General features: G+C 38.0%; 4 protein-coding genes across 12 annotated transcripts; 2 read left to right on the top strand and 2 right to left on the bottom strand.

Moving 5' to 3' along the window:
- The first annotated feature begins 466 nt into the window (after nt 1-466).
- On the top strand, nt 467-17839 carry cabp4 (calcium binding protein 4). Of its 2 annotated transcripts, XM_051652974.1 has the most exons (9): nt 474-593; nt 5982-6076; nt 8431-8466; nt 8581-8779; nt 11162-11192; nt 12633-12776; nt 13277-13386; nt 13560-13707; nt 17270-17839. In XM_051652974.1, exons 3-9 carry the CDS (start codon nt 8432-8434, stop codon nt 17296-17298), a joined length of 696 nt encoding a protein of 231 aa, XP_051508934.1. In that variant the 5' UTR covers nt 474-593; nt 5982-6076; nt 8431; the 3' UTR covers nt 17299-17839. The 2 variants fall into 2 exon arrangements, with proteins under 2 accessions (XP_051508932.1, XP_051508934.1); XM_051652972.1 differs by lacking the exon at nt 5982-6076 and having other exon boundaries at nt 467-593.
- Nucleotides 17840-18613: 774 nt separating this feature from the next.
- LOC127414720 (LON peptidase N-terminal domain and RING finger protein 1-like) lies at nt 18614-39030 on the bottom strand. Of its 3 annotated transcripts, none has more exons than XM_051652938.1 (12): nt 38295-39030; nt 32958-33073; nt 30605-30727; nt 27907-28080; nt 26950-27175; nt 26392-26500; nt 23981-24095; nt 23671-23792; nt 22800-22958; nt 22544-22706; nt 21258-21410; nt 18614-20403 (listed from the first exon to the last, which is right to left on the bottom strand). In XM_051652938.1, exons 1-12 carry the CDS (start codon nt 38905-38907, stop codon nt 20245-20247), a joined length of 2232 nt encoding a protein of 743 aa, XP_051508898.1. In that variant the 5' UTR covers nt 38908-39030; the 3' UTR covers nt 18614-20244. The 3 variants fall into 3 exon arrangements, with proteins under 3 accessions (XP_051508898.1, XP_051508899.1, XP_051508900.1); XM_051652939.1 differs by having other exon boundaries at nt 27940-28080; XM_051652940.1 differs by having other exon boundaries at nt 28039-28080.
- Nucleotides 39031-71003: 31973 nt separating this feature from the next.
- Nucleotides 71004-79713, top strand: LOC127414726 (N-acetyllactosaminide beta-1,3-N-acetylglucosaminyltransferase 3-like). 5 transcript variants are annotated; one of them, XM_051652951.1, is made up of 3 exons: nt 74184-74373; nt 77064-77083; nt 77196-79713. In XM_051652951.1, the coding sequence occupies exons 2-3, from the start codon at nt 77071-77073 to the stop codon at nt 78347-78349; spliced, it is 1167 nt and encodes a 388-aa protein (XP_051508911.1). In that variant the 5' UTR covers nt 74184-74373; nt 77064-77070; the 3' UTR covers nt 78350-79713. The 5 variants fall into 5 exon arrangements, with proteins under 5 accessions (XP_051508909.1, XP_051508913.1, XP_051508911.1 ...); XM_051652952.1 differs by lacking the exon at nt 74184-74373 and adding an exon at nt 74423-76949; XM_051652949.1 differs by lacking the exons at nt 74184-74373; nt 77064-77083 and adding an exon at nt 71004-71166.
- Nucleotides 79714-107862: 28149 nt separating this feature from the next.
- LOC127414718 (tyrosine-protein kinase JAK2-like) lies at nt 107863-134227 on the bottom strand. Of its 2 annotated transcripts, none has more exons than XM_051652934.1 (24): nt 134112-134227; nt 133157-133370; nt 132665-132782; nt 130813-130930; nt 130354-130499; nt 129850-130150; nt 129065-129187; nt 127648-127805; nt 127454-127565; nt 127001-127181; nt 125972-126096; nt 124049-124180; nt 123560-123647; nt 117484-117608; nt 115276-115414; nt 114505-114653; nt 113256-113406; nt 112831-112964; nt 110982-111171; nt 110728-110852; nt 109408-109580; nt 108976-109093; nt 108560-108673; nt 107863-108309 (listed from the first exon to the last, which is right to left on the bottom strand). In XM_051652934.1, exons 2-24 carry the CDS (start codon nt 133347-133349, stop codon nt 108190-108192), a joined length of 3333 nt encoding a protein of 1110 aa, XP_051508894.1. In that variant the 5' UTR covers nt 133350-133370; nt 134112-134227; the 3' UTR covers nt 107863-108189. The 2 variants fall into 2 exon arrangements, with proteins under 2 accessions (XP_051508894.1, XP_051508893.1); XM_051652933.1 differs by having other exon boundaries at nt 133157-133391; nt 134112-134197.
- Between the last annotated feature and the right edge of the window lie 230 nt (nt 134228-134457).

The following is a 134457-nucleotide window of genomic DNA, read 5'->3' as shown; positions in this document are numbered from 1 at the left end:
TTTTACATGAATACATTTTAGATAATGATTTCCAGATAGTGGAGGAAAAGCAGCCAACAAGTGACCAGCATGCATGGAAACTCATTCAATACCGTTTAAAAAGCATACCAAGTTATCCCTCAAGAAGTTGGTTGAGGAGTTTGCTATAATCTCGGCAAATACTAGTTAGTTTGAAGAAAAATTTGTTTAACATTGTTTGGTCACTATATAATTCCCATACGTCCATTTGTGTTATTTTATAGTTTTGGTGACTTAACTATTATTTTAAAATGTGGAAAATAGTGATAATAAATGCACAGCAAAATATACTAAAATGTTTAAAAAAAAAAAACCATAAGCACACACAGTTGCTCCAGACCATCACATTCACAGGAACATTTACATGGCTTAATCCAAAAACATCATCAACATGCACATCTCACATGCTTATCCCAACATATTTAGACAGATTATCACCTGCTTGGATTATCAAAGGAGAGTGAAGGGTCATTCTGTACAGTCAATAGACACATTCTCTCAGAGGAGAAAGAATAGATTTAAAAGGATTGAATAAGGTGGTTCTGGACTCTACTTCTGCTCTCCTCCTTCTAAAGGTAAGCTACAAAAATGATACAGTAAGATTTTAGAGGCATCTTGTGGAAGCTCTTTTAGCACACAGAAAGCAATTTTGTGGTTGCAAAAGGGTCTAACTCACTACAAATGTCAACAACAAATAACAGCAAATATGTTCAACAATAACATACTGTATCAGTCACATAGTGACAGCCACAGTGGCAATCAGCTCTGATCAATTTCAAAAGCTTAGCTGTAGTAGTACAGGAACTGGGAAAAGAAGCTATCGAACTGTAATTACTGAAACAGACGTGGGAAATAATTACAGTGAGGTTTATATGAATGGCAGCCACAGAGAAATGACAACCCTCGGAATGCAGTCGGTTAAATGTAAAGTTTGTGTCGGTTAAATTTAACGTTTGTGTAAATACTGGCAATCCTAAACACAGCAGCCGATAGTGTATTGTCAGGGGCTGCCAGGCGAGCAAGATAAATCCCATTGCTGCGTGTCTGTAATGGCAAAGGAGGGGCCGGCCTCATTACAACACCATGACACAAAATCAGTAATGGGGATCGATTGCGTCAGTCTGAGCGTTCCATGGGTATTGTTCCATGGCTTGTTTTCAAATGTAACCCAGGAAAGTTCTTGCAATCTGTGATTGATCTACTGCCAAAGGCCCAGTGATGGATCTCAAGAGAAGATCACAAGACGAGGCAGATATAGTGAACAAGTGGTTTCAACTAACCGTTTACATCTTTAGTGCACTGGCACACAAAAGCTCTCCTTACATTTTAAATGACGGCCATTTATTTTCCACTCAACTCCTGCATGAACTAGAGGATAACTTGTGTGTTCAAATTTGCTGCAGATCTTGGGCAAGGAAGCTGTAGCACATTGAATTTCTTTGCATTTCTTTACTTTGCTTCTTTAAATTAAATGTATAAAAATAATGTAATATAAATTGTTTATTAATATAATGTAAATATAAAATAAATTATAAATATAACTATTTAATTAATTCTTAATAATTCAAATCAAATATATACTAATATAAAACAGACACATTTTTACAGGTATAAATCTTTTATACAAATATACATGCCATAAAATCAGTTGACAGGCTTCTCTGCCTCTATCATGCACACACTGGGTTTCGCTTTTGACATATGACTTCGAGTGAGTGATGCGAAGAGATGAGCAGTCTTGTTTAGCGTGTACCTCCTGTAAATTTATATATGGCAATTTTAGCCACAGGAAGTGGGGAACAACATTAGTGAATTATTAGGAAGTGAAAAAAAAAAAGGATTCTGAATTAATTGCGGCGTACATATGTATATATATATATATACATATTAGTGCTGTCAGTTGATTTAAAATTTGTATCACAATTAATCGCATCATTTTTTATAGTTAATCGTGATTAATTGCATAATTATGAAAGTGCTGAAATTTGACACTATAGGCCCTATATACTTCTGTTCCTATCAAAATGCATTTATTTCCATCTTAGGAAAGATTTAAAAAAATTATAATAATTTAGAAATATAATGCTTTATTAACATTTTACAAACAAAGCCTTCCACAGCATAAAGAAATGCACTAAAATAGCACCAATTCATTTGGCTTGTTTTGTACATCAAATAGCAGTCTGGTCTCATGAAATTTACTTGAACATGACAACATTTTTGCAGTTCAGAATTTACGTGCTGTATATCATGTTTGGCTGCAGGTTTTCTGTGAAATGTCCAGCTTGGGGCGCCAAAAGCAAGTAAAATAGTGTCGTATTCAGAGGAGGTATTAAGGTGAATTATATATATATATATATATATATATATATATATATATATATATATATATATATATATATATATATATATATATATATTTAAACATACCTCCCTACCCTAACACTTTTGCCTGAACCTAACCAATAGTGTTTTAAAATATAAATGAGACGTTTAAAAAAGACATCCTTATCAAAGCAACGCCTAAACTTAACCATTAAAATACTGTATATATGAGAAGTTAAAAAGACATCCTTACCTTATCAATGCCTAAAGTGTTTTAAATGCAGAAGCGAAATGAAAAAACACATTTTCTGAAGCAAACGCCCCATTTCGTGCTGCTTCTATGACTCTGTAATGTCACGTGTCAGCTTAAATTCATGGCTGGACTTGAACTGCGGTTCTCCGACTCTGTCCAACGCTCTATCAGTAATAAAAGCATTAAAATGTGTTGTTTTTCAAAAGATGTGTTTGAGCAGAAGCGTGTTGATATCATAAAATAACATGGTCTGGGTAATACAGAGAAAAATAAGTGTTTATAAAGTCATAATCAGCCATTTATGTCATGATTTGAGTGAAAGTGAATAAAAGACACAGTTGTTGTAGCGCCTCTAGTGTTCATTTCTCCTGGAAACTGCAGGGTATTGTACCTGGTGACACGTATAACAAGTTTTGCAAAAATGTATATAGAGACATGTTTTCACTATGAGACCAGGTTGTCAAATAGCGTTAAGAGCTCCTTTCTCCATTATTTTACCACTGACATTGAATTGCTGTTATGTTTGTTTGTTTGTTTGTTTATGTGTGTGTGTGTGTGTGTGTGTGTCTGGGTGGTTTATGAGGACATTTGTTTTAAGGTTACAAACTGGTAATTACAAGGTTATTATGCTATAAATGTGGTTTATGAGGACATTTCTAGTGTCCCCATAATTCAAATTGCTTAAAAAACATACTAAACTATGTTTTTTTGAAAATGTAAAAATGCAGGAAGTTTTTTGTGAGGGTTAGGTTTAGGGGTAGGGTTAGGGTTAGGGGATAGAATCTATAGTTCGTACAGTATAAAATCATTATGTCTATGGAGAGTCATCATGTGGATAGCCGCACCATCATGTGTGTGTGTGAATGTGTGTTGTGAAGTGTGCGTCAGTGTATTGAATCCAGGGCTGCATTCCACTTCACTTTTAACATCCACTGGCTAACTCCCCTAAGCATTTCCCCTCGGGGGAATCCCCGCCGCCATTTTGGAGGTCCACTTTGTTAAGTGACCGAAGGAAGTTTCTGTTGAAAGACCCTTAACCCCTCAATTTTGACCGAAGGAGCGAGTCGACTCTGATGTACGCTTCAGACAGCTCCATATCCCACAATGCAACTCGATTGTGACGTGACAGCATATCGCGCTTCATCAACCCCACCCCCACACAACTCTAATGTATAATGAAAGTGAAGTTAGGTTAATTAAGCAGTTTAGAAAAGTTATATTGAGATTTAACAGCATAATACTTGTAGCCACCTTAAACTGTTTATCACACAGTTATAGCCTATGCGTTCATTGTTCTGTTAACATTTTCGTTTGTGTAAATCTTGATTAATCCTTTCTAACAATTCATTCTAATGAAAAAAAAAATAAACATAAAGATTTATACATAAGCCTCTGAAATCAATCTCCGAAAACGTTGTTTTCTCAGGTGCAAAAATCCCTAAATAATTCCACAAATTGACATCAGCCTTCAACGTGCTCCAAGTGATCAAGGGCTTAGGGTGTTCCAGTTAAACCACTGCACTGGTTCCGCCAGTAGTGGACACTCACGCAACGTAAGCAGTGAGGTATATCCGAGTCCATGAGACGGAGGGAAGATGGAGGGAGGGAATTTAAAAGGTTAAAATTGAAGTGGAACGCAGCCCAGGTGGACACATCGCAAAGGGTCCGCCCTTCCAACAAGTGTTTATGCTGGTTTATGCTGTATTAACGGTAAATGCGTTAATTGTGATTAAGAAAAATTAACATAACTTTTTTAATTAATCACATGCATTATCGCGTTAATTCTGACAGCTCTAATATATGTATATATAATTCGAAATGTATTATTTGAAACTACACTTACCGAAGTTATAGGAGTTACTAATTCTACTTTAAATTCAAATTTGAATTACAATTCTGCATCCTGTTTGTTAACTTAATTTAAATATAATTCAATTTTAGGAATTTAAAAGGCATTCTCAATACAATTCTGAATGGTGCACAACCCTGCAATTTACAGTACATCTCAATGTGTCATATATTTAATGACATAAATCATTAATCATATAATATATTAGATATTATTAGACATAAGGAACAGGGCTGTCATCGGATGTTGCACCGGACCCTGAGACAAGAGGGCCCCACTAAGGACGTCTATGGTATAGTCCACTTATTAGGCCTGAGGAACAGGGGGCCCACCCATAAAAATGGTCCAGGGCCACACAAATTTTAGTGATTGCCCTAATTATAAAGGTAACAAAATTTTATCTAAGTTCTCACAGCACCATCACATCAATTAAAAGTCTAAGCTTTGATTATATTTATTTAGCACTCACCCATCAGTAAGACAAAGTCTTTTGAAAGTCTGTCACTGATGCCCTTGGCATGGATGGACTTCTCAATGTGATTCAATCTTTCAGGGTGCAAACCATTTCTATCTCTGAAGGTCCACATTTGATCTAATCTAATCTGATCTAATCTGCATCTCTCAGATGCTGACATTTTTGGAAGGCCAGCTCTGAAAGGTCCCATCACACGGAATTTTACTTATTGATTCTAAAATCAAGGTGCAGGTCGGACTGTTCTAGCTTTGTCAGCTAACCAGTCAAATTCCATCTCTTACATCATTTTAGAAGTACTTACTTTCAGCGTATCAGGACTCAAATAAAAAAATTTTGCTATCTTATCGTAATCAGAAAAAAAAAGGAGCAGCCTAGTCTACTCTTCCCCTGAACGGCATTGCCTCTTTTAGACGATGATATCAGTTTGTTCCATAATTATCCCCACACTGCTCTGTTAAATGATTCCAATTAGAGGAACTAGAAGCCAAAATTGCTTGTGTCAACATGCTGATTGACAGCAACTGGTCACTTAGTTTAATAACTCTCGTAAATTAGCAAAGCAGGTTTCTCCTCTCTGTGAGTGTCACTTGTCCTCTTGAAAATAGATTCAGCAAATTACCCTGAGCAGGTGGAGCACACATACTGCATCTTTTAGCTTATTTCATCCAAAATGAAATATGAATAATCAGTTTGCTATGAATTTGTGCCATGAAGGTTCTAAGTAAAAGGAGTGATTTTTAAAATAAGCTTTTATTTAACTACATTTTCTTGATATTTAATTTCTTGGGCCAACATATTCCAATTTCCAATTAACACCAAATAGGATTAGAATCAGCCCAGAGGAAAATTTTATTGCTCAGAGGTTGCCATTTCAAAGCCTAGGATACTAATGGAGATCACAGTTATGCCTAGTATCAACTTTGTCTCTGATGTTTCTCCTAACATAAAATAAAATGAAAGCTATTATATTTATAAAATGATAGCTATAAAATTAAAGGGATAGTTCATCCAGAAGTGAAAATTTTATTATCATGTACTCACACTCATCTTTTTCCAAACAGACTTTCTTTGCAAAAAAGGAATGAAACTTAATCCTCAGTCTCCTTTTGTGGTCCACGGAAGAAAGTCAGTTAATTGTGTTTGGAACAACATGAGGGTAAGTTATGACACAATTTCATTTCTGGGTGAACTATCCCATTAATCCTTTGGTCTTGGATGAATCTGATGAGAAATGTTTGAGCTCATACTAAAATCTCAACCTTTTGATTGCAGATTTTGGTTTCCTTGCAAATCTGAGTCCAGTTTGTGACAATGTTGAGATTCTGTTGTGAGACTCCAGAAACTCTAGAATTGAAACACGTGGGAATACTAGGAGAGAAGTCTGAGAAGCAGAATACTGAGAGCAAATGTCTCCATTTGCTATCCTTGTAATACCATTGCCGACTAGGAGAAACAACTGAGATATTAAAAAAATCTCATTTGTGATACGTAGGATAGAGGACAACAAATGTATACAGGATACAAATGCTCGGGCACGAAGAAATAGATGTTTTTATTGTAAAAAATTGCCTGATTTTAAATTCATGCTTGTTGCTTGTAAGAAGCCATTGACAATTTCAGTTCTAATGACTTGTTTGATAGGCAGAGGACAGACAGAGGTTTGGTGCCTTGCTTGGGCATATTAAACTGTTGATGGTAATTTATAGGCTGTCTGGTGTGCCTGTCGCCCTCCATTGTAATCAAATTCAGTGCTTGGAGGAATGGTCCAGCCTCTTGGTTCTGGTGCTAGCATATATTTGATTATGGTTTGTCTTCAAACGCACACTTTTCTACAAAGGAAAAACAATAGCATCAAACTGCTGCCATTTCAACAGTCATTGCGATTCTAGCGTATTAACTTTCTGAATATTGCAATGCCAGGAACCAACCCAATGGGCATTCTCTCAACAGGAATCTGGTCTCTGTCCAACCACTGAACTCCTGGACAAGGCAGGTTAACTTGGCAAGAAATGTACTGCTATGTTTTATGCATGCCAGTGTCGATGGTCTGGGCAATGCAGAACGATGCTGCATTAATGACACTGAAACAGTGTCAATGTGGAGGATTGGTGAATGGAAAAATAAGGAAGAACAACAAAAAACACTGTGTGGTTTTACATGCACAATCCAATGTGTGAAGGTCATGTAAAGCAAGCCAATTACACTGATTTCACTCTGCATGTAAACATGTTTACCGGCATTCTTACCAGCTTGTCCAATGTGTGCAAGTGTTGCGCTTGGCTGTTTTTGTTTGCTCCACTTTCCCATCATGCTGTTTGTCTCCATTTTGAAGACTTAAAGGGATAGTTCACCCAAAAATGAAATTTCTCTCATCATATACTCACCCTCATGCCATCCCAGATGTGTATGACTTTCTTTCTTCTGCAGAACACAAAGATTTTTAGAAGAATATTTCAGCTCTGTAGGTCCTCACAATGAAAGTGAATGAATACCAAAATTTGAAGCTCTGAAAAGCACATAATGGCAGTATAAATGTTATCCATAAGACACCAGTGGTTAAATCTATATCTTCAGAAGTGATACGATAGGTGTGGGTGAGAAACAGATCAATATTGAAGTCCTTTTTTACCATAAATTCTCCTTCCTTTTCAGTAAGTGGCGATATGTACAAAGAATGTGACTCGCCAAAAACAAAAGAAGAAGAATGTGAAAGTAAAAGTGGAGATTGATAGTAAAAAAGTACTTAAATATTGGTATGTTTCTCACCCACACCTATCATATCGCTTCTGAAGACATGGATTGAACCACTGGATTCTTATGGATTACTTTTATGCTGCCATTATTTGCTTATCAGAGCATCAAATTTTGGTACCCATTCACTTGCATTGTGAGCACCTACAGAGCTGAAATATACTTCTAAATATGTTTGTGTTCAGCAGAAGAAAGAAAGTCATACACATCTGGGATGGCATGAGGGTGAGTAAATGATGAGAGAATTTTCATTTTTGGGTGAACTATCCCTTAAAACAGGATATATTTGAACATTCTGCTAAATTAAATGTTGTTCCACCATGGTCCATAAAATGAATGTTAATTACATTAACATTAATTTAATATAACAAAATATATCTGAACTAAATAAAATGTTCTACAGGTGGCATTTCAAATATTAATTAATAATATCATTAAAAGTTTTTGGATATACCCCATAGGTTATGTGTTTGATAACATGTTTATAGGTAATTCATACTGAAACAGAAATGTATTATTTAAAAACTACACTAACAGCAGTTTCAGCATGAATTTATTTGAATTGCATTCCATTTCAATTCTACTTCCTTAAATTTACATTACATTTCTTCATCCTAATAGTGACCTCAATTCAAATTCATTCTCAATTAAATTCTTAATACCGCACAACCATGGACGTTACGTGAATAAACTTCTGACTTCTCTGAAAATCTAAAATCTTAATGTACTATCTTTCCACTCTCTTCTTCTCTTTATTAGGATGTCTCAGAGGAGTAAAGCATCCTCAAAAGAAAGGTATGCATTGGGTTTCACAACCACAACAATGACAATAGAAGGGGATGTAATCAATACTTGCATTTGTTGAGTTAATGTGTTGTGTAGTCACTAACAATCTTCTCACCCATGTAGCACCTCTCATGGTCCTTCATCCTCATCAGAAGGCCCTCCTCCACGCTCTGCTCTTCGCAGCTCCTCCAAAGAGTCGAAAAACTCAGCAGGTCACAAGGGCTCTCCAGGTCACCAAGGACGCCGCGGCAGTAGATCTTTCAGCCAGAATTCAGCCATTGCTGCGGCATACACACAGTATCTCAATGCTCTCTTTGGACAAGTAAGTTAAACTAGTAAATCTTTACATATAGGACATCTTGACCAGTTTAGACAGGTAATCTAACTTCAACTCTATTAGGGGCCATTCACACAGGATGCGTTATTGCGTTGAAAAACAGTTGCATTTTTAAAAGTTTAACTTCTTTTTGTTGTGTGTGAACAGCCCCTTTGTCAGGTGAGCACAGTACAATAAAGTGCATAAACATTGCAATCTTTAGTCACCAACAAAAAAGTACCAAATAATACAATGGCAATTCCATGTTTTTTGGACAAGTACCTTGGAGTACCATTTACATATGATTATCATGGTACATAAATATGGTAATAATTCAGTACCATGTGTGCAGAGGTTTCCGTCTGACCAATTCTGTCTGCTATGGATATGTCTTGATTTATTGAATCATAGTTATTTAAAGTCAAAGACCCTGTATTAAATTTTCACGAGACCATCTGGGAGAACAGAGAGAGTCAGCAAGCAAAGAAAAGCCAAAAAAAGAAGATATAGAGATAGAAAGATAGAGAGAGACAGTAAAACTCTCAGAGATGGAGAGAGACAGTAAAACAGAGATTTAATGGAGAGAGTCTGGCAGATAAAAAAGACAAAGATACTTGGGCACAAAATGGAGAATACGCTAATGTATACATAGCTAAAGCTCCATTTAACTGCTTCTGCTTTGCAGGATGGAGGGATAAATGAAAAGAAAGTGATAGACAAGGGACCCTATTTGCACATATCTAAGGGTAAATAGCCTGAAGCAACTCACCCAGTTGCATAACCGCTACCTCTGCCAGAGAGGTCTATGAGTAATACATTAGTTTTAATAATGAATATAGATTTTAAGGGAGTTCAAAAGTCCAAAGAGCGCAAAGAACAAAACATTTTGCCTTAAGAAAATGGCCTTAAGCACCATAACTGCAAGTATTCCTCAGATAGATCAGCCTTACAAATCAGTTATTAAGGGATAGATCACACAAAAATGACCATGCTGTTATTATTAACTCACTCACATATTGTTCAAAACACATATGACCTTTTTTCTTCTGTAGAACACAAAAAGAGATGTTAAGCAGTCACTTTTATTGCATCTTTTTCCATTCAATGAAAGTTTATGGTGACTGAGGCTATCATTCTGCCTAACATCTTCTTTTGTGTTCCACTGAAGAAAGTCATATGAGTTTGAAAAAACATGAGGATAATGATGAAGGAATTTTTTCATTTTTGGGTGAACTACCACTTTAAAGTTTTAATTTAACACATTAGATTTATAGTATTGCAACAGTCCATACATTCTAGTAGAGCATGTCGTTAGAAACAGCAACGTCTTGGGTCCAATTCACGGGGACAGAGTGGAATGATACAGTGTATACCATAAATGCACTATAAGTTGTTTTAAATAAAAGCGTTTACAAAATGCATGAATGTAAATGTAATGTTTCATAAGACAGAGGGGGTTCGATAACACATCCTGAATTCTGTGATTTCAGCCCTGTGGTTTATAAATGGCATTTTCTAGTTAGCTAAGCACAGGAACAGCCCCCTTAGATGATATTAGGTAGATTATTTGCTACTTTAAAGCCTACTTTGCAAAACCTACTTTGTAAGACAAGCCAGGTTTGCTTGTTGTGAGTGGAAAGCCACTAAACATTTATTGTGTTAAAAAAAATCTAATACCACAAAATAAAAATTATATGAAAAAAAAAAAGAATGGTATGTAACTTAATAATAGATCATATGAAAATAGAATGACATTTAACTTAATAATAGGTAATAAACCTGTGCGCATGTTTGTTTGCATGTCCGTGTATGCCAGACTGCATATGCATCCAGCCAGTGATTTTTATTATTTTTTATATTTAATTGTGTTTAAAGTATGCATATATGCATAAATCAGAGTGCATGTGTGGATAAAATACAGCAATAAAATGGATTTTTAAACTGTGTTTCTCATAACCTTTGTAGTCGCTCTCTTTTTCATTTAACACGCATATCCCCCTAACCATGTTCACAGTTTATATTCGCAAAACGATTTAATTTTTCCCCTGCACCTTTCCGCAGCTGTTTGTGTTTGTATGAGCATTGACGTGAAGCATGGTAGGGCATGGTTATGGTATAATCCAATTAGACAATCTCTCTCCCCTCCTCACTCTATGCATCATTGTGCTACTGAGCAGCTTTGATAAGCATGCTACCATAACCCTCGGTTAATAGTGATTAAAAATGGGCGATGTCTCTAAGGACGTTCAGCTCTCTTGCTGTAAAAATTTCCATATTTAGCTGTTTTTTGTGTCACAATTTTTTTTCGCATTGTCATTTTGCTCTCTCTCATCTCCCTGTCCTTTTATCACTCTCTCGCTCTTCCTTTCACACTCTCTCTTTCCCCAGGACAGAGATTTACTGCCAGAGGAACTAGATGGTATGTACTGTCTGTACATATATTCAACAGGGAAAATGCATATTTAATATCTGAGCCAGTGCACCGATAGACACAATACAAACACTATACGTCTTGTTTAGCATAAGATAAATAACAACCCATAACCAGCAACATGGCCCAAATTAATTTGATATCAAGAATTGGTATTTTCATGAATGGGGAAGCGTATAATGGATGAAGCAGAAAGCAGTATGCAAGATACTGCTTACTACAAGATAAGTCAGTAATACCAGAACAGCTGATGATCCTATAAGCTGCACAGTCATATAGATTATATAAATGGCACAATATAAACATATCCTAATGTAACCCTTATACATATTTATTAAACATAATAAATTGATATATGTATATATATACACTACCAGACAAAAGTTGACTGAAATGTTTCTCATGATCTTAAAAATCCTTTGATCTGAAGGCGTATGCTTAAATGTTTGAAATTAGTTTTGTAGACAAAAATATAATTGTGCCACCATATTAATTTATTTCATTATAAAACTAAAATTGAATAAAAAAATTTTTTTTTGAAATTGATGACTTGGACCAAATAATAAAGAAAAGCAGCCAATAAGTGCCCAACATAGATGGGAACTCCTTCAATACTGTTTAAAAAGCATCCCAGGGTGATATAATTTGGTTGAGAAAATGTCAAGAGTACATGTCTGCAAATTCTAGACAAAGGGTGACTACTTTGAAGATGCTAAAATATAACACAGTTTTGATTTATTTTGGATTTTGTTTAGTCACAACATAATTCCCATAGTTCCATTTATGTTATTCCATAGTTTTGATGACTTTACTATTATTCTAAAAAAATGTGTGAAAAAAAAATTATAATAAAGAATGAGTAAGTGTTTCAAAACTTTTGACCGGTGGTGTGTATATATATATATATATATATATATATATATATATATATATATATATATATATATATATATATATATATTATTTAAAGGGATAGTTCACCAAAAATTCGGTCTTCATTTACTCAGCATACATTCCAAATCTGTATAAATGCATTTCTTCCTTGGAAAAGAGATGGAGATGTTAGACAGAATGTCAGGGACTGGCACTTTCACTGTATGGAAAAAAAGATGCAATGATTGAATGTGAATGGTGACTGAAGCTGTCACATCAGCTTTTGTGTTCCACTGTACATGAGTATGAGTAAATGGTGACAGAACTTTCATTTTGAGTGAACTATCCCCACTTCTAGAGGGGAAAAAAACTTTAAGTCTTTCTTTAGAGCTATTTAGAATAATTACAATAGTTATATAAGAAAGCAGTCATGTTTTTTATTTATTTATTTATTTTTTATCTGGTCCATTGCAGATAACAGAATGCTCTATAAATAAAATAAATAAATAAATAAATCATTACATCTTTATTTTTTGACCTTTCTCCTCCCTAAAGAGCTGCTTGTAGCGTTTAAAGAGTTTGACTATGATCAGGATGGGTATTTGCATTATAAAGATGTTGCAGACTGCATGAGAACTATGGGGTACATGCCAACAGAGATGGAACTGATTGAGATCATCCAGCAGATCAAAATGAAATGTGAGTGTGTCTGTTTGTGTGTGTGTGTGTGTGTGTGTGTGTGTGTGAACAGGTTTGGGTGGTTTACGAAGAAATTTTTTTAGGTTACAAACTGGTAATTATAAGGGTAATATGCTATAAATGTGGTTTATGAGGACATTTCTAGCGTCCCCATAATACAAATCGCTTAAAAAACATACTAAACTATGTTTTTTTTTTTTTTTTTTTTTTTTTTAAAGTTTTTTGTGAGGGTTAGGTTTAGGGGTAGGGTTAGGGGATAGAATCTGTAGTTCGTACAGTATAAAAATCATTATGTCTATGGAGAGTCCTCATAAGGATAGCAGATTTCAATTTTCAGATAATGACATGTGTGTGTGTGTGTGTGTGTGTGTGTGTGTGTGTGTGTGTGTGTGTGTGTGTGTGCGTGCTCCTATTTACATCCTAACTTTTTGGCCACTTTCTGTGTTACAAAGATGTCAGTTGAATGTAAAAGGAAATGTGTCCATGTGGTGTGTGTGTAGGGGGAGGTCATGTGGACTTTGATGATTTCTGTGAATTAATGGGGCCCAGGATGCTAGCTGAGACGGCACATATGGTCGGTCTAAGGGAGCTGCACTGCGCTTTCAAACAGGTGATTATGCACTCTCAAGTTCCCTTCAAAGGGAGCCTACTTTAAAGTGTTCATTAAATAGAGAACATAAAAGCCCACACCCATAAAATCTTCCATATATTGCACCTATCCCCATCCCATTACTAATATTTGCTCTTCTTAAAAAGAAACCTCTCCTTACCTCTCTCTCTCAGTTTGATTGTGACGGTGATGGACGGATCACCTTTGAAGAGTTAAAGGAGTCCACAAAGACGCTGCTCGGGGAGAAACTGAAGAAGGGAGAACTGGAAGAGATTCTGATGGACATTGACCTCAACGGAGATGGGAATGTGGACTTTGATGGTAAGGAAGGCAGTACAGCTCCCTGCAGTCAAAAACAGCATAGCTCACCAGGCTTCTTAACAAGCTTAAAGGGATAGTTGACCTAAAAAATGTTTTACTCACCCTCATCTTGTTTCAAACACATAAGACTTTTTTTCTTCTTCTGTGAAACACAAAATGAGATGTTAGGCACAATGTTAGCCTGAGTCACCATTCACTTTCACTTTATCTTATTCCATATAGTGTAACTAGGGTTGACACATGTCCAGGATTTTCAAGGATAGTCCCGGTTTTTGTCCATCCTGGAAAATTTTAATTCCATTCCGGTATGCAAAATGTCTCGGAATATTTTCCCGACGCGTTCACACATATGAACCCTTGTTTATAAGCACACTATGCAAGGAGGATTCTCACATGAATCATAAGAAAGTCTGATTAATTTTAGTGAACTGGTTTGTTCGGATGATTGAGATTGAGTTTTTTCACTTTTAAATTTAGTCTAGTTACTATAATGCTTTAATGTTCTGGAAAACATGTCCAAAAACGGAATGTCCTTCCTTTTACTGTAACACCGTGTCCTAACCAGATGCGACACGACGCCGCGGCTTAAAAAGTCTTGCTCTCTTCAGTTGGCGCTGTCTCACACACACACACACACACCAGTTCAGATTCTGAATGGCAGACCGGTTCATTCCAGCTTTCCGCTTCCCTGTTATGTGGAGATCGTCGAAAATAACAACAGAAGTACAGTGTGAACATAAATAATCATAACAGACTGAATAAGGATGTGATTCATAAAGTAACTTTGCCCTGTGTATGTGTGTGATTGTGTATTTATCCCCTCTGGGTTTGCCGTACAAAGCGAATGCCCATACGGAACTTCAGTGAGAAAATGAGTTGCGTTCAATGAGTTGCATTTTTGGAGTAAATGTTTATGTACATTTATTTGTTTCCTTTGGTTTAAATGTAAGGATGTTTACAGTATATATATATATATATATATATATATATATATATGTTACATAAAATGTTAGTTGAAAACACTGTTAATGTCTTGCAGTATTATATTTTCAGCTCACATTTTCGTAAAGAGTAAGTTTTAATTCAAATAATTTCATTACCAAAATAATCTTCTTTTTCTTGTCGTCCTCGTTATTGTTGATGAAATAAAAATACCCCTTAACATTTTTGTCATTACTTTCATTAACGAGATTAACGGAATAGGACGGTTTTCAAATAGCATTAGTCATTAATTCTTTAATGTATGCAGTATTTTGACCGCACTTAATAGAGTGTGCTGCAGCACCCCCAGCACCCCTACTTCCCGCGGCTATGGTAATTTGTGTAGCCAAATGGTTTCAAAAATAAGATTGGGGTTATATCTGGGGTTTTCCCCCTTTGAACACACTGATACCAATGCTGGATCTTGTTCTGAAAGTGGACTGACTACATTTTAACCATATTCCTGCTTCATATTTACTCACATTTTTTAAAACTAGGTTAACATTACATTTGAACTTTGAGCACCCTCTTATCATCCCAGATGTGTATGACTTTCTTTCTTCTGCAGAACACAACGAAGATTTTAGAAGAATATTTCAGCTCTGTAGGTCCATATAATGCAAGTAAACGGTGACCAAAATTTTTAAGCTCCAAAAAGCACATAAAAGCAGCAGAAAAGTAATCTATAAGACTCAAGGGGTTTAATCCATGTCTTCTGAAGTGATCTTTAAGATTTTGGGTGAGAACAGACCAAAATGTAACTAGGTCATTTCGGCTTTGAAACTTTTGAAAAATAAAACATACTTTTACAAATATCTTTATGTTTCATCATTAAAGGGACATTTTTATTAGTCATACTCAAGGAGCTCTTAAAATACCTAACAAGCTAAATGACTAAAAAAAGCAGATGTCCATCTAGTTAAATGGGCATGGTCATGGTGGAATATAACAGAGTGGGCAATAACGGGGTGGACATTCAGTGAATAATCAGCCACTGCATGGTCTGTGAATGATATCTAGCAAATTTGGAAACTTATATTGATAATTTATTTCTGTTAACAGTAATTTATTGAATTTGTAAAATTACATTAATTTCCCGTATATCTTCCCATAACAGGGTGGACATGTTATGCTTGGCCACATATGAATAACACCAGAAAATAAAGGAAAACATAAATAAAACAAAAGAGTTATAAACTCGAAATAACTAAAAATAATTTTGCTGAGTGGCTGATCTACACCTCCAGTGTGTGTGATTTCATTTCATAGCATATATCTTTAATTAAAGGTCATAGTATCATGACATAAAAGGGTGGACAACAAATCAAGGGACACACAAAAAACCTCCACGATCAGTGTTAAAATTACACATTTACCACAAATGAATACATGTTAGTGTATTGTATGCATACACTTTGTATTTATTGTATGCATGGGGAAAAAAATTGAAATCCAATGATTTAGCACTTATTTTTCTCAAATATCTTTGATGTGCAGCTCTGGGGACATGAGGAAATGACACAGTGAGATAGTTGAAAATTATTTCAGTTAACTTTGGACACACAGCAGTGTGTAACATTATAAATTATCTTAATTCTTTTCACCAAGCCAATTAAAATTGTAATCGGGTGAAATTAAACAATACCGCAACTTGTACTGGGAACTTAAATGTTACCAAATTGTAGGAATGACCCAAATAATTTTTCACTGTGCATCTTGCCATTGCAATCTCTAGGCACGATCATGATTTCTAGCTCGATTACACTTTCTAGTGATTGATGCATGCCCAGAGCACTAGATGGCGCTAGAAAATGTAATCGAGGTTGAAATCATGATAGCCAAGGAGACTGCATATTTCGAGATATATAGTGAAAAAGTTCTATATTTTGGACTATTCTCACCCAAAATTAAACCACTGGAATTTTATGTATTACTATTATGCTGCCTTTGTGTGCTTTTTTGAGCTTCAAAGTTTGGGGCGCCATTCACTTGCATTGTATGGACCTACGGAGCTGATAAATTCTTCCAGAAATCCACTTAACTAGATGATGACAAAGTACTTAGGCTACATAAACAGACAATTATAAAACATTGTTTTTGAACCGCAAGGTGAAAAAAATAAATAAATAAAAAATAACGGTGAAAAAAAAAAAAAAAGTGTCTCATTTCCTTCCTGAGCCTAAGTCTTAATTTTTTTTTAAGAGGAAAAAATATATATATATTTTTTAAGAGAGAAAACATTTTTTCTTTTTTTTTTTTTTTTTTTTGAAGAGAGAAAAAAAATTTGGAAGAGAGAAAAACAATTTATTTTTTTGAGAAAACAAAAATTTAAGAGAAAAAAAATTGGAAGAGAGAATTTTTTTTTTTTTTTTTTTTTTTTTTTTTTTTTTACATAATTTTTTTCCACCTTGCGGATCAGGGCTTCCTTAGAATTCTAATCAGACAACCGGACAATTCATCAAGTTGTTACGTCGCTTGGCCGCAGGCTCATTCATTTGCCAGGTTAAAATCACTGCAACACACAGACTCTCGTGGGTTATTGCTTTATTAATTAAAAGTGTTGTCTCTTTTTTTCTTCCAGAGTTTGTTAGGATGCTGTCTATTCGGTAGCTGAATGGTTTTTCCATACCTGTCAACTCAAGCATGGATCATCAAACCACCTATGCTGTCACTCAAAGTTGTTTAATACTTTGTGTATAAACTGCCATGAGTATATTTATGTGGCAAATGTACAGAGTAGATATTTGTATTAAATAAACTAACATTCGATGTGACTGGAAAAGAATGTTCTGGTGTTTTAGAGCCTGAATGGCAAATTATCTAATCAGAACAGAGAACAAATATGAGTTATAAAGCATCTGCTATTGCACAATCAGTGACACTGTGCTGCCACCTATTGGAGATTTATACGTAGGCTGCTTATACATATTATGTATCAACCCTTTAAGAGTGCATCTCGGCTCTTTAGTGACCCGGGACCTCATTCCACCCCCTGTACCTTATCAATGTTTTGGAGTTATGCCCACACATCTTTAGTATTCCTCAGACTTTCTCTTCTGAATAGTGTAACAACAAGAAAAATAAATTGTTGCAAATTATTTATTTTTTAAATAACTGCTTAATTACCAAAAGTGTATAGGGTCAATAAAGAACCTAGACATTTGTGATAGTGTCAGGTTTTTTTTTTTTTTTTTTTGTACTTTCTTAAATCTAATTATTTTAATGATTATTTCATATCTAGATAAGTTTACTAACAAAGGATATCTATGTTTTATTACAAGAAAAATTAGTATTATATTCATACAAATGACTACTATATCACATTGAATTTCTACGTGACTATGGTGAATTATCAGTATCCCATATGCGTGTACATATACATATTATACATGCTATTTCTTAATCAAGGTGGCACTGATGTGTCAGTGACTGACATTTGACATTGCTATTTGATGAAGAAACAACATTGAAGTAAACTATAGCAAGTACAACACATGAACAGTATGATTTGGCTACTCTATTGAAATGATGCTAGTTGCGCATCTATTTAGACTCAAAAAGTGCCTGAGAAAATACAAATGTGTATCTTATGTGTTATGTGTAGCTCAATATGTTTCACAGCCAGTTGCGTCTCATGAAATTTCAGTGAAATAATGAATCCTGTTCTAGATCTGATGCTTTATTTTTCAGATATTGATGAGATGATGCAACCAAAGTCTATCACAATATATTCTATTCTATTATTTTCTAATTGTCTTCTAAATGTGACACTATCTGGGCACTTTTTAGATCTATTTGTGATAGATAGATATACAGTACGTGCTGGGTCTCTATATACCCCAATATGTAATAATGTTTGGCAAAACACCCATGCATTTAAGGGTTAAATATGTAAGAATGATAATGAATCAAAACAAAGCACAGATACAATGAAAAAATGTGCATTTTATTTGAAAATTGACAACTTAAATATTTGAGCAAAGAAATATATATATATAAAAAAAAATATTTTTCAAAACAAAATGATTTACATAAAACAAAGCTAATATTTGACATATTTTACACACTGAAAAGGATTTTGGCCAAGAGGCGAATGAAGTAAATTAAACCACAGAATTATTTCTCCAGAATGCAAAAACCTAAGCCGATGCATTATACCATGGGAGCCGAATGCAACAAGATATTATAAGGCAAAAGTTTGTCTGCACACAAGCATCACACAGCTATGAGCTAAAGAGTTTGCATTAAACAGTCAGTATTCAGAATGCTTGCTGGATCTCCTTTCAGTATGATGCAAGTAGCAACCATATAGACTGTTCTGATCCATCAGTCCAATTATTGCAAGTTCCCCTTTACAATTTATTTTGTACAAACATAGTTAAAATACACTGATATGACAACTAGGCCTTTAAACTGACAAGTTGTAGTGGATCTGACAAAGAGTGTAGCTTGTACCTAAAAGTGACACTTATTATTTTTATCTTTTTTGCTTTTTTATTTGCAAACCAACAGCAAATCTACAGTAAATTTGAGGCTAAACTACTGAGACCTAGAAGTACATTTGGAAGTCCTAATCATGAGTGCATGTCCTCGGCAGAAATAAATAGATAAGAAAAACAATATTGTCAGCACTTTTAAGCAAAAATTTATAGACAGAATAGGACTGTGCAAGCGTCAATATCGTCCAGTACTGCAAAAGTAATGCAAAATTAATACAAGCGCATCTTTGATCGGGTTCTTTCAGTCTTAGGCAACTCAGCTGCTGTGCAACAACAACCTCTTGTGCATGCTTGACAGTTATGGTGACGGAAAGCTTGGATGAAGGCTCTGAAGTGAGATTTCTAACTTTTGTTTATCCAGGGTTTTAAGTGAAATAAAATGGAAAAGATATATGAAGATGCCAAAAATGTCTTGTAGCATTAAAGATGTTGTCTATTTCAACACACACACAAAAGCATGACATGATCATGTCTTAAATGTTGGAATGCTCTCCAGCAATATTTCTGCACACAAAGCACTGTATGGAGGCTTTGGGCATCAGAAGAATATTTTAAGTTGATTGTTTTGCCAAAAGGAGATCTGACAGATTGTTCGACGGACTTAATAAATTGTACATGAGGGGATTTTGTCTAACACTCATCTTCAACTTAAATCAGTGTTCAAAAAACAGATAAAAACTCTTAAAGGAATATTTCATCATTTACTCACTGTAATGTCATTTCAAACATATATGACTTTTTTCTTCAGCCTAACACAAAAGTAGTGTTGTGCAGGTGTCTTGGTCGCTATTTTCCATATAATGAAAGTGAAGTGAAGAGGATTTGGTGCTAATAAAATCCACATAGACATAACAGAATTCCTTTACAACAATGCTCTCTGAGGTAAGATGGTGATGAACAGATTAGTGTGACACCATGGAAATCACTTCATTCTTAAAACTCTTGGCATGAGTTACATCTGACCCCAGATCAGATGGAAGTCTGTTCAGGGGTTTCAGTCGAGTCTCCTTGGAATCTCATCAGTTCTTCATCAGAATCCAATGTGTGTAAGGAAGCTCTAGCCACTGGGGAGGTTCTGCAGGTAGGTGAGGATGTGTTGGATCTTGACTAGTCGTTCTTTTAGAGTTGTCATGGAAAGGACAGACAGCTGATAACGAGGATCGACAGGAAGAACAGCTAGCAGCCACCAACAGCACGCTGGACCATTTGGTGTGGCCTGCAAAACAGAGCAACAGTGTGTTCAGTCTTAGCGTAGTCTTGAAATGCTTAAATTCATAACAGGCTTGTAATAAAGATACATTAATGTGGTCGTCATATGCATTTTTCTGTTATATAATTTTTTCCCCTTATAAGGTGAGTATAGTCTTTCTTTTTTCTTTTCTTTTTTTGGCACCAAAATTAATAGCTAGTAATTTAGTTTTCCATGACCATTTTCCACCCTCTATACAGCCCTTAGAATTTCAAGTAAATTTTTGCTGCTGTGCCTTTAAAAAACGCTCTTTGCATGTGAAATGAGAAACTGCATTTTGCTCTCCTAAGACACATGCTGTGAGTTTTCCTCTGGGTCCAAGATCAAGGACACTTTTTATTCCTCACGATATGAATCTAACATTTCATGCTTGGTTTCGTAAAAGAGAAACAATCAGCTGAACTTAATTTTGACAAACTAACTTGAGCATGTTCCTAAAATCAACCTATGTTCTTACCAAGAAATCATGGGACGTTTTGGCCAATCAAATCTTAGTCACCAAATAAGGACAGGCTATCCTTCTCTTACACAACCATAACCTCTGTTATCATTCAGAGCAATCCTTTCCTCTTCAGGACAACCCACTAATATGTTTACAAGACTTTGTGTGTACATGTGTGTGTGTGTATTTGTGCCTGTTTGTGAAGGCGGTCAAATTCACTTCCGCTCTTTCTGACACACTTATGATGTAACTGCATTTCTGATCTTATCCAAGCACAACCTTGACTGCACTTTCACCTACTTATTCCCGCCCAATCTGTTATAGAAGAAAAGTGGGTGGGGATTCTCTGTGTAGTGGGGATTAATAGAGCGGGAATTACCTGGATATCAGCCTCTCTCTCAGGCATTGGGCCAAAATGCTGCAGGATCTGGTTCCTGAAACGGTTCTCCAGGTTTTGGAACCATTTGCGGGCCTGGTCGTAAACCTGATCATGCAACACTTGTAGATTCTCTAACTCTTCCTCGTCATTTACCTGTAAAACAAAAAATGACATTACTTTTTTTGACACGGTATCTTTAATACAGATTGACCAATATTGCTTTTTTTGTGAACTATACAATACTGAATATACAGTACTGTGCAAAAGTCTTAGGCACATAAGATGCTTCACAAACACATTTGTCTTAAAATGGTTATTTATATTTTCAGCTTTAGTGTGTCAATAGGAAATATACATTTTAGACTCCCAAACATTTCTTTTGTAAACAGAATAGAAGAACAGGGAGCCCTGCAACAGATGTCATGGTCCCCACCGAGACCCCCACTGAATATTGAGTCAGTCTGGGATTACATGAAGAGACAGAAGCAATTGGAGACAGCCTAAACAGATAGAAGAACTGTGGCGAACTCTCCAAAAAGCTTGGAACATCCTATCTGCCAACAACCAAGAAAAACTGTGTCCAGGTGTACCTAGGAGAATTGGTGCTGTTTTTAAGGCAAAGGGGGCCACACTAAATATTGATTTAGCTTTTTTTTATGTTTACTAGACTTTGTATGACATTAAGTGATACATGAAAACTATTTATGGCATTATTTTTGAAGACATCCTCACTATGCAACATTTTTCACAAGTGCCTAAACCTTTTGCACAGTACTGTATTTCAGTTTAATTGTCGAATAACTGATTTTTATAACAGTTTTTTTAATCAGCGATGACAAAATAATTATTAAACTACAACAATAAAAACATAATATACATTATTAATATTTTAATAATGATGATAACAAAAACAATATTACTGTTGACAAAGTCAATTATATTATTAATATATTATTTCACCTTTTATCGTTAGACCCAATATTAAGGAACCAATTAATGATTAAGTAGAAACGTGTGAGTATCAGTAAAAAAAAAATATTGGTCTCTAATTTTTAATTAGCCTACATTTAGCAGAAGCTTTTATCTAAAGTGACTTGACAAATAAGGAACATAACAAAAAAAACTTAACTTAAAACGCATCTGTTTGTCAAACAAAACTGGTGAAGGACATATGGTTTCTAAGATACTTTTTTCCCTGTGGATCTTTCCGTATTTTATACCTTTTATAAGCAATTCTCTAGATTTCGTTAATTATTGTAATCTAACGTTCCACTAGTTGTGTCTACCTTCATATCCTTCAGATACTCAATGTTGGCGATACAATATCCGTCTCTCATTCCGCGCGAGAGAACGCGAAATCTCTTCCCGCCAATTGTATCCACGACAGAGCGCCCGTCTGGGAGAAAATGTACACTGCGAATCTGGAGCATGCAGCCGTAGTCCACAAACCTTCAAAAGTAATATAGAAAAATATAAATCAACTATGTACACAACCGACAGATATAATCTCACAGTTCCATAAGAACACATAAGCACATTTACCCTTTCTGGGGGTCGTTGATGCACATGCCAAACTGACGTGTGCCCGTTTCCATGCAGCGTCGGATCATGAGACGGTATCGTGGTTCAAACACATGGAGGGGGCAAGGCACAGTGGGGTAGGCCATGGTACAGACGAAGATGGGCACATTCTTTGTTAAACTAGTAAGAGACAAAAAAAAAAAAAAAAAAAAAGCTATTACTTTACCTTTGCTGGCTGTACACACAAAAACAAACATGCAGCTTGACCAATGTAGTTTGATTCATGAAAAAAATTACTCTCATGAGCTGATTCTTTTAATGAATCAGTTAAAAGACACAATTTCTTGAGTTAGCATTTGAATGTTTTGAATCATTTTAACTAATAATTTACTGAATCTGTCAGAGATGTTACTGAATTGACATCAGACTTTCTAACTAGACTGCAATTCATCATAGCTTTCATTCACGTCCGACTCCAAATGAATACCATATGATAATGGTTACTATATGTACTAAACCCTCAAATGGACCACATTATGAAAATGTGGTTTATAAAGCTTAAATCAGTATAATTACTGTCTGCTTGCTCATCTTATTAATAACCAGGGAGGTTGTTCCAGATGTATAATTTCTGTTGGTTTGTTTGTTGTATATAAAGCTTTTTTAAGTGTTTAAGCTTAAAGTAACCCTTTCAAGTGATTTTAATAAGGAAAATGTAGAAAATTTCACTAAATAATTTGGGGAAATTAGCTTAAAAAAGGTGAGTTAAGCCGAAAGGTGGGTAGTCTGCATCCCTGAATAACAGAGTTTTTTTTATTTATTTTTTTATAAATGGCATACAAGTAATAAAAACAAAAAAAAATGGCAAAAACACTGGTGTGTGTATGCTTACTCAGAGAGCTCTTTTGTTTCCTCCATGTGCAGTTTTAATCTCTCTGAATGCTCCTTGGATAGATACTGCATAATGATGTTATCCAGCACTCGTGTGATTGTGTACTTTCTAAAGGCAAGATACTTTACAGAGAACCCAAGAGAACAGCAAGAGACAGAAAAAGAAAAGAGAAATACATAGGAGCGATTACGCATCTTCAAATGGCTTAAAAACAAATTTAAAGTCTGAAAAAGGCATATTCAAGTTACGCAATGAATTTGCTATACGTTTAACTGGAAAAGATTTCACAAAGAGATTTAAGACAAACTACCTCTTTGAGACTTTCTTTGCAGAGAGGGCACTGCGGGTTATGGTCTAGACAACGCTCCAGACAGTTTTTACAGAAGGTGTGACCACAGGGTGTTGTGACAGGCTGATAGAACAATCTAGAAAAGAGAAGGAGATGAAGTTGAGCTACAAAAAAAAAAAAAAAAAAAAAACAAACACCAAGCTGACTGGCACTTTCAATTTTAGTGTGGTGCAAAACCAGATAGCGTGACAGCAAGCACGCTTAGATTGAAACTTAGATAATGAATTTGCTCTCTGACAGCCCAGGTGTTTTTGTTTTCTGAGGGATGCTGTCTAAGGCAACATTAGTTTGTCTTCCTTGAGGCCACATAAACACAGCAGTTAATACAATTGTCACTCCTCTTTTGAGTAAGGGATAGTTCACCCAAAAATGACGATTCTGTCATCATTTACACACCCTTATGTTGTTCCAGACCCAATGTGCCAGGGCTCGACATTAATGCTTGTCTGCTTGTCCGGGACAAGTGGATTTTTAAAGGGGCAAGAGAAAAGAATTTTCCTTGTCCAACCGGACAAGCAGCCTGATTAAATAGGTTTTTTGCTGAACTTCAACCTGTTAATTTGTAATAATGTTGCTACACCTATATAAAAAGAGCAATCTCTGCAAACAAGTGACGAGATTAAGCTTTCCCTCCTGTTTTTGAACAACGAAGCACACTATAGTGCTACGCGTGACATTGGATTGATCTGAATTTGCCTCATCACATCGTGCGGCTCATATTACAGCATCTTTCACTAGAGGCAGAAATAGCAAAAAATGCTTTGTGCACCACTGAACTACTCAGCTTCAGGGTGAAGAGAAATGCATAAAACAGCAACTTCATCCTTAAACACCCGTTACATCTGTTATCTCCATCTCTCTAGAGCTCCATCTGACATATACCGGTATTTTTTCTTCCTTTTGAATAATATAAGTAGGCCTATGTACTGATTTACGTAATATAAATAATATACATACATCTTTAAAACATCATATACATACATACATATATATATATATATATATATATATATATATATATATATATATATATATATATATTATTTTATTTTTTTTTCTCCACCAACAATAACCCTACATTGCACGTTTTTATTTTCAAAGTAAAGTTAATCAAAACCTATTGGTTATTTGAGGGTGTTAGGTCAATTCTGTTCTTTAGCCAGATCTTAAAAAGGAATTTATGTCCAGACCTTAAATAAATATTAAATACCCCTGAATAATTTAATATAAACAAACACACATTATTAACAGTGTTTTCTTTTTCATGTTAACATATTAGTTACAATGAAAGTGTAGGGTAAGAAAAATCTGGAAAAATGTTTGGCCCCCATAGAGTTTTCATCTGGATAATCTGGCCTCTGAAGATAGTAGTAGAAGAGCCCTGCCATATAGTAACCCCCTGTGACGAGGGCGTGGCCGGGCCATGAGTTGCCCCAGTCAGTGCCAGGTGTGCATCCTCACGGCCTGGCCACGCCCTCCTCATCAACACACCTCCAAATTTATTTATTTTTAAATAAACATATGATGCGAACAAAAGCGGTCTCAGAGTATGTATATATGTGTGCATATATATATATAAATAAATGTTCATAAACATAACGGATTTAGCAGCAAGGTTCCATCTTTCAGGATTTCATCTGTCAATTTTCTGTGCATTTTGTCAACTTTAGTCTGGTGAGCATTGACTTGAACTCTTAAAGGGAAAGTTGACCCAAAAAATAAAATACTACTATCATAACTTACTCACCTGATGTATCGCAAACCCATATGACATTCATCCATGGACCACAAAAGATTTTAGGCAGAATGTTAGTCTCAGTCACCATTCACTTTGTATGAAAGTTAAGATGAATGAAAGTGAATGGTGACTGCGAATATCATTCTGCCTTTTATATTTCATTTAAATCTCTCTTTTCTGTTGGATTGGAACAACATAAGGTTGAGTAATCATGACAGAGATTAAATTTCTGGGTGAACTATACTTTTAATGACCTGTTAAGTATTTGATTTGCCAAGAACAACAATGTAAATGTAAGCTGGTACATCATTTTGTCACATCTTGCTGGGAAACAAGTGACTGAATAAGAATATTGATGGGAATATTGTTTCTCAAAAAATTATATTTACACCACAGCTGAAAAAATGATGTTTTTTTCTCTCCGGACAATTAACTTTTTATTCTGACAAGTGGATGACCAATTTACTTGTCCAAAGGACAAGCACATGACAATCTTTAATGTCAAACCGTTTGTGCACTGTTCAAGTGATTTGTAACACAAGCTATTCTAAGATTCTTCTTAAGAATGAACTGGGTTCAGTTCTACATGTTCTCTTTCTAGTGTTTGACTTCTAAAAACACACATGTCTCTCACCTCATGCAGAGGGAGCATTCAAAATCATTTGGGTCCAGCAGGTCTTTTGGCAGGGTTCGATGGGACTTGGTTTCCTCTGTAACCACAGGAGTAGAAGTGCTGCCAGTCACTGAAGAAGAAAGGCCATAGAGAGGACGGAAAGGAGAGATGAGGACACCACTTTATATAGGGCAAAATCTATTGTTTTATCATTAAAAAAACTTCACAAACTTTCTTTTTGTGAAATGTTTAGTTTGAAAAGTGTGCTTGTGCTAAGTTGGTTTGATATGTTATTATTTAATCCAATGACAATCATACATTTAAATGTTGCTTAATTATCAAAATATTTTTTTAGACAATTGTAGACTATGACCAGCACCAACACTGATTGCAAGGTTGAAAAGGGTCATTGAAAAACTACAGACCATTTAGGTTTGATTGTCATACAAATGTTCTATCAATAAATAATTTGCACGGCCTTTTAAATGAACATGAAGTTAAAGGATCACGCTAAACACTGTCATGTGGTATAACTGCGTATTGGCATTACACGCCTATTTGTTAGGCAAGACCACTTACCTACATGCTTTTTATATTTACTGCCATGGCTGTAAGCCACGCCAGGCCCTGCTTCAGACACAGAAAGCTTCCTTTTAAGTAGTGCCCCCTTTTCTGGGTCACCCAACTGAGGGGCGGAGCTAACTCTTTTAAGACCCTCCTCTACAGCCCCGACCATCCCGTGAGCACAAAGGGAGTGAGCTCTACTCAGGCCAGATCGCTCTAAACATTCACTTTGACCTGGTTTCTGCAAACATGGAAAAAAAAATCAGGTGTTAAAGGTATTTTTAACCAAGAGCACTTAATGAATCCTCACTAAATGCACTTACTATTTAACAATAAAAAATAAAAAAATAATAAAAATGTCCGTCTCTTCTTCTACACTAGATTCTATACTACTCTAGCCACTTAAACTTGGCAGTGCGATACTGCAGATTTTGTTGACTTTTGTATGACAAACTGCTTGCTATGTTCCTCATTTGTAAGCTGCTGTGGATAAAAGCATCTGCTAAATGACTAAATGTAAATGTATTTGCAGAACAACTGACTATTAAGTGCTGCTAATGTCACTGACTTGGTATCTAGTTATAGAACAAATACTATTGCTAAAATAAAAATAAATAAAAAAGACAATATTGATACACCGTGTCCTAACCAGATGCAAAGCGATAAGATTCCAGCAACAAGCAATTTGTCTGTCCACCATGAACGTGATAATGCTGTGCGATGTGGCACAATCACAGCCAATCAGAACATATTTTATGTTTAATGTACAGTTATGAGGAGCGAGATTTTGGACCAATGAGATTTCATAGTGGGTGGGGCTATCCCGGATGACACCGCAGATATAGAAACCAAGTGATCTACAGAATGGACAGTCGCTTGTTGCTTGTCATGGTCGCAGCTAGTTAGGACACAGTGTAATAGTTTAGAACAAAACTATTTCCAATTCAAGATGGTGAAGGATGGGCAGCTTACCTCTGAGGTTTTAGGGGGCAGATGGGCGGATACCGCTCGTTGGGTGTGCTGGTTTTGGTCCTGGCCCTCGGTTGCCAGGGTTTTACAGCGCAGGTGAGGGGAGGTGTTCTGGGCTGACTCTTTCAAACCCACCTTCACATTTTCACAGGCTGGAGATAACAGGTCATGCAAAATCTAAGAAATGGAGAACAAAGAACATGGAACAGAACAATTTAGAACACTGGGATATTTTGAGGTTTAGTACACAATGCAGCTAAGAATAAGGTGAGCCGCTTCTTTAATTTAATTAATTCATAAAGATAAAGTATTTTCATAAGGTACACTACTCATAAAATTCAATGAATGCACAAATCTCTAAAGGTAGAGCAAACAATTATTTTGTTTGTGTTTATTCAAATGGATCAAATATATAAAATGATCTATTTTTACCTGATATATGCCCTAATAAATAATAAGTATTTTTAATTTAAATAACACCAGTTCATTTAGATGTTACCACATGAAGTACATTATTAACTTGCAATTTCCTGACAAAGAATTTACAGTGTAGCCTAATCTCCATTACACCACACTATATTTCAAGGTCTTCAGTATGATTGCTACCATGGGCCACTGTGATGTTACTACTGTGATGTTAATTTCACACCTCATAACTCCATCTCTGACTTTCTCATAAAAGTTGACCTTGATGGCAGTAGTCACATTGTTCATGGATGTCTAAATTATTATTGACAGCTCTGTGGTTAGTAGGGTGCAAAACCACAGGAGGTCAGTCAGCCCAGAAGCCAGACTATGCTGTGTATGTTGGCCTATACCGTTCTTGATTTACACACTGGAGTGATGTTCAGAACAAGTTAAACAGCCCTGTCAGTACTGGGAATATCTGACTCTGTCTTTAAAACACAAACCAAATAATTATATTGGACCTCGAGACAATTTAAGACTTAGGAGGAGCTTTGAGGAGCTTCTAAAATATAGAGTTTATAAAGAAGGCCTTAAAAATACATTTGTCAAGGATTATTTAGCCTGTGCCTGTCTGATTATATAAACTAACCAACTAACATGTAAAAGCAGGCCTGTTTTTGTTTGAAAGAATATAGTTTTGTAGATCCATCAACGTACAAAGGGTTTGGCCTGATACATCACCAAATCCAACAAAATATCCATTCAAGTCTCTACATGTAATGTAAGCACAACCTAATCTTGCTTGCATCTTTTTGCTAAGAATTAAATATGAACATGAATACAGAAAATTGTTTTTTTTTTTTTTTTTTTTTTAAGTTGCGGTCACACCAGACTTCGCACTCTATTCACTCCCATTCAAACGCACCTGAACACGGGAGACTGAAAATGCAGGCTCATGCAAAGAAATTTTTTATTACTCTGCATACCAAAGTTAAAGTTTTGTGAACTCTGTCTGACCTGCAACATCGAGTAAAAGTAAACACACCTAATATAACTGCACAAGAGCATATGTGAAATAAGTGCTTTAAACCTTTCTTAAAACACACTCACAAAAATGCAATCTGAATAATACACAGATTATGCAATGCTCACAGTGCCTTTTTGTTTGCTTAGGCAGAAAGTCACAAGGCTTCACTCATCATATTGAATGTATATAATTTAATTATAGACTGTTCTATTGATAATAAACATCAGTTTGGCCACAGCACATTAAAATGTATTATGGCTGAAATGTAACCCTTTCAGGATACAAATAACTATAACATGTACCGTCACACTTGACATGTAAGTGTCATGAAACCTTAAAAAGGTTAACATATATGTACAATTATAGCACTCATTATGTTTACTGTTAAGGGCAAAGTGGATATTTTCTTTTAAAAATTAGCCATTTTGTTCTTCTGGTTTCATGACACTTTAATCAGTCCTGTCTCCAGTGTATTGACCTCTAAAATCTGTAATGCCTTTGTATCAATGCTATCATGAGACTGTACCAACTGTGCCAACAAATGGCTTTATTTAGTGCACAATGCTAAATAAACAGAATGTGAAGCCACCGTTGAGCCCGTACACTTGCATGCTCTCAAGCAGATGACTTTCACCGGAGTGGTGCACTGCCCTACAAAGCTATAAAATAGATAAAAATGATATAAAATATACAGTATTAAATAGTCTCACTCGGTTTTCTCTAAAACTGATCATAGTTAAGTCAAACCCATCTGTCACAGGACAGAGCACAGTCAACGAGAACCGATATTTAGCTCTATTTTGGCTAAGTGTGCAGTTACAGCCTTTTGACTTTGCAGGGCAGTACAGCATGAGCACGTGACAGACAACTTAAATAGCTTCTCCCTTTTGAAAGTTAATAGTATTATTCAGCAACATAGTAATTATAAGTTCTACAAATATAGTCGATAATAAAGCAGTTTTTGTCCAATTATTATCAAAAATGTTATTATTTATTGCAAAGCCTCATCTATGGAGTTGGCTGTGGCAATAAAACACTTTAGTGCTAAAATCCAAGACTACACATCAATGAAATGCAATACCACTAAGCACCCCTTAAAGAGACAGTGTGCAGACTATATCATGATATTACTCAAAATTTCAATCCATATCTAATTATAAATCACAATGCATGGCTTTACTGAATCATCAACCAAAATTTATCTCACCCTACATCAGCCTCTAAAAACTATAGATTATATAACCAAAAGAGAGAAATTCATTTTACCAATTCCACCTCTTGTTTGGCTTGGTGGAAGTTTTCATCCATAGCCAAACATTGAAGGAAGACTTGCAGAGACTCATCTACATGACCCATCTCTTGGAGAATCTTTGCTTTGCAGAAATATCCCTGCAAGAAAGAGAGAGAGAGAAAAAAAAAAAAAAGAGTGAGCCGAGGGTTTTCTGGGTTGATCTGATCAGTATACTTGATAGTCTAGCCCTGTTAACTGGCCTGACTGCTAACAACATATCTAGACACTCTTTCATCCTCTGTAACACACACAGCAAGCATATAAATAGACAAACACACAAGTGACCCACATTTTATCTCCTTATCCCCACCTGGCTCCTTATATCACTTGTCAGCTTGGCAAATATTCTATAATTGCTTAATTATGTGATTAACACAACAGCATCCCTTTACAGGGCTTTGAAATGACAAACATTTTCAGTAGTGTCCTCCACGTGTGGTTAATATAATTAATCTAAGAACTATTTCAAACCCCTTAATTTTTTCACATTTTGTAATGTTGCAGCCTTATGCTAAAATGCTTTAAATTATCATCCTTTTTTTCACATCAATCTACACTCCATACCCCATAATGACAAAGAAAAAACCAGATTTTTGATACCTTCGCAAATTTATTAAAAATAAAAAAACAGAAATATCACATTGACATAAGTATTCAGACCCTTTGCTATAACACATGAAATTTAGCTCAGTTGCATCCCATTTCTCTGGATCATCTTTGAGATGTTTCTACACTTTGACTGGAGTCCACCTGTGGCAAATTCAATTGATTGGACATGATTTGGAAAGGCACACACCTGTCTATATAAGGTCTCACAGGTGAAAATGCATATCAGAGCAAAAACCAAGCCATGAAATTAAAGGAACTGCCTGCAGAGCTCAGAGACAGGATTGTGTCGAGGCACAGCTCGGGCGAAGGCTACAAATAAAATTCGGCTGCACTGAAGGTTCCCAAGAGCACAGTGGCCTCCATAATTTTTTTTTTTTTTAATGGAAGACATTTGGAACAACCAGGACTCTTCCTAGAGCTGGCCGCCCGGCCAAACTGAGCAATCAGGGGAGAAGGGCCTTGGTAAGAGAGGTGACCAAGAACCCAATGGTCACTCTGTTTGAGCTCCAGAGATCATGTGTGGAGATGGGAAAAACTTAAACAGTGTCAGCGTGGCCAGACGGAATCCTCTCCTCAGTGCAAGAATTTGCAAAAAAGCACCTAAAGGGCTCTCAGACAATGAGAAACAAAATTCTCTGGTATGATGAAACTAAGACTGAACTGTTTGGCCTCAATTGCAAGCATCAAGTCTGGAGGAAACCAGGCATCGCTCATCACCTGCACAATACCATCCCAACGGTGAGATATTTTTCAGCGGCAGAGACTGGGGGACTAGTCAGGGTTGAAGGAAAGCTGAACATAGCAAAATACAGATATATCCTTAATGAGAACCTGGTCCACAGTTCTCAGGACCTCAGACTGGGCTGAAGGTTCACCTTCCAACAGGACAATGACCCTAAGCACACAGCCAAGACAACACAAGTGGCTTAGGGACAACTATGTGAATGTCCTTGAGTGGCCCAGCCAGAGCCCAGACTTGAACCCAATCGAACATCTCTGGAGAGACCTGAAAATGACTGTCCACTGATGGTCCCCATCCAACCTGACAGAGCTTGAGAGGATCTGCAGAGAAGAATGGCAGAAAATCCCCAAATCCAGGTGTGCAAAGCTTGTAGCATCATACCCAAAAAGACTTGAAGCTGTAATCTCTGCCAAAGGTGCTTTAACTAAGTACTGAGTTAAGGATCTGAATACTTATGTCAATGTGATATTTAAGTTTTTTCTTTTTAATAAATTTGCAAAGTTATCACCAAGTCGCTTTGAATAAAAGTGTCTGCCAAATGCATAAATGTAAATAACAAAATGTGAAAAAATTAAGGGGTCTGAATACTTCCTGAATGCACTGTATGTGTATTTTATCCTTAAATCCTGATGACATTGACGTGTTATATGTTTACTATCCTGTTGCAAATTTCACAAAACTGAGTTACTTCAGCCAATATTGGTTGGATGCAGTGGTGCTGAAATTCCCATTTCAAATGAATTAATAGCAATAACCAGCATCATATAAGCACAAAAACTTAAATATTCTTTATGGGCAAGAATCTACAAAAAGTCAAGCAGCAACAGAAAGCATTTAACCTCTTGGTTATGGCTGCATAATGAGTTTAAAAAAGTTTTCCAACTGTTTTTTTAAAGCAGCAATCAAACTATTATAACATTTGTACAAGCATGCTGATACACCAAGGATGTCCGTGTTAGGAAGATGCACAGACATACCTCTGGGGATGGAGTAGCACTGAGGCAAGACTCCCAGTCTTTCAAAGCCTGACGGTACTGCTTCAGTCCTCTGTGAGCCTCAGCGTGGCATGCCCGCACCCACACATTACTAATGTCTGAGAAAGAGAAAAAGCAAAAGATCAATGAATAACTGTGATACTGGATTATTCACATTGCTGGTTTGTGCAGACAATGACAAAACTACCAAGCAGTTTCTTAAAGGAGAGGGTAAATGTGCACTGAAATGCTGCATGAATAAATAGAGAAATAGAGTGGAAGTAGATTTGTTTAATAGAATAAAACTGTCTCTCAATAAAATATATACTTATTCACTATGGGGATAAAAGATTATATCTGTGGGGGGCCTGGGTAGCTCAGTGGTAAAAGACGCTGGCTACCACCCCTGGAGTTCGCTAGTTCAAATCCCAGGGCGTGCTGAGTGACTCCAGCCTGGTCTCCTAAGCAATCAAACTGGCCCAGTTGCTAGGGAGGGTAGAGTCACATGGGGTAACCTCCTCGTGGTCGCTATAATGTGGTTCATTCTCGGTGGGGCGTGTGGTGAGTTGGGCGTGGATGCCGCGGTGGATGGTGTGAAGCCTCCACACGTGCTATGTCTCCGTGGCAACGTGCTCAACAAGCCACATGATAAGATGCGCGGGTTGGCGGTTTCAGTCCTCCGCCACCTGGATCGAGGCGAATCACTACGCGACCACGAGGACTTAAAAAAAGCACATAGGGAATTGGGCATTCCAAATTGGGGGAAAAAAGGGGAAAAATCCCAACAAAAAAAAGAGAAAAAGATTATATCCGTTACATCTAGGGTTGTAGCGGTATACCGGTTTCATGGTATACCACGGTATGAAAATTGACAGGTTTCATACCATGTACATTTGCTTATCTACATTATTGAGAAAAAAAATGCAACCGGATGGAGAATCTCACCTGCGCGTGCGCATCTCCTTTCCTCCTCAACTGCCTGTCAGACTTGTCAACTTGCGCCACACACACACACGCAGCAGAGAAAATGTCAGAGAGAAGCGAGGCGGGGGGGTCTGACATAAGTGTGTGTGTGAGCTAAAGCAGTGTTTTCCAAAAGTGCGTCGCAGGTCTATTCGGACTGTGTTGCGGACAACAAGGAAAGAACAATGCCATTGAAGATATTCGGCGGCCGCCCAAGTGATAGCCTATTTAGGACTACAGGAGGCAGATCTCACAATCAGCTAAAGGCTTCTCATCTGCACTTTCACATGAGTGTAACGGAACCAGCTCGCGATCATGATCTGCTCTTCTCTCTGGCACGTGCGTGCAACAACCGGGCTTCCCTAGATATTATGGTGCACAGACCTCAAAACTGATGTGACCAATTTCAATTCTAGTGAGACTTTTCTAATTTAAAGCATTACGGAGGAAATCAAGTCGAACCTATCAAACAGTAGGCAGCCTTGACATGCCAAACAGCACTGAGGAGGAAAAGAGCAACACCGTGCTATGCGCAAATTTTTTTTTTCATTATACATCATCACCTTTACAAAATTGTTTCACGATTTTACATGAGTAAAAGTAACTATAACATTTTGTCAAAATATAACAGTTTCATATGAAATAATCTAAAGGTAGAATCTGTTAGACCTCATTTTATATCAACAGTGGCAGTTGTAGTTAAAGTTTCAAGATGTGTTTCAACTAGTACTTACTTTTTCATAAATACTATAATTTGTTATAATTATTACTATTATTTAAGACTAGCTACACTGACCTAACCATGGTAATGAGGAGCCTTTCCTCCTGTGTAATATGTCTGTTCTGTTTGAATGATGTTTGAAATTAGAAACAAATGGGATAATAATGGTCTCATATAAGTAAATATGCTCTTCAATTTTTAAAAGAGGGGAGAGAAAACTTCCTGTCGCTTTTGTTGTAGACGTCAACAACAAAAATAATGTCACTTGATGCATGTCCTTGTTTGTTTGTTTATTTGTTTGTTTTTAACGCCATGCCAGCTTCTATGGCTATTTCCATGGCAAGAAATGTGTAAGGAATTCTATAAAAGGTTTTTAAAATCTATTTTTCCTAAAAACTCTAAAATTGCATTCGGTTTGACTTTGTTAAAAATGTTGCATGTCCTTGTACTTGAAAACCATGAACAAAACTATGCAACAAAAGGAAATGCGACCCAGAATACATTAAATACGGGATATGTTTCTACTATGGTGGGTCGCCACTTGATTTCCAATGTAAAATCTGGGTCCTGAAGCAAAACCAGTTGAGAACCACGAGTTAAAGGTACAAACAGGAGCGGTCTGGCTGCGCTGTCATGCACCTACTTTATATGTAAATTTGTAATAATCATAGGACATTACTTTAAAAGCTCACACAGCTGATGTTATTTTTCATTTAGTAGTTAATTTAACATGCTATGCTAACATGTAAACTAACATGCTTTAGTATATAACATGTTACAGTTACATGCAATTTTTTTTTATCATGTTTATAATTCGGTTTATTATTATAATGCTGTTAGCTTTTTTATTTATTCTATTTATTTTCAAAAGGGAGACTTTTTTTTTTTTTTTTTTTTTACACATGCTTCCATAAAAAAAATGGTTTCAAGTTTCAATTATAATAAAGTGTTTGCTCAACCAAAAAAAAAAAAAAAAAAAAAAAAAAAACTTCTCCTTTAAGGGTCATTGTAACTGATAATAATAATTGTGTAAAACCGTATACCGTGAAACCGTGATATTTTCTGAGACGGTTATCATACCGTGAAAATCTCATACCATTGCAACCCTAGTTACATCACAGCTTTAGTGGCCCCATGAGTGACACTCAGTTTTACTTCCTTGCCCTAGATTCACCCAGTGTGTGAACACACTATCCTAAGCAAGGGAGCAAGGGAATGTTAATGACCCTATGAAATGGCTTGACAACACTATATTTCCTATTGAAACAGCACAACGGTGTAGAACATATTCAAGTACTAGCTGTGAACCATGATTTGCTACTTGTTATTCCTAATCAGAGGCAGGTGGTTTTTTTATAATTTAGGGAAGGGACATTCTCATTCTAGAGCATGTTTGATTGGACAAAAAAATATGGATACGCCTGTGATTGCAAGATGACTCATCAATATTTTTGGTCTGTTTTCCACAATGAGAAAGACTGTGAATTAAATGCATATATCAAGCAGTGTCAGAAAAGTTAATAAAATGTAATAGTTGACCCCTGGATTATTTTTTTACCTTTATGAGGGCATATGTTTTCCAATCATATAAAAATAATGTCCAATACTTCCATTTAGCCAATTTATTAACATAAATTCTGTATCTGAATAATTATATATTACGTATTAAACAACAATCTGTATACCAAGGCCTAGAATAAAATATGAAGAAATATATCAGATGTTACAAATAAAACACAGAATAACTTAAATATTAAATTTCGGGGGCATTTTTGTAAATTTTGGTGACACTTTTACCCCGAGCCCCCATTAATTTATGGCCCTGATATCAAGTTAGTTTTATTAAAGAAATATTCCGGGTTCAAATCAAGTTAAGCTCAATTGATACCATTTGTGGCATAATGTTGACAACCAAAAAAAAACAAAAACATTTCAACCCGTCCCTACTTTCCTTTTCTTTTTTTAATTTGGAATGCCCAATTCCCAATGCGCTCTAAATCCTGGGGGTGTTGTAGTGACTCGCCTCAATCTGGGTGGTGGAGGACGAATCATAGTTGCCTCCACGTCTGAGACCCTCAATCCGTGCATCTTATCATGTGGCTTGTTGAGCGCTTTTCCGCATGTGGAGGCCCACACTATTCTCCACCGCATCCACGCACAACTCACCATGTGCCTCACCGAGAGCGAGAACCACATTATAGCAACCACAAGGTTACCCCCATGTGACTCTACCCTCCCTAGGAGATCTGGCTGGAGTCACTCAGCATGCCCTGGATTCGAACTCGTTACTCCAGGGGTGGTAGTCAGCGCCAATACTCGCTGAGCTACCCAGGACCTGTCCCTACATTTCTTTAAAAATAACAAAAAACTCCAAACAATATGAGTGTTAACATGATTTTAGTGTGATACAATCGCTTACTAACTTTTTCTGCGCAAAGTTATATCCAATTTTACAACTTTGTATGACGACATAATGCCGTAAACACTAAAAGGACCACAAAAATGATGATTTAAACAACTTTACAACTCAAATAATACATGAGCTTATACAGAACAATTTAAGTAAGTGCTTTTATAAAATTATAAGCTTTACATTTCTGCCTTTTAACCCTACAAACATTGGCCCCATTCACTTCCATTGTGACAGTGCCTCGCTGTAACCCAGATTTTTGCTTCTTTTTTTCTTCTAAATAAAAGGAGGGACGAATCATAATTATTTTTTGTGGTGATTAACATTATGCCACAAAAAATGTCAGATAAGCTCATCTTGTATTGAACCTGGAATATTTTTTAACTTTGAGGAGTAAAAGACTTTAAGCCACACAAATAAATTAAAAAAAAATTGTTCAGTCCCTGTGATGTAAGTGAGATGCAAGTTACTTATTAGTTTCCTGTAGGCCTACATCTTGATTTGTAACTGCTTTTTGAATTTATATTAAGTTCATTCCAATATTGTTCCCATATATCTTAGTTTATATATATATATATATATATATATATATATGATTATTCCAATATGTCTAAGGTCAATATGTCATCGCATGGCCCCCTTGGAAGTTTGCTGAGGCCCTTAGTGGGCCCCAGCCCCATTGGCCGAGAACCACTGCTTATATTTGCTGAAAGGCAAACTGATATATAATTTATAAATATATTCTAAATTAGTTATAATAGTTACTTAAACTATTTATAAATATATCAAAGTGACTAATTATTTGGTCGCAACACAGCATTATTTCCAGCTTATTTCCTAATATCAACTTGACGTTGCAATCTTTTTTATTCCATTAATATTAGTTGATACTGTCTGAACAAATTAATATTGAACATTTATTATTGCGTACTCTTTGTTACTGTAAAACTAACTTCCCCTGAGATTCCAAAATCATTTAAGTGTGTCACGACCTCAACATGTTACGCAACATTAGCTGAGTGCGCATGCGCCCTTCACACGCGTTTTGTAACGTCAGTAATGCGTGAATTGACAAAACAAATGTTGGTCAGTAGAACTCTGTCCACCTGCTAATCTTTTTAATGAATAATAAGACGTGGCGAAGGCGTTGACACCCAGTATCCTTGCGCATGGCAGTATTTTCATGCTAGGGGAAATAAATGACATTTACACAACTGACATTTCTGATTTAGAAATGGGAACTTACCAGATTCTAATAATTTACTCGTTAGTGCAATAGCCTTGTCGTACTGTTTACTCCTCAATAGGCTTTCGGCTTCCCCTACGCATCTCGTTCTTTTAACGTCTTCGGGAAACCACTTCTCTAGAAGTCCACATAAGATCACGTTGACTCGGAGTTCCCCGGGCCTCATCGTGATGTCCTCGCTGCAAAGTTTACATTTGGAGAAATGGTTTTGTTGTAAACATCTTCTACAGTACGAATGTCCACAGGTCACCGTCACAGGCTCGGCTATAAAACTATGACAACCGGGGCAGTCGAATTCCCCCTCTTTTGTCCATTCTGGCTCACTCTTTCTAGGAGACTCTTCCCCAGATTTCGTCTTGAAGTTGCGCAGAACGCATCCCACTAAAGTGCTCAGTTGGTCCGGTCGAACAGGGCCATACCGGAGAGCCATGGCAAACATATCGACAGCCTCTTTGAGACGGTTTTCTGACGCTAAAGCTTGAGCTTTGAATAAAATAAGTTTATGGTGATCCACATGATCCTCCTCGTCCCAGTCGCCTTGCGTTTCAGATGCTATGAAAAACCTTCCTCTTTCATTCAAAGCATATTCTTGTTCTAGGCTTTGCATCGCCATGCTTACGAGTGGCAGATAAGCCACCAATTTGGATATATATATATTTTTTATAAATGTCAAAGCATTTTCAAAATTCACAGTACAACTGGACGTAGTGTTTCGCGCTCCAGCAGATCCGGTCGTTTTGCCCATGTGTTATATAAAAATACCATCACGTGACCATCAGCTAGCGCGTCTATTGGCCGGTGAGACGCATTACAAAACACAAACCCGTCAGTTTTGTAACATGCGTTCGGGACACTGATAAAGGAATGATATAAACGAATGGATGGATTTTTAAACCAAATATGTCCGTGTGTCATCCATCAGATCAAATTGTCATATATTGTGTACTTTTATGGTGCACGTGTAAGTGAAGAATAGCAAACTGGTAGGAATTGAGTGAGATTCCCTTGGCTGAAATGATTCTGCTGTTTAATTGTGTAATTGCTATGAGTTCAATTATTAAACTTTTCGTCAGTCACTCTAACAATACACATCTTTTTGTGTTGATAGGTGTAATTCTACAGTCTCTATGGGCTGAATTCCTTGGTTACATTTACTCGATGGAATGTCTAGTCATGTAACATATAGGTCAACGCACATACGTAATTACATCTTGCACAAGCAATAGGTCTGATAGCATTTTTTAAAAAAATTTATTTGCACAACATTAATAGTCTAGATCCACAACTGGATGATATGAAACCGTGCAATGTGGTTTAACATAATGTGGTGATATTTAATAAACATAAATAAATATAGCCTAAAATATAACTTTTGGTTATCAGACTGTTGACACTGTTGTGATGGATATTCTTATAAAATATATATGTGCAAAAGTAGATTTGAAAGCAGGAATTATTGTAGTACATATAACACCTCAAGCACCAAAGGGTCTTTTTTATTTTGCTGTATTGACAATGCATATATTGTATCACATTATTACACAATGGTGTCACATGATCAGTGACCGAAATGTTCTGTTTTGTAATAGTTACATATCAAAAGATTGCTTAAAAACAATTCAGGCTGACCAAGATGGAAACAAATTGTATATAAGAAGAGGCAGTACTAGCTAAACCAGGGGCCGTTTGCATAAAGCCACTTAGAGTAAAATTTAAGTCTTAAGTGTGTCAAAATTCTAAGAATGACATAATTTTACTCTTATTCCTAGACTTACATTTATGCATTTGGCAGACGCTTTTAGCCAAAGCAACTTACAGTGCACTATTACAGGAACAATTCCCCTGGAGCAACCTGGAGTTAAGTGCCTTAACACAATGGTGGTGGCTGTGGGGATCAAACCAGCAACCTGATTATCAGTTATGTGCTTTAGCCCACTACGCCACCACCACTCCGCTTACAAATAAGTGTGATTAATAAAGGTTAGTTTATTAAGACACTTAATAAAGTGTTAAGTGTCTCAGCTCTTAAATTGTTTAAGAGTGCTGGAGAGGTATCCTCAGGGTTGGGAGTGTTACTTTTGAGATGTATTCCACTACAGATTACAGAATACATACTTTAAAATGTAATTTGTAATGAATTTTGTCAGATTACTCAAGGTCAGTAACGTATTACTTTGGATTACTTCTTCAGCACTGGTAGATTTTTTCACTCGTTTTGACTGTAAAACCTCTGCCAGTACAGTAAGACAAAATACACATGTTAAAAATACATTCTCTGAAAAACCTAAATATCTTATGCAGTGTTGTTTCTAAAACAAGATAAATCGATTGATCTTGTTTTAAGGATTTTTAGATATTTTTACAGGGAAACAATACAAACATTATCATCAAGAATAAAATTTTTGCCCTAATATCAAAGGTCTTACTAGAAAAAAGAAATTATGATCCAACGTGAATTTTCTTGATAAAAAAATATGATCGTGCCTGGTAACCTGTGCATGTAAAATGGCTAGAAATAGCATTTTAGTTTAGCGTAAAGATGACAATTTACACAAGGTTTATTTCTATTTCTTCTGCTCCAAACTTACTTCAAACTTACTTCTCTGTCTGCTCGTATGAATGTAACACATCATAAGAAAGTGTTTCACCGCTGTTCAAATGCACTTTGGATCGCATCATTTATATGTAGAAATGTTTTCCATCTGAAAGGACTAAATATTAAATGAAACAAATGACAATAAAATACAAAGTAATCTCTTCAGTAATCAAAATACTTTTTGAATGTAACTGTATTCTAATTACCAATGATTTAAATTGTAACTGATGTGGAATACAGTTACTTATATTTTGTATTTTAAATACGAAATCCCGTTACATGTATTCCGTTACTCCCCAACTCTGGGTATCCTAACCTAGATAGGAGTTGCACAGTGACTATTTTCCGTGGAGACAACACACTCTACAACAAAGAAACAATGTGTTGGACTTATGATAGTGGAATTTGGGCAAATGTGTTTTTAAGTTGAGCAAAATGAATTCCATCAATATAATTTTTTTAATTGCAGCACATTTTTTCATTTAATTAATACACTGAAACTCGTTGTGAATTTAGCATTTGAAAAATGTCATGGGCCTAAACTTACATTGGGCTGCAACAACTAATTAATAAAAACTAAATTTCACTTAAATCATCAAATTCAGTGATGAAAATAATCAAAAATTAATTCAATTATGATTAGTTGAATATCTTTGCACTGTAACCTCCATCAGTGACACCACTTTACAGTAGTGAAATGTGGGGAAAAAAGATATTTAAAAAATGGTACAGAGCTGCATCTGAAAAAAAGCCCAAACACTATATAAAACGATTAATAAGCTCATAGATTTGTGTGGGGTGTCAGGTGCTTTGACAGATTCCTTCTGCAGTTTAATGTGCTTGAGAGACGCTTAACCCCAGCTCATAACTTACATTTTACTGATGTATTCTTAATTGTAAATAATATAAACATCAAAAGTCATGCAAGTTTCCATATCTATTTTCCAATATATATATATATATGTATGTATGTATGTATATGTGTATGTATGTGTGTGTGTGTGTGTATACATATATATATATATATGTGTGTGTGTGTGTGTGTGTGTATATATATATATATATATATATATATATATATATATATATATATATATATATATATATATATATTGTCTATTGTGTATTCTATATATACTTTTTTCTTTTCAATATTTATCTATTTTTTATTCAATTTAAATTATTTTTTTTGCTGTTGCTTGTTGCTTTTTTGTATTATTACTTGTTGCTGTTTTGTATTGTCATGTACTGGAAGCTTCTGTCACCAAGACAAATTCCTTGTATGTGTAAGCATACTTGGCAATAAAGCTCATTCTGATTCTGATTCTGAAAACAACTTGTCCAAAACAGCAAGTCATTATTACTTAAAATACGCCAAAAAATAAAATACAAAATGAAATTATATTAAAAATAGGCTTACTTCATTGAGTGCGTGCCAATGCCGCTTAACCAAACGGAGTACTATGATAAAATATTGTTGATATGTTAATTTTACATGTAGCTGTAATGGGATTACAACAGTTTGTTTTATTATCATTTCATTTTGTGATGTAAATCGTCCTTCTACATTAAAACTTGGGAGGAATTTTGTTTTGATAACGTGAAAAGCATATGCAATTTATATTGCAAGATTTTGCATTTCGATTTTTTGTAGCCTATAATTTGCATATTGTTCAAGGACAACATTCAGCAAGTTGTGGAATAATTTTTGTATATACAGGAAATTTAATTTGGCTTTCTCATTTGATTAATCAAATAATTAATCAACAGAAAATAACTAATTATCTGTGTTGTAATAAATCATGAATGAACGAATGGTGTCATACCTGCTGGGACATATTACCCTTGCAGGCTCACTATTGCATGATTTAGTGTTTGAGTGTGGCCATTTTGGGTCAACATCATTGTAGTCCTTATTTCACAACACTTAAGTGTCACCTCAGACACTTATGAATCAGTCTTAGACTTTGCTGGAAGTTGCTTTGGTGCCACCAAAGGCATTTTATACATGTTATTTTTTTTTTTTACTGAATGCCACTTTTTTGTTTGGTGTATGTCTGAATGTGTTGCACCTTTATACATAGAAAAAAACACTCATTGCATTTTCTGTCTTCTATGTTTGAGTTTAAAATTGAGATGAGTTTAAAATTTTAGTTTTTAAAACGTAAAAAAAAAAAAAAAAAAACTGTGTAAATCAAGGGGTATTCCATATATCCTACTTATCCTAAATTATAAGGATAATTTACATAATATGTAACATTTAAAAAAAATCTTATTTTAATTTCTATCAAGGATTAATTTCAAACTTCTGAGAATAGTTTGGTTCAGAATATTATGAAGTGTTTTTTAATAGCAGTAAAAAAGGAAATGCATAGTGACTCCAAAGAGTATCTGGGCACTTATGCAATGCTTAAAATGTTTTATGTTATTGTATACAAAACAAAATGTCCAAACAATTGGAATCGGCAAATAAATTATGATTTTCTCATACAAAACTTTTCTTAGCCATTTTATTTGCAATTACTTATAACCAGCTGGTCCCATGATCGTTTTTAGTGGACATATGAAGTCAGTTACCCTCAAGGTTATACAGGTGCCCAAAAATTAAGTACATCACATTAACTATTGACATGCTCGAATAACGTTCGACTATTTTTTGTCTTTATTTTGAACAGTACATCTATTTTTTTATCATTTATAACATGACAAACCTCTTTTTTTCAAACCTAAATGTTTTGTTTGAAAGTGTCTGTGGGATCCCTCACTCTTCAATCTCACGAGTTTCTTATGTGGTGTTAAAGTTGCACAGCAATGAGGAGCAATCGTAAAGGATTATTTTAAATTGTCTATTTTGATGAACAGTCAGATTTGATGATCAATGGACTACTTGCACTGAGCCTCATGACGTACTACCGCTTTGAAATAGTGTGGCCCGCTATTTTCCAGTTAAATGTGTTTACATGCGCCATAGTTGCCTAGTTCCCAAAACGCCACTTAAAATTAGTGTTCGAAAGAGGATTTTAAATTACGGATCTTTTCAGAGATATGAGAAGAAATATTCTGAACATTTTCATGTACAGCTTCTTCAAAATTCAGTGGAAGAACAATTTGAGCTTTAATTCATCCCGAGCTGATCTGAAAAAGCAATGGCTGGTATGTACTCAACTCCAATCAGAATCAGAATGAGCTTTGTTGCCAAGTGTTCACACGTACGCAAGGAATTTTTTGTGGTGATAGGAGAAACAAGTGCAAACAGAACATTACAGTGAGACACAGAACATAAAACAGGGTAAGAGTATAAACAGACATACAAATAATAGGACATATAACAGAATGGAGTATGTACATGTGCAAGTGGTAATGTACAGTACTGTGCAAAGTTTTAGGCACTTAAGATGTTTCACAAAAACATTTGTCTTAAGACTTTCAGCTTAAGTGTGTCAATAGGAAAAATACATTTTAGACTCCCAAACATTATTTTTGCAAATAGAATAGAACAGAAGAACAGGGCACTCTGCAAGAGATGGCATTGCCCCCATAGAGCCCCCCACTGAACATCGAGTCAGTCTAGGATTACATGAAGAGACAGAAGCAATTGAGACAGCTTAAATAGATAGAAGAACTGTTGTGAATTCTCCAAGACGCTTGGTACATCCTATCTGCCAACAACCAAGAAAAACTGTGTCCAGGTGTACCTAGGAGAATTGGGGCTGTTTTAAATGCAAAGGTGGCCACACCAAATATTGATTTAGCTTTTTTTATGTTTACTGGACTTCGTATGACATGAATTGATAAATGAAAACTATTTATGTCATTATTTTTGAAGACATCCTCACTATGCAACATTTTTCACAAGTGCCTAAAACTTGTGCACAGTACTATATGTGCCAGGTAGGGGTATGTACAGTTACTGAATTAAATATGTGAATTTATATATATACATGAGATATGTATTTACACTATTGCACTAGGGGGGAATCCTGAGACAGTTCAATTGTTCGTGTGGAAAATGGCCTGAGGGTAAAAACAGTTCTTGTGCCTGGATGTCCTGGCGCTCAGTGATCTGTTGAGCTGGCTTGAGGGCAACAGTTCAAAGAGGGAGTGGGCAGGGTGTGTGGAGTCCGGAGTGATTCTACCTGCACGTTTCCTGAGACGTAAAGGTCTTAGAGGGTGGGCAAGGTGGCACCAGTAATCCTCTCAGCAGTCCTGACTGTCCGTTGTAGTTTCTTCTGTCTGATTTGGTGGCTGAACCAAACCAGACAGTTATAGATGTACACAGGACAGACTCAATGATGGCCGAGTAGAACTGTGTCAGCAGCTCCTGTGGCAGGTTGAACTTTCTCAGCTGGTGAAGGAAGTACAACCTCTGCTGAGCCTTCTTCACAATGGAGTCTATGTGAGTGTCCCACTTTGGGTCCTGAGAGATGGTAGAGCCCAGGAACCAGAATGACTCCACTGCTGCCACAGTGCTGTTGAGCGTGTTCAGCCAAAGGTTGTTGTGACCGCACCACACAGCCAGCTGTTCAAACTCGTATGCAGACTCGTCACTGTCATGGATGACTTAAGGGAGCTTGACAGTGGGGTCCTTTGCAGTGCAGTCATTTGTGTAAAGGGAGAAGAGCAGTGGAGAGAGAATACATCCCTGAGGAGCACCAGTTCTAACAGTGAGGTTCCCGGATGTGAGTTTACCCGGTCTCACTAGCTGCTGCCTATCTGTCAGAAAGCTTGTGATTCATCGACAGATTGGGGTGGGCATGGAGAGCTGGGTCAGTTTGGTTGAGAGAAGATCAGGCATGATGATATTGAAGGCTGAACTGAAGTCCACAAATAGGATCCTTGCATAAGTCCCAGGTCTGTCGAGGTATTGCAGGATATAATGCAGTCCCATATTGACAGCATCATCCACAGACCTGTTTGCTCGGTAAGCAAACTGAAGGGGGTCCAGCAGGGGTCCAATGATTTCCTTCAGGTAGGCCAAAACCAATCACTCAAATGACTACATGACCACAGACGTGAGAGCGACAGGTCTGTAGTCATTATGTACTGTGATTTTGGGTTTTTGGGGGACCGGAATGATGGTGGAGCGTTTGAAACAGCAGGGAACTTCACACTGCTCCAGTGATCTATTGAAGATCTGTGTGAAGATTGGGGCCAGTTGGTCAGCGCAGCCATTCAGACAGGCAGGTGAAACACCGTCTGGGCCTGAGGCTTTCCTAGACTTTTGTTTCAAAAGACCAGGCACATATCTTCCTCACAGATCATAAGTGCAGATTGAGTAGCAGGAGGGGGGTTCCAGGAGGTATTGGTGAAGATCAGAGTGGGAGGAGGGGTGTGAGACTATGCTTAGGTGTGAGATTAAGCATGCATGAACACTGCATTCACGCATGCTTGTGGCAGGATATAAACACTCATTAGAATGAACAAGGAAAACTCCCGTGGTGAGCAGAAAGGCTTACAGTTGATGAATTAGGACTGCAAATCTTCTTCAACGCTGTTACATCTGTACACCAACTTATGTTGATGTAAAAGCATGTTCCGCCGCCTCTCGTTTTCCCCAATGATTCCGCAACGTGATCTGCTCTGAACAGCTGGAAGCCCGGCAGATGAAACGTGCTGTCTGGGATGGCTTCAGTCAACCAGGTATCCATGAAATACAGAGCAGTGGAGTTAGAAAAGTCCTTATTTGTTTGAGTAAGCAGAAGCAGTGTGTCTTGTTGGCGAGGGATCGGACATTCGCCAGATGAATACTCGGCAATGGAGTCCTAAAGCCGCATTGACAAAGCTTCACAAGCACGTCGGCTCGCTTTACTCATTTGCGTCTTTTGGATCGCTTGTAGAGCACCGCTGTGTCTCCAACTAAGATGTCTAATAAAACGTCTGAATAATCAAACACCGGCAAAAAATTATCAAGTGTGCTCTGCCGAATATTTAGCAGCTCATCGCTGGTGCAACTGATCGGGAAGGAGTGAAAAAAAACATGACAAACAAACAAAAGTAACAAAAAAATTAGAGAGCTCCACAACGAAGCAGCCATCTGTGGTGCCTAACAAACAAACAGTTTTCAGAGCTTTAATTCAGCCCAAGCCGATCTAAGGGCGTTTTCACACCTGGCTCGTTTGGAGCATTTGATTCGGAACCTGGCGCGTTTTCTCCCTTGGTTCGGTTTATTTAGTCATATATGAACACGGCAATTGCACTCAGATCCACACCAAAACAATCGATCCGAGACCTTCTGAACGAGGTGGTCTCGAACCGATTGCAAACAAACTCTGGAATGGTTCACTTGTGGTGAGAATGCAAACTGACCCAACGGACCAATGCACCAAATAATATCCCAATAAAAACCATGAACTTACCTGATGGATCTGTGGAGAACAAATCTGTAGGCCAACACGTCACTGTAATTCATAATCAAAACATGGATAGAGCCTTCTGGCGACTATATTAGACTATATTAGACATTGCACGTTTAAACTAGCAGTTATTTATAATTCCTGAGGTAAATAGTACAATCACTTCTTTCTTTGGGATGGGGGCAAAAACACAGGTAGGACGGCATTAGCAACTTTATGACAGATGTAAAACATCTTTACTGTACGTAGCTTCACTCTTTCTGATGTGTGTTTGTGTGTGCACAGGAGAGAGAGAGCCCCGTGTCTAACAGGCACTTTTCAATACAGAAATAATGCAAAAGCAGCTAATGACAGATGAAAATAACCATGACAAAAATGTTACAACTCATTTTCATCCGAGTAACCGATTTTATTTGCAGTGCAACTTTTTGCATAACCATGACATAAACAGTAGTCGAACATTTGTAACAGTTGACAAATTTATACAGGTATATCTTTTTAACTGGTATTTGGATGTAAGAGCTAAATACCTGAACAGCACACAAACTTTGACCAATTAAAGGACAGTTTGCTCACATGTGACATTTATTAACACAGTTTTGGTCCATTTCGAAATGTTGCCTTGTGAAAGTGAACCGAACCAAGAAGCAAATGCAACATTGTAACAATTTAGCCTCTGTTTTGGAACAATTTGATCGATCTACAGGTCTGAAAATGCCCTGAGAAAGCAATGGCTGGCATACTCCACACCAGTCCAAGCGCATTTCACCGTTTCTTCTCACATGGAGGTCTGTAGCAGACATTTAACCACAGATCAGCTCAAAACGCAAATGACAAAAGATGGAAGGAGACAAAGGGTGTCAGCACCAGCGGCGCTCTTTAAATTAAACAACTATTGGCTTCAGTCACTGCTATGTTCCATGTGTGAGGGAGGAGAAAGATGCGATGAATGCCTGCATCACCCTGTTTTTATTAAATGTATGTTTTTATCTTTATTTTTTGTCACCGTTTCACTGATAAGTACTGTATATTGATAAAAGTTAAAATGTAAATGCATAAGTAAGAGCAGCTAAAGATAATAAGCTGTAACGTTTGAAATAGATTAAATATATGTGGTGTGGTTAAATATATTTTAGTTAAATATATTTATTTAATTTGATAATACAACTGCTTCATTCTGTTTTGGTTGATTTTTAAAGCATGGTCAGAGTAAGATAACAGCTAATGTAGCATTCTGCATACAAAAGGAAGGTTTAACAGCTGGCTCTCTGGTTCAGTCAAAACAACCTGGAGCAGAACACTCTCAAAACAGTGGAGATGAGTGGACTTTAGGAGGAAGTCCCCAGCATTGACCCCACTCACCATTCTGAACAGCACTGTGGCAGCAGTGGAGTCATTCAGGTTCCTGGGCTCTACCATCTCACAGGAGACCCACATTGATTCCATTGTGAAAAAGGCCCACCAGTTGAGGAAATTCAACCTGCCACAGGTGCTGCTGATACAGTTCTACTCAGCAGTCACTGAGTCTGTCCTCTGCACTTCAGTAACTGTCTGGTTTGGTTCAGCTACAAAATCAGACATCAGAAGACTACAAATGACAGTTCGGACTGCTGAGCGGATTATTGGTTGCCCCTTGCCCTCCCCTCAAGAACTGTACACTTCCAGAGTGAGGAAAAGGGCTGGAAAAATCACTCTGGACCCCACTCAGCCAGCCCACTACCTTTTTGAACTATTGCCTTCTAGCCGGTGCTGAGCACTGAGCACTGAGCACCAGAATCGTCAGGCACAAGAACAGTTTTTTCCCTCAGGCTATCCATCTCATGAACAGTTAAAACTGCCCCATTGAACAATAATTATGTACAATACACAGCTTAGTCTATTTATATGTATCCAACATATCCTACCTCTTCTGCCATTACATTTTCTTGCACTTTCTGTATATAACAGATTTGTATTTGTATATACATACATATTATATATATATATATATATATATATATATATATATATATATATATATATATATATATATATATATATACACACACACACACACACACACACACACACACACACACACACACACACACACTGATCAGCCACAATTCTGTGGACAGAAATGCCTTGATGATGAGAGAGGTCAACAGAGAATGGCCAGACTGGTTCAAACTGACAAAGTCTACGGTAACTCAGATAACCACTCTGTACAATTGTGGTGAGAAGAATATAATCTCAGAATGCTATTCTGAGATGCAGATTGGCACTGTTTTGGTGGCACGAGGGGGACCTACACAATATTAGGCAGGTAGTTTTAATGTTGTGGCAGATCAGTGTATATATTTTTTGGTATATTTTTTGTCTTATTGTGTATTTCTATATATACTTATATTTTCGATTCGCTTTTTATTTTTATTAATAAAAAATGTTTTATTATCTCTGTCTTGCTGTATTGTTTGTGCAATGTAAGCTTCTGTCACCAAGACAAATTCCTTGTATGTGTAAGCATACTTGGCAATAAAGCTCATTCTGATTCTGAAGTATTTATAAATAAATACATCTGGGACATGTATCCAAAGAAAAGTCATTTGCAATCGTTGTATGGTGGAATTTATTGTTGAATCACAACTGGTATGAAATATCATCAATGAATGAAACGCATGTTAATGAGATGACCAGACTGCTGAAGGTTATATATGTTTGAGTTATTGTTCAGCAGCTGAATATAGCTATATTTGCAAAGGAAAAAATATATTTACGGCAAATTTCAGCAAATTATAAAACATCACGTTAGCGCCAAAAATATGATTTATTGATTTAATCAACTGACAGCCCTAAAAATAGGAAATAGTCTGCCTTCCCATGAATAAATCTCTGCATGAAGGAGCGCTGAACACTGTAACCAGAAATGCATGAGCTACACTACTTAGAACATGGAAGCAGTTGTGCAAGTAGTCCATTCAAGCTCTAAAATAAATATTTAACAAATTTCAGCTCTACATCTGCTACTGTCGGTCATGAGATATTGTTGGTCAGTGGAGAAGTACATCAATCAGTTCTTTTAATAAGCATCTGACTGGGTGGTCTAGTGGTAACTAATTTACCCCTTGCGCTAGAGGCTGACATTCTAGTCCATCCATATGGATCTTTAAATTTTAGTAAAACAATAGTGTGTGGGTGTGATATGTGTGGGTCAGAAAACAGATCAATATTTAAGCCTTTTTTACTATCAACCTTCACTTTCACATTCATCTTCTTTTGTTTTTGGCGATTCCCATTCTTTGTGCATATCGCCACATACTGGACAGGGAACAGAATTTATAGTGAAAAGGACTTAAATATTGATCTGTTTCTTACCCACACCTATCATATCACTTCTGAAGATATGGAGTGCTTCTGAATCAGAAGGCTGCATCCTCATTTAGGCTGGATATCTCGGCTGCCGCTTCATCAAGCACCATCAAGGCCATCTCAATTGTGAGGACCCTTGGAAGGCGGCGTTGTTTCGCAGCCTCCGTTCGCCATATTTTGGAGGCCATATTTTGGAGAAAGCATCAAGTGCATCCTTTGTGGCCTTGAATCACCCATAATCCCTTGCACATATCCCAAATTAAAAAAATTAAATAAAATTGTGTATGACGCAGCCATGCGCACTTTTTTTCTCTCTTCAATTTTTTGTTTGCATTTGTAGCAATGACAATATGTAGAAAAATAAAAAGGGCAAGTAGTTTAGACAAAACAAATGAAAAGATACAAAGCACAAAAAAAAGAAAAAAAGAAATAAAAGAATAAATACAAGAATTTGAAAAGCTTTAAAAGTTTTATAGTTTTTACAAGTCTAGGGTTTTGTATTTTCATATTTGAAAGGGTTTCAATATAAATTCTAAGATCAGTGTTGCAAAATACAGTATATAAAGGCTTTTTTGAGTGACTAGCATTGTGAATAAAATTTTTTTGCTCATAATTTAGAGATTAAGGGCATCTTTCTAGTTTTCTGAAGTATATGGGTTTTCTAAAAGTAAAATATCACATGGTTCTAAGCATATGGTTTGCAGTGCACGCTTACTAGACCGTCTCATTCTAGTGCTTAATACTGAGGAGGAGCCAAGCCTGCAGCCTCAGAAGGACTGGTCTAGCAAGGACATGGCCTAACTAGGCTGCAGCCTTCCGATTGAGAAGCACCCATAGATTTAACCACTGGAGTTGCATGGATTACTTTATGCTGCCTTTATGTGCTTTTTGGACTTTCAAAATGTACCCATTCACTTGCATTGTGAGAACCTACAGAGCTGAAATATTCTTCTGAAAATCTTTGTGTTCAGAAGAAGACTGAAAGTCATGTACATGTAGAATGGCATGAGGGTGAGTATTTTTGGGTGAACTACCCCTTTTAACAAGAGATTTTATGTAACATTAACAAGACAAAATGTACCTCTAAAAATTTATTATTTCAAATGGTAAGTCTAGCTGTAATGATGTCAGACAAGATCAATGAATCTGCCTACTGATCTTTTGGAGTGCTATTAAGTTTTGGTCAGTTGAAGTCAGCTATGTGTGTCTTTTGCAGAGTCGGGTGTACTGTGACCAATTAACCAACTCTACTTGTAGTGCAGTCAAGCACAATGGCAGCACACGTCATGTGTCTCATACACTTGGTTCTGTTTCACCAGCTGGGCTGGCTTCACCCACTGTTACAGCCTACAGGTAGGGTTAAGACAAGAATATCTAGGGATATCAGAAGTGTCTGTACAGGTGCTGGTCATATAATTAGAATATCATCAAAAAGTTGATTTATTTCACTAATTCCATTCAAAAAGTGAAACTTGTATATTATATTCATTCATTACACACAGACTGATATATTTCAAATGTTTATTTCTTTTAATTTTGATGATTATAACTGACAACTAAGGAAAATCCCAAATTCAGTATCTCAGAAAATTAGAATATTACTTAAGACCAATACAAAGAAAGGATTTTTAGAAATCTTGGCCAACTGAAAAGTATGAACATGAAAAGTATGAGCATGTACAGCACTCAATACTTAGTTGGGGCTCCTTTTGCCTGAATTACTGCAGCAATGCGGCGTGGCATGGAGTCGATCAGTCTGTGGCACTGCTCAGGTGTTATGAGAGCCCAGGTTGCTCTGATAGTGGCCTTCAGCTCTTCTGCATTGTTGGGTCTGGCATATCGCATCTTCCTCTTCACAATACCCCATAGATTTTCTATGGGGTTAAGGTCAGGTGAGTTTGCTGGCCAATTAAGAACAGGGATACCATGGTCCTTAAACCAGATACTGGTTGCTTTGGCACTGTGTGCAGGTGCCAAGTCCTGTTGGAAAATGAAATCTGCATCTCCATAAAGTTGGTCAGCAGCAGGAAGCATGAAGTGCTCCAAAACCTCCTGGTATACGGCTGCGTTGACCTTGGACCTCAGAAAACATAGTGGACCAACACCAGCAGATGACATGGCACCCCAAACCATCACTGACTGTGGAAACTTTACACTGGACCTCAAGCAACGTGGATTGTGTGCCTCTCCTCTCTTCCTCCAGACTCTGGGACCCTGATTTCCAAAGGAAATGCAAAATTTACTTTCATCAGAGAACATAACTTTGGACCACTCAGCAGCAGTCCAGTCCTTTTTGTCTTTAGCCCAGGCGAGACGCTTCAGACGCTGTCTGTTGTTCAAGAGTGGCTTAACACAAGGAATGCGACAGCTGAAACCCATGTCTTGCATACGTCTGTGCGTAGTGGTTCACCCCCACATTTTTGAATAGGTTTTGTTTCACAATCCTCTCCAGGGTGCGGTTATCCCTATTGCTTGTACACTTTTTTTCTACCACATCTTTTCCTTCCCTTCACCTCTCTATTAATGTGCTTGGACACAGAGCTCTGTGAACAGCCAGCCTCTTTTGCAATGACCTTTTGTGTCTTGCCCTCCTTGTGCAACGTGTCAATGGTCGTCTTTTGGACAACTGTCAAGTCAGCAGTCTTCCCCATGATTGTGTAGCGTACAGAACTAGACTGAGAGACCATTTAAAGGCCTTTGCAGGTGTTTTGAGTTAATTAGCTGATTAGAGTGTGGCACCAGGTGTCTTCAATACTGAACCTTTTCACAATATTCTAATTTTCTGAGATACTGAATTTGGGATTTTCCTTAGTTGTCAGTTATAATCATCAAAATTAAAAGAAATAAACATTTGAAATATATCAGTCTGTGTGTAATGAATGAATATAATATACAAGTTTCACTTTTTGAATGGAATTAGTGAAATAAATCAACTTTTTGATGATATTCTAATTATATGACCAGCAACTGTATATTGGTACCAAGTTGATACCTGAAAAAAAAAAAAGCCGATTGCACCACCTTTAGTGAGCCTCTGGCGCCCCCCTTTACATGGCGCCCCTATGCATTGCATAATATGTTTTTTTTTTTGTTTGTTTTTTGTTTTGCGCCTCTGGGGATATCGCATGGTTAATTTAATATTCATGACGCAACATAACGCTTGCCAGCCCCAGTCAGCTGTGCGCATTGTACACTGCGAAAGGGACCCCATCACACACACAAATACGCGCACTTACTCACGGTGACGTCACCGCATAACAACTCGTGGCAAACTCGCTTCATTTCAAGTGGCCCGCGAACTCATTTCTGAAACGTAGGATGGCAGGGGATTGCAACGTTTCACGGAACAATCAGTTAGCGCTTTCATCGTGAATATAAATTAGACTTCCCCTGTCATTTGAATGTTTTGGAGCGCATTTTGCTCGCTTCAAAAGCGGAATGAAACAGCGCTACATGGGTCAATTATCCGCAGGGCTTAATCATAGCAGCCTGTGAACCAGTGAGATTCGCAGCGGGGATTGCAAAACCCTTTTGAATGCGGTACAGATGGTCTGTTGCAAAACTCTTATGTCTCGGTGATAAGACACATGTCTATGTTTAAAACAAACTAACATTCTAAACGGCAATGACAAAGAAAGCAGGAGAAAACATCAATTAGAAGGCTTTTCAATTCTCAGATCACAACACTTACAAAAATGTACCATGGATTTACTGCAGTAAACTAACTGTACTGTATTACCTAAATGTTCTAAATGTATTTAGACTGCGTTTTTCCTTTTCATTACAAAAATGCCACAGTTCTTTATATAGAAACCATAGTTACTAACCATAGTAGTGAGGAGCCATGCATGGTTTTACTTATGGTTACCATGAACTATTACAAATATCATTGTTAAAACTATGGATACTATGGAAGAACTATGGTGCATTTTCATAATTATGGACCAAGCTATCTGTGTAAAATATGTACTCTTGTAATGCTCTCTGATTGTAGGAAAATGTAAGTTGTTTTGTTTGCCTTCAGAAATTCCAAGACATGACTGTAGTTTAATCAGTAGGAGCTTGATGAAAGGAATCTGTAAAGACCCAACTTAGTCACACTGTCAGAAAAATTCAATTTAGCCATATAGGTGTTCATTTTTTCCACAGATGTTACTGTTGTTAATATCATAATTTTCATCTGCATCACAACCTCATAATCAATGCTGTACTGTCAAATGTGCATTTCAATGCAAATAACATGTAATATTATTTGCATGGGTGCTACCAAAGCAGGTGCTGGTGCCACATTTTCAAAGGGCCCTTTGAGGGCACAAATAAACTCTGACTGTAATTGAGTTTGACACCCCTGTTTTAATCTATTCTTTGACCAACACGGGTTAATACGGGTCCGGCGTTGCGTGCTTGTGGACATGCGCACCACAGCACCACTACGGAAAGAAATCCTAGGGGAAACACTGCATGGCGATGTGGCATTGTGGCTGTGTGTGTGTGTGAACGGTTACATGTACTTGGTCAAGATACTTATCTTGGGTATTAATTGGGTATTAAGGTATTAATATAAAACAGTCCATAATTTTTTTCAGCAAATATAAATGAGTTTACTTCATTCAGAAATGCCTGAAGGCTACATTCCATATGTTCTCATTTGAATTCTTAATGTACAAAAAATGCAACTTTTTAAATAAAGGTGTGTTCAATAGCAAATTAGTTTTGCTGTGGTATCGAAATTGGTATTGAGAATTGTAAAATTTCATTAATGTTGGGTATCACCTACTGATATTTTGGTATGACAACTTTATTTCCTACTGCCCACTTAAATTTACTTTTTGTTCTTACATATGTTAAGTAATATTCTTAGTCGGCCTTCCAAAGTTAATGCTTACATTAATTTATATTAATTTTAATTCCAATAAATGTATTGTTGTTAATGCATTTGTCACATTTTTGCACTCCAACTGACAGGTGACAGTGTTGAGCTGCAATATTATAGATGAAAATCAACCATGTAAAGTACTCCTTTTATAATCAGGTATAAAAGAGTCTGCTGATAAATATTTTCTACAAGTGTAGGGGTGTGTGTATGTTTCTTGAGAACTGCTACCACAAAGTGATTCTAAAGGTGATTGTGTGAATATATTTTTGTGTGTGTGTGTACCTAGCTATGGACTGAGCTAAATCTGACAAAACTCTCCTTTGTGTCATTTAGGGATGACCTCAATTGTAAAAATCAATTATTCTTTAAAAATATAATTCTAAAAATGCAGAAAGTTTTTTAGGGTTAGGGTTAGTCTTTAGAATTGGTTCTAAATTTTTTCGGTTCACGCCCCCCTTTGAAACAACAAAAATGTTCCGGTTACTCACGTAATCTTGGTTCCCTGAGATGAAGGGAACAAGACATTGCATTTGAACGCTATGGGGAAAATCCCTTTTCCACGACCTAGTTGAAGCCCTTGTATCATAACGGCAGTCTTGTGATTGGCAATGATGTTTGAGCTCTGCCCCTTTAGGTGCGCATTTGCCCTATATAAGCGGGCGCTCAAACATAATTTCTTCAGAATTTCTGACTGAGGGACAAGAACACATTGCTCGTTCCTCGAAACTCTGACGTTGTAGTGCGGGCAAGTTTTGCAATGTCTCTTTCCCTTCATCTCAGGGAACCGAGGTTATGTGTGTAACTGGAGCCTATCGATTCAGTTCACACGACATTACATTTGAACGCAATGGGGAACGGAGTCCCATCATGCCGCACTACGTAGCGTCATACCCTAGATGTACCAGGGTAGAAACACTGTGTGTATGAAAATTAATAACCCCACATGGTGAAAACAAGATGGAAAGTTAATCTTAATCTGAGGATCTATATGAGCCATATAATACACACAGAATAATTAACCCTTTCATAACCACAGGTAGGGAGGGAGGTTTTATTCTATTGGAAGTGCTTGTGACTTCTAATGGGTGTAAATTGGACAGCGGCCTACCCAGGCGGCTGTATTAAAATTATAACAGGTAGCCCATCCAAAGAAGGAGCTCGGGCTCATCTGCTGGGTGAAGGAATAGTAGCTCGCGAAGCAATGGGCGCCACATCTAGGTTATAAAACCTCGCAAACATGTTCTGTGAAGACCATCCTGCTGCAAAGCATATATTCTGTAGGGATATACCGTTTGTCCATGCCCATGAGTAAGCCATGCCTCTAGTTCAATGCACCTTTAAGCCAATAGGGCATCTAATGCCCTGTGACTAATAAGCGAGGATGATCGCATCAACGACCCAGTGAGAGAGCCTTTGTTTGGAGACAGACCTGCCTATTGTGCATCCTCCATAATAAACGAAGAGCTGATCTGACAGTCTAAACTGGCGAGTGCGCTCCACATACGTGTGCAATGCCCGCATGGGGCATAATAAATGCGTTAACTGCTCCTCATCCGAATTAGACGGTGAAGAAGATTAAGCTTTATAGGTACACTATCTGAGCCCTGAAGGGTGTGGAAAGCACCTTAGGGACATAACCTTTTTTGGGTTTGATGGTGGCTTTTGAAAGCCCTGGACTGAATTCCAGATGTGAACTGTCAGCCGACAGAGCCTGTATATCACCAACCCGTTATACTGAGGCCGGAGCCAACAGCAGTGCAGCCTTTAAAGAGAGCACACGTAACTCGACGGATTCCAGTGGTTCGAACGGGGGGCTCATGAGAGCCCTCAGCACCAGATTTAAGTCCCATGTTGGAACCATAGCAGGGCGAGGGGGGTTCAAGCGCCTCACCCCCATAAGGAACTTTATGATCAGATCATGTCTGCCTATAGAGGAAGCAGCCTCTGTGGCGTGAAATGCTGATATGGTCGCTACATAGACCTTAAGCGCTGACGGAGTAAGGCCTGCATCCAACCGCTCTTGAAGGAATGTAAGGATCTCCATTATGGAGCAATTCACTGGGTCTTTGTTGCATGAAGAGCACCAATCCGCAAACACACGCCATTTTAGTGCATAGAGGCGTCACATAGATGGCACTCTAGCTTGCAAAATGGTATTCCTTATAGACTGAGCCAATTCCGGCTTGTGCGCTGTGCTCCGTTCAGGGGCCATACATGTAGGTTCCACAACTCCGGCTGGGGATGCCAAATCGTGCCCTGCACTTGAGAGAGCAGATCCCTCCTCAGCTGTATTTCCCATGGAGGGCCGCCTAATATCTCCATTTCCGGAAACCATAAATGGTTGGGCCATTTCCTTGTCCTCTCTGACTTTGCTGATGACAGAGTGGAGGAGACGTACCGGAGGAAATGCATATTTGCATTTTGTCGGCCACTTGTGGGCCAAGGCGTCCACTCCCATCGGGGATAGGAACATGGAGTACCAAAGAGGTCAACTTCTGCTTTGCCAAACATTTCCCAAATGATGAAGTCTCCATTCCCCCGCCATCGGTCCCGGGTGCGACAGCATGTCCACTCCACAGTTCAGATGGCCCGGAACATATGTCGCGCGCAGGGAGAGTTGATGGCGCGTGCTTCACATGAGGAGGTGTTGCGCCAGGCTCATCACTGATAGCAATCAAGTTCCGCTCTGCCGATTTATGTACTCTACCACTGACATATTTTCTGAGCATATCAGAACATGATGATTCACTATGTTGGAATGGAAAGCTTTCACCGCTAAGAAGACGGCTAGCATTTCCAAGCAGTTGATGTCCCATGCCCGTTTCGCACCTGTCCAAGTGCCGAAAGCCAGGCGTCCATCGCACAGCGCATCCCAACCTGAGTTAGACGCATCTGTGGTCACCACTTTTGTCTGAAAACCTGACCAAGCATCACACCCTGCTGATAAAGGTTTGGAGTTGTCCATGGTGCTAGAGCAACTAGGCAGTGGCAAGTCATGATAATGCGCACACACCCCCGATGCCAGACGTGACTCGGTACATGGTGTTTGAGCCAGCACTGCAGAGGTCGCATGTGTAAAAGACCTAATGGTATGACGGCGGATGCTGCCACCATAAAACCCAGCATTTTTTAAAAAGACTTCAGCGGAAATGCTTTCCCCAGTTTGAACTGAGACAGACACTGATGAGTGGTCTGGACGCGCTGGCTCGTGAGGTGCGTAAGCATGCTCTTGTAGTTGAGTCGAACCCCCAAATAGGAGATTTGTTGGCTTGGAGAAAGTGTGCTTTTCGCCCAGTTGACATTGAAACCCAGGGTGTTCAAATGGTGAAGTATCAAGTTCCTTTGCTCACATATCAGAGCCCCTGATCGGGCCAGTAATCGCCAATCATCGAGGTAATTCAGAATGCGCACGCCGTTCATCTTCAGAGGGGCGAGCGCCGCATGGACACATTTCGTGAACGTGCGTGGGGCCAGAGACAATCCGAAGGGAAGGACTTTGAACTGATATGCCATCCCTTCGAACGCGAATCTCAAGAACAGCCTGTGATGATGTACAATTCAGATATGAATGTACGCGTCATTTAGATCTATTGACACAAACCAGTCCTGTGGGCAGATGTGCAATAAGATCTGTTTCCGAGTTAACATATGAATGGGTGTTTTGCAAGCAAGCTGTTCAAGTGTGAAAAATTGGCCGAAGCCAGTCGCCTTTCTTCTAAAAGAAAAGTTAGCAGCTGTAAAACCCTTTGCAAGCATGGTAGCTCGGAACAATATCGCATCTTGTGCGAGATTGTGAATTTCTGCATGTAATACAGACATGTCCCATGACAGAACCATAGAGGACAAAACGCTGTTGAAGCGAGGCGGTCTACATGCAGCTGCCCATGAGCGCCCGCCACGCGTTCATGTAACGGGATAGCGGGTGCTTTATATTTGACACTAATTGTGATAGCGTGCCACTCACCATTGGGAAGCAGTTGTATACAGTGTTTGAAATGGGGAAGCAAGGCAAATTCTCAAAAGTGGCCTGAGCCAAAGTAACTAAGTACACTAAGGTATGGTTTATGAGTGTGCAAACATAAGAGAGATTTGTTTGTAGGTGATCATTATGAACAGAACCCAAAGAGGGGTCAATTCAAATGTCACAGATGCAGATAGACCGGAGGCCACCGTCTTTCTGCGTTTTGATGAGAAAATAATTGCTGTGACATTCTCTCTGTGCACCGTACGGGGAACGACCCCTATTCCATCTCTCACAAGGAGATTTACTACCTCGGAGTGCAGAATGGGCTTGTCCTGCACTGTAACGTGGAGGATAGAACACTGTTGAAGCGAGGTGGCTGCGTCGCGAACTGGAATGTATAACCGCACACTACCATTTTTTTTTTTTACATACTGAGAAATGCTCAGTAACGTGTGCCACGTGACTGTGTAATATGCGGGTGGGTGGCGAGTTTCATGCATGTGTTAAGGGGAGCTACCGTTTATAAATGGTAGCATTTTGTGTGGAGTGTGGGTTAATTTTTCTCCGAGATACCTGGAAGTGTGCCACGCAATTGTGAAATGTGTGAGTGGGCGCGGATAATGGACAAAGATAGCTACCGCTTATCAAACAGCAGCTTCTCACTCGGAGAGCTTCATGCATCCGTGCACAGTGCTAATAGTGTATAGGCTCAAGCGAGCTAACAATAGACACCAATCACCCACATTTATCACAGCGAGTGAGTTTAGTTGGAGAGGAAGAAAGAGCTTTTTCAGCCTTCAGCGCGCGTCGAGCAGCCGCTATGAGGTACACGCGCTATTCAAGCAATGTAAGGAAGCATAGCAATAAAAACTGACTTGTTCCCGGTGAGAATAGCAGGGAAGGGTGAGTCGAAACATAATAGAAAAAGGCAGGAGCTCTAGATTCCTATAAACACTATACTTCCAGGGGGTTCTTCTCGCTGGGGACTGACAGCGCTATTTGCGTCACAATACAAAGATGCTAAAATATGCCTGAGGATGGCAGCCCCTCCGATCTGGGCACACACAGAGTAGGGTGTGTGGCAGATCTCAGTAAGCTCCGTGTGAACCTCAGGGAAGAACAACACTGCTTTCCGAACCACGGGCTTTTGACGGTGGACGGTGTGCAGGAATCATTCATTCAGACGAGAATTTTACGGCTTGACAGGAGACGACCACTCAAGGCCGAGCTCCTCGGCCGCCCACGCAATGACACAGAGTAACTCGTATCAATGGCCAGTGCGCACTCCTCACCCTCGCTGGGGGGAGGGGCTGCAACATCCACCATGGACCATTCTCCAATGCTGCGAGGGAAATGGCATCACCGTGCTTATTCCTAGAGGGCCGGAGGTCATCACGTGCATACTGCACTGGCGAAGACGCTGCGTGGGAAGATCAAGGGGCTCATGGGGCTTGCACCGGCGCAAGATCCTCCTCAGGTTCTTCCATCTCTACCTCGCGGCCCCATCATGCTTCCTCATGTGGTCCCTCGAGACTTAACACAGAAGAAGCGGTCGGGAGGAAGTGGGAGGCAGAATCGTCCCTCAGAACAAGGGCGACCTTAGAGCGGATCGTCTTGAGACTCATGTCCTCACAGTGAGGGCATTCTGTCCCCATGAGAGCCCTCATGTTGGTCTGACGGAGCGATGTGTCAATCACAGGAATACTTGCGATACAACATCTTTAAAAAGACACGTACACACAAGCGGCTCTTTTATGTGTGTTTTACGTCACTTGAACGGAATTATATTATATTTATTGAAAGGATACAACTCCTGCCTGGATGCTGCAGGAAGCGGGTAGATGTCTCGCTAAGCGAAGAACCCGAACCGACGGCGAGGCAGAGAGACTTCTTTGCCGGAACACAAGAGGGGGCGGGTGAATCTTCTCTGCAGGTGCTGGACTCAGGTGAATAACGTCCTGATGCGTCTGCAGGGAATCCCGTCCGCTGAAGGGTGTTTGTCGATGGCGAAGAGCGGGCTGATCAAGATGAGATGATCTGTCAGTCAAGACGAGACAATATAGGGCAAATGTGCACCTAAAGGGGTGGAGCTCAAACATCATTGGCAATCACAAGATTGGCATTATGATACAAGGGCTTCAACTACGTCCTGGAAAAGGGATTTTCCCCATAGCGTTCAAATGCAATGTGGAGTGAACTGAATCGATAGTTAACCGAGTACTCCATTCATCCACATTTAACTATCAGAACGTTTAATATCTAAATGGAGACATATTTACACTAGATAGTCATTTTTAATAAATTTCAAGGATTCAGACCTGTGAATGAAAATAAGTCTCAGCAGTCTAGTATTTTGTAAAATTAACATCCAGTGCTGGATCACTGAAAAAAGTAACAAGCATCACAAGACAGCAACGTATATGCGCTGTCAGCACATCTGGACAATAATTTACACTTGATAAATGATACTGACGAACTTTAATAACCAATAAAATAAAAACTGACCTTTCTGCCATCATTTACTTACCCTTGTCGTTCAAAAGCAATTTGACTTTTTTCATCTGTGAAACACAACATTGAGGCACATGAGGATCGTGTTTGTGGCTGTCCAAGCTCCAAAGTCACTCATAAAAGCACCTTAAAGTCGTCCATAACACTCGTGCCATAGATTTCAATTCTTCTGAAGTCATATGATAGTGTTGTGAGAGGAACAGACCGAAATTTAAGTTTTAATTCACCTCCTCACCCATTTGAAACTGGCGCGCACGTAGAACCGCTTGTTAACATATGCGCACCTGACATCAACACTTTGAGCTGTGTTTTATGGTGCCAGGCGAAAGTTTAAATAAGGCAGGAGAAAAGGCAGAGGAAAAGAAATTGCGCACTTTGTTTCTTTTGTGCATTTTCAGTATTTTTGCTGAACGTGTGAAAGTAAACGAGAATGGAGGACGGGTCAGTCTTCCGCACCTCCCTTACAATACCCCCGCGCCGCCCCTATTGGGCACGCGCTCCACACTTTTAGAACCACTCTATAGTAATTAGATTTAGCTTTATATAAAAACAACAGGAGTCTATAGTATGCCCCATTTAGAGGGCCAAGTACACTTGTGTGTGTACTTACAAAAACATTTGTGTTTGACTTCATATTTGTTGGTTAGTGAATGATTTACTGTTGAACTGTTTTCTCTGAACTTCAATGTGAAATCAGTTTTGCATATTTGATTCTCTTGTTTGGAAAACAACAGACCATTTCACCATTTATCAAACATATGATGCTACTTTTGTTTGTGGTTATTGGACTGGTTAAATTAAAGTTTGTAGTTGCAATACCTAGGCAACCTATTGTTGAGTCTGTGTGCACACTGAAAAGCAGTTTCACTTGTTTGTTGAAGCTGTACTGGGAGCCTTGATACTTTTAATGTGGTTTTATTGGTTATAAGTGAAATGTACTTTCTCAGACACCACATTTGATGAACACGCATTAGCTGCAAATGTCACTTCATTGCAACAGTTCCTTCTGTGCATTTTTTGCGTTTTAGGAGATCTATGTTTCATCATGCTCTTTTAAAGCATGATCACTATGTTTTATTTAGCATTTTCAGATAAAGATCTGTTGCAGTAAAAAACTAAAAGATAACTTCCTGATTCACCATTTGCATACATCCTCTGTTTAACTGGTTGGAGTTTCCTGTAACAACCTTAACATGCCTTTTTAACCAGTTTAGGTTTGTGGGCTGCAAGAACAGTTTTTTAAAAAAAAAAAAAAGAAATGCCCTTCAGCACTTCTTAGAATTGGTGTTGTTTATTTCAACTTGAAAAAATGTTCCAGGCTGTATTAAAGTTTAAGTTATGTCAACTTGAGATGGAAAGTTGTTTAAAAGCATACAGTTGACTTAAATGTACATATAACTTGTTCAATGAGCATAGTGTCTTTTTAAATAAACTTGATCGTCTTTGTTCAATCAACTTAAATTTAATTTAGTTTAAACTGAAGATTTAAATTTACCATAACAAAAAGGCAAAGCGAGTATTGACGCTGACTACAACCCCTGGAGTCATGAGTTCGAATCCAGGGTGTGCTGAATGACTCCAGCCTGGTCTCCTAAGCAACCAAATTGGCCCGGTTGCTAGGGAGGGTAGAGTCACATGGGGTAACCTCCTTGTGGTCACTATAATGTGTGGTTCTCGCTCTCAGGGCACGTGGTGAGTTGTGTGTGGATGCCGCGGAGAATAGCGTGGGCCTCCACAGGCACTACGTCTCCGCGGTAACGCGCTCAACGAGCCACGTGATAAGATGCGCGGATTGATGGTCTCAGACGTGGAGGCAACTGAGATTTGTACTCTGCCACCCAGACTGAGGTGAGTCACTACCTCACCATGAGGACTTAGAGCACATTGGGGATTGGGCATACCAAATTGGGGAGAAAATGGGAGAAAAAAAAAAAGCACTTACGCTCTCACGCGTCGGACGCCTCGCAGGATCAAGATGGCAGAGGTCCAGTCGATAGTGACAGCAGCGAGCTTCATGACGTAGGTTGGGATATCTCAAACATTTAAAAATTTGCTGCAGAAGGTAAGCTTCACACTGCTTTTTGCTGTAAAGCTGAGAATTGACACCAAGGAAGGATGTAAGACTTTTACATGCTCACGACAAGCTATGGCCTTCATTAAATCAATGGGGTGAGTGGGTAATTTTGCCTGCACTTGATCAACAAAACAGTCTACATATCGTGCATTTTACTGATGCATCCTGAGAGGGTATATTGTTCTGTTGTCTGTCCACTGGCTCCTGCCTGACTCTCTTTTTTCCCCTTTCCTTTATTTTCTCCCTTTGTTTACTTGCTGTAGAGCTCATTCGTTCACTTTGTGGGTTCGATGTTATTGTTTACTGGGGCCTATTTTATTTTTTTATTTATAATTTTATTGAACATATTTATGTACAATTTAATGGCATGGTTTATGTTTAGAAAAAGTATAATAAAATAATAATAATAATAATATATATATATATACATATATAAGTAAAAATCACTGGACTTGAGCAATCTGTTAGCAATGGTGTCACGGAAAGTCTCGTGAGCAGGCATGGACCGTCGGATTTCTGAGCAATGGACACCAGTTGGGACTGTTATGCACTAGACTGAAGTGGGTTATTAAGGATAATATGGTTACATCAATGTTGGATAGTGGTCTATATACAGTAATTTAGCCTTGGGTACACAATTTTTCTTTGCATGTCAATATGCCACACTTTAATATAGGTAACATATTTCTCTCCATGTGGAATGTTAATGGGCTGGGGCATCCTTTAAAAAGAAGGAAGGTTGTATCTTTTCTTAAGCATAAAAAATTTGATATAGTGTTTCTTCAAGAAATGCACTATTCTTCACAGGAAGCTGAAAAACTTGGCAGGGCATGGAGTGGGCATGTGTTTTGCAGTGCTGGTTCGAGTAACAGCAGGGGAGCCATCACATTGATAAGTAAGCATTTACACTTTAAATGTCTCAAACAGATCAAAAGAATCATTATTGTTTTGGCTGAAATACAGGGGCAAAATCTAATTTTGGCTAATATTTATGCACCCAACGCTGATGATCAGAACTTTTTTATTGATCTTGAGGGAAAGCTACAAGCTGCTGGGATCCTTCATGATAAGGTTTTGGGTGGAGACTTCAATCTTTTAATGGATCCGGTATTTGATCATAGTGATGCAAAGGTGTGTAGACCCTTTAGAGCAACGCTGACACTACAGAGAATGTGTAAAAATCTTGGACTTTCAGACAGTTGGAGACTTCTGAATCGATCTGGGAGGGACTACACCTTTTTATCATTAGTTAATAAGATTTACTCTAGAATAGATTTATATATATATATATATAAGTTACTGATTCCATCTGCCACTGACTGTTCAATTGGAAACATTTTGGTTTCAGATCATGTGTTTAGAGGTGTTGCCACATAAAAGGAAATCATATACTGTAGATGGTGCTTTAACACATCCCTTCTACAGGACCCAGCATTTCAGCAAATGTTAAAGATAGAAATGAATGCTTATGTAGAAACCAACTGGTCATCAGTGTCCTCTGTGGGCGTGGCGCTTAAGGCAGTTCTTAGGGGTGGATCATATAATATGCTAAAAATATCAAAGAACAGGAATTAATTGAATTGGAAAAGAGTATTAAAAGTGCTGAAATAGAGCTTAAGTGCCGAATGTCATCTAGTGGTCTTAGAGAGTTGACTCAGCTCAAATATATATGTACAATACTATTTTGTCACAGAAGGTAGAGTTTTGATTATTCAGGGCAAGACAGACATTGAAAGGAGGAAGACTTCTTACCAGATACATAAAACAGAGGGAGTTTTTTCCACCATTCCTTCAGTGAAGTCTTCTGAAATATATTTACTTCTGCCACAGATATTAATAAAGCCTTTAAAGAATACTATTTCGATCTTTATGGTTCCACGTCTTCCGATAAGGATATTTGCAACTTTGTAGAGCCATTAGAACTTCCTAAATTGACGAATAATCAAAAAGACTTTCTTGACTCAGATATTACTTTGGAGGAGCTTGTTGAGGTAATTAGAGCCTTGCCAACTGGTAAGGCACCGAGGCCAGATGATTTTGCTATAGATTTTTTTAGATCTTATGTCACAGAACTGTCTCCACTTATGTTAGAAGTTTACACAGAGTCATTAAAGAAAGGTGAACTACTGCCAACCATGATATTTGATATTTATCTAAATGCTTCCTCAAGCATATGGCTGAACCCCAAATTATGTATCAACAATTCCCCTTTTTGCTGGAAAGAATGGATTGAGAGGGGCGTTGCTACACTTGTTGATCTTTATGAAAACAGAGCTTTGAGATCATTTGAAAATATAACCCAGCAGTCTGGGATTTCTAGGTCTCAATTTTTCAGGTATTTACAGTTTCCACATTCTTTGTACTATTTTTGGTAGTAGTACACAGCCCCCTAAAGCTGCAGACACTCTCTGTATAGTGCTCACAGCCTTTGGAAAGGGGCATGAACCATCAGTGTATTATTCCTCGTTGATTCAGAATCTTGGTGACGGGGCCTTAACAGCTCTTATATTTGTTGGATAAATATAAAAAAGACTAAACTTTGTATTGCACATAGTTATTGCTCAATGGGGCAATTTAACTGTTCATGAGATGGATAGCCTGAGGGAAAAAACTGTTCCTGTGCCTGACGATTCTGGTGCTCAGAGCTCTGAAGCATTGGCCAGAAGGCAACAGTTCAAAAAGGTAATGGGGAGGGTGAGTGGGGTCCAGAGTGATTTTTCCAGCCTTTTTCCTGACTCTGGAAGTGTATAGTTCTTGACGGGGGGCCAGGGGGCAACCAATAATCCTCTCAGCAGTCTGAACTGTCCTTTGTAGTTTTCTGATGTTTGATTTCATAGCTGAACCAAACCAGACAGTTATTGAAGTGCAGAGGACAGACTCAATGACTGCTGAGTAGAACTGTATCAGCAGTGCCTGTGGCAGGTTGAACTTCAGCTGGTGAAGGAAGTACAACCTCTGCTGGGCCTTTTTCACAATGGAGTCAATGTGTGTCTCCCACTTCAGGTCCTGTGAGATGGTAGTGCCCAGAAACCTGAATGACTCCACTGCTGCCACAGTGCTTTTTAGAATAGTGCGTCAGTGTTGGGGCATTCCTCCTAAAGTCCACAATGATCTCCACCGTTTTGAGCGTGTTCAGCTCAAGGTTGTTTTGAATGCACCAGACAACCAGCTGTTCAACCTCCCTTCTGTATGCAGACTCATCGTCATCTCGGATGAGGCCGATGACAGTGGTTTCGTCTGCAGACATCAGGAGCTTGACAGAGGGGTCCTTGGCGATGCAGTCATTGGCGTAGAGGGAGAAGAGTAGTGGGGAGAGCACACATCCCTGGGGGGCACCAGTGCTGATTGTACAGGTGCTGGAAGTGAGTTTCCCCTGTCTCACAAGCTGCTGCCTGTCCATCAGAAAGCTGGTAATCCACTGACAGATAGACATGGGAACAGAGGGTTGGTGTAATTTATTTTGGAGTATAGCTGGGATGATGGTGTTGAAAGCCTAACTGAAGTCCACAAAAAGGATCCTTGCATATGTCCCTGGTCTGTCCAGATGTTGCAGGATATGATACAATCTCATGTTGACTGCATCATCCACAGACCTGTTTGCTTGATAAGCAAATTGAAGGGGATCTAGAAAGGGTCCAGTGATGTTCTTTAGGTGGGCCAACACCAGTCTCTCAAATTATTTTCATGATCAAAGACACGCTGGTGAGACGCCATCTGGGCCTGAAGCTTTCCTCGTCTTTTGTTTCCGAAAGACCCGGCTCACATCATCTTCACAGATCTTAAGTGCAGGTCGAGTAGCAGGAGGGGGGATGAGGGGGTTGCAGGAGGTGTTGGTGTTTGTGTGAAGTGAAGGTCAGAGTGGGTGTGGGGTGTGAGATTGGGCCTTTCAAATCTGCAGCAGAACACATTCAGGTCGTCAGCCAGTTGTTGGTCCACCACAGGGTTGGGGGTAGGAGTCCTGTAATTTGTGAGTTGTTTCATGCCACTCCACACTGATGCAGGTTCGTTAGCTGAAAACTTGTTTTTCAGCTTCTCAGAGTATCTCCTTTTAGCCACTCTGATTTCCTTGTTCAGTGTGTTCCTGGCCTGATTGTAAAAGACATTATCCCCACCCCTGTAAGCATCCTCTTTGGCCTGACGAAGCTGCCTGAGCTCTGCTGTAAACCACGGTTTGTTGTTGTTGAACTTTAAATAAGTCCTAGTAAGAATGCACATATCCTCACAGAAACTGATATATGATGTAACAGTATCTGTGAGCTTCTCCAGATTGGTGTCTGCAGCCTCAAAAACACTCCAATCCGTGCAATCGAAGCAGGCTTGTAGTTCCTGCTCTGCTTCATTCCATCTCTTTACAGTTCAAGAATGGTTCACCGAATTAGATAGGGTGGCGGCATTTGAAAAGATGCCATATAAACTGCTTGGCAAAATAGATGTGTATGTTAAGAAATGGGACAGGTATTTGGCCTTTCTGGAGGGCTCTCAGTGAAGACCATGTGGAGAGAAACAGAATTGTGGTGGTAATTGTAAATTCTATTCTTTGTGGAATTCTTACTTTTCTCTTTGTTTGTTGATGTTTATATATTTTTTATGTTCTCAAATATTTTCTTTTATTTGTTTGTGTTTATATGTGTGCATGGTGTAATTTAGGCTTTGACCACAGGGATATTTGTTGAGGGACAGGGTGGGGTTGGGGAGGGGGATGTAATGGGAGTTAAGCTGATTCTGTGTATATGTTCTGTTTATTCCATATTTCACATAAGTATCAATAAAAAATGTTAATAGCAAAAAAAAAAATAAAAAAAATAAAAAAACAAAACAAAACAAAAAAAGGATTTCAAATAAAAAGGAAATAAAAAACAATGATATAATTCTAAAATAAATGCAATAAAAGGCCCAATGAAAGTGCAGTAAAATATTTGCAGGAATATTCCAGGTTCAATACAATTTAAGATAATTTGGCATAATGTTGATTATGATATAAAATAATTTTGATTCGTCCCCCTTTTCTTTTAAAAGCAAAAATCGAGGTTACATTGAGGCAGTTACAATGGAAGTGAATGGGGCCAAGTTTTGGAGGGTTTAAAGGCAGAAATGTGTAGCTTATAATGTTATAAAAACACTTACATTCATTCTTCTGTTGAAACTCTGTGTATTATTTGAGCTGTAAAATTGTTTAAATGGTCATTGTTATGACTGTTTTAGGGTTTACGACATTACGTTGTCATGGTAACGAAGTTGTAAAATTGGATATAACTTTACATAGAAAGTAAGCATTTTTTTCCCCCTACACTAAAATTATGTTTATGTTTAAGTTATGTTAAATATTGTGGCTATACTTTTGAAACGGTGAGTGTTTTAATGTTTACAGATTGGCCCCATTCACTTCCATTGTAAGTGGCTCACTGGAACCCAGATTTTTTATTTATTTTTTTTTTTTTTAAAGGAGGGACAATTAAAAATTGTATTTGGGTGTTAATCTACATTATGCACTCAGTAATTACAGTAATTACCCTTACTTAATTGAATTTGAGAATGTTTTTACTGGCAATTTAATTTCTTTCATTCAAATTAAGTCAGTTTCATTCAGCCAACATAATTTAGTTGGATTAAGTCAAATCAATGTACTATAATAGCTTTAACTCAACTTTATTAGATAAGTTAAACTAAATTTACTGATTTTTAATATTTTTTTTTATGTTGGTCCAACTTAATTTATTAAATTATTCATTAGTATATGCCAGGTGAGCAAGAGTAAGGACAGTGAAACTGTAGCACTGTAAATTTGAAAGCAACTGTTTATAGAGTTAAGTAGTATTCAAATTAAACATCATTTGAAACTGAACGTCTATCCTCAACCTTAACACAAGCACCAATCTTCACCACAATGGTAACCTTCAAAACTCCAGCCTAACAGGCACTCTTTTTAAATGCAAATATAACAGAACATTAACAAATCTCCTCCTGTTCTCATCTTGCTCAAAAATGCATGAAATAACACTTAATGATTTACCCCATCCAGTCCCATGCAAGGCATGTTGGGAAATGGAAATCCCCTGCCCAGTTTCATCAAAGCTACAAAATGTATTCACCTAGTCCAAACTCAAATGGATTAAGTAAACTTCAATTTTACAAATTTAATTGGATAGAGCGCAATGAAATCAGGTTGTGACAAATTGTTCTAGAATTGTTTTGCTTTAGTTCATTTTAATTAATTAAATAACCTGCAAAAATCATTTTTCTTTTTTTTTTTTTTGAGTGATGTCACAAATGCTGTTGATTGAGCTTAACTTGTATTGAATGGTGAAATATTAATAATGCAATGTTTTAAAAGGGTCACAGTGTTTACACTTTTCTGGGAAATCAACCTACTGAATGGCTTACTTATAGTTGTTTCTACATATTAAGCTGAGATAGGGGGAATACTTTTAACCAAAAAAATTTCACACACATCACTTTTAATTGGTGAATGCATAGAGAAGAAAGTGTGTTTTCAGTTTGGGCTGAAATGTTTCTGCTGTTGTGGCACATTTCCTACTTACAGTAGTCACTAATTTTGTGTATATTCAATGTGTTGTTCCTAAAGTTCTGAAAGTATCATACATGTGTTTACAAGTGATATACTGTGTCTCAATGTTTTGCATATATGTACCATGTTTTTTCATGTTGAACTGACATTTGTATGTTATTTTAAGTTTGTAAATTAGCTACAGAATATTGATTTGAATACATTTAAATGTGTTGCTTGTGTCTTCAGGATGGCAAACAAACTGGTCCAACACAATGACATTGTATTTTCCTGAAAGGGAAACTTCACTCTTGATGGATATCACTGCCTACCATTTCCTGCCCTGTTCGGGCAAAAATGACAAAGCAGAGTGAGGCGGGCAGATGGATTCTGTGCAAACTTCCTATTTGATGACCCCCCCCCCCCCCCCCACCCCTTCCTTTAACTTTATTCAGTTTCAGCTTTCCATATCTAACAATTCACTGTGTAAACTATAGGCCTATGTCTCCTTTTCAGTAGCTAATTTCTCTGACAGTTCATGTTTTTCTGTCTTCATGGATTACATTACAGCAAAGTGTCACTTTGACAGTATTCTGAACTCCATGTCAGTACTTAAAACTGGCCGTGTAGTGGCACAACTGGGCAGTGAGATATTACATCCATCATTATTATTATTATTATTCTTTTTTTTTTACTATTGCACAGATGTTTCATTCTTTGAAAGACCTTGTTTCCTTGTTTCATGTTTTTTTTTTTCTTTTATTTTATTTTTTTTTTTTTATTCTCACTGTTGTAATTTAATCTTTGAATTCAAAGGTGCACAAGTTGCCACATTCCTGTCCTGTTTTAGTAATGTGCGCATGGAGAAAAATATCCCTTAGGAAATGTTTTCATTTGAAATTGAGATGATAATGCCTTAGACTAATATTTTTATTATTTGAGGAGAAAAGAAATGCTATTTATTTTGTTGTAGTTTGGATCATATTTTCCTGTTATATGTAGGTTTCAAGATAAAGCTGTTGCAATACAGCAAAACATTTTGGCCCCTCTCTAATCTATATGGTAGAGTCCAAGTTTGAAAAAGTTTCTTTTTTCAAATGCTATAAAATGTCTCAAAACATGATAATGCTATCATTGGATGAATAAAATATGGGTTGGAAAATTTTACTTTTGCTACATTTTTCTACATTATTATATATATATATATATATATATATATATATATATATATATATATATATATATATATATATATATATATATTTCTTTTTTTTTTTTTTTTTTTTTTTTTCATTTGAAGTATGACTGTAACACAACAGTCGTTTCTTTACTAAGTGAAATGCAAGGAAGTGCATACTTCCTGTCACCCCCCAAAACTGTTCTAAAAGCACATTCAGTTGCACACCCTCTCTGGTTTGGTTTCTGTTGATGTTTTTGCTCATGCGTTCAGTTATGCATTAGCTTACTGCAGTTTATGGCTTACTGGCCGTAAGCAGATACTTTTAAGTTTATTGTTCTCACAAGGTTTTATGTTACTTCTGGTACATAAATGCATGTTTTAAAGAATACATTTCTTGAACTGAGGAAAATTGAGGATTAACTTCCCCTTTATGGACCTTTCCTTATTAGCAGGAAGTGGTTGTTAAGCAATTCAGCTATTTTCTGCAATGAAAACTCAAGACTGTGTTGGTATTTTGCAAAACCTGATTCTAAACGTCATACTGACAAAATGAGTTTGAGTGCACTATATAATATATACATTTAGAATTTTTATTTGGCCAAAAGTATATGTATGGATTTTTTTTTTAACCAAATAAGTTTTGCAGCAACAGTCACCCAGATAAAACAGGCTTTGACCAACTGTTTTAATTATTAAACACTAACAGGACAAAATAAGACGAGGCTGACCCTTTGTGTATCCTTCCTTATGGGACTAAAGGTTGAATTTTATTGTTTCCTCAAATTATTATTAAGTGTAAACACACCTTAAATTCAGAGGTGCAACCTTGAGAAAGGCTGATACCTGAAATGTTGGTAAATAAATGAGTTATGCAGTTATATATATATTTTTCCTCCACAAATAATTAACCACATAAAGCAGGTCAGTATTTGTTCAAGCACAGTTATACCCACAGTTCTTCGTGGTTGCACAGTCACAATATGAAGAAGAACAAGACATTCTCCAAACATACTGAGCTGCCAATTAGACAGCTTTACAATTATTTTACAAGTATCTTAATGTTTCATCATTACAGGGACATGTTAAAGATCGTATTAGTCATACTGGTCAAGCTAAATGACTGTCCATCCAGTTAAATGGGCAGCATCAGGGTGGACAGTAACAGGGTTGATATTCAGTGGATAAATGAGCCACTACATGGTCTGTGATTGATATCTAGGAAACATATTTGTAAACAAATATTTATGATTTTATTTCTGTTAGCATAAATACTTATATTGAATGTATATTGAAGTTTTAAAATTACATAAATTTCCCACATATCTTTCCAATGTTATGCTTGACAACCTATGACTAACACACACACACAAATAAATTATACAAAATTGCAGAATGGCTGATGCCCACCTCCAGTGTGTGATGTCATTTCCTAACATTATATCTTCAACAAAAGGTCATAGTATCATGACATAACATGGTGCACAAGGGACACACAAAAAACCTCCACTATCATTGTTAAAATGACACATTTACCACAAATGAATACATGTTAGTGAGAAAATGTAATACTAAACTCTTAATTGTATGTGGAAAACATAGAAATCCAATGATATAGCACAAATTTTTGTCAAAGATATTTTTTTTTAGTTTTGGGGACATGAAATGACAGTGCAAAAGTTGAAAGAGATTTCAATTAAATAGCTTTAAGCCCACAGAAGTGTGTAACATTATAAATAGTCTTTATTCTTTTTTAACAAGCCTATTCATTTATAATCGGTTGAAATTAAATAATATAAATACCACACGCACACACTTGTACTGGGGACTTAAATGTCACCGAATTGTGAAATGACCCAGATTCACATTAAAAAACAGTGCGGGCGGACGGACGAAATAAAAACGCGCTCAGTGTGAACGTCCCCTACTAAACTTAAAATGAAAAACGCTTTAATACAACGACCAGGAAGAAGACAGAAAGGGAGAGAAAAGGCTTAACGTGAAAATAGTATATTTCTGTTTGGGTTATTGTCGTTGTTTTGGCAGTAAAAAGTGAAATGAAAGAAAATCACGAAATGTTTCAAATTAAAAGTGCTGCAGTTTTTATCAAGGGGCGGAGAATGGCAGAATTAAAGTGATAATGCACCAATTACAACGATGAATTTCCAGTTCCACAAAACAACACTGAATACAGTTAAAGGGAAACTAACACGACAGTAGATTATGGACTTCTGAAGCAGCAAAACAAGTGAGTACACTCAAATATTGATCCTTAGAAGTCGTTGTACGCAAACAGCCCTGGGAAAAAAGTGAGCATACAGTGTATATGTGCGTATGGCCCCAACTACACCACTGGTGGTAATTTTTTAAGTCATGGAAGAAGGGTTCTTCTTATTTTTATATTATAAAATGGCCTGTGGTCTAAGCCCCGGATGACACTAGCGACGCCCAGGCACACTGAGATACAGCCTCTCTGTCTAGTTTTATCACTCTTCTTTTCTCTTCCGAGACAGTTTTATTCAGAGCGTCAGAGTGTTTTCTTCATTAGGAGGACACTTTGATGTGCAAAGGCAGGGCGGAGGATGGTTGGTAAAGTTTACTGCGCCTCGACATGAACGAAATCTAAATGTATTCTTGTTCGATTTTAATCCAAAAGAAGATGAATTTACGCACAGGTGAGATAGTTAAATGTTTTGTATCTGGATAATTTATCTTGTCAGTGGAAGTCGCAGCCATGTTTAGATAGTCATGATTTGATTTCAGCACAGTTCGGTACTTTTTTTTTTAAAGTGTGCCATTTAAAAATAAAGTTTTCATCATTTAGATTTTCAACTGTTGTTCTGAGATAATTAATCTGTGAAATGCAATGTGATAAGGGTTAGTATGTAGGCACTACATTGTGTTTATACACTGTTTCTTGACTGATTTCATTGGATTATTCTCTTATTGTGTGTTTAATTTTAGGGTGCTTGTTTATAAATTACAGAAATGTTGATTAAAACAACGATTGCCATTATTTCCATTAATAGGCAGAAAAATAAGTCGTTCTTATGACAGAGATAACATTTTTAGAACACTGTTGCCATACTTGAGTGACATTTTTAATTAGAAAGCAACATTAGTTTTTCGTTTCCATTTTTAACACAACTTCTCGTTTGCAATTTAACTTTTCTTAACTGTTCCAAGTTTTCAAAACTGCTCGAATTTTCTTTTAATGTTTCACACAAGATGGCGTGCTGTAGGACTGTTTGCTGTGCAGTACATTCAAAGGAATCATTTACCCCAAAATTAAAATGATGTCATCATCATGTAGGGTACAGCGGGGCTAGTGGCACACCTTAAGGAAAATGTGCTTTTTTCTGGTCATAAAGTGTATCAAGATTGAAAAAAATAATAATGTATTTTTATGGAATAGTGATGTTGCAACATACTGTAGTTTGTGTAATAATAAAGTTTTAAATAAATAAAAAATATATATATATTTTAATATAAAGTTGGCAAGAGTGCTTTTTAAGCCACACTTGGGGCAAAAGGCCCCCAGGGGAGTTATAGTGATGTTGTGTAAAAATAGGGACAGTGCTGGGTAGTAATAGTCTCGCAGATTAACATTTAGCATGTGCTCCTTTTACGTTACACAGTAAAATATAAACCTCAACAAAGGAATACAGTAGGCGATGGACTATTACTGAGTAGTAAGGGTTAAAAGTAAGTACATTACTGATTGCATTTTTTCATGTAATTTGCAATCAGTACCTGATTACAATTCACAAGTAATCCACCCAGCAGGGACAAGTTATAGGGCAAGTTACTAAAAAAAACTAAGTTTTTTTGGGCATAATATTGATTACCACAAAAATAATTTTGACCTGTCCCTCCTTTTCTTTAAAAAAAAAAAGAAAAGAAAATAAAGGCAAAAATATGGGTTCCATTGAGGCTCTAATTTCTTTAACGCCGTTAACGCGTAATATGACCCTTTGCATAAACCGTAGTTCATGAGAAGTGAGTCGATTTGTCACGTGCTAATGTCATATGCATTGACCGTTGGGAAAACAGATGGTGGGAGACATTATGCTGATAACTGCACAAAGCATTTTACCAATGTAGCACAGCAGTAGAACATGCCCGCAAAGCACAGATAGAGCTTGGAACTTTGTAAAATGATTGCAGAGGCAAGACAGCTGCCATTTAAACACCTGCCTTGTACAGTGAGGCGCGGTACGAAAGTTGCGAGGCGATCGTCTGTGTTCCGTGACTGCTACCGGGTCCTTGAATAACGTATAATGTGCCAGTAATGGGGCTAATTTTGGGGGGTTTAAAGGCAGAAATGTGAAACTTGTAATTTTATAAAAGCACTTATAATAATTATTCTGTTAAAAATTATGTGTTATTTAAACTGTAAAGTTTGAATTGTCATGTTGTCATGGCAATGAAGTTGTAAAACTGCATATAACTTTGCACAGTAAAGGTTAGTAAGTGATTGTATCACACTAAAATCACGCACATTCTTTACATCTTGTGTCTATACTTTTGAAACAATGAGTTTTATTACATTTAAGGTGTGGCCCGATTCACTTCCATTGTAAATGCCTCACTGTTACCCATATTTTTGCTTTTTTAAAGAAAAGAAGGGTTAAGTCGAAATTAACTTTTATGGTAATCAACATTATGCCACAAATGCTGTCGATTGAGCTCAACTTGTATTGAACCCAGAATATTCCTTTAATTCCAACTACTTACATGCCTACATAAGTTCTTCATAGGCAGCAACTCCATGCGTCATTCAAATAGCGCTCCTCACGTGCAGCGCACAGGAGTCTTGGCTCACAGCTGATTTCAGTAAAGATGATTCGCAAGGCATGATGCAATACTCTAATGAGCATAAATATACATACTGTTGCACATACATTTTGGTAAAATAGACAGTTTTTATTATTTCAAACTTTTTTTATCAATACTTTTCAGTACTGCATGCATTCTAAGTATATTCATGATAAAATTTCTCTCTCTTTGACAACCATCCTGGATTTACTTTTGTACCGAGCTCTTTACAGTGCATTCTGGGACATAAAGTGCTAGAATTGAGCCAAAACGAGGTATAGAAGGCAGCATAATTAAGATGCCTACCTTTTAGAACAGCCTTCACGTAAGGAGAGTGCCTATGATGCCTTAAAATGTTGCCTCTGAAGGCAGCTCACTAGGTTTTGGAGCAGACCATGTATCTTACTGTGTAAGAATCGCACTGCATATACTGGTAAATAAAATAGCATTTCAATAAAAATAAAAAAATTCTAGAATGAGAATTACAAGTTTCCAAAATAAACATAAAACTAAGTAAATTGTTTTTTTTTTGTTTTTTTTGGGACAGACAAAAAATGAATAATTCTGGTAAGACTACAGACTAGGTCAGAAATAAAGTTTTTATTTTATTTATTTATTTCTTTGTCTATTGTTGAGTGAACGTTTCTGTTTGATTATCAAACTGTGTCTCGTTAAACAGGTATGAAGATGAAAAAGCCTGGTCTGGAGATGCTTGTTGTACTTACGACAGGTGTTTTATGCCTGGTCATAATCATGAACAATAACAAACTTGAAGATGTGGAAGATGTGACATCAATCAGCAAAGATACATATGAAATTCTCTACAAACATATTCATTTGCCCAAATCTGCAACTCTCCAGCCTTCATTCCCAAGATGTGAGCAGAATGTGTCTGCTTCTAATGTGACTGGATTTTCTACACTGCCACATAATATCCAAGACTTCTTGCTTTACCGCCACTGTAGGGAGTTTCCCATGCTTCTGGATGTCCCTACTAAGTGTGGAGGCCCCCAGAACTCTGCAGATGTCTTTCTTCTACTGGTCATCAAGAGCTCTCCAGAGAATTATGATCGACGACAGGTTCTGCGGAAAACGTGGGCTAAAGAACGACAGCACAAAGGTGTATGGATCCGTCGAATCTTCATTATTGGAACAGCTGGAACTGGCTTTAATAAACTCAGGTTGAATAAGCTAGTGAAGCTTGAGAACAGCAAGAACCAAGACATTTTACAGTGGGATTTCAGTGATACATTCTTTAACCTCACACTGAAGCAGATCCTGTTCTTACAGTGGATGGACAGATGGTGCCCACAGGCCAGATTTCTTTTAAATGGTGATGATGACATTTTTGCCAACTCTTTTAACATGGTGGAGTACCTTCAAGGTCAAGAGGGCAATGATGGGAGCAAACATCTGTTTACAGGGCACCTCATCCAGAACGTTGGACCTATAAGACACCCTGCAAGTAAATACTATGTCCCAGTTCAGGTACAGGAGTCTGATAGATACCCTCCGTACTGTGGTGGAGGTGGCTTTCTTCTGTCAGGTTTCACAGCCAGGACTATCTACAATATGTCTCATTCGATTACTATACTGCCCATTGATGATGTTTACATGGGAATGTGTTTGGAAAAGGCTGGCCTTCAACCTGAGTCCCACTTTGGTGTAAGGACTGCTGGTCTACATATTCCCTCTGAGAATGTTGACAGATTTCATCCTTGTTATTACAGAGAAATTATTTTAGTTCATAGATTTCTGCCACACCAGATTTTTGTGATGTGGGATGAAATACAAGATCCAAATTTAAAATGCGGAGCAGAGTTCTCTCTTTAGATCAGTCCATACACCAAAGAATTCATTTGCTTATCAAGCACAATTTTCTTTCCTGTGTTGATGTATTTCCTATTGAAATACTTTTTTTGTCTTTTTTTTTTTTTTTTTTTTTTTTTTTTTTTATATATATATATAAATAGCCAACAGCCTTTAGTTTACATCACAGCCATGATCTATGATTTCCTACTTGCTATTGCTAGTCAGATGTAGGTGGTATTAGTGGAAGGGACATTCTCATTCTTGAGAGCATTTAATTGAACAAAGCTTTATTTATGCACCTGAGTGCAAGATTTTTTTTCTTGGAGATCTGTTTCCCTGGAAGAGAAAAACTGTACATTTAAAATGCGTATAACTGCTACAAGTTATCAACTTTATGGCGTACACTAGCAAATGGCCTCAAAGCTAATAGAGATGGACTAAAAGCCACAAAACTACAATAGCTAGAGCAAATAAATATGTTGAGTTTTACGAAAAAGTGATTTTTTTTCTTAAATGCTGAAATAAATAATTGCCTTTTGAAAATGATATGGTAAGTTGCATTTTAACTCGAAGAATGCAGCTAGTTTGACTGCTAGTAGGATCAAACTGAAGCAGGTGGTTGATTCCTTTCTCACTATAGGTAGTTATGCAATATTACTCATGGCAATGCATAATCACGTTGTCTTTACACTTGTATTTAAATCATCAGGGGTTGCCAGGAATGCAAGATACATGGATACAAATGTCAATATATTACCTTTTGTAAATATCATCTCCATAGGACACAAGGTGCAACATATTAGGGTTAGCTAAGGGACAGCTTTGCGTCAAAGAACAGAGACAGATTCAGTTAACAAAAACACAGTGGCCATGCATTACATGATTGCATTATGGCATTATTGCATTATCAATTGCTGCATAAACCATTTGAGGCTTTAACACCTACACAATACCTCTGAATGTGTTAAGAAGTATTAAAGACTGTAAAATAATGCAAGTTTTGTTATATAGTTATATATAAATTTATTTTGTAAATATTTGATTGGGGCAGTGTGAACCACCCTTTGGATTGTGCTGGGAAAGTAATCATTTTGTAGTTCCATACTTTGTGATAACTGACTTATTTATGATGTTCTTATGTCTTTGTCGCACATTGTTTACAGTAACTTATACGTTTTTTTTATTTCTTACCGTGGAGTCATGTCAAAATTTCAGTTATTCTTTCCTACATATGATGTTCTTTGTAGCAGTGTTTGGGCGTTTATTTCATGCTTACTACACAATGTTATCTTTCTGTTTTACATTGTTGTATTTATGTATATGCAGAATGATTGTTGCTCACCAGAAGATGAATTATAATTACTTAATAAATAATCTAATTCTTATATTTTGTTATAAAATATCTTGATACAAACTTCATATTTAAATTTTGCTTATTGCATTTATGTGAAATTGCAAAACTTGCTAAAGTAAGTGGCTGTGAAGTTCTCATACTTGGGTATGTTATTGATTTTTTTCAAGTTGTCCGATCGGACAGTTATTTCCTTTTAAATCCACACGCAAGTTTAAACATTTGTTCGGCGGGTGATTGACTGGTGAGAGGTGGTGCTTCGCTGCTGTCCGGGACGCATCATCATGGCATTTTAAACCTCAAATGCGATGTGGTTTTTGTGATCCAATCACAAAACACTGCACCCTGTTTACAGCTATATTTAGCGCTGACCATTTGCGATCGAATCATCCGAAACGTGTCTTATTACCAGCTATAAACAGGGTCAAAAATTACTGCAGCCAGAGCTACGGAATGCAGTAGACAACTTCCGGCGGAAGTCCCACCCACATTTCCCCAGGAAGACCCCCAGGAAAAAGGTGGTTACAAGCTGGGAAAATTGTGTTTTAGCTCAATATGAGGTAAAGAAGCACAATTTATTATTCCAATATTATAAAATTGTATTGCTGATTTGAAATATGTTCTTTGATCTAGTGATGGGTCATTCATGAATGATTTGTTCATTTTGAACGAATATTTTATGTGACACAGAAGAACGAGTAGTCTCAGAGAGTGATTCGTTCATTTTGTGTTGGCAGCGCATGCGCATTGCACAACCTTTGTTCATTTGTTACATGAAAACCGCATAGGCGCTGTACAGGAAACAGAAATGATTACTCTTTTGATCCGAGTCGTTCGTTCTTTTGTCATGCTACGCTATAGCGTATACGGCTGTCACATGACAAAAGAACGAACGACAAGAAGATTCCAGAGGTGAACTAATCTTTCTGTTTCTCGTAATTTGTCCTTGGCTGCATTATAATTCCCATTTTCCTTATTGGGACTATAATCAAAGTTTGATGTGTTGGGGAGGATTTGGCTATTGAAAATGTAACATTTTAAAGAGCACCTATTATGGTTTTTCAAATATTACCTTTCATGTAGTGTGTTATATAGCTGTTTGTGAATGTAAAAAAGTCTGCAGAGTTTCAAAAATCAAAGTGCACGACAAATGGAGTTATTGACTCCCTAAAGAAAGAACCGATTCTGAACACCTGAAACGAGTTGTTAATAATTTCAGACTTACTTCCTGTACTAACCTACATAATTTGGTAACAAACTTCACTGGCTGCTCGTGAACAGCTTTGACCTGCCCTCAAACACTACACAAAGCAGTAGACCAATATCAACAGACTGGGACATCTGACCAATCAGAGCAGAGTATGCTCTCTGAAAAGAGGAGTTTAGAATGAATCCTTTAGAATGGATCATTGAACGAGTCGGTTTTGACACTGGGGAAAAAAAGGTAATGCTGCAATATAAATTATGAGCAAATTAAAGTGTTTTTTTGACCTTGGATGCATGTAAATCTATTGTATGAGACTTTTAAAACAAAATTAGGCATGTTTAAAAACCATAATAGGTGCTCTTTAATTTAATTCTGCTCAAATGAACGAAATGAATGAAATGACTTGAATAAAGATTCGTTCATTTTGCTGAACGAGACTCAAAGATCCAAGTCAGTAAAATGATCCTATCTTCCCATCACTACTTTGATCATAATCTTGACCAAACGTTTTTGAGATTTTGGTGTTCCCATCCAAGTAGATTGGAGCTGCGCTGGCATGACTGGAAATAGCCTCCCGAGTGGACTGACTTGCTAGAAAGACTTTGGCCTATATCTCACGCCTCCCTTGACAGGTGCCCACATGTTCAAAACTCCTGTACTAATGCACACATCATTCGTGAACAGAGAGCTCGCAAAAACTTCCCACAAATTCAGCTCAATTATATAGCTAAGTTATCTCCCTGGTTAGTGGTGTTGTATGTAAAGACCCAGACGCTCCACTTTGCTGTTGTCCACCACATCACTTCAATGTTACTTTCCTTTCGGTTTATTCTCAGGATATTATGATAAATGATGATTGCAAATTTAAATAGTTAAATTACTTTGATTTTAGTTAGTGTAGTTTCTGCACAATGGACAATGAGCAGACAAGTTGTAATTCTCGCTTTGATCCTCCACAATTTAAATTCAAACGTGTTTGATTTGATTATTGTGCGCCTGACATTTGCATAAATTTCTGAATCGGTGTTAGTGTTGCACTTAAAAAATGACCAGCCTACATGTCAAATTATAATGATATTAAGTCATGGAAGAAAGGATTCTTCTTATTTTTATATTATAATATGGCTTGCAGGCTAAGCCCCGAATAACACTGAAGTCTAGCGATGCCCCTGAACTAAACAAAACTACTATTTGAGTAATGGTACATTAATAGGCCTTATCCTAATAGTATTAGTCATTTACCGCTGTCTAGAGATAATATTAAATTAAGTGTATACAGATCTATAGAACTAAGCAACCCTACTATTTAGAAACGGATAAGCTGTGGTAGTAATCATTAAAAATACTATTAGTCATTTACCTCTGACTAAAACTAAGGAGATTGTGATCTTGGGATTCGTGTACACAGACGGCACGAGACCCTAAGCGACAGGGTTCCAAATGAACAATTGCAATTTAAAAGTACGAATTAACTGGAATAATCAAGTATCAAAATCTAGATAAGATCTCAATTAATGATCAATAATAACTGGAATCTCAACCTAAAGCTGAGGTCTAATACAATTGGAGTTAAATTAATAATGGAGTCAGATCCAGTCTTAATTAAACAAAATAGTTTAAGACGTAGCCACACGCGCATGTGCAAGATGAATTCGCAGATACCTAAACCATTCCGCCATTGGGCCAGCTAGGTGGGTTTTTTTTACAAGCATTTGAAGGTGCACTTAGTAACTATTGTCTTTGTGTCGTCTTGGACTTACACTGACACCTTGCGGCTTGGATGCAGCATAATTTAAAATCAATAGATTTCAGTTTCAGATGCCATTGTAGAAATGCTGTATTCACAGTCAGCCATGATTACTTTAATCAATGAGTGAAAGAGTCAAATAACAGGATGGTTACTGAGATTAAGCGAGTAGTATTTGGCTGGTCATGTGATTCTAACATGGCAGCCCCCATGTGCGAACCCTCTCCATGTAGAATAAAACAGCTTTTATAAGGTTACTGATATGACTGTAGTTTCCATTTTAATGTGAGATGTCATGATTTCCTACATATATTACAAAATTAGTATTCATTTCTTTAGGAGTTAACATTTTTAATGAGGAAAGAATTACTGAGTGCACCTTTAACTACATGATCAAATCATGAATTCCTCTTCCCAGTTTAAGTTTTCTTAGAAAAAAGCAAAGAAACGGTCACATCTTTGTTACTAGTGGGCAAATGAACCTGTAAACACCAATAATAGATAGAAGGTCTATTGTTCTATTACAACAGGCTCGTTTGAGATGAGCAAGTTCTGCACACTGTGATACAGAACCGATCACCGGTAGATGCATGGCGGTTAGAAATCTGTCCGACTTGCTGCGACAGGCGGTGAAGCTGGTTTTTCAGAGCTGCGTGAACTGCAAGCACGATGGGAAATTACTTGCTGACAACACAGCTTAATGCTCATTGGTTTAAACAACCGTGATGTTTCATTCTCTTTTAAAATGTTAAATTTTTTTATCTCTAATATCATGTTTTTATGTGTATAAATTATATGTGAATATTACCAACACTCTGACTGGGTGGTCTCTGACTGGGATATGCAACTGTTAACATACATCTAAAATATCTAAAATACATGTCTTTGTTAAACTAAAAATGGATGGAAAGACACGTTTTATGGGAGGAATTAAATAACACGTACATTGAATGTGTTGTTTATCATATTTATTTTCAATTTAAAGCAACAGAATTTTAATTATATCCATTTTATTAACCTTTATTGCCTTTAATCTCGTAGCGGCTGATCCACTATGAGAAGTGAAAACTGTCCAACTTGACAGTTCTTATTTCACTTCTCCTCTGACTGCAGCTGTCTGCTCTCTCTACTTTCAAGACAGGATGTTTGGAATCTCAAATGAGCCTAATGTGGTGATGGGGTGTTGCCGAGCGACGTCTGTGGAGAGTGAGGCCACTACAGGAAGAATGGTAAGGGATTGATACCTGTGGGAAATTATCTCTAACAGCTGTTTGTGTTTGCAGTGAGAGCTAAGAGGGAAATAAAAAGCAGTTCAGTCCACCAGAGGGGAGGGAGAGAGAGAGACACGCAGCAGAGTGTTCTGTATGTTTTGTGTTGTGCTGGAAAAACAAACCTTGTTGTGTTAGCCTAGAAAGTGTGTAAAATAAAAGACTTGTGTTGAACTTTTACCCGGCCCTCGCTTCCTCCTTGAGAAGAAGAAAGTCAGAGACCTTGTCACATACAATAGTAGGTCTAAAAAAAGAGAGATTTTTGCAGATTAAATGTACCAATCCCAACCCAAGCTTCTGATTGGCTAATTGGCTAATTGGAGTCAATTGGAGATGTACCTGTTGAAGTCTTTTAAGTCCTACCTTCAAACTTAGTGCTCTTTGCTTGGCATCATGGGACAAATCAGACCAAGTCTGGTTCATCCTTGTGAGCAATTTCCAAATGCCTGAAGGTACCACATTCATCTGTACAAACAATAGTATGCAAGTATAAACACCATTGGACCACGCAGCCATCATACCGCTCAGGAAGGAGATGCATTCTGTCTCCTAGAGATGAACGTAGTTTGGTGCGAAAAGTGCAAATCATTCCCAGAACAACAGCAAAGGACCTTGTGAAGATGCTGGAAGAAACAGGTAGACAAGTATCTATATCCACAGTAAAACAAGTCCTATAACGACAAGGAAGATGCCAATGCTCCAAAACCGCCATAAAAAGCCAGACTACGGTTTGCAAGTGCACATGGGGAGAAAGATCTTTCTTTGGAGAAATTTCCTCAGGTCTGATGAAACAAAAATGTAACTTTTTGGCCATATTGACCATCAGTATGTTTGGAGGAAAAAGGGTGAGGCTTGCAAGCCGAAGAACACCATCCCAACCGTGAAGCATGGGGGTGGCAGCATCATGTTGTGGGGGTGCTTTGCTGCAGGAGGGACTGGAAGGAAAATTATATGGATATATTGAAGCAACATCTCAAGACATCAGCCATGAAGTTAAAGCTCGGTCGCAAATGGGTCTTCCAAATGGACAATGACCCCAAGCATACCTCCAAAGTTGTGGCAAAAAGGCTTAAGGACAACAAAGTCAAGGTACTGGAGTGGCCATCACAAAGCCCTGACCTCAATCTAATAGAAAATTTGTGGGCAGAATTGAAAAAGTGTGTGCGAGTAAGGAGGCCTATAAACCTGACTCAGTTACACCAGTTCTGTCTGGAGGAATGGGCCAAAATTCCAGCAACTTACTGTGAGAAGCTTGTGGAAGGCTACCCAAAACATTTGACCCAAGTTAAACAATTTAAAGGCAATTCTACCAAATACTAACAAATTGTATGTAATCTTCTGACCCACAGGGAATGTGATGAAAGAAATAGAAATCTGAAATAAATAATTCTCTCTGCTATTATTCTGACATTTCACATTCTTAAAATAAAGTAGTGATCCTAACTGACCTGAGACAGGGAATATTTTCTATGATTAAATGTCAGGAATTGTGAAAAACTGAGTTTAAATGTATTTGGCTAAGGTGTATGTAAACTTCTGACTTCAACTGTATATATATATATATATATATATATATATATAATCTTCTAAAACACCATAAATGTTTGTCTAACTTAAAGAAATCAAATAAACAACTGGCAGAAGTGTATTTTTACATGGTGTAGGCTACACCAGTCAGAGGATCTAAGGCTAGAATATACTTAGTTTTTCTGTGTGCTGTTACGTCTCGCACAAAGTCGGGCATTCTAGCCTTTCAAAAGTATACTCTGAGTCCGTTAGTAGGCGTTCGACACATTCACATTTGTGTCCAGGCAGATGTGCAGAAAATGCACAGATGCATACAGGTTCGGGAGGTTACAAAAACTGGACTGCACATGAACTGAAATTTAGCAGCATGCAGGAAACCAAAGTATACTACTTCAGCCTTAACAAGCATGTGAAAATCTGATGCATTTTTTTTCCCATGTTTTGCAAGGTAGCAAAATTTCATGTAGGATGGCTGAAGCATGTTTTCAAGTTAAAATTTTATTTACAGTCAGTTTTCATCAGATTAGGAAAAGTCAGCTTGTGATACTTCAATGTTATATTTAAAATTTAAATGCCCTTGGAGAATCTCGGACCCCAAACAGAACATGAGAGTTATAAAATAATATGAAATCCCATTTTTGTGGTCAATATGTCTAGTCCTCATAGGCTGCCTTCAAGCATGACTGCAGGATGGTTATGAGACTCAATATTAAGCAGGTTCCCAACTAAATTCTTGAGATCGTCCCTTGAGAAAGCCACACCAAATGATGTCAGCAAGGCATACGCCTACCATCACAAAGAACGTACTCAGAGCATGTAGCATGGACAGATTCCAGGAAAGACTTCATATATGAAGTCATATTGTTTGTGAGCGAAAAGCTATTTGCATCTTAGTTTTTGATACACAATATATTATAACATTTAAAACATTGCATTAAACATGCAAATGCCACCAGATAGCAATAATAGATGGCCCTGAGGAATTTAACAGCTTTAAACATATTTAAATTTTATCTAATAACTTACTAACTTTGGCAGCCCTAAAATACTAAAACTAAAATAGAAACTGAAAAACAAAAACACTGAAACTAGAAAAACTAGAAAACTAAACTAAAGCTAACATTTAGAGTGAAAACTAATGAAAACAAAACTAAATTGTAAGGACAAATTGAAATAAAATAGAAATATAAACTAAATAAAAAATTAAAAACTATAATAATTCTGGAAAGTGCTTGGAAGTGTAAAAGATGTAGATTTGGAGACACATTTTCAAATTTTCTAAACATTTTCACAAAAAGCAAGTTTAAAATGTTATTGTAAAATGTATTATTTGAGCTGTAAATATGTTTAAATCGTCGTTTTTGCAGTCATTTTAGGGTTTACAGTATAAAGTCGTCCTGGCAATGTAGTTGTAAAATTGGATACAACTTTACATAGAAAAAGTTAGTAAGTGATTTTATCATGCTAACGTCAGGTTAACATGTATATTGTTAATGTCTTGTGGCTATACTTTTGAAACAGTGAGCATTTTAAAATCTACAGATATGCCACATTCACTTCCATCGTAAGTACCTCACTGTAACTTAGATATTCGCTTTTTTCAAAGAAAATAAATTTTTGTGGTAATCAACATTATGCCACATATGCTGTTGACTGAGCTGAACTTGTATTGAACCCGGAATATTCCATAGCTGGATAAGCATGAGAATGTAAAAATATAACCTTCCAACAATATGCCACCTCTTTACACATACTGACAGTTTTAACACAAATTAGTAGTTATAACCTATACTATGTGTCAAAATGTCAAATTGATTGATTTATGACATGTGATTTATGACCCCCCCTGTCACCCCTGATTGTCAGGTAGAAGATAGTTCGGACATGTTAAAAACATGTTTGGACATGATCTTCCAGGGATGTGTTGGCCAGTCGTCCGATGTCAGTGATTGTTTATGGTGTGTTTATGTTAATGATTTTAAGTGTGAGCCCTGCTTTTCATAGTTTATCCCCCTTTCAGTGTGTACATGTGGTGTTTAAAAACGGAGTCAGACACACCGGTCAGTATCAAACCATACAGTTGTGTTAGCATCTGCGAGGTATAAGTGAATCTTCGTTCTCAGATTACTTTTTTCCGGCAAGTTTTGTTATTCTGAAACGTAATCGTACTTCAAGAGAAGATGGCTGTCTATCTTAACAGTAAGAGGTGGAACAATCTTTTCTGAAGCCACATTGCGATTCTGGAAGGATGTTTTCTGTGATATAATGGTTGAGATGGATCATTATGACCCTGGTCAATATTTTGAGTTCGGTACACAGTAAACAAACAACTCTAAACCGAGTAATGAACGATACTTTAAAACATCACGAGCTGGCAGCGCTTCACTTTTGGTTAATCGCGCGAGTAAACACACCCGCTTTGCTTTGGTCAGCATTTTGGTTAAGCCTACATTTCGTGTTTCATTTGTTCCTTTTTGCTTTCAGAACAACACGTCATGTAATAAGGAGAACGCCACTATTAATCCATGAGATTTCCAACCCACCATACAGGTACCCCCTCCTTAAACCACGGTCACATTCAAAATTACAGTAAATGATTAAAAGAGAAAACGTACACCCACATTGTGGGGTTCAAAAATCTGAGTCTATTCAAAATATAAATTAAACCTGGAAATAATGTTTTAGGATTTTGCAGCTGAGATTCTCTGAAAAGGGCTAAATAGTTGATCGGCTTGTGATGCACGAACGGCTTGCACGCACATCACGAGTCTCGTGAAATTCCCATTCAGCTGATTCAAATACGCTGCATGATCATGAGGAATGATAACATCAAGATGTAGATTGGAATGTAGTTCAGGTGTGAAAGACTTCATATAAATAAAATAGCCTGCTCCTCTCTTGCTGTTGCATGCGTGCTAGTGATTACCCCTCAGTGTGATTTTGAAAAATGTATGACATATTATAATAAATTTTTAAGATTGCACACAATTTCGTGATCAGTAAACAAATAAGCAAATTTGTGACATTAACTGTGTTAACTCATTTTGTACAAAAGGACAGGTTTTCTTTCATTAAAGCGCTTTTGTTGTCAGCACAGCCATTGACCAGGAAAATAAAAAATGGCACTCCATGTCAAAAAGGTTGCCGACCCCTGCTCTAAGACAAGTGAAGACAATGTAATACACACACATTTAAACTATGTGATTACACAACACAGTAAACAAATAGCTCTAGCCTAGCAATGAATAATACTCTAAAACAAAGCAAAAACATGCAATAAACACACACTTACACACTACTGCAGACTCCTATGGATATATCGCTTCAGACTTCATAACCTGTTTATTCAATCTCTAGCAAATATTATAATTTTTTTTATTAGAAATAAGGTCTTCACAATGCTAGTTAATAGAGAAAAAGCAGTTTGTCTTTACATAAGATAATAGCCATACTCTAGCATAGCAACATCCAACTCAACCATGTGCATCATTGCATCATCATTTTATTTTATTTTATATTTATAGTTTTAGTTTATTGGTACCATTTTGTAGTTGTTATTAGTTATTATTTTTTATCTTTTTGTAAAAAAAAGAAAAAAAAAACATTTTATTATAACGGTGTCTTCCTTGTGTTGATGATATAGTAAGAGGTTCTAAAGGTTAGGCAGAATTTCACAAAATCCTTCAGATTATTAAAATGACCAACTCTCTCCAATTTACATATTTCTAATTTATTGAATGGTGCATTTGGATCATTCTTATATGTTAAGGTCAAATTCTAGAGCTAAATGAAGGAAGGGGCAATCTGACATTCATATACACATACACCCACGTTTATTGGGTCTTTAGTGACCCGGGACCTCATTCCACCCCCTGTACCTCATTAATGTTTTTGGAGTTATGCTCACACCTCTTTAGTATTCCTCAACCTTTCTCCTCTGAATAGTGCAAAAAAAATTGCAAAAAAATATATATATTTTTTACAACTGCTTACCAAAAGTCTAAAGGGTCATTAAAGACCCTAGACATTTTATAGTGTCTGTTTTTTTGTTTTGTTTTTTTTGCACTTCCATATATAATGGAAGTGGAAATAAATATGAAGTGTTGTGCTGACATTCAGCTGTTGGTTGATAATCAGTTGCCAGTGTGTTATTAAGAGAAGTATAAAATGTGAGTCCAGTCTGAGGCTAATAATGTGCAGTGCTGATATATGTATCGTGATCGATCAAGAGTTCAAAAGTCTGATTGCTTGGGGGAAGAAGATGTCATGAAGTCGGCTGGTGCGGGTCCTGATGCTGCGATACCGCCTGCCTGATTGTAGCAGTGAGAGCAGCCCATGGCTCAGGTGGCTGGAGTCTCTGATGATCCTCCGAGCTTTTTTCACACACCGCTTGGTATAGATGTCCTGGAAGGAGGGAAGCTCACCTCCGATGATGTGTCTGGCAGTTCGCACCACACTTTGCAGGGCTTTGCGGTTGAGAGTGGTGCTGTTGCCATACCAGGCGGTGATGCAGCCAGACAGGATGCTCTCTACAGTGCTGGTGTAGAAACGTGCGAGGATGTGGTGATTCATTCCAAACTTCCTCAGCCATCTCAGGAAGAAGAGGCGCTGGTGAGCCTTCTTCACAATGGCCTCAGTGTGGACGGACCATGTGAGTTCCTCAGTGATGTGGACACCGAGGAACTTGAAGCTGCTGACTCTCTCCACCGGTGCTACATTGATGGTGATGGTACTGTGTTCTCTGTCTTTTCTCCTGAAGTCCACCACAAGCTCCTTGGTCTTACTGACGTTGAGGGAGAGGTTGTGCTCCTGACACCAATGTGTCAGAGTGTGCACCTCCTCTCTGTAGGCTGTTTCATCATTGTCAGTGATCAGACCTACCACCTTCGTATCATCAGCAAACTTAATGATGGCATTGGAGCTATGTGTTGCCACACAGTCATGTGTGTTCAGGGAATACAGGAGTGGGCTGAGAACACAGCCCTGTGGGGCTCCAGTGTTGAGGGTCAGTGATGAGGAGATGTTACTGCCCATTCTAACCACCTGGCATCTGCTTGACAGGAAGTCCAGGATCCAGCTGCACAGCGAGCTTTTTAAGCCCAGAGCCCAGAGTTTCTCATCAAGCTTGGAGGGCACTACGGTGTTGAATGCTGAGCTGTACACTACAAACAGCATTCTCACATATGTGTTCCTTTTTCCAGGTGGGAAGAGCACTGTGTGGTGTAGATGCAATGGCATCATCAGTGGAGCGGTTGTTGCGGTAAGCAAACTGCAGTGAGTCCAGTGAGGCAGGCAGCACAGAGAAGATGTAATCTCTGATTAGCCTCTCAAAGCATTTGCTGATGATGGGGGTCAGAGCAACAGGATGCCAGTCATTTAAGCAAGTGATTTTGGATTGCTTTGGTACAGGCACAATGGTGGACATTTTAAAGCACGTGGGGACCACAGAAAAGGAGAGGAAAAGGTTGAAAATGCCTGTAAAAACACCAGCCAGTTGGTTCACACATGCTCTGATGACATGGCCCGGAATGCCGCCTGGACCCACGGCTTTATGGATATTCACCCTCAGAAGGATCGGGTTACATCCGCTACAGAGACAGAGAGTGAACTAACCTCTGTAGCTTCGGCCGTGAGAGCTCTCTCTGCAAGGGTAATGTTATTTCCCTCGAAACAAGCATAAAAAGTGTTAAGCTCATCCGGGAGAAAGGCAGCGGTGTTCACGGTGGAGTTTTTATTCCCTTTAAAGTCCGTGATGATATTAATTCCCTGCCACATGCTTCTAGAGTCAGTGGTGTTGAACTGTCCTTCAATCTATTTAGACTCAAAAAGTGCCTGAGAAATACATATGTGTAGCTTATGTGTAGCTTATGTGTTATGTGTTATGTGTAGCTCGATGTGTTTGACAGCCAGTTGCGTCTCATGAAATTTCAGTGTGTAAATAATGAATCCTGTTCTATATTTGTTACATCATCTCTTTTATATATGAAAAATAAAACATCAAAATATATCAGAGTATATTCTATTCTATCATGTTCTAATTGTCTTGAAAATGTTTTGAAAATTTGACACTATGGGTATTTTGTAGATCCATTTCTTATAGATATACTAGGGATGTGCTACGGTGGTTGACTAATCGACTAGTCATCCGACAGCTGACTAGTCGATTAGTGGGGTCAACTACTAACATTAATATTTTTTAGTGGTGGTGGTTTTAATGGGAGATGTAATTCTCAAATCAATTAAGAGACATAACTTCTTGGATAGCGTTTTTGCGTGATAAAAGCTTGCTGTGCATAAAAGTGAATAATAGTCAGCACAGTAAAACCCACGCAGCAACCTCCGGGACCACCAGAGCAGGGAGTGGAGAGGCCTCCGTTACGAGGACCTCGAGGACCACCAGAACAGGGATCTCAGGGACTGCGCCAGCGACCATAGAGAGTGGAGAAGACATCCCTGCAATCATGACTGGAGCCAATGCCTTTCTTCCCCTACTTCTCCTCTTCGAAGAGCTCACCACCTCCAGTGAGACAGTGCTGAGTGATTTATCCCAATACAAACAATGCAAGATAAGGACAAGGGTATCACAAGGGTTATAAATACAGACAGACTAATTGGGGAAACAAGACACAGCTGGGAAAAAATCAGGGAGGTAACCATGATCAGAAACAAGACAAGGTGTGGTTCCATTCCAGAGGGCTCATCCCTATGCCCTTATCACTGGAGTGAGAGCTTCGGAGGGTTTAAGGGTGTAGAGCTCAAAAATATTAGACATTCGGAATGTACTTTTAACATCACCTGTCTAAGCCAAAGGACCTGCTATTACTGGTGCACAAGGCTGACGCTAATGAGCATATCTTGCACCTAATAATCAGTAATCTTTATACAGGATTTTGAAATGAACAGAAACACTTACCTTTCACCCTGTTCCTCACACAATGCTGTACTTTGACATCAAAACACTTTAACTATAGTGCTTGACTTGTAAGTTGATACATTTTAATGTTTGCATAACATAACCAGCTACATTTAAAAGCTTATCCAAGCATGATCAAATTGCATGGTAGCTGAACTGATAGAGCATTGCACATTGCAAAGGACTGGGGTATGAGTCCTGAAGAGCATGAGAGACAACACAACATGACGTAGTTGCTTCTGCCACCATGATGTTACCATGCAGTAACACTACAACATCATACTTCTTCCATGATTTAAATCTCTCTTTAACTAGCCTATGATGATTTTGACTGATGTCACAAAAAACACCCACCATAATTTTGGGAGAGTTGAAACATAAAGTATTGGGGAGTAACTATAGCTTAAAGCAGTGATGTAACTTTATTTTTTATTTAGCTAGTCTGGCTGTTTGCTAATTCTAGTTTCAACTGAGGTCACAATAAGAGAACAACTAAAGCCACAAGGCATCCATCAGGCTTTTGGAAGAATTTAAATTGTGAGATGCAAAATTCTCAGTACCGCTAATTACTTAACAAAATTTTTTTCAGTAGCAATGTAGTGTTTTTTGTCACTTTATTGTACACACAGCCTTACAATTGAGTGTCTTGAGGCAAAAATCAATCAAACTTTTCTAGTTCATCTAGATAAAGAACTGAAATATGCTGACGAGTGAGAAACGAAATGCTGTTCCTGGGAAACTTCGGTACAAACATACATCATTTAAAACACTATTCATTGTATTGTTGTGAGAAGTGTGTTTTAAATGCTGAATGTTCACACCAAGGATGTAATGAGAAAATTACTTGATGCTATTTTTTGCATTGTTTCATAATATTATGATCATTAATATATTATTAGTCATTAGTCACTATAGGCAAAACCAATTGCATTTTATTTGTCTACAAAATCTTAATTTACAGATAAAACCTGTATTCTATCTCTATATACTATATATACATAGAAACAACTTAAAGAATCGACAATGTAGTCACAGTGCAGAGATCTGATCTGATCAGAGTCTAGATGTCTCCCTGTTTTTGGACTTGCTCCTTCAGATACCAGATATATGTCGTGGAACTGGTACACACATGCTGGTATTTAACAGAGTGATTTAACCCTAAGCACCAATGGAAAGCTTAAACATTGCCAGTCACTTTAAGTGTTAAGTTGTCCAACGCACTCTCATAAAAGAAATTAAGTCCAAGCAGAGTAACCAAAGGTGTAGTTAATCAAGTTAGCTATGGGCATGTTTCACTAATGTTTGACAACCGGAAAGTGCTGCTTGGCTTTTATATTTTGTTTTTTATCCAGTGCAATGAAATACATACATTAAGTACTGGCTTATAAGTGTCCAAATACTTTTTGGGGATTTAGCAAAATAGATTTAGCAGAATCTCTAGGATGCTCTTTTCCATTTAAAAAAGTAGATAAGAATGTGGACTGTAAAGATCCAAAAGGAAAAAAGTAACATAAGTAGTAGTTTATAACCTGTGCACTATATAACAAGTGACTTCTAAAGCCATGTGATAGCTGTGTGAATATCAAACTGTAATTCAAGTCTTTTAGCAACTACTGTGCCTATAATTCATTTTATGTATCACCTTGCAGTTCATACATCACACTGTCCTTGGGCATTTATGTCAGATAAACTCAGACATTTACTGACAAACTATTTAAAAAAATATTATTTTGATACATAATCCTTTGTTGTTTGACATGATTTAGTGTATAATTCAGCTAAATGAAGAACATTTCTTGATTCAGTACAACAGGTAAAGGAAAGTTTAGGAAGGCTTATGACTGAAATCATAAGATCGCAAGTTTGCAACAATCACAATTGCACTGCTGTAACCAGAGACAAGCAATGTGATAAAACCAGATGTGCAGAAACAAAGTTCTGGGTGTGCCAAAAGAAAACTGGGTGTACAAGAACTGAAGAGCATTAGTTTATTTTTGATCTAAATTCTTTTTAGCCCTGTGTGATATTACAATTACTTAACAAATTAATGACACTTTTATCAATGGAGTAGGTAAGCCAGTTACTGTATCCAACATCCACGCTTAATTTAGTCATAACATTTATTTAATTATTTTGGAATGGTTCAGAATTATTTTTCAAAATATGCTTTAGACACAAATGTAATCAGGGACAATTTGCACTATACAGAAAAAAAAATTAAATAAATATATATATATATACACCAGGTTTTACATTCACTGACTCAAAACTTAATTTTGGGTAAGAAATAAATGTGTAATGCACTGGGTTGAACAGAAGAACACACAGTAATCAGAAAATTCTAAATCTTTTCTGAACATTCTCTGCATTCAGAGAGTACAGGGAGGTTTGGTTCATTGGTTCATGAAAATGTAAAAAAAAAAAAAAAATATATATATAAATTTATATATATATAAAAGGATAACTTCGTGTCTGATATAATGCAAACTAACAAACAGGCGGTAAGTAGAGTGTTGAATATGTGCAATACATTTTAATATCATCTAAGAGGAACTAGAACCAATAATTGAAATATAAATGAAATAACCGTTACATCAGGCAGGGTCCAGATGATCTCACAGTGAAATCGGAAACAGTAGGTTGACTTTTCTTTAGCTAAAATTGGTCTGTGCTTACCAAAATTTGAAACACTGCCCCCAGTGGCCAAAGCAGTTAGTGTTGTTGGGTGTATGGGCACATGTGAGCTCCATGTTCTGGGTGTAACTTCCATGAAAGGGTGCCAAAAGCAAGTTGTGAAGGAGTTGTTAGTGCGTTCCTGTTCCTTTCCAAGTGTATTCTTCTCCAAATATTCCATAATATACAGTACACAATATATTGTAATTGGGGAAGCAAAGAACAACAATTAACTTATTTTGCTCATATGGAGACACACAATTATGTGAACGACTATGATGCAGAAATTCAAACTCTGTATCATACATTTTTAATTTAAAGTGCACTCTTATTTCCTCAGTCTCACACCTTTGTGTCTATTGCGAGAGAGTGCGTGTAATCTGAGACAGCTTCTGAAACACATTTTATTGAAAGGCTAACGGGTTACGTACTGCACACCACTGCATTAAATGATTGTATTATGTAAGAAGGCGTTGTGTGGAGTGCAACAATGAACAATGGTGTAGTATACACTTGTAAGGTTTCAAACTTTCCCATCTGTCACATATTAGCCAGGACGTCCCCTATTTTGGCCGAAATGAACACATCAGAATGTCCAATACCACATTTAAGCAGCAAAATGTTAAAGAGGATTCGCTTACTTAGTTGACCAGTGAAATGATCAGGGGTGCGCGCCCCACCCGGTGAACATCCCGTATTTCCCATAACACGGGATCATCCATTACAGTTGGATACAGATTTATACAGATACATTCACAGCTGATGTAAGTCTGGACTATTTTCACTGTTCTCACCTTTGGATAGCATTATTGTATCACCAAATCTTGTCTGCAACAGTATGCCGACTTTGTTCAGTTTTCGATTGTTATTTAAGTCGGAACACCTGTAGTAGTTTTATTGTGTGCTTCACATAAATTGGGACATATAGCTATTAATGATTGCCTGGACTGAGTGCATTCAGGTGATTTTGTAAATCGCTTGCACATTTTCATTCTTTTTATTCTTGGTATATTGAACAGTATATAGAATTTTGTACACTGAAGTCTTAAAGGGGACAGCACAGAAATCCGAGCGTTTCAGACAGAGGGCCAGAGACAGGGTGGAAAAAGGTAAACACAGTTTTACGCAGTAAAAACACAAGCATATAATAATACAAAGCATAAAAAAAACAAATAGTATAAGCAAGTAAAATCTATCCTGAAGAAATATGTTTTAAGAAAAGATTTAAAAATGCCTAACGTCTGTGCTTCTTAAATCAGCTGGAAGTGAGTTCCACAATTTAGGAGCATAAGAACAGAAAGCCCTGTCACCCAAAAAACGTAGACGAGTCTGGGGTCAACGAAGAGACCAAATTGGGATGAGTGGAGATTATGTTACGGGATGTAAAGTGTTAAAAGCTCAGACAAATATTCATGCAAAGCTTTATAAGAGAGCATGATGATTTTAAAATCAACACAAAACCTGACAGGGAGCCAGTGCAATGATTCGAAGATAGGAGTGATGTGATCACTTGTCCTGGCCCTAGGTCAGGATTCTAGCTGCCAAATTTTGCACATGTTGCAATTTGTTTAGTGTAAATTTAGAGACCCCAGAAAGGAGTGCATTGCAATAGTCAATGCGAGAAAAAATGAAAGAGTTGATCAGTTTTTCAGTGACAGAGAAAGATAGCATAGGCCGTAATCTTGCAATATTTCTGAGATTAAAAAAGGATGTTTTAACAGTATTCTGCACATGTGGATAAAATGTCAACATCGCATCAAATATAACCTTTCAGTTTTCTCTGAAACTCCAAAACAGAGCCGTCGACAGATACAGTTGAAGAGCCAGCCTTACGGAGCTGGTGAGGAGAGCCAAGAAGCATAACTTCAGTCTTATTACTGTTAAAACAAAGAAAATTGTGAGTCATCTGTGTTTTTATCTCAGAAATACTATTTGAAGATATGAGACTGCCACACCATGGCTAGGTTTAGAGTGGATGTAGATCTGCGTGTCATCTGCATAAAAATAATAGTTAAGACCATGTGATCTCAAGAGCTGACCAAGAGGAAAAATGTAAAAAATAAAAATTAAGGGGCCTAAAATTGAACCCTGAGGGACACCAGAGTAAACGTAACCAATCTCAGACCTACAGCCACCCAGAGAGACAAACTGCCTAAAATCAGAGAGATAAGATCTAAACCAGCTTAATGCAGTCTCTGAGACACCAAAGACAGTTTCAAGATGGGTGAGTAAAAGATTGTGATCAACAGTAAAAATGGCGGCACTGAGATCAAGAAGGATGAGCATAGAATGAGAGCCAGAGTCTGAAGCTATCAAGTCATTAGTAACCTTAACAAAAGCCGTTTCAGTACTGTGGATTTTTCGGAAACCAGATTGAAGGGGCTCAAAACAATTATTAATAGAGAGGTGATTATGTAATTGAGAGGCAACAACATGCTCTAAGAATTTTTGCAAGAAAGGGGAGGTTAGAGTGGCTAAAAGAAGATACTCTGAGAAGCTGAAAAACAAGTTTTCAGCTAACGACCCTGCATCAGTGTGGAGTGGCATGAAACAACTTATGAATTACAGGACTCCTACCCCCAACCCTGTGGTGGACCAACAACTGGCTGACGACCTGAATGTGTTCTACTGTAGATTATTGAAAGGCCCAATCTCATACCCCACACCCACTCTGACCTTCACTTCACTTCACACAAACACCAACACCTCCTGCAACCCCCCTCCTCCCCCCTCCTGCTACTCAACCTTCACTTAAGATCTGTGAAGATGATGTGAGCCGCGTCTTTCAACAACAAAGGATAAGGAAAGCACAGGGCCCAGATGGCATTTCACCTGCATGTCTTAGATCCTGTGCTAACCAGCTGGCCCCCATCTTCACACAGATCTTCAGCAGATCACTGGAGCAGTGTGAAGTCCCATGCTGCTTCAAACATTCCACTATCATCCCCATCCCAAAGAAACCAAAAATCACAGGACTTAATGACTACAGACCTGTTGCCCTGACGTCTGTGGTCATGAAATCATTTGAGAGACTGGTGTTGGCCCACCTGAAGAACATCACTGGACCCTTTCTAGATCTCCTTCAATTTGCTTATCGAGCAAACAGGTCTGTGGATGATGCAGTCAACATAGGATTGCATCATATCCTGCAACATCTGGACAGGTCAGGGACATATGCAAGGATCCTTTGTGGACTTCAGTTCAGATTTCAACACCATCATCCCAGCTATACTCCAGAATAAATTACACCAACTCTCTGTTCCCATGTCTATCTGTCAGTGGATTACCAGCTTTCTGATGGACAGGCATCAGCTTGTGAGACAGGGGAAACTCACTTCCAGCACCTGTACAATCAGCACTGGTGCCCCCTAGGGATGTGTGCTCTCCCCACTACTCTTCTCCCTCTACACCAGTGATTGCATTGCCAGTGACCCCTCTGTCAAGCTCCTGAAGTTTGCAGACGACACCACTGTCATTGGCCTCATCCGAGATGACGATGAGTCTGCATACAGAAGGGAGGATAAACAGCTGGCTGTCTGGTGCTGTCAAAACAACCTTGAGCTGAACACGCTCAAAACGGTGGAGATGATTGTGAACACCCCAACACTGACCACCTCACCATTCTAAACAGCATTGTGGCAGCAGTGAAGTCATTCAGGTTCCTGGGCACTACCATCTCACAGGACCTGAAGTGGGAGACACACATTGACTCCACTGTGAAAAAGGCCCAGCAGAGGTTGTACTTCCTTCGCCAGCTGAGGAAGTTCAACCTGTCACAGGCGCTGCTGATATAGTTCTACTCAGCAGTCACTGAGTCTGTCCTCTGCACTTCAATAACTGTCTGGTTTGGTTCAGCTATGAAATCAGACATCAAAAGACTACAAAGGACAGTTCGGACTGCTGAGAGGATTATTGGTTGCCCCCTGCCCCCCCTTCAAGAACTATACACTTCCAGAGTGAGGAAAAAGGCTGGAAAAATCACTCTGAACCCCACTAACCCTGCCCATTACTGTTTTTAACTGTTGCTTTCTGGCCAACGCTTCAGAGCTCTGAGCACCAGAACTGTCAGGCACAGAAACAGTTTTTTCCATCAGGCTATCCATCTCATGAACAGTTAAATTGCCCCATTGAGCAATAACTATGTGCAATACACAGTTTAGTCTTTTTTATATTTATCCACCACATCCAACCTCTTCTGCCATTTCATTCCTCTGAGGAAAAAAACAAAAAAAAAAAAAAAAAAAAACACATTTGCATGGTACATAACAGATAACAGATTTGTATTAGATTGCACTACGGATATGTACGTATGTGTATAACTATTTTTTTATTATTATCTATGTCTTGCTGCTGTTTTTGTATTGTTTTTGTATTGTTGTACACTGGAAGCTCCTGTCACCAAGACAAATTCCTTGTATGTGTAAGCATACTTGGCAATAAAGCTGATTCTGATTCTAAATCTTCTGATTCTAGTGTTGCTGTTACCTGGTCACATAGAAACACTTTACTATAGGATACAATGGGGCTTAAAGCTTCCTGGGGTAAAAAATAAAAAATAAAAAAAATTAAAATATTTCTCCCAAAACACCACAATACTTTCCTTAACACCTGTTTGTCACTTTACACTGCATCATATTACTTATCCATGAGATCATTGCATGCAATGTCTAAAGTGTTGGGTAAAAGGCTCACTTGCCAACTTTTAAAATAAATAATATTATATATATATATATATATATTTGAACCAAAACAGCCTTTTGTTATCATTTATATTCAATAAAAAACAAATGTATTTTTTCAGTCTTGATACATTTTGTGACCATAACAAAAAGCCAGTTTTCCTTAAGGTGTGCCTTTAGCCCAGTTGTTACCTACCTACATTTTTGCTAAATGATTTTTACATGGCTTATTATATATGTCACAGCAATTGCTTTGTGAAATGAACACAAGAGGCGCTACAACAACAGCTTTTATTTCCTTCATACCAGGGGCCGGTTGCACCAGCTATACATAAGTTACAACTTAGCCTAGTTGTGGCGCAAATGGGCACCAAGTCATCATTTATGCACTACTAAATATTTGAGCATTGCACCATTAACCTTCCGTAGGACGTAACCCCACGCATAAACTAAATATTTATGGAAGCCTCCGACCAGGAGTAACGGTTGGAATAAAAAAGCAGACTGATATTTTATGACATCAATGAGCTCATGTTTGGATTGACAGATTTCAATCCTTACGATATATAGTATGATATTGGCATTTACACCTGTTTACATTTACAAGAGAGGAAAAAAAAAAAAAAGCGTACTTTTAAGTGGCTCTTCAGCATGAAACCGTTCTAACGGTGCAGTTTTCAGGATGCATCGCCCAGTGTGAAGTTTCAGCACGTTCAAAATATAGGATATTAAAATGAATAAATGTCTATTTTTCCAGCCTGTTGTATTAGTATTTATTTTTCACCCTTTATTTATTTTAGATACAGTTCCTATATATATTGTTATTAACACAGGGCAAAAATCCTATTTATCAAATCTACTTCTATCATGTATCGTATTTTAATGGGGATATAATTTATTACAGTTATGTGAGCAAACAAGGTTTGAACATCAACCGGAACAAGATCAAATTGAAGTTCACAGTTTTTTAACTGTTCAGTGTACAAATTTGAAGGATGTTTATTGGATCAATACAGGTAAACAACATATTATGACTACGCATTACTTTACGAAGAGCTTACAACCTACTAGCTAAGCCTTAAGAACAGGTGGTGCAACCAAATTAAGCACTGACTTAGTTACAAACTAACTAGTAGTTACTAAGCCCTTAGCATGAACTTTACATCCCAACTTTTACTTGAGACCTTACGCAAAGCTGGTGCAACCCTACCCAGGGGTGTAACGGAATGAGATTTTCACAGTATGATAACCGTAAAAAAAACAAAAACAACCCACTGTATCATGGAATAAGGTGCACTGCTAATATTATTAGCAGTTTAATATTTAGTTATAGCTAGATATATAAAAAAAAATAATAATAAAAAACATGTTCCCTACTGCGATAAAATTGGATGCTGTGTCAAAAATAATTTTTGAATGATTATGTTTAAGAGTTGTGAAATTGATTTAAAATAATAATATTTTGTAATGATAACTGCCCAGGTTAACAGTTGAGATGTGCATTTGATTTAGTAATGGGTTCTGTGAAATCTATTTTCTGCTACAGTATCACTGTCAATTTCCTGTATGCCTTAAGCACTTTGTAAACCCTATTTAGTCCATTACAAATAAAACATTTAATTATTATTAGTATTAAACACACTGTAGGCCTACTGTTGCACTGCATTTAAAGCTGATGTATGTAATTTCTGCAACACTAGCGCAGCTGAAAGGAATTGCAAAAATAAAACGATGTTATCAAAACAGTTTTCTGAATACATCCCTCTTCTGCAGTTGTTAAAATAGGCAGATAGTTTTGCCCCCAACACATGCCATTGGTTGATGTTTTTGGGGTGAGTCTTAGTGGGTCGCTTAAACAAATACTGGAATTTGTATAGCACCACAGAGACACACTGTTTACAGTTTGAGAAAATTAACCTATTAATGGCTTACTTATAGTTGTCTCTGCTCATTAGGCTGGGATAGAAGTAAGTATTTTAACACTGAAAAAGTTACATAGTTCAGCTTTAACCAAATAAATGCATGAACAAACAGTCAGCCCATCGTTATGTTGAATATAATCACTAAAATCCATTTGGTGCATTTGTGACAGAAAGCACAAACTTAATATAAGCCTACCGATAAACCTAATGAGTCATTACAAATCATGTAAAGTTTTATTGTATCTGGTGTTTATGTAAAATATAATGTAATATCCCATATACTGTATTTTACATACTGCTTCAGGTTTGAAGTGTTTCCAGCCTGGGACAACACCTTTTTGCGACACACATAACAAACTGGGTAACTGAGAAGCTTTGACGGTGCCTCGTTGGTCTTTAACATACCCAAAGTATTCCCACACTGCGGACTTCAACATCTTCGATGGAGGAAATAAAGGTACAGGTGCATCTCAATAAATTAGAATGTCGTGGAAAAGTTCATTTCAGTAATTCAACTCAAATTGTGAAACTCATGTATTAAATAAATTCAATGCACACAGACTGAAGTAGTTTAAGTCTTTGGTTCTTTTAATTGTGATGATTTTGGCTCACATTTAACAAAAACCCACCAATTCACTCTCAAAAAATTAGAATACATCATAAGACCAATAAAAAAAACATTTTTAGTGAATTGTTGGCCTTCTGGAAAGTATGTTCATTTACCGTATATGTACTCAATACTTGGTAGGGGCTCCTTTTGCTTTAATTACTGCCTCAATTCGGCGTGGCATGGAGGTGATCAGTTTGTGGCACTGCTGAGGTGGTATGGAAGCCCAGGTTTCTTTGACAGTGGCCTTCAGCTCATCTGCATTTTTTGGTCTCTTGTTTCTCATTTTCCTCTTGACAATACCCCACAGATTCTCTATGGGGTTCAGGTCTGGTGAGTTTGCTGGCCAGTCAAGCACACCAACACCATGGTCATTTAACCAACTTTTGGTGCTTTTGGCAGTGTGGGCAGGTGCCAAATCCTGCTGGAAAATGAAATCAGCATCTTTAAAAAGCTGGTCAGCAGAAGGAAGCATGAGGTGCTCCAAAATGTCTTGGTAAACGGGTGCAGTGACTTTGGTTTTCAAAAAACACAATGGACCAACACCAGCAGATGACATTGCACCCCAAATCATCACAGACTGTGGAAACTTAACACTGGACTTCAAGCAACTTGGGCTATGAGCTTCTCCACCCTTCCTCCAGACTCTAGGACCTTGGTTTCCAAATGAAATACAAAACTTGCTCTCATCTGAAAAGAGGACTTTGGAACACTGGGCAACAGTCCAGTTCTTCTTCTCCTTAGCCCAGGTAAGACACCTCTGACGTTGTCTGTGGTTCAGGAGTGGCTTAACAAGAGGAATACGACAACTGTAGCCAAATTCCTTGACACGTCTGTGTGTGGTGGCTCTTGATGCCTTGACCCCAGCCTCAGTCCATTCCTTGTGAAGTTCACCCAAATTCTTGAATCGATTTTGCTTGACAATCATAAGGCTGCGGTTCTCTCGGTTGGTTGTGCATCTTTTTCTTCCACTCAACTTTCTGTTAACATGCTTGGATACAGCACTCTGTGAACAGCCAGCTTCTTTGGCAATGAATGTTTGTGGCTTACCCTCCTTGTGAAGGGTGTCAATGATTGTCTTCTGGACAACTGTCAGATCAGCAGTCTTCCCCATGATTGTGTAGCCTAGTGAACCAAACTGAGAGACCATTTTGAAGGCTCAGGAAACCTTTGCAGGTGTTTTGAGTTGATTAGCTGATTGGCATGTCACCATATTCTAATTTTTTTGAGATAGTGAATTGGTGGGTTTTTGTTAAATGTGAGCCAAAATCATCACAATTAAAAGAACCAAAGACTTAAACTACTTCAGTCTGTGTACATTGAATTTATTTAATACACGAGTTTCACAATTTGAGTTGAATTACTGAAATAAATGAACTTTTCCATGACATTCTAATTTATTGAGATGCACCTGTATATAAAGTCCTGCAAACCTAAGAAAGTAAAAAAAAGATGAGAAACAAGCTTATAAACAACAATGACAATAATGAATGCTGTCTTTTCAAAAAGTGCCTTCATAAAGTGTATATGTCAATTCTGACTCATCTGCTTCATTCAAATACTACGCCTTAGTACACCCTCATCAGTTACATCCCTGCCTACTTTGACAGGTCTGTATCTGTTTGTTTGTTTGTTTTGGAACACACTTTTCTCTTTATCTCTTTCTGGAGATGTATAAAAGGACATTTGAAGCTTAACAGGTATGACAATTAACTGAAGCAATTATTTAGAGATGCATTTCCCATCCAAGTTAAATATTTCTGAGATGACTTGTAAAGTTCTCCACCCCTACAACAAAACATTACCAGTACTGGCATATCAAGTAGGTTTCATGTTTTACATAACATTCAAAATGAACTAATCAGACCAGTTGTATGACAAATTAATTGCACTGTGCAAAAATAAGGACTCCCTAGTGCAAAAAGTCTGAAACACAGACCTTTGAGCTAATTTTTGTGGATTTGCTGATTGGAAATCGATTTTTAAAGAAAATGTAAGACAAAAATAAAATACACTCACCGATCACTTTATTAGGAAAAGTAAAAAAAAAAAATGGATGACTTGGACCAAATAATTAAGAAAAGCATCCACTAAGTGCCCAGCATATAGATGGGTACTCCTTCAATACTGTTTAAAAAGCATCCCAGGGTGATACCTCAAGAAGTTGGTTTAGAAAATGTCAAGAGTACATTTCTGCCAAATCTAGGCAAAGGTAGGCCACTTTGAAGATGCTAAAATATTACATAGTTTTGATTTATTTTGTATTTTTTTAGTCACAACATAATTCCCATATTTCCATTTATAATATTGCATAGTTGTGTTGACTCTACTATTATTCTAAAATGTGAAAAAAAAAATAAATAAATAAATAAAAAATAAAAAAAACAAATGAGTAAGTGACCCTAAACTTTTGAACGGTAGTGTGTGTGTGTATACAAGTAAAAATATTTATAATAAGAATGTTGGAATGTCAGTTAACGGGATAGAAATGAAAATACAAATTCTCTCATCATTTACTCACCTTCATGGCATTCCAGATGTGTATAACATTCTTCTGTTGAAGACAAATTATGATTTAGAAAAAATATTTCAGCTCTGTGGATGGGAGACAGATCAATATTTAAGTCTTTTTTTATTTTTTTTTACTATAAATCTCCACTTTCACTTTCAGATGTGAAAGTGAAACTAAACAGGCACCACATGTGACTTAGATGTGAAAGTGGAGATTTATTGTAAAAAAGGTCTTAAATATTGATCCGTTTCTCACCCAAACCTATCATATAACTTCTGAAGACATAGATTTAACTACTGGAGTCTTATGAATAACTGTTGTGCTGCCTTTGTGCTTTTTGGAGCTTCAAGGTTCTGACTACCATTTACTTGCATTGTCTGGAACAGCAGAGCTGAGATATTCTTCTAAAAATCTTAATTTGTGTTCAGCTGAAGAAAGAAAGTCATACACATCTGGGATTTCATGAGGGTGAGGAAATAATGAGAGAATTTTCATTTTTGGGTCAACCATCCCTTTTAGTAATTATTTTATTCATAAAGGGTGTAACAGTTCTATTTTCTGATGTATGTCAGTTCTGTTGTAACTGTGATTGTCGACTAACAAACACCATGAGTGTTCAACATCACATACACCAGAGATGTGTTCAAAAACAAGGGCGATATATCCAAAATTAGCACCAAAATTCCTTCAGTGACAAGTCATATAGATTTGTAGTATAGATATTTTTAGTAGACCACTAAAAAGCATTTGCGTGAAGGTGTCTAAACGCAGTCACTGCAGGAAAAAACTTATTTTTTTCTGTAAATACTGTTGTTGTGCGAGTACATATATCTGATGAGCTATTCAAGAGATTGGACAGATTTGCGCTGTGTTGAAGTGAGATTGCGAGCACGCATGTTTGACTGACAGACCACGAGTGAGTGCACATGTATGAACGCGCGTGCGCAGACCGACCACCGCTCTCATAACGCCATGCTTAGATATTATTATTATTTTTTATTATTATTTGTAACATGCTCCTGCAGTTGAATTCCCTCTCTAATGTAATTAAGCAATGTAAAGAGTAAATCCTCATGAAAATGGACATCACACAATTCATACATATTTGATAGGCTGCTGATAAATATATTCCTGATGATGATATAATAACGCGGGCTACAAAAAATGGATAAAGGGCTGCGTGTTGAGTAGCACTACTCTAGAGACTGTTTTGTGTGAAAAATCACAGGAGATCAGCAGTTACAGAAATACTCAAACCAGCCCATCTGGCATCGACAATCATGCCAGAGTCCAAATCACTGAGATCACATTTGTCCCCATTCTGATGGTTAATGTGAACATTACAGTGAGACACTTACAATGGAAGGGATCTCTGGAGCTCAACCAGAATGACCATCGGGTTCTTGGTCACCATTCTTACCAAGGCCCTTCTCCCCTGATTGCTCAGTTTGGCCGGGCAGCCAGCTCTGGGAAGAGTCGTTCCAAATTTCTTCCATTTAAGAATTATGGAGGCCATTGTGCTCTTGGGAACCCTCAATGCAGCCATTTTTTTTTTTTTTTTTTGTAACCTTTCACAGATATGTGCTTCGACACAATCCTGTCTTTGAGCTCTGCGGGCAGTTCCTTTGACCTCATGGTTTGGTTTTTGCTCTGATATGCTTTTTTAGCTGTGAGACCTTATAAAGACAGGTGTGTGCCTTTCCAAATCATGTCCAATCAATTTAATTTGCTACAGGTGGACTCCAATCAAAGTGTAGAAACATCTCAAAGATGATCCAGAGAAATGGGATGCACCTGAGCTAAATTTCAAGTGCCATAGCAAAGGGTCTGAATACTAATGTCAATGTGATATTTCAGTTTTTTCTTTTTAATAAATTTGCAAAGTTATCAAAAATCTGCTTTTTTCTTTGCCATTATGGGGTATGGAGTGTAGATTGATGTGAAAAAATAAGGCATAAGGCTTTCTGAATGCACTGTATTTTAAAAAACACTTTTTTCAGTAAGTCAAAACAACATTGGAAGATATGCTACTCACCTGCTCATAAGCCATATTTTTCGGATATACATCTTTTTCTTCCTTTCATTATTTATTTATTTCTTTTTTGTGGAGAGGGGGCGAGTTTTGTTGTCGTTAGTGACATTCACTCTGATAAGATGATCACCTGTAATCACCGGTACTCCTCAAACCATCAGATCCATCTGCGCAGAATCGAAGCCAAACTCACATAATTACCAAAACAATGTTCCTCTGCAAGTAACTTGCAGTTTCACACTTCAACCACTAGAGGGCCAAAAGTTACATAGTGTAGCTTTAATTTACACTTAAATCATAACTGGTTTGATTAATCTTTTGATAATTAAAGTTCCTTCAGATTATACATTTGGTAAATTTAAATAATTATAGATAAGTTAATCATCTTTTGATAATTGTCAATTGTGCCTTGTGTCCTAATACATTTATTTGAATTGCTAAATCTATTGTCATAATTCCAATTAGTAATAAAATCCACACAATCCACACAACACTACCCAACAGAAAACAAAGTTAATTTAAGTCAGTATTGAATGTTTAATTTAGTCTCATACTTATCTGTTCTCATGAAGGTTTACCACAAAAATGTATTTTGACTTGTCCCCACCATCGAAAGGTCTGAGACCACTAGTACATTTTTTTTTTTTTAATTTAATTCCTTGATTTGTCATTACAAATTATATTATCAGCATTACAATTTGAGTGAAAAATGTCAGTATTCAGCATGTACTCCTTTTGCTTTAATGACACAGCATGCACTAGAGCTGGCATAGACTTGTGCAAAACCTGATTATCCATGTAATCCCTTTTTAATGTGGTCTCAGACATTTGGACCCCACAATATATATATATATACAGTACATATATTGACAAATAACAAATAAGTGCTCCATTTTATAGTGCATAATGTTTTCTCTCTATTAATTTTTTGGTTCCTTTAGCAGATTCTTTAGCATCATGTCATAGCAGACAGGATAGTTCAGTTAAGTTTTACTAATCTTTATGTAAGCCTTATTTGCTATAAATACAGTAACAACCGGCATTTCCTCTTATGACACATTACACAGTAGCTAACATTAAGTAACTTGAACTCATATGGATTTCATCACTGTATTTAATGTCAAAATAAAACTACAGAAACAAAAGTAATGCCAATGACAATTATGACCATATTTTTTATATGACAAGTAAAATCCTATGCATTTTATGAAACATATTTATTGTTTACTAATATACAAGCAACAGAGGATTTAATGGTTATATGGTTAGAAACCCTTCAAAATACATAACTGAATAACATAACTAAACACTGAAACACCAGGAAGCTCCATCATACTTTAATAAGTCTTGAATATACTCAATTATTTTTCAATTATTTACAGTATGTGTTGAAAATAATGTGATCTGTGCAGGGTAACTGATTTCACCCTTTAGATCCCTCTCTCTCATCTGACAAACAATTCTCAATCAGGTCATGTAGAGAAGAGAAGCTGGGTCGGTCCTCGCTGTTGAACTCCCAACACTGCATCATAATATTGTTCACCTGAAAAAATAAATAAAATAAAACAAGCTTATATCACATATATTTTCCACATTTTAATCCTTATTTTATTCCACATTTATCAACATTCTATCAGTTTTACCAAAGAATCTGCTACATTGCTCCTATAATTTGATTGTACTGCACTAAAATAAAAAGTATAGTATAGTAACTGTAGGCAGATTACATATATGTATAAAACCAACATTTGTCAAACAGACCGATTTTGATTGAAGTCTGTCTTTGCGTTTACCTTTGGTGGACACTGAGATGGCACTGGTAACCTCCAGTTATCTTTAAGAAGATTAAGAAGATGGATGGCCATGGATGGACTCTGGACATAACTTCCTATCTTCTGGATACACAACTGCATGAAATAATTTATAATAAAGCAGGTTTATAAAGTTAATAGACAACCATTTAAAGGAATTGCTTGCCTTTAAAAGTCGCTTGATTGATCTTGAATGGAAGAAAAAAAAGTCATACTGGTTTGGGACAACATGATGAGTGTAAAAGATGAAGATGACAGTGATTTTTATTTTGTGGGATATAATGCCTTAAAGGGGCAATTAATGGTCATGGTGCTAGTTATTAATCCATTACCTCACATGTGAGTGTACCCCATAGCAGCACTATGATATGACATGAATTGACTCTTTATTTACTCACCCTTTTGGGGTTTCGACTGATTTCACAGTATGAGAACAGCTCATGTAGAACAATGCCAAAACTCCATACATCTGACTTGTGGGAGAATTTCAGTTCTGATATAGATTCAGGTGCATACCTGAATAGGAAAGGACATTGGAAAGAAGTAGGAAAAGCTTAACAGATATGACAAGTAATTGATGCAATCTTGTGATTTTACATCAAAGAATTGTTCCTTCAACAAAATGTTTCTTTGACTAAATAAGTAAACACAACATGGCTGTTTTATAGAATGAGATATGTACTTTGTTGATTCCAAGACATTCATTTGTGAAAATTTTAGAGCATACAAATTCTGCACTATGCTCACTTCATGGTGAAGTTTACTAGATTATTTAATTCTGTAAAATGTGTTGTCTGCTTTAAATCTAAAGAGTTTGATATAACTGTCACCAGAATATGGGGCTTTCTCCTGGCTGTGTGACACGGTAGTACTCCTTGTCCACCGGTATGATCTTCGTCAGTCCAAAGTCAGCGATTTTCACCAGAATGTCGCTGGCTACTAGAATATTCCGGGCAGCCAGATCCCGGTGAACATATCGCATGCTTTGCAAGTACTCCATTCCCTACAGAAAGAATTTTCCAGTGCTCACATGTCAGGACTGTTGTTTTAAAACAAATTATATATATATATATATATATATATATATATATATATATATATATATATATATATATATATATATATATATATATATTGAGCTGTCAAAATTGACGAATTACTCATGTGATTAATTTAAAGGGTTAGTTCACCCAAAAATTAAAATCCTATTTACTACTTACCTTTAAGCCATCCCAGATGTGTATGACTTTGCTTCTTCAGCAAAACCAAAGTGAAGATTTTTAGAAGCACATTTCAGCTCTTTTTGTCCATACAAGCAAGTAAACAGGTACCATTAGACTGCTGGCTATTTGACGGTCCAAAAGGCATATTTAGACAGCATAAAAGTAATCCCCACGACTCCAGTCAAACAATTAATAGCTTCTAAAGCAAACTGAAATAAAAATGCCTTTTGGACGTCAAATAGCCAGCAGCCTCATGGCACCTATTCACTTGCATTGTATGGACAAATAGAGTTGAAATGTACTTATAAAATCTTCATTTGGGTTCTGCTGAAGAAGACATATACATCTGAGATGGCTTAAAGGTAAGTCATGAGAGAATTTTAATTTTTTAGATAGTCACAGTCTACCGGCAGATAAATATTGTGAAGGATGAGAGTTTTAGAGATTTAATGCCCATTGCAATGAAAATGCAACCTATGTGTGGACTAGTTTTTTCAATTAGTCAAACTCCCACTTAGACTTTGGTAAACCTTTAATGTTACTTGAATTGCTGCTATTTTAGTGCATTTCTGTCTTTATACTGTAGAAGGCTTTGTTTGGAAAATGTTAATAAAGCACTATATTATTACATATTGTTTTGTTTTCTTTCCTGAGAAAGAAATAAATGCGTTTTGACAGGAAAAGAAGTGTAGAGTTAAATTTCAGCACTTTCAAAATTTGCATTTAATCATGTGATTAACTACAAAAAATGATGTGATTAATCCCGATTAAAAATTTGAATCAACTGACAGCACTAATATGTGTATATATATATATATATATATATATATATATATATATATATATATATATATATATATATATATATATTCACACAGAAAATAGTCACCACACAAAATGTGTGATGTGCATATAGTCTGTTTGTACCTTACAGATCTGTGAGGCAAAGAGCAACAGTCTTCGACTGCATACATTCTGTCTGTTTTTCTCCATATAGCCAATCAGACTGCCGTACGGAAGGTACTCCATCACCAGTCTTGTGCTGAGCCGACCTGGAAAAAAATAAGGATCTTTCAGAATGGGCAGACTGTACTGTTTGGAAATTGATCAGTAATCATCAAAGATAGATTATTTAAATAAGTATTAGACATAAAGCAAGGGAAAAGATGGTAGAGTCTAACCTGCACTGTAGCAGATGCCCTTGTATTTGACAATATAGTCACAGTGCAGAGAGCTGATGGTCTGGATCTCTCTCTGGAAGTCTGCCATATTGGCCTGTTTGTTAGACTGCAGTTCCTTAACAGCTACCAGATCGCCAGTGTTATCACCCCATGGATCATAACGACAAAGCTCCACACTGCCGAAATTACCCTAAACACATGTGTATACATAAAACATGTATAAAACAAAACTGTATAATCATATTTTTTTCTCTAAATTTCTGTTTTGGCTCAATAAAGTCATATCAATACATTTCATCACATTTCTAATGATCCTACTGTAGTTATAAAAGGTAGCTCTCTAAGACCTTTTATCAATTTATCAAACAGAACAGTCGATCTACATTTTAAACAAAGCAAAAATTCTATAGGATGACTAAATAATAAAAAATAAAAAAAACCATTAACATTATACAATAAGATTCCATTAGTTAACAACATTAGTTAGCATGAACAAAAAAAATGAACAATACTTTTACAGCATTTATTAATCTTGGTTAATGTTAATTTCAACATATACTAATATATATATTTTTAAATCAAATGTATATGTTAACATTAGTTAATGCACTATGAACTAACATGAACTAACAATGAACAATTGTATTTTTACTAACTAGCATTAACAAAGATGAATAAATGCTGTAAAAAAAAAAAAAAAAAAAAAATATATATATATATATATATAGTTCATTGTTAGTTCATGCAATAACTAATATTAATGAATGGAACCTTATTGTAAAGTTTTACCAAAAATTGTAGTTGGAGCACTGAGGTAATGTATATACAGTGGCCAAAGACTATTTAGACACTTAAGCAAAACTTAAGAATGGATTAATTTAGTTTTCATAGCCATGTATGAAGTCAGTAGCTCAGGTTTACACAGATGTCCTTGCAGACTAACCACAGTAGTTCATCATATTAACTATGGACTACTAACATTTGATGACCAAAATGTGTGCCTGTACTGTCTTTCTTGAAAATATATGACTTTTTATTTTTTTATTTTTTTTTTTTTTTGTCTAATACAATGACATTCATACATTTTAAAGTGTGGCTTAAAGGGATAGTTCACCCAAAAATGAAAATTCTCTCATCATTTGCTCACCCTCATGCCATCCCAGATGTGCATAACTTTCTTTCTTCTGCTGAACACAAATGAAGATTTTTATAAGAATATCTCAGCTCTGTAGGTCCATACAATGCAAGTGAATGAGTGCCAAAACGTTGACGCTCCAAAGAGCACATAAAGGCAACATAAAAGTAATCCATAAGACTCCAGTGGTTAAATCCATAACTTCAGAAGTGATATAATAGGTGTGGGCAAGAAACAGATCAATATTTAAGTCCATTTTTGCTAGAAATTCTTCTCCCTGCCCAGTAGGGGCATACGCATTAAGAATGTGAATCACCAAAAACACAAGAAGAAGAATGTGAAAGTGAAAGTTAAAGGAGATTTATTGAGCAGGGAGGAGAATTTGTAGTAAAATTGACTAAAATATTAATATTGATTTAACCGCTGGAGTCATATGGATTACTTTTATGCTGACCTATGTGATTTGTGGAGCTTCAAAATTTTGGCACTCATTCATTTGCTTTGTATGAACCTACAGAGCTGAGATATTCTTCTAAAAATCTTCATTTGTATTCTGCTGAAGAAAGAAAGTTATACACATCCGGGATGGTAAAAGGGTGAGTAAATGGTGAGAGAATTTTCATTTTTGGATGAACTATTCTTTAAGACTCCAAATACAAATGCAGAACAGTGTCTGCTATAGGTGGAATGTTTATCTGCACTTTTGCATTGTACCTTCCCCAGAATGGAGATGAAGCACAAGTATCTCTCCTCAAAAACATCCTGCTGTTGCTTCCTGACCATGTTTGATCTTCTCCAGAACCCATCACTCTTGGGGAGTGTCCCAGTTGCATGAAGGATCTCATAATCTATAGAATAAGGATTAGAACCGCCATAATGGTTGTTTTGTATATACAGTATATATGTAATTATGAATTTTTTTTTATTTTTATTAATAGTATACACAAAACACATTTTGCAGTTCTTAGAAACCTGGCACATCATGTGTTTATGGTCAGATTTTACAGAGACTGTCAATCTTAATGTGCTGTCTATGCTTGCAGAGTTAAAAATTTTTAATTTTTAAGTAGTGCTGTTCTCAGCAAGTTTCTAACTTTTAGATTTACTTTTGAACAATTTGGCATTTAAACTGAAGTTACCTGATGTGATGAGGCTGTTTAGTTGGCGGATGATGCTCCTGCAGGATGGTCTGAGCTCTGGCTGATACTGCATGCACTGAGCGATGAGGTCGGCCAACTCAGTCCACTCCAGTGCAGGCAGGTTTGAGAACCGCTCATAGAACTGCTGCTTCTGAATACAAAGCAGGACAGCAGGAGTTTAGCATTAATTTGATGGTTGTTTGACACTGAATTTTGCTTACAGCTGAATGTATTTATGTTCAGTATGTGTACTTCTTCTCAACACTTACAAACATACCATGGTATTGACTCTACCAATATGGTAATACCAACTATATTTTAGAATATCTTTGAAATACTATGGTATATTAATATAGTAATCATACAGAATTATGGTACAGTATATATCAGAGATATACAATTTGATACCATCGCTACACCATCAACGAGCTTGAGTACATGTGTAACTGTCATATTTGTGTAAAGCTGGCTCTACACTAGCTGATTTTTCCAATGATTTTTGGGTGTTAGCTTTATTATCATAATCACCAGCCAGGCAGAGGGAGACAGATCGTCCATTAGCACCTCTCAGCGGGAGGTGTTAATCACTTGACCGTTGGGACTCCCTGCTGAGTTAATGGCTTCAAGTGCTGAAAAAACTAATCTGTTTTGTTTGAAAAAATCATTCTGTCACTGAGAAGAACTGACAAGATGACAAGCTGATCAGAACTTTTTTTTTTAATCACACTCTGCTGCATATCACAAACGCTGATTAAAATCCAAAGTGATTCTGTCATTTTGCAGAAATAATGCAAAAGCAACTATTGAGAGAAAAAAAATAACCTTGACGGACATTTTACAGTTTTGGTGCATTTTAAAATATATCCTTGTGAAAGCCAACTGAACCATGAAGAAAATGCAACATTTTACCCTCTATTTTGGAACAATCAAGCAAGCTACATGTCTGAAAACTCTACTGCAATTGCAATTTTACTCATGTTATTATTTTGTCAGAGAGAGATAGTTGCGGTGAGTCATTATGTGCGTCACCCCTCCACCGTTTTTAATCAGCAAGTGTGACATACCTCTGACTGAAGAGAGTGAGATATCAGCAAATCAGTCAGCATGTGTGACACCCTCGGCCAAAAAGATTTGTTTTGAGTCTGCTAGTGTAGAGCCAGCTTAAAAGAGGTTGTGTAAAACAGATATTTCTCTTTTTCTCTTAAAGATAGCTTGCTGTTTAATTTATGTTCATGTAGGGTGTCTGTACTTGTATGAGGTCCAGGCCCTGCAATGGAGCTTCTCCACCGCTGAAAATCTCCCACAGAGTCGTTCCAAAGCTCCACTTGTCACACTCCAGCTCTATCTCAAGTGTTTCAAGCACCTCCGGTGCGACCCATGGAATTCTATCCAAAACCACTGTATACATAGAAATGTGCATATAGTGGCATTATCTCTAATCATGTTTTGGGGTAATATTAATAAAGACTACAATCTCTATTATTCTCTCCCTAATGAAATACTACCCTGTAAAGGCAAAACATAGTAACTACACATTTTGTCAAAATTTTATTATTGAAGTCGGGTCTTAGCCGTAAGCATTATTTGTGGCCGCTGGCCAGTAGCAGGGAGGCGAAGCTCGCATTAGTCTGTCACCCCTCCAACATCCGACTGAAGATAGCGAGATCTCAGCAAAACAGTCAGTAAATGTAACACAGTCGGCCAAAATCGAGTTGGCTAGTGTGACGCTGGCTATCCACTATGATGTCTGCCCTGTGACAGACGGGTTTGGCTCAACTATGCTCAGAATGATAGAAAACAGAGTGAGACCATTTTAAAATCCACATTTGCCTGGACAATGAAAAGGCTTTGAAGCCATTTTTTGCAGTTGCAGTGTTTGCCATAGTTACTCCGTTTTGGTTTTAAAGGGCGTATAATCTTCATCAGTCTTCTAACTACAGGTACCTTCAAATAAGAATAAGACTGGATTCCTGACCATTGTGAATGTTTTAACATTTAGTCATTTAATACAGATATTTACCTTCTCTGCCCAGCATTGCCATGCTGATGCCTGGGTCACTAAGTTTAATAAAGGGTGAGTTATCAGAGGAAGGGTCACCCTCTCTGGCCAATAGCAGATTCTTTGCACAAATATTCCCATGCACAATATTCTTCTCCTCCTGCACATGGCACACACACACACACACACACACACACACAAATTAACCTCTGGTTAACTATGGTAATATATTTGTTTATTCTTTGGCTATTGACAATAGGATGGATAAAAATATAGATTTTATGATTAATCACGATCCTCATTTGAACAATCCCGATATCGATTCTTTAAATCCCAAGATCAATCGTTTACTTTTATTTTCAAGTTTAATTCAGAGCATAGTTTGGGCCCCGTTATTAATTTGTTAAATTAACATTGTCTTACTGGACAGAGTTAAAAGGTGCACTGTAAAAAAAGAACTGCTGAGCAAACTTAAAAAATCAAGGCAACATGATGCAGTAAGATTTATGAGTTCTCTCAACAACTTCTTCTTAATATTTGTCCTTAGTAACATTGCTTTGTTTAGTAAATGGGAATTAGTTTGTTCACTAAATGAAAAAATTGCTGTTGAGAGAACTACTAATTTTGTTCAGCCAATTATCAATCATGAGAACTTCCATTTTGTCACCATTTCAAACTTATATGAGGTTTAAATTACTTTTGCATGAAGTTAACTGCAATCTGTGCCTCCGAAGAAAGGAACATACAGTTGTTTGACATAACACAATATACCTCAATCCTTAACACACAAACCTCAATAATGGTGACAATCAACAAACCTCATTAAGTTAAAAGATGAGCTCTTAACATCACTACACAACAATGAACTAACAGTGGCAAAAAAAAAAAAAAAAACGATAACAGTACAAATAAAGCCAGCAAACAGCTAAAAATAAGCATATAACAATAACCGCATAATTTATTCATGTTGCAATGCATGCTGGTAAACCGCAAATCAGCAACATTGTTTAATATGAAATTATTCGTTCAGAAACTCTGTTAGGCTAGTTGGGACAACGTTTGGGGGAATACTGTTGGTCTAACATGAGTTTTTATGTAGATGCAAAGTAATTTCGTAGTGTCTGTGACTCAAAAACCCCCATAAGCTGGATAAAACACAATATATTTTTTACAGTGTGTCCCTTTAATCTACAGCATTAGCTGAGAGAGAATTTCTTTCACTTGTAAGCAGAAAACGTATACTCAAAAAGCCTGCACCCTATTAAAGATGACTATATGCCACTATATGCAAGAAATGTTTAAGTTTTACTCTAAGATTTTTTACTGCACCTCGCTGTAAACCTTAAACTTTTCTCACATATAGTGGTGTATGTCATCTATTTAAACAATTACAGTTTGCAGCTTTTGTATATACGTTTTCTGTTTGGATTTTTGTGGCCTACGCACCTATACACTGACTTCTTAAAAGGCACGGGGTGAGTTCCTTACAACTTTTCATATGTAAGCAAAATGGACATTGTAACTAAAATATACCTGAATGGATCAGAATAGAATAAATGGGAAATCGGGACTGAATTGAGAGCTTGTGAATCAGAATTTAATCAAATTGGGAAATCTGTATCGATACCCAGCCCTAATTGACACGTTAGGAGGGAATGTGGTAGTCTGAATTTACAGTGCTGTGAAAAAGTAAGTACACCCCATAAACAGTGTAGTTTTTTTTTTTTTTTTTTTTTTTACACATAACATTTTACATACAGTATAAGGACATACAGATTTTGGGTTGGCATTTCACCAACGTTGAAACCCTGAATTTATACCCGTTACACCTTGAACAGAAATGCATATTTCTTGTGTAGAAAAACGTTGTACACCATTACACCAACTTTCCATGGTATGGAAGAACCAAAGGGGACAAACTACTATATGGCTGTACTTTTTTTTCCATAGAAGACTATTACATTTATTTTTGATATTTTCGCTGAATACAAGATTCTAAATTAAATAAAAGATTTGATCCGTTACATCATATCACCTTCACCAATCAATATACTGTCCAATGTTTCAGTATCAATTTATCCACATATGATAAAAAGGAGATACATTTTCATGGGGTGTATTTACATTTTCACAGCACTGTATGAATCTAATATTAAAAGGGTTTGTTCTCATCTGTACCAGTTTTAGTTATTAGGAGGCAGTTTATCATGCAAGGACATTTCTTGTTACCAGGAAGTTGAGAGCACAGGCCAGTTGTTTGGCCACGTCCAGTTTCCAGCTGACGGAGACAGATGTCCTCCTCTTCAGGTACAGATCCAGTGCTCCATGCTTCACAAACTCCTGCACCATGATGTCTGTGGGGGTCAGTGGAGGACACACTTTACTGGTCTGCACTCTTTGACGTGGTTGTATTCACAGGTACTTTAACTGGCAACCTGCATCACTAACGGCACTCCAAACCCATTCAGAGTTCAAGAAAATGTAAAGTGCTCTTTCTACTAAGGTCATTGCATTTTTCTTTTGTGTTTAGACATTCATTAAAGAGTATCACTGAAGCACCAGTAACCTAAAGAGTGCTTTAACTTTAACAGAAACGTGAGCTTTTAAAGAAAACGACTCGGTTACTGTCGTAACCTCCGTTCCCTGATGGAGGGAACGAGACGTTGTGTCGATGTAGTGACACTAGGGGTCAATCTTGAGAGCCCGAGACACCTTCAGATCTTTGAGAAAAGGCCAATTAGAATTGGCGAGTAGAATTTGCATGCCACTCCCCCCGATATACAGGTATAAAAGGGAGGCTGGAATGCGGATTAATTCAGGTTTTTGCACTGAGGAGCCGAGACAAGGTCCCAGCCATTACAGCGGTGTAGTTCAGCCTGTGGCAAGAGGGACGCAACGTCTCATTCCCTCCATCAGGGAACAGAGGTTACGACAGTAACCGAGACATTCCCCTTCTGTCACTCACTCGACGTTGTGTCGATGTAGTGACACTAGGGGTCCCTATACGAAACGCCACAATGGCTGAACTGTGTTACGTGAACTGCCGTTGCAGGTGTAGGCAAGCTACTGTGAGCATAGGAACAGATGCACTCGGACTGCACGTAGCCTCCCCGGACGCCCCAAAATGTCATGTATTTCTCAACAACCCTGAGGTGGGGAAGGAGACATATCTAGTATGGGAGCAGGCCGCCGTCAGCCGCGGCCTTTTCTCTCTAAGTTTTTCTCTCCACAGAAAATTAGATTCGGCTGGGTCCTTTAAATACTCATAAAATGCGCTGGGGAAGGCGTTCTTTTCCGTTCCTATTCTTTAAGCGGGAAAAGACCCCAAGGAGACCACACCCTGCCCTGAAGGGGAGGGTAAAAAAGTGGCAAATACGTCATATGGGCCTAAGGCCGCATGGAAGAGGTGCGGCGGTAGGTCCTGCCCTTCATAGGGGAGGAGCTCTACAAACGCAGCGACCGGGGCAGAGAGGGCTCTGCCAAGGGAGACGCGGGTCTACCGAAAAAGGGAGACCGTACCGCGGAAGATACATCACAGGAGGTTACCAGGGTAACCGAGACCTGTGGAGCACTTACTCCAGTACAGGGCATGTTAGCACACGTACTGGGTCTGACTACGAATTCCTCTGCTGAATTCGAGGGCTAGGAGGAAGGACATCCAGGGTTCACAGGTCGTGAACACGCATGGGAGAGAAGGGTGCACAGCTTCACCTCGTGGAGGGGAAAGGCACTATACACAAGCGGTACACCTGGCCAGCTGTCCCACGTAACGAAACGTACCTGTTCGTACCTGAAAGAACACGGGACGAAACCGGCTCAACACGGAGATTGTAAAATCTCGTGAAGGTATTGGGTGTTGCCCAGCCTGCTGCTCTACAGATGTCTGCTAGAGAGGTGCCATTGGCCAGTGCCCACGAGGATGCCACTGTGGAGATGCCATTGTGGAGGTGCTCGAACCCGCAAGGGGCGGGCATGGACTGGGTCTGGTAGGCCAAAGCGATGGCGTTCACGATCCAGTGGGAAAGCCTCTGTTTGGAGACAGCGTTCCCTTTCCACTGTCCGCCGAAGCAGACAAAGAGCTGCTCAGAGCATCTAAAGCTCTGCGTGTGATTCAAGTAGATGCGCAAAGCACGCACCGGACACAGCAACGATAAGGATGGGTCTGCATCCTCCGGGGGTAGCGCTTGCAGGCTCATCACCTGATCCCTAAAAGGGGTCGTGGGAACCTTGGGCACATAGCCCAGTCGGGGGGTCAGGATCACGTGAGAGTCTTCCGGACCTAACTCTAGGCACTCTTCTCTGACAGAGAATGCTTGCAGGTCCCCGACCCTCTTGATGGAAGTGAGCATGGTCAGGAGGGCAGTCTTCAATGAGATGGCCTTTACCTCGACTGACTCTAGGGGCTCCAACGGGGCTCTCCGTAGGACTGAAAGGACCACGGAGAGGTCCCATGAGGGAAAGAGGCGTGGCCTAGGAGGGTTAAACCTCCTGGCACCTCTCAGGAACCTGATGATCAGGTCGTGCTTACCGAGAGACTTACCTTCAACAGCGTCATGGTGTGCTGTTATAGCAGCTACATAGACCTTGAGAGTGGAGGGGGACAGCCGCCAATCCAACTTCTCTTGCAGGAAGGAAAGCACTGACCTGACTGCGCACCTCTGGGGGTCTTCGCTACGGGAAGAACACCACTTAGCGAAGATACGCCACTTCAGGAAATACAGCTGCCTTGTAGAAGGAGCTCTGGCCTGAGTGATCGTGTTAACCACTGTGGGCAGTAGACCAGTTAGGTCTTCCACATCCCATCCAGGGTCCAGACATGGAGATTCCAGAGGTCTGGTCGTGGGTGCCAGAGGGTGCCCCGTCCCTGAGAAAGAAGGTCCTTCCTCAGGGGAATTTGCCAGGGAGGTGCTGTCACGAGGGGCGTGAGGTCCGAGAACCAGATCTGGGTGGGCCTATACGGAGCCACGAGAATGACCTGTTTCTCGTCCTCCCTGACCTTGCACAGAACTTGTGCAAGTAGGCTCACTGGGGGGAACGCGTATTTGCGCAGCCCCCGGGGCCAGCTGTGTGCCAGCGCATCTGTACCGAGGGGAGCTCCCATCAGGGCATACCAGAGCAGGATTCCCAGGAGGCGAACAGGTCTACCTGTGCCTTGCCAAATCGACTCCAAATCAGCTGGACCACCTGGGGGTGGAGTCTCCACTCTCCCCTGAGTGTCCCCTGCTGGGACAGAGCATCTGCTGTGGCGTTGAGGTTACCAGGTATATGAGTGGCCCACAGTGACCTGAGTCGCTACTGACCCCAGAGGAGGAGGTGACGGATCAGTTGCGACATGCGACGAGACCGTAAACCACCATGGTGGTTTATATAAGCCACTGTCGTCGTGTTGTCCATCCAGACCAACACGTGCTTGCCCTGAATCAACAGCAATAGCCTCCGCAGGGCGAGCTGTACTGCCAGCAACTCGAGGCAGTTGATGTGCCAACGTAGGCGAGGTCCTGTCACAGGAGACAGCGGCTGCATGCCTGTTGCACACGGCACCCCAGCCTGTCTTTGATGCGTCTGTCGTAACCACGATGGGCTTGGACACTTGCTGTATGGGGACTCCAGCCCGCAGGAATGCAAGGTCTGCCAAGGGCTGAAAAGGCGGTGGCAGGCAGGCGTGAGAGCCATGCGGTGTGTGCCGCAGCGCAATGCGTACCTCGGGACTCGGGTCAGTGCTGTAGCAATCTCATATGCATCAACCCGAGCAGCGTGACTGCCGCTGAGGATGCCATATGCCCCAGGAGCCTCTGAAAGTATTTCAGTGGGACCAACATTTCCCGCCTGGATAAGTTCAGGCAGTTCAGCACTGACTGCGCACGTGTGAGGCGCGCTATCATTGACACCGAGTCTAACTCCATGCCGAGAAAAGAGATGCTCTGAACCGGGGAGAGCTTGCTCTTTTCCCAGTTGACCCGAAGCCCTAAACATCTGAGGTGTGTGAGAGTGCGCTATAATCAGCCAGTCATCATTGAGTATGCGAACGCCCACTTCCCTTAACGGGGCAAAGGCTGCCTCTCTGACCTTCATAAAGACGTGAGGGGACAGGGACAAGCCGGAGGGGAGGACTTTGTACTGATATGCCCGACCGTCGAACGCGAACCGCAGGAAGGGACTGTGTCGAGGTAAAATCGAGATGTGAAAGTACGCGTCCTTCAGGTCTACCGCCACAAACCAATCTTGATGCCGGATGCACGTCAAAATGTGCTTATGCATCAGCATCTTGAATGGGAGTCTGTGCAAGGCCCGGTTCAGAACTCGCAGGTCCAAGATTGGCCGCAACCCACCGCCCTTCTTTGGAACGATGAAGTAAGGGCTGTAAAACCTCTGTCTCACCTCGGCTGGAGGGACAGGCTCTATCGCGCCCTTCTGTAGGAGGACCGCGATCTCCACCCGCAGGATGGTGGCACTCTCGTCCTTCACTGATGTGAAGAGAACGCTGCGGAATCGGGGCGGGTGCCTGGCTAATTGAATCGCATAGCCGAGTTGGATGGTTCTGGCCAGCCAGCGCGACGGATTGGAAAGTGATAGCCACACGTCCAAACTCCGGGCAAGGGGCACCAACGGAAGGATTGCATCCAGTGTTCCTGGGCTCGGGCTGGGGCGGAGCCGGTTGAGTTTATGTCGCCGCAGGGGGATGCCCTCAGTGAACAGACGGCGTGCACACTCTCGAGCCGCATCCCTCTTTAACGCATCCCTCTTCCGTGTCCCTCATCTCAACCAGGTTCAGCCACAGGTGGCATTCCTGGACCACAAGCGTGGACATCATCTGCCCGAGTGCGCACGCTGTGACCTTAGTCGCACGGAGGGTGAGATCGGTCACCGAGCACAGCTCTTGTAGCACACCGGGATCAGAACTACCCTCGTGTAGCTCTTTCAAAGCCTTGGCCTGATGGACCTGTAAGAGGGCCATGGCGTGCATGGTGGAGGCGGCCTGACCGGCAGTGTTGTAGGCTTTAATCGCCAGAAACGAAGTCGTCTTACAGGCTCGGGAAGGGAGTTTCCCGGGCGACTCCGCCAGGTGGTGGCGCTCAGCGGGCACATGTGTTCCGCGATCGCCTTATCCACCTGGGGTATCGCGGCATAAACCTCGGCCGCCCCACCGTCGAGGGTAGTGAGAGCAGATGAACTGAAGGATCGGGTTTGGGCAGCAAAAGGTGCCCTCCACGATCACGTCAGCTCGTCGTGCACTTCCGGGAAGAAGGGGACTGGAGGGGGCGTGGCCGCGAGCGACGCTGCCGAACCCAGAAACCAGTCGTCAAGCCGCGAATGCTCAGGGGCGGGTGGAGGGTTCCACTCAAGCCCAACACTCGCGGCGGCCCGGGCAAGCATGGCGGTCAGCTCCGCGTCGGCCTCAGACTGGGCTGCCACACCCGAAGGCGGCAGCCCGGTCAAGTTCTTGGCGTCCGACATCACCAAGGCGCTCTCCGATGCAGTGATTGACATCTCATCCAGCTCACGAGCTCCGAAAGAGACATTAGGCTGGCACTGAGGCGAGCTGCCTGTCTCATTCCAGAACTGGACAGGCGGTCCGTGGGGGTTTACCAGGCGGAACCATACCCATTGAAGTCCCCGAATTGCCTTCAGCGTCAACCAGGGCGGCCTCCTACCCATAGGTAGAAGGACCAGCGGGGGGGACAGATGAAGTGGCTTTCCCTCGAAAGAAGGAAAGCCGCGACCGCAACGTTGCCATTGTCATGTTCTCGCAATGAGAACATGAACCATCCACGAACGCTTCCTCAACGTGATTTTGGCCCAGGCACGTGAGGCAGTGATTGTGACCGTCAGAGGCGGAGAGGTAATGACCGCATCCAGGAACTGCACAGAGACAGAAGGGCATCTTTAAAAAGACGCGTCTTTAAAAAGACGTTCAACGTCACTGTGCCTGCTCTAACAGAGGAAATATACTCTTTAGAGGAAATAAACTCTTTTAAAGCGCTGTCGAAGTGCCCAGGGGCATAGTCTGCAGTGGAGTGCAGAGTGGAGAGAAAGCCGCTGGAATGCGCTGTATATCCAACAGCACACGCTTCTGAAGAGGTAAATGGATCAGTAGTAGTATTCAGCTGGCTGAAATACAACCGCTCGGCTCCGAAGAAAAATTCTGAATGAATCCGTATTCCAGCCTCCCTTTTATACCCGTATGTCGGGGGAAGTGACATGCAAATTCTACTCGGCAATTCTCATTGGCCTTTTCTCAAAGATCTGAAGGTGTCTCGGGCTCTCAAGATCGACGTTGAGTGAGTGACAGAAGGGGAACACTTACTTTTGGATTTGTGCACACTGATGCCATAGACCAGGAGAAGGTGCTTGTGGGAAATTTGACTCATCAAACTGGCTGCCTCAAAAAAAGACTTGAAAACAACAAGAGGAAACCATTAAACAATTAAGGAAAGTCCTCTCCTTGTCCTGTTATTAACACTAGCTCTTATTACATGTAATTCCTAACATTCTAGTTTTCCTGTGGACACCTTTCAGGGCAGGTTTGATAACAACACATAATAAAATGGTTAGAAAAAGAACAAAGAAAGAAACTTAAAACATTTTTAATCTTAGACTTATCTCAAAATATATCTAAGGCAGATGAAAATATAATATTGTACCGTGAATCAAATAGAAAATCATTGCCATAGAGAATTTCCCGTTAACTGACAAGCTATGATGAAGTACATGTGTAATTAATTTCTTTATAGTACACGTCTCTTTGGACTTGATTTGCAACTCTCCAAAAGAAGTTCTAGGATTGAAAACACACCTCCCAGCAGTTTTTATGATTTGCGTCCAGAACTTTCAGAAGGACTTCTGTGGAGTGTGTCACCCCCTCCCGTTGGTCTGTCTTACCGCCTCTAAATATATGCGTGAAGGAACCTTGTCCTAAGCTCTCCTTCTGTTAAAAGATAAATGAAAAGCCATGAGGGGCACAGTTGTTTTGAGATTACACATTCAGACATTATTTTTTCATTACCTTTTTACCACCCTAGGAGCAAATGGCAAACACCTATCACATATTTACTTCATTAATACAGTACACATTCCTGGAGTTATTGTGAATCATTCATGATTTGTGCATGCTATTCCACAGAAAAGAAAATAGTTTGTCTTTGTTATCTTTAAAGAGATAGTTCACCCCCCAAAAATAAATAAATAAATAAATAAATGTACTCAACCTTATGCCATCCCAGATGTGTATGACTTTCTTTCTTCTGCTGAACACAAACAAAGATTTTTAGAAGAATATACCCAATATGCTGCCTTTGTGATTTTTGGAGCTTCAAAGTTTTGGCCACCATTCACTTGCATTGTATAGACATACAGAGCTGAGATATTCTTCAAAAAATCTTAATTTGTGTTCAGTAAAAGAAAGAAAGTCATACAAATCTGGGATGGCACAAGGGTGAGTAAATGATGACAGAAATTTTTGGGTGAACTATCCCTTTAATCAAAACATAACTTGCTTTTCCTCTAATATGTTTTTCCTTGTCTGCTGACATCATTCTGATGGCATGACGACAATAGCCAAACATGTTTTAACCACTCGCCTCCATCAACATACAAAGAATGTTTTTATCTTTGTTATCTTTTATCAAAATCAAGGCTGTCGATTTAATGTTAATTTTGTATGATTTATAAATAACGCGTTCAAAAATTAACGCAACCAATCATGCCCCTGACTAGTACGTAAATTCCGTAATAAGGAATGTTTCTACCATTGGAGCAATTTAAGCTTGATGTACCACCTTGATTCAGTAGGGGGCAGTCAGCACGCCAGCTCGTCAAACCAACAAGCAGGCAGCATACAGCCTTCCACAGACATGCTTTTGTGGTCAAATTCAGCTGGATGGAGCAAAGCAGGATGCAGGAATTTCGAGATGTGTTTTTCAAAGTATCAAACTACGTTTAACTTGAAATATCGTCCTAAAAATACAGTGCTTATGACTAGAGGCACTTACAACCAAAGTGAGACGCTCCAGAAGTGTCTGTCTGATGCGTGAGTACATAGACCAACAATTAAAAATAGAGCAGAGGGAAGTATAGGCCAACAACTGGGTTATATTCAATAATATGGAAATAAAACAAGCAATATTTTGACTTTAAAGCTACTTTTTGTATTTTCTAAATGCTGTACTGTCTTATTGCCACAATACAGTATATACAGTACATATATATTTACAATATCTGAATTATAATATTTATTACATATTATATTTATATTTATTTTAATTCTTATATTTAAATTACCTTTATTTTTGGCCCTTTCTCATTAAATATTGATGTGTGATTAATTCAGCGTATTAATCTGCATATCATGTAATTAATTCGATTAAAAATTTTAATCGATAACTTGCTCTACCTCTGAAATGACTTCATATGTCTCCATTCTGACATGGAATGCCCATTTTTCATGATCATTTAAATTCCAGGATAAAATCAAGTCCCGTCGTACTTTTTGTGTGCGTGTGTGTGTGTGTGTGCACTGATTTTTTTTTTTTACTCAGAAATACCCCACATTAAAAAGGTAAAAGGGGCTGTGAATGGCATTTCACATTGACTTGAAAGCAGATATTGACAAGCAGATTTCTCTGTTGAAATATCGTGGTGGCACCTAAGAAATATGAATGAAAATGTTACCTGAACCTGTTTATTAATGTTTATGTATACATGATCAGTGTGATCCTACCCAGGTGAGGTCATCGTGTTTAATCATGTGGAACTGCATGTGGCTGGGTTTGTGTCTTTGTAGCATGGGAGAACTGGGCATCTCCGCCATACTGCTGTTACGAAGAATGATCATATTGGTAAGTTCTGCAATGGAAGACAGTGAAGTTGAATTACACCTCAATAAAAATGAATCAAACTAGAAAAAAAAAAAAAAAAAAAAAAAAAATTTGTTTATTAACTGGGATTTAAAAAAATAAATAAAGTAATAAGTTACAAATGACAGTTGATTGAATATTCAGGTTAAATTATTTAAGTATTATTATTATTATAACAGAAGTTGTTATTTTTTATTTATTTTTTATTCTACAATTTAATAGGTTATTTTTTAATTCAGAATTATTCTGAATATTTTCATGAATTTAAACACAAATGATTCTTTTATGCCCATTCATTTATTACAATACACAACACAGCCCACACTGATAGTAAATGATGCATCAAACCCCCTATTTAATAATTTTTGATAAAATTACATCAGGAAAATTTTATAGAGAGCACAGAGCCACTAAGAATATTTTTAAGAGATTTTTTATTACATCCTCTGTTGATTTAGGAATAGGAATGTTGCATGTTTAAATCATTCCACCCTGTGGGGAGCCAAAGACAAATTTCCACGTGAGTGGACAATCATGTAATAAGCAGGATAACGTCAGTCGGTCATTACCACAAAATAAACTCTGATAGGGTGATCAGGACCCCAATGCTGAAATAAATGGATTAAAAATAATGATTGGAGTTTAAATTATTTTATTATGTAAGAAGAAAGATACCATAGATGGCCTGGGACAGTGTACATATTTGACCACAGATTGGCACAGTTGACCAAGATCAGAATCAAGTATTCCACAAAGCAATAAGTGAAAATAAAATTTTCCTATAATAGAATTCAAATAACTCTTTGCTTTTTAACTGGAGAAAACTTTACAGTTGTTTTGGAGTTATTAAAAGGAAAGCTTAAAAGAAAATATGGCATGTTTCACAAAAGTACCTTTTGGTCTGGGTGGGCAGCATTTGCCCAGGGTAACTGGGATGTCTGACATGAGAAGCGGTCTGTGCTGATAGAACTCTGTGAGCTGTCTCAGACTACAGAATGAGTTGTGGATCCCAGCCAGATTAAACTTCTCATTTTTCTCAATCAAACAGTCCTTGTAATCCATACCCAGAGAGGTCTGTTGGAACAACCAAAAGATGAGAAATACAACACTGGTGTCTACTCATTAACAATGCAGCCAATCTAAAACTGATTAAAATCAAACAGGAGAAACTGCTGCATGCTGCATTGAGTAAGATCAGCGTTGAGCACAATTTAGAATTTAGAAATTGGTTCCTTTCAACTTGTCTTCAAATTTAAATGGAATGACAGTAAGAAGAATTTACTGAATTGCAATTAAATTCATTTTTTTATACTAATTATACCTATTTAGACTGGCGAGACTGGTACCTGTATGCAAACAGTAAGGAAGTACTTGTCAAATTCCTTGGGACTGTGACGCAATAGAAACATCCCATTTTTGGCTCCAGCTTTCTTAAGCTTGTGCACAGCAAATTCTGACCTTTAAAAACAACACAAAAGTTGTTTATCACCTTATTATTTCCTTCTAATTTTACCACGCGGTTAAGTATGTGATTATGTACGTGATAGGGCCATGGCAGTAATTCTGGATGTCCTCCAACAAGCTTGGTGGGGCCACTTCTGTGCAGAAATAGTGGGTCGAGTCTGTGGTCAGTCTAAAATATCCATCAATCAGAGACACAAAGGAAAGAGCCTCTGTTAGGGTGTGAAATTCAGCCTCCTATTGGTGGAAAGTGAATCAGAGACATACAATTCAGGTCAGACAGTAATGTAAATTAATTACCATAATTACCATTACAAGTTCCAATTTTTGTACTACCAAGAGTTAAAGATGTCATAAGCGATGTTTAATTAAATAGCATGAAGAAAGTCTCTATTAGCTGAGTGACATTATTAAAATAGATGTTGTGAAATGTCACACCTGTCTCTATGAAAGAGCAAACAAAGATGTGACTGGGGACTGCAGTTTGATTCTCTGTTTAGCCAATCTGAAGTCTAAATGAGTCACTTTCTGCTCAGCAGCTCAGGAAGCTGAGATCGTGGTAGTGGAAATGGAACATTAAAAACCCGGTGTGTAAAGTGCATTTATCTTTTGAGCCTGCTCCAATTTTGGTTCTATTTACATGACGTCATGAGGGTCAATTCAGAGATTTCATGTTGAAAACGTTAATGGTTTTTACAAGACAGAATCTTGTAATTACGGTAATTCAACAAGGCATGAACGCACCATAAGTCTGGCAGAACTTCAAAATGGGTTCTCAGAGGGGGGTATTCAAAATATGTCAGAGGGTGCTGAGAGCAATCAGAAGAGATGAGGGTATTTATCCATGATATTAATCAAATCTATTGTCAAGTTCCTCTTTACATAACAACATTGATCAAACTTCAATTATACTTCTTTTGGCTTGTTTTTGCATAAAGTCGCTTATAAATATCGGCAGTCGTGGGTTGCGTTTTTTTGGGGGGCAATTTTCTAGAGTACGGTGGCTGCCATTTTGGTTCTTTGTACATGACGTCAAAATGGTGAAGTCAGAGCTTTTCCAATTTGTAATTAGATTAAGTAAAGTTTTTCAAGACAAACTTTGATGTTGGCTTGCCTTTGTCTGTAAGTTTTAAGTTTTAGATAGATAGATAGATAGATAGATAGATAGATAGATAGATAGATAGATCTGCTTCTGAGACCCTCAATCCGTGCATTTTATCACGTGGCTCGTTGTGCATGATACCGCGGAGACTCCCAGCATGTGGAGGCCCATGCTACTCTCCGCGATCCACGCACAACTTACCACGCGCCCCATTGAGAGCAAGAACCACTAATTGTGACCACGAGGAGGTTACCCCATGTGACTCTACCCACTCTAGCAACCATGCCAATTTGGTTGCTTAGGAAACCTGGCTGGAGGGTTTACTACCTTTTCTAATGAGTTTGTGTTTATACTGCAAAACAAATGTTCATATATGTCAATACAGGGCCACTACCAGGCAGCGGTCATCCTGGCGTGTGACAGTGACCACTCTTCCTTCCAGTGGCATCTCCTCTTGACAGAGACGCTTAATACTGATGTCTGTGATCTGGGGGAAATCACAGAACGTCTGCCAGTCCTGTAAACGATACCAGAGAGCTCAGTTACATTAGTGCAAATTCTGCAGAGCATCTATTTTAATCCAAGCACATACTACACAACTCAAGCTTGTCTCCTTTGATTTTTTGAGTGGGCAACTGGTGTGCGGCTAGAAGTTGAGTGGTCAGTGCACAAGGTTCTGACGGGCGAGAGACAAATTATATACAGAGAGAGTGCAACAGGAGAGCAAGGCATTTGGAAGTTGGACACAAAAATAATTAGAAAACCACCCGAACCGCTGTCTCAACATTATTTTCAGCTGTTTTTTTTTTCTTCTTCCCATTCTGTACAAATTAGTACAATAATGGCCGTAGGCCCTTCTTTCATGTTTTTATTATAAATTAACTCTCCCATGCGTGAGTTTCTGAATTAATTTCGGGATCATAGTTTCATTCAGGGTTGAATGGTTGTGTAATTGATACACCCAGTCTGAACAGAAACATGACAGAAAACAAAAGACTGTCCGTTGCAGGTTGTGGAGGGTGCGCTTGGCTTAACAGGTTTAGAACAACATGAGGGCGAGTTCATATTTGGGTGAACTATCCCTTTAAATCATTACGAGCACCTTTATAATGTATTATACATACAGTACAGGCTTTATAGAAAGAGGTAACAATTACTCCACTGCTTGTGCAGTCCCACCTGGCTCTCTGTGGTCTGTATCTGAATCCCTCCCTCTCCAGAGACTTGGACTGCTTTGACCCTTTGTTGCTCGCTCTGCTCTAACCATCCAGAGTGATGCAGATTGAAGCATTCTGAACCATAAGCAGGCTCCACCGTGCTCAATTCCATCAGATACTTGAGCTTCAAACTACGTTCTCCAGCAGAGCAGCCGCCAAGCTTCCTTAGGAAACGCTTTAGCGTCTTGCGAATCTGATACCTTGCCAGGCGACTCATACGCTGTATGTCTTGTCTGTGGGTCTCTGGGAGACAGGACTTGTAGCTGGAATTGAATATTGGAGTGGTTAAAGGGATTGTTCACCCAGAAATTAAAATGCTGTCTCATCCTTTCATTTCTCACATGACGTACATCCATCCATCCATTGATTCACTCCCTTAAACTTTTATCCTTTCATTTTTCCCTCAATGTCTATCCATCCATCCATCCATCCATCCATCTTTTCTTTCTGTTTTTGTTGTCTTTACCTTGTGATCCTGCAGATGTCTCCAAGGCTCTGGTTTCTCTCTTTGGCCATACGCCACAGATCCAGGACAGCCATCCCCAAACATTCCTGCTGCAGACTCAGAGCAGGAGAAATCCCACCACGTCCAGACACAAAATCACTGCGGGACTGAAACAAGACGATAAAGTCAGAGGAAAAATTAAGTGATCTTAAACAGCCAGGCCAAAAGTTTTGTTATGTCACCCTTTTGAAAACCAGTAAGAGTTTTGCTAGGAATGCGTCCCTTTTTTTAATTACATTGATATTATACCCTATCAACACTGGTAGTCTGTATGTACAGTAGAGCACTACAAATGAATGCCTTTTTAATCCTAGACAGATATAATACCTGGTATACAATTAATATTCACATACAGTATGGCCTTCAAAAAAAACCACAATTGCCTTTCCAAAAGGCATTGAGTTATTGTGATATCTGTACCTGAGCAAAAAGATAGTCAATGACGCTGTAGTCTAGCACAGCACAGATTCGTCCTCTGCTGAGGCTAAAGCGGTATGATGCTCTGGATCCTTGGCCAAACCAGCTTGAGAAGAAAAACCTTTGAGCATAAACAAAGAGAGAAAATCTTTACAACAGGGTCTCAAAGACCCGGATAGTTTCATACGACAACTCAAGTGTTAATATCTAGTCTAGAATCAATATTCACTTACTGCATTCTGGTTTGGCTTTTAATGATATCACATAAGTTTGTTGAGGATTTTTTAACAGTAGCCTAATATACATACATTTTTCAATGGCTTATTACAGGTTCAAAACACAAATGTAAGCATGCAGTAGATCTTAGGTCAGAGTACACGCCATTTTTAGATCCCATCTAATTTTAGTGTTTTCTGGAGTTCTTTTGTCAATTGAATTATTTGTGGAAAGATGACCCCTGATGGAGAACTCTATCTGGTTAGTGGCCCCCAGCTAATTTGAGACCCTTGACTTACAAACACAGAAAACATTCTGTTTCCATCAGTATATCAAATAAATATTCAGTTTCTGTCCTGTACATAATAGTAGGATACAGTAGCAAGAAAAAGTATGTGAACCCTTTGGAATTAGCTGGTTTTCTACATTAATTGGTCATAAAATGTGATCTCTTCTTCATCAAAGTCACATATAGACAAACACAATGTGCTTAAGCTTACAACACACAAACAATTATAATCTTTCATGTCTTCATCGAACACATCCCATTAAACATTCACAATGCTGTGGAAAAAGTAAATGAACCCTTGGATTTAATTGGTCAATCCTCCTTTGGCAGCAATAACCTCAACCAAGCGTTTGTGGGAGATGAGGATTAGACCTGCACATCGTTCAGAAGAAATTTTGGACCATTATTTCTTACAGAACTGCTTCTGCTCAGCCATATTCTTAGGATGTCTGGTGTGAACAGGTCTCGAGGTCATTCCAGAGCATCTGTGTTTGGTTAAGGTCTGGGCTCGGACTGGGCCACTCCAAAAGGAGGATTTCCTTTTTTGAAGCCACTCTGTAGTGGATTTACTTCTATGTTTAGGGTCATTGTCATGCTGCATCACCCAACTTCTACTGAACTTCAGTTGGCACACTGCCACCCTGACATTATCCTGTAGGATATCTTAATAAACTTGGGAATACATTTTTCTTCGTGGTGTCCTGCAATGGACACCATGCCTGTTGAATGTTTTCCATATAGTAGACTCATGAACAGAGATGTTAACCAGTTCCAGTGATTCCTTCAAGCTGTCACTCTGGGGTTATTTTTTACCTAATTGATCACTGACAGATGAATATCTAAGCTCTTCAAAATAAATTTGTAACCCTTTCCAGCATTATGCAATGCAACAATTCTTGATTGTAGGTCTTCTGAGATCTCTTTTTTGTGAGGCATGGCCCATGTCAGCTGATGCTTATCGTGAATAGCAATTTTTACAAGTCAAAGTAGCTCTAACCCACACTTCCAATATTGTTTCATAAATTGAATGCCAGGTTTGCCAGTTCCTGACTCTAATTAGCTTTTGTTGATGTCATTAGCCTAAGGGTGTCATTAGCCTACACTGTGTATGTTTGAATTATGTATTCAATATGTACAAGAACAATACAATAATTTGTGTGTTATTAATGAAAACAGATTGTGTTTGTTCATTTTTGTAACTTAGATGAAGATCAAACCAGATTTTATGGCAAATTTATACATAAATGCAGATAACTCCAAAAGGTTCGTATGCTTTATCTTGCCACTGTATATGTGTATATGTATTATGTTTTCCCTGAATAAAATGTGTAGTCATTACGGCTGTTTTACCTCACTCTGTAGTGAACAGTGATGGTTTCTTCACTCTTAAACACATGAGCTGGTGGATACCAGTATGAAAGATCCTCTGACGCCAGAGCAAACAGGTTGTGGAAGACAGGAACAATACCTAAAAATAGAAATATTCCATTTTAAATTATTGTAATATATGGTTGGTGCCTTTGAGAAAACAGAACATATTCGCAGATTATAGCAACTATCTTAAGTGTATTTTCTGTGTGTTTTAACCATGGTGTGTCATATACTGTAAAAGAAAGGCCTTGACCAAGGATTGAAGCAAAGGTTACTTTTGCAACACACAATGATGTAAACTCATATTAAATAAGAAAAGAAAAAAGTCAATAACTGATGACAAGGGTTTATATATGTAAACAGTTGTTAAACTTTAGGGATGCATGACTTATTGTCTATTAACAGTTATCACATTCTTGTAGACTAATTATATTATTAAAAGAATGTGCTGACATTATCTTTATCTCTTACCACTGGCTTTAGCAGCAAGCACACACACGCTCTCCGCAGTGATGTGCCCAGTGGGGATCGTGAGGGTGGGCTCTGATGTTAAAGTGGGGCTGTAGTACAGGTGCACCTGTAGGGCGGAGTCACAGCTGGACTTCTGGCTGCCTGCCCTCTCGCTCTTCATCAGTGGCACCTCTTCCTCCTCGTTTGCGGTCATCTCACCAAAGCAATCTCTTGACTGGACGAAAACCATTTAGATCTGAGTGTAAATGTAGAAGTTGGCTGTTCTATACACAGTATCTATGCATATTTATAAATATGTGTTTTTATCTTCATGCCCAGAAATAACATTCCGTTAGTATATATAATAATAAGACTAATGGAATATTATTTCTGGTCATGAAGATAAAAAGTGAATTATCTTGAGGTTTGAAGCAGTAATAAATGATCAATTAATAAGCTAAACTAAGTAATAAAAATGCACTCAAACATTACGAAAGTGTTTTAGGGCATTATTAACATTGTACTATAACTGTACTATATGATGTTAACAGTACAAATTCTTGGAACTAGTGGTCATACCCTTGACTTGATCAAAGTGAGAGCTCATTCGTGATCTGTACTTTCCGTAACAAACAAAGTCATGGGTGTTTTCCCAGAGCTCTCAACTACAGTCAGTTTTTTAATATTAAGCAAAGTAAAGGATTTTAATGTAATGTCTGTTTCATTTGATTTTGAAAATGTAATTTACCTGTTAAACACTGTAGTTAGACATTATTTTATAGAAACACACCCATCTATGAGTATTCGAACAATAATACAATCAAAAAGCCCATAAAAACAAACTAAACAGGAACCGTACCTACATCACAATTAAAATCTACATTTTAATGGGAGTCACTTGAATTGGTCATATACGCTGAAATGAAAAGCTATACTTCATATTACGATTTTAATAAAGAGAACTGAAAGCTGTTACCTGATGTTATTTAAGAAGATATAATGATGATTTTTTCATGTTGATGATCTGAGCAAATTCAGTAAGAGTATGATGTTGTGAGCTTCTGGTGGGAGGGATCAAATGAGGTTTCCGGCAAGAGACAAACCACAGAAGCACCTCATTTCCAGAATGCTTTAACAAGAATGACACCATTTGACATTTCAGTGTTTTGACCTATGGCTGTAAATTGGCAAGAGGGCCACCCCTGAAATAAACAAAGAGTAAATATAGTGCAAGAGTGTGTTTATTTGTGTGAGAGAGAAATATAGGGTGCAAGGGTGTGTAGAGCTGCTAGGGTTATTTCTTTCTTTACGTGGGAAGACTG

Source organism: Myxocyprinus asiaticus, chromosome 24 (assembly GCF_019703515.2).
Source record: "Myxocyprinus asiaticus isolate MX2 ecotype Aquarium Trade chromosome 24, UBuf_Myxa_2, whole genome shotgun sequence".
NCBI lineage: Eukaryota > Metazoa > Chordata > Actinopteri > Cypriniformes > Catostomidae > Myxocyprinus > Myxocyprinus asiaticus.
The sequence above is the reverse complement of the archived record's forward strand: the minus strand, read 5'-3'. Positions and strand labels throughout refer to the sequence as shown.

What these genes read in the sequence shown, in the direction of transcription:
- cabp4 (XM_051652972.1), top strand. Translation starts at nt 8,432, where the DNA reads ATGTCTCAGAGGAGTAAAGCATCCTCAAAAGAAAG. An exon ending in ACTGCCAGAGGAACTAGATG is followed by an intron (nt 11,193 to 12,632) that starts GTATGTACTGTC and finishes TCCTCCCTAAAG; the next exon opens with AGCTGCTTGTAGCGTTTAAA. An exon ending in TGGGAATGTGGACTTTGATG is followed by an intron (nt 13,708 to 17,269) that starts GTAAGGAAGGCA and finishes TTTTTCTTCCAG; the next exon opens with AGTTTGTTAGGATGCTGTCT.
- LOC127414720 (XM_051652938.1), bottom strand. Translation starts at nt 38,907, where the DNA reads ATGGCGATGCAAAGCCTAGAACAAGAATATGCTTTGAATGAAAGAGGA. An exon ending in TAAATATAAAAAGCATGTAG is followed by an intron (nt 26,501 to 26,949) that starts GTAAGTGGTCTT and finishes TTTCTTCTTCAG; the next exon opens with TGACTGGCAGCACTTCTACT. An exon ending in AGAGAGAGGCTGATATCCAG is followed by an intron (nt 20,404 to 21,257) that starts GTAATTCCCGCT and finishes TCTGTTTTGCAG; the next exon opens with GCCACACCAAATGGTCCAGC.
- LOC127414726 (XM_051652949.1), top strand. Translation starts at nt 71,076, where the DNA reads ATGGATTACATTACAGCAAAGTGTCACTTTGACAGTATTCTGAACTCC. An exon ending in TGTAGTGGCACAACTGGGCA is followed by an intron (nt 71,167 to 77,195) that starts GTGAGATATTAC and finishes CTCGTTAAACAG; the next exon opens with GTATGAAGATGAAAAAGCCT.
- LOC127414718 (XM_051652933.1), bottom strand. Translation starts at nt 133,385, where the DNA reads ATGGTTTTCGTCCAGTCAAGAGATTGCTTTGGTGAGATGACCGCAAAC. An exon ending in AAACAGCCTCATCACATCAG is followed by an intron (nt 112,965 to 113,255) that starts GTAACTTCAGTT and finishes CTTATTCTATAG; the next exon opens with ATTATGAGATCCTTCATGCA. An exon ending in GGAGAAAGCCCCATATTCTG is followed by an intron (nt 109,094 to 109,407) that starts GTGACAGTTATA and finishes TTTCCTATTCAG; the next exon opens with GTATGCACCTGAATCTATAT.